Here is a 144,179-nt window from a genome sequence, read left to right as displayed (position 1 = left end):
GTTCAATCTCTAAGCAGTCAGCTTCAGAGAAATGAGATTTGGATGAAGAAATGGACCCTGAGTTAGAAGGTCCTTTCTCAGAGACAGCCTCCAAGATGAAAGGAAAGACATTATTACTAGGTCTGCATACTATATCCTGCGAGGCCACGCAGGAGCTATTAGAATTACTGATGCTCTCTCCTGTTTGATATGAGCAATGACTCATGGAAAGAGAGCAAACAGAGGAAACAGATATGCCAGACTTAAATCCCAAGGAACCGCCAGAGCATCTATCAGGGCAGCCTGCGGATCTCTCGACCTTGAACCATACCTTGAAAGCTTGGCATTCTGTTGAGACGCCATCAGATCCAACTCCAGCAGTCCCCATTTGAAAGTTAACCTGGAGAACACATCCGGATAGAGTGCCCACTCCCCTGGATGAAATGTCTGTCTGCTCAGGAAATCCGCTTCCCAGGTGTCCACCCCTGGATAGTGGATGGCTGAAAGACAGCAATTGTGAGCTTCCACCCACTGAATAATCCAAGCTAACTCCTTCATGGCTAAGGAACTCTGAGTTCCTCCCTGGTGGTTGATGTAAGCCACCGAGGTGATATTGTCCAATTGGAACCTGATAAACAAGACTAAGGACAACTGAGGCCAAGCTACCAGAGCATTGTAAATCACTCTCAACTCCAAAATATTTATGGGGAGAACAGATTCCTCCCAAGTCAATAATCCCTGCACCTTTAACGAGTCCCAGAGTGCTCCCCAGCCCAGCAGACTGGCCGACACAGATGCTCCTGAGAAACTCTTGTTGACTGATCTAGATCTATCCTCTGAGACAAATCCGCATGATCCCCGTTCCATTGTCTGAGCATGCATAACTGCAGAGCTCTCAAATGAAAATGAGCAAATGAAATGATGTCCATGGAAGCGACTATCAGACCAATTTTCTCCATGCATTGAGCCACCCTTGTTCAAGCTACAAGGGTGGAAAACTACCCTTGTAGCTGGAACAAGGGAACTCTTTTCCAGGTTCACCTTCCATCCATGGGAACGTAGAAAAGACAATAAGATCTCTGTATGGGAGTTTGCTTGTTAAAAAGATTGTGCCTGAACAATATGTCATCCAGGTAGGGTGCCACTACAATTCCCCGAGACCTGATAACTGCCAAGAGAGCCCCCAGAACCTTTGAGAAAATTCTGGGAGCTGTAGCAAGGCCAAATGGAAGTACCACAAACTGAAAGCATTTGTCTAGAAAGGTGAATCTCAGAAACTTGTGATGATCCCTGTGAATAGAAACATGAAGATATGCAACCTTCAGGTCTATGGTCGTCACAAACTCACCATTTTGTACCAAAGGAAGAATGGACCGAATGGTTTCCATTTTAAAGGATGGTACCCTGAGAAACTTGTTTAGCCATTTTAGGTCTAGAATAGGGCAAAAAGTTCCCTCTATTTTGAAAACAGATTTGAATAGAATCCCAGGCCCTGTTCCTTTACAGGAACTGAAACTATCACCCCCAGGGAAAAATATCCCGAACATAATTTAAGAATGCCTCTCTTTTTATCTGACTTGCAGATAATCTTGAGATGAGAAACCTGCCCCTAAGAGGAAAAGTCTTGAATTCTATCTCGTAACACTGGGATACTATGTTTACAACCCAAGGATCTAGGACTTCTCATACCCACGCTTGATAAAACAAAGAAAGTTTGCCCCCCACTTGATCTGGTCCCAGACAGGGGGAAACCCCTTCATGCTGATTTAGACTCAGCTGCGGGTTTCTTTGATTGCTTCCCCTTGTTCAAAGACTGATAGGCTTCAAAGAAAACTTGGACTGTTCCTGTTTGGAAGAGGAAGGCTTTCCTTTGAAGGTATGAAAGGAACGAAAATTATTTGATGTCCTTTAGGCCTATTCTTCTTGTCTTGTGTCAGAAAAGATCCTTTCCCTCCAGTAATGTAAGAGATTATTTCTTCCAAACCAGGACCAAACAAGGTCTTACTCTTGTAAGAAAGCTCTAGATGCTTGGACATAGAGGTAACATCCGCTGACCATGATTTCAACCACAACACCCTGCGAGCTAACACAGTGAAGCCAGATATCTTGGCTCCCAGTTTAATAACTTTCATGGTAGCATTAGAAATAAAGGAGGTGGCTAGCTTGAGAGCCTTAATCCTAACTTAGATCTCATCCAAAGGAGTTTCTACCTGAAGAGAATCAGACAGAGCATGATACCAATAAGAAGCTGCACTAGACACAGTGGCAATACAAACTGCAGGTTGCCATTGTAGACCCTGATGAACATACATCTTCTTCAAAAAAGCCTCCATCTTTTTGTCCATTGGATCCTTAAAGGAGCAGCTGTCCTCAATAGGAATAGTATTTCTCTTAGCCAGAGTAGAAATAGATCCTTCTACTTTAGGCACCATCTGCCATGCCTCTTTAATGGAGTCAGTGACAGGAAACATCCTTTTAAAGACAGGAGACAGAGAAAAAGGTATCCCTGGCTTCTCCCATTCATATGCTATAATCTCTGTAGCACGATCTGGAACAGGAAACACCTCCACAGAGGAAGGAACCTCAAGTATATATTAAATTTACTTGATTTCTTAGGGTTAATAACCACAGGCGTGTCTGAGTCATTCGAAGTAGCCAAAACCTCCTTTAACAGTGTTCAAGCTTAAACCTGAAGGATACATCTTCAGCATCAGATGAAGGAATTATACTGTCCGAATCTGATATTTCACCCTCAGAGGCTACCGACGAATCTTCATCATCAGACTTATGAGAAAGGGCAGCCGTACACTTATATGAAAAATTCAAGTGGTCCCCCCTTCAGGGAAACAAAGTCTTAAGCAGTGGTAACTTGTGTGGATTGTGCAATAATGATTACAGTACTTACCCCCAAACTTCACGGCTTACAAACCTGGCACGGTGAACACGATGAGTACTAGTGCCCTGTGTGTTACTGGATTACCCCAGTGGCCGTGGGTCCATGCGCTTTAGCTTGGAGCCTCCTCGCTCGACAAGCCCGCTTCCCCGCACGCCGCTCCTAACGGCACTCGAATATGACGTCACTACCAGGTGCCGACTTACGTTGGGGGGGCAAGTGGATTCCCGGTCCTCCGATATTGGTCTCACTGACCTCCTCTCGGTCACCTCGTACAATCCTGGCAGGTAAATCCACAGGGTCTGGGATACAAATAGGCTGCAAGTCCAGAGAACGGCTCAAATAGCAAATAATTATGAAGAAAAGTCCGGAGCCGCAGCAATAAACTATAGAGTTTTTATTTAACAATAAAACAGGTATGGTAACAGATAGATACTGACATGCCCTTCAGTTATGATAAGCTTACGCGTTTCGGCATTATCGCCGTATTCATAGCTCTCAAGATTCCTTACAACTGTTAGGCCTAATAAAGGAATTAAAACCACCGGATTGGCTGATGGGCATTAATTGTTTAACTCATTCATGTCCCATAAGTTTCAGGGTTCCCTGTTAACATAAACTATTACCATTATAAATTACCTGTAGGTCAAATAAAGTACTTAACTACAATTGAAGGAAAAGTGCAGGGTTAAACCCCCTAGTACTAAACATATGTATGTATACTAGACATTACCACACTAATGCTAGGTATTACTCTAATTGTATCAAAAGGTTATTGAACTTGCTTTTAACCTTGATGTTCACTGACTGCTTGCTTCTTATTCTAAATAGAATGAATATATTTATTAAAATTCTATTTGAAAAAATATATGTTCTATTTGAAAATATGTTCTATTTAAAGACATACCAGGCAACCCTTGTTCACAGTAACCCCTGTTCCTAAGCTTAAGCATATAAAATACTATCTTGTTGGTTTATAAATTTGTGAGAGAATATATATCCATATTTCTCAATTTTCTCGAATACTTATAGAGCTAAAAAATTATTCAAGCAAAACAGTTAGGTGCTTGTTATCTAAACATAATTGGCTCTGATAATGTGTAATGAAACCATCAACGATAGGGTGTAGGGGCTCTACAAGGTTTTTCATAAAGGATATACTATCCTAGCCTGTTGCATGCTTAATGCCAGTGGTTTATGAGGTCATAGGCTGAATTGAGCCCGGTAGGATGTCTTGTTTTCAATTGAAAGATCCAAAAGATCTCTCTTCGTGCAAGTGCTGTCTTCCTATCCCCCCCTCTTCGACCAGCCTTTACACTCTCTATTATGGTCCATCCAAAGCTTGAATTATTTTTATTATGGACCAATTTGAAATGCTGGACGAGTGGGGTTGTTAGGGTACCAGCCTTAATATCGGAGAGATGCTCTCTAATACATGCTCTGGTCTCCCTTGTGGTCATCCCTATGTACTGCAAACTACAGGTCACACAACTTGCCAGGTAGACTGTGAATGTATTTCTACAATTCATGCACTCTCTGTGGTCGTAGTGTTTCTGAGTAGCACTACTTGTAAAGCCTTCACCTATCTGCAGATGTTCACATGCTTTGCATGTGATGTTACTACACCTGTAGACTCCTTTGAATCTGAGCCAAGAGCTTGTCTCCTCTCTTGGTGCCTCTTTGAGTTGTGTGGGGGCCAAAATGTTTCCTACAGAGACCCCTCTTCTGAAGGAGCATCTACATCCCTTGTCTACAAATGCTGATAAAGCTTCATCAGCCGCTAACATTTTAAAGTGTTTTCTCACTATTTGGCAAATCTTATTATACTGTGTGCTGTAATCAGTAACAAAGTAAATGTCCCCACTTATTTTAGTCTTTGGTTCTCTTTTTTCCAATAGTGTCTCTCTATTGGAACCCAAGACTTCTTTTCTGACTCTGTTGATAACATGTGGTTTATAACCTCTCTTCAAAAGTCGTTCAGACAATTGTTCTGCATGTTTTTCATATTGGTCATTATTGCTACAGTTCCGTTTCAATCTGGTGAACTGGCCTTTAGCCACAGACCTGAACACCTGTTTGGGATGACTGCTCCTGGCATGGAGGAGCGTGTTGCCCGAAATAGGCTTCCTGTACACTTCGGTTTCAACACCGACATTGGGGATCCCAATCAAAGTGAGATCTAGGAAATTAATTCTTGTCCTATTGAGTTCAAAAGTGAACTCTAGACCAATGTCATTGTTGTTAAGCCTTTCCACAAAAGTCTTTGCACCTTGTTCAGTGCCCCGCCATACCAGGAGCAGATCATCTATGTACCATTTGAAGAACTGTATATTGTCCCTGTGCGGGACGGTGCTCTGTCTATAAAGTAATACATCGAGCACCATATTTGACACAAGGGTCTAAGTATTTAGGACTGACTACATTGGAAAAGTATAAACAACATTATTATTAGAACATGGATGTCTACATTGGAAGTAAACTTTCCCCTTTTTTCACTCTGGGATATACTGCATAACTGACATCTATTATACATTTAAAGAGTCGGATATATTGTGGCAATTTAACTCTCTATCTCAAGGAATAATATCTGTCCTCAAACTAATACCGATATTGATGGATTTATAAAGTAAATGAACCGTTGCTGTTAATAGAGGAACTGTTGCTGTTGTTACATACATCATTGGGATTTTCCACCTTATTGCCTGGACTGTATGATTTAACATACGTTATTGTTATTATCAATACATGAACTATTGCTTTTGTTACCTGCATTTTTGGGACTCTCTACCACATTGCACGGACTGTATGAATTGATATATGTTACGATCAGCAATTATTACTAGTGCATTTGTTCATCTTTTTTTCTCCTCTTCACACTTACTTTTCAGTAGACCGCAGGCTTATGAAGGGAGACTATGTGGTAATCATTGTTTAGAATCATAAATCATATTGCATACCATGGTTGTTGTGGTGGGAATTGCTGAATAATACTATAGTATGCTGAATAATACTATGGTATACTGATTTAAATTAACTGAGAATTGTTAAATAATACGGCAACATACTTGAAATTGTTGCATGTCTCACCTATATTATGAGTCTTATGATCCATGTATTCACTATGCAAAACACATTAATTTAAGCTGTATCGGCCATAATCATAACAGATGTATTTGATATATTGCACTGCCTTAATGTTATTGGTCAATCATTATACGAGCAGCTGTGTAGATCACAATAGCCTCTGATAAAGTCCACTACTGATCTGCTTTTTTGAAATAAGTACATCAATTGGAAGCATAGCAGAATATTGGCTTACTCTCTATGGGATTAGTGTATTCCCTAAGACTTAGTTGAAAGGATATATTTAAACATAAGACTAATTATGGAGGTTGTAGTTACAAGTGAAGGTAGGGATTTTTTCTCTTTAAAGACATTCCAGGAAAGAGATGACAATACCCTTGAGTTGGAAGAGGTGTTTTGTACAGACAGGTCTAAATTTACACTGGCAAAACTGTTTGAGGAAATGGAGTTTTTACTTCTCAAAGAGAGTAAATTAAGATGGGATATAATGACCCTCAACAAATACTATGAGTTAAAAATTATACCAAGGGGACTGAGGGTTAATAAATTCCCCACCTTCCAAACGGAGGATCGGGAGTTTATTAACGAATGGAATATAATTCTATCAGAATGCTCATTACGCTTGATGCTGCATTTGGTCAATTTCAAAACTTAACATGATAAATCAACAGATTGAGACTCTACAAATAGAGCTAAATCTTAGGAGAAGCGCAATTGAATACCCAAAATTTGATGGAATACTACAAAAAACACTTTTGGAGACCAAAGTATTACTCATTAATAGTAAACACAACAAATACCTAAGGGATCAATCAGATTATGACAATAACAGAGTATTTGTATGGAACAGGAAGGATAGATCAGAGGGACGTAGGTCGTACAATAGATCACGAGGAAGAGGAAGGGGCAGAGGCCCCTCCAATAACAAGGGGAATAGAGGCACGGATATTTCAAATCAAATTGAGGAAGACCATGTGAGCAATAGGGGAAAGAGAGTCCAATTTTCGGAAAGCGAAGCTGAGTCTTATGACGATAGCTCAGCATCAGGAGGTGAGGATAATGAGATTGGAAATCAGGATACACCTTCTGTGGTTGCCCAACCAGTGGTAAGACCAAAAGATTCCAATCCAATTATACCTTCAATCTTAAAGAAACATCAGGGAGGATCTAAGTACACTACAGATGAGGGTACACCCACTGCAGGAGTAGGGAGACTAGACCAGAGTGACAGGCAGGATTTGGAACAGGTTTTTCGCCTTCCCCCCAAGAAACCGGAGGGAGGGGGGAGAGGCAGAGGGGACCAAGGTGGACAAGTGAAACAAAACCGCAGGTCAACCAGACGAGGCAAACTAGGGATCAAGTACCAGTGAGCAATGATATGAGTGTGATCAATTTATCTAACTACATATTATCAGACATGGAAAAAAGGGTTTTAGGTTTAGGCCTAGGATTTGTGCCGTCACAAAAATTCAATTTATTCAACACACTTGTTGATGTAAATAAATTGATCAGAGGTTTGACAGTGAAAAAATATTTCCACAATACTGAGGATAGTGAAGTAAATGTGAGAATCACTGGGAATTTGGCTAATCAGAGTACTAGAAATGAATTTACCTTCAATGAAAATTGTGATCTAGTAAGCATGGAGTCACTTCTATCTGAAGGAGCAATTGACGAGCACAGGGAGGCATACCAATTACCCAAATTTAAGGAAGCCTCCAAATTTTATCCCATTCACCATAGGGGCAATATACTCGAGGTTTTCCAGGAAAGAATAGAAAAGGACCTGACATTGCTACACCAAGCTCCCCTTAGTAAACAACATAACTTAAGTTTCAAGGAGAGAGAAGCCCTAAGAAGTTTACAGACCAATGAGGGTCTGGTTATTAGGGGTGCAGACAAGGGGGGCTCGGTTGTGGTAATGTCAAGGGAACAATTTGTGACAGAAGCGATAAGACAGCTTCAAGATATGCGCCATTACATGGTTTTAGGATGTGACCCTACGAGTAGGTTCAAAAGAGAACTCACACAGATCATTGATGATGGCAGCGAATTGGGTATCCTGGATGGGCCTACCTGTGACTTTCTCCTGGTGGACAACCCTATCTTACCTATTTTTAACCACCTACCTAAGGTTCATAAATCCCTGGAGGGAGTCACAGGTAGGCCCATCGTGAGTGGGATAGGATCACTTCTTGAAATACTCTCACAATGGGTGGATAGTGTATTACAACCGTTGGTAGGTAACCTCCCAAGTTTTCTACAGGATTGTTACAGAAGCATTAGTTATTTTGTTGTGAAGAAACTTATTTCCCAGCAGCAATGCCTGAACCAGCCAAGCCAGCGCCTAAGAAGGGCTCCAAGAAAACTGTAACAAGTATCATTTCATAAAGGGTTAACTCTGTTCAGTTTTGAGAAAACTATTTTCTGAGGCAGGTTTCCTAGCATATTGTGTACTGTAATTAAGTTTGTGATAAGCATTCACTGCTAGGTGATAAGAAGGACTCAATTGTTTTCTTGTGTGTACTTGTTATCTGCGGTGGCCTGTCCAAGGGCTTTGTCTAAATGTGTGATGGGGGATTTTATGCTTCCCCCCCTGGGAGTGCCCTGTGTGCATGTAACCTAAATAAAAAGCAGGCTGGGCATCCCAGTCCTCAGTTCTTGGTTGTCCCTCAATCGCAGCGTTGACTCGTTTTTGTGGGCAGAAGGGTATCCTAGCTGTACTACAGCTAAGGGGGATTATTCTACATTTGCGAGACTCATATAGAATACTATGGAAAGCAGTTTCTCCCCTCTTCAGCAATAGGAATCCAGGCTACTAAGCGGTCCATCTCTCAGCGAGACTAAGGGTAACCGTAACATTTGGCGGCAGCGGTGGGATTTTTCCTGGATTTCCTAGGAGAGGTACAGAACGGATGGAGAGCGCTTACGAAAAATTGAAGCGTACAACCCTAAAGGATTTACTTGAAAGCAGAGGGGGGTACGCCAGCAACCGGCCGAGGAGAGAGCTGATCGCAGAATTGACCGAACTGGATCAGAGCTTCACAATGGCGGAAACACCGACCACGATTAGTGACGAAAAAACCAGGATTGTTCGGGAGAGGCTCTCACTGTACGGGCCGAACCCCTCCATGGAATTGGTACAGCAGTTGATGGCGGAAGCGGACAAGGATATACGAGAGACTCGAGCCCACAAACTCAACCTAGCGAACGCACACCGCAATGCTGAAGCCCCGCAGGTAATCTTCCCTGTCGAAAATGCTGGGAGGCCCAAGATACCCTATGCGGCATTTCGACCCTTCCTAGAGAGCGAGACAGGGATTGATGAATATTTGGCGGACTTTGAAAGGCAATGTGCCCTGCACCAGATTCCCAACAGGGAGTGGCCCACGATATTGTCTGGGAAACTATCCGGGCGAGCCCTGGAAGCCTTTCGTACTCTGGGTGCTGAGGAAGTGACACAGTATGAGCTAGTTAAGGAGACACTGTTGCGACGGTACGCAGTAACTCCGGACGCGTATCGCCGACAGTTTCGGGGCACGAAAAAGAAGCCTAACGATACCCATATGGAATGGGCGCACCGAATGCGGAGAGCGGCAAATCACTGGATGAGCGGAAGTAAAGCGGTGACTGGTGAGGAAATTTTACAATTGTTTCTCTTAGAACATTTTTATAATGGCATGGAACAGCAAGGGAAGGAATGGCTGCGAGACAGGCGACCTTCTACCTTAGAAGAAGCAGCCAAATTGGCCGATGAACATTATGACTCCCGTCTTCACGAACCCAGAGAGGTTTACCGTGCACCCCCTCGTGCTGAATTCCGAGCCCCGGTGCCCGCAGGGCCCGCCCGACACTCAGGACCACCCAATAACAGCTCTGAGCGTCCCAGACCGACTTGCCACCGATGCAAGCAACCAGGGCATTTCATGGCTAGCTGCCCCCTTAATACGCACCAGACACCCAGGAATTACAATTACCCCTCTGGGGCATATCGTCCGGCCCGGACCCTCTGTGTTAACCAAGAGGCCCCTATGGAGGAATATTTGGGGCCGCTTCACGAGGCGGACCCTGTATATGCTGCCTCAGATAACCGCCAGCACCATCGGCAGAAGGTATGGCTCGAGGGGCGATCTACCGAGGGATTGAGAGACACAGGGGCTACTATCACGCTGGTACAGAGTCATTTGGTGCCGGAGCACAAGCGATCTGGACAGACTGTGGCCGTTAGAGTGGCGGGGGGGGATGTGTACAAAATTCCAACAGCTAAAGTGCATCTTGATTGGGGAGCGGGAAAGGGGGCTGTGAACGTGGGCATAATGGATAATTTACCTGCCGAAGTACTACTGGGCAATGATTTGGGCCCCATGACTTCTGCCTATGCTCCAGTATGCAACAACGAGGCGGACCCAGTGACTACACGGGCCCAAGCCCGGACGGAGCGAGAACTCTCACCAGTGCGGGAGACACAGGTAAGACCTACCCCGACATTGCCTGACATGTTAGGCCCCATACCCTGGGACACCCCAGATGCTTTCGAGACAGAGTCTAAGACTGACCCGACCTTACAAAAGTACCGGGAACGAGCAGAGACCGGAGGGGGCGGGGCAGATAATGAAACATTCTTATGGGAAAAAGGGAAACTATACCGCTGGACAGAGAAAAGGGGACAGCGTAGGCGACAGCTGGTAGTGCCCCACAAATACCGTCAAGAAATCCTCAAGATAGGCCATGACATCCCCTTAGCAGGCCACCTAGCTGTAACCCGTACCCTACACCGCATTACTCACACGTTCTTTTGGCCAGGGGTACACGCCGACGTTAGAACTTACTGTAACACCTGCGATGTGTGTCAACGAGTAGGAAGGCGAGGCGATCACCCTAAAGCCCATCTAGTAAATATGCCCATTGTAGAGGAACCCTTCAGCCGGGTTGCTATTGACCTAGTGGGACCACTGGCTACCCCTAGTCCCTCCGGTAAGCGCTACATTCTTACCGTAGTGGACTACGCTACCAGGTACCCAGAGGCTGTCGCCCTATCCAACATACAAGCGGATACGGTAGCGAATGCACTAGTACAGGTGTTCTCCCGGGTAGGATTTCCAAAAGAAATCCTATCCGACCGAGGCACCCAATTTACGGCTGAATTGACCCAACAACTCTGGCAGGTTTGCAAAATTAAGTCCCTCCTGAGCTCCCCATACCACCCCCAGACGAACGGGCTGTGTGAGAGGTTCAATGGGACCCTCAAGCAAATGCTCAAGACGTTCACTCAGGAATACCGAGACTGGGAACGCTTCCTGCCGCACCTCCTTTTTGCTTATCGGGAGGTGCCCCAGGAAACGACAGGGTTCTCTCCCTTCGAGTTGCTCTACGGAAGAAAGGTACGGGGACCCCTAAACCTGATCCGGGAGCACTGGGAGGGAGAGATGGAGACTGACGGTGTCCCCATTGTGCCATACGTGCTGGAACTCAGGGACCGAATGGAGCAATTAGCCAAATCCGTGCGGGCTAATCTCCAGTCGGCCCAGAGAAGACAGAAAGTATGGTACGATCGGGGGGCCCGAAAGAGAATCTTTACCATAGGACAAAAGGTGTTAGTACTTAAGCCGGTGAAGACAGACAAATTGCAGGCGTCCTGGCAGGGCCCCTACCAGATCGTAGAGAAAAGGGGAGACACCACTTATGTGATAGCTAGCTGCCACGACAACAATCTTAGAAAGACATTCCATGTAAACATGCTCAAGGAATATTTTGAGCGACCAGAGAACGTGACGGCCGTATGTTGTTCCCCTCAGGAAGGCCCCGACAGTCTACCCATTCCAGACCTATTAGAAAAGAGTCTCCCCACAGGTATAGTGGCTCAGGTTCAGATAGGAGACCGACTTAGCCCCACTGAAAGGGAGCAGCTCAACCAACTCCTACAGTCCAAACACCTCACCTTCTCCCCGAAGCCAGGGTACACTACTTTAACCACCCACCAGGTAGATACTCCGGGACAAGCTCCCTTGCGCCAGGCTCCGTACCGAATCCCCGAAGCAGTTAGGATAGGAATGAAGAAGGAGATCGATGAGATGCTCCAACTCGGGGTAATTGAGCCCTCCGATAGTCCCTGGGCCTCCCCAGTTGTCTTGGTGCCCAAGAAAGATGGGACCACCCGGTTCTGCGTAGACTATCGGAGGCTCAATGAAAAGACCGTGACGGACGCTTACCCTATGCCCAGGGTAGACGAGCTACTCGATCGTATAGCCAGGGGAAATTACCTGACCACTATTGACCTCTGCAAAGGTTACTGGCAGATTCCCCTGGCCCCGGAGGCTATCCCCAAGTCGGCATTCGTCACCCCATTCGGCTTATATCAGTTTAGGGTAATGCCGTTTGGGATGAAGAATGCCCCAGCTACATTCCAGCGCTTGGTGGATAGGCTCCTGGATGGCTTCCAGAGTTTTGCTTGCGCCTACCTGGACGACATAGCGATCCACAGTGAGTCATGGGAGGACCACTTAGCTCACATAGGAATGGTTCTGGATCAGATCCGGGCTGCTGGCCTGACTCTGAAGCCAGAAAAATGCCACTTTGGGATGGCCGAGGTACAGTACCTGGGTCACCGGGTGGGGTGTGGAAAGCAGCGACCAGAGCCGGCCAAGATAGAAGCTGTCGCCAATTGGCCCACCCCCATCACTAAGACTCAGGTCCTAGCCTTCCTGGGCACGGCAGGGTACTATAGACGGTTCGTACCAGACTACAGCACACTTGCCAAACCCCTGACTGACTTGACCAAGAAGAACTTACCTCGACAGGTCCTGTGGTCTCCCCACTGTGAAACGGCTTTCCAGGCTCTCAAAAATGCTCTAATTAACGCTCCTGTCTTGGCGGCTCCAGCCCTTAACAAACGTTTTATCGTCCACACAGATGCTTCCATGTTCGGGCTGGGAGCCGTCCTCAGCCAAGTAGGCGAAGATGGAGGGGAGCATACAGTTGCCTACATCAGCCGGAAGCTCCTGCCCCGCGAAGTCAGCTATGCAGCGGTCGAAAAGGAGTGTTTGGCTTTGGTGTGGGCATTAAAGAAATTGACTCCCTATTTATATGGGCAGGAGTTCACTCTGGTCACCGACCATAACCCGTTGGTGTGGCTGAACCGGGTCTCTGGAGATAATGGCAGGCTATTACGTTGGAGTTTATCGTTGCAACCCTTCAATTTCACCATTACTTACAGACCTGGGAAACAGAATGGCAACGCCGACGGGTTGTCCAGACAAACCGACCTCAGCCCCGCATAACCAGCGGTCTGGACAGCCTTAGTCTGCCCCGAAAAGGGGTCAGACCGTGTCTGCCAGAGTGTTCCACAGAAAGGGAGCACTGTTACAGAAGCATTAGTTATTTTGTTGTGAAGAAACTTATTTCCCAGCAGCAATGCCTGAACCAGCCAAGCCAGCGCCTAAGAAGGGCTCCAAGAAAACTGTAACAAGTATCATTTCATAAAGGGTTAACTCTGTTCAGTTTTGAGAAAACTATTTTCTGAGGCAGGTTTCCTAGCATATTGTGTACTGTAATTAAGTTTGTGATAAGCATTCACTGCTAGGTGATAAGAAGGACTCAATTGTTTTCTTGTGTGTACTTGTTATCTGCGGTGGCCTGTCCAAGGGCTTTGTCTAAATGTGTGATGGGGGATTTTATGCTTCCCCCCCTGGGAGTGCCCTGTGTGCATGTAACCTAAATAAAAAGCAGGCTGGGCATCCCAGTCCTCAGTTCTTGGTTGTCCCTCAATCGCAGCGTTGACTCGTTTTTGTGGGCAGAAGGGTATCCTAGCTGTACTACAGCTAAGGGGGATTATTCTACATTTGCGAGACTCATATAGAATACTATGGAAAGCAGTTTCTCCCCTCTTCAGCAATAGGAATCCAGGCTACTAAGCGGTCCATCTCTCAGCGAGACTAAGGGTAACCGTAACAAGGATACTACCCATGTTTTAAAATTGATGAAAACTTTGAATTGGGAAGATGAGGACATGTGGCCGACCATAGATGTGAAAGCACTGTACACGTCTATTCAGCACGATAAGGGCTTAATGGCTATAGAATTTTTCCTGCGAAGAGATACACGCTTTTCAGAAGACCTAATACAGTATGTATTAAGGGTCGTGCGATACTTACTAACACACAACTATTTTTCCTTTGGGGGGGTGTTTTATCTCCAGAGGTGCGGGACAGCAATGGGCGCGAAATTCACGCCCTCTTTCGCCAACCTTTTTATGGGGTGGTGGGAGCTGTCCCGCATCTATGGAGATGAGAACCCGCACAGGGACAATATACAGTTCTTCAAACGGTACATAGATGATCTGCTCCTGGTATGGCGGGGCACTGAACAAGGTGCAAATACTTTTGTGGAAAGGCTTAACAACAATGATATTGGTCTAGAGTTCACTTTTGAACTCAATAGGACAAGAATCAATTTCCTAGATCTCACTTTGATTGGGATCCCCAATGTCGGTGTTGAAACCGAAGTGTACAGGAAGCCTATTTCGGGCAACACGCTCCTCCATGCCAGGAGCAGTCATCCCAAACAGGTGTTCAGGTCTGTGGCTAAAGGCCAGTTCACCAGATTGAAACTGAACTGTAGCAATAATGACCAATATGAAAAACATGCAGAACAATTGTCTGAACGACTTTTGAAGAGAGGTTATAAACCACATGTTATCAACAGAGTCAGAAAAGAAGTCTTGGGTTCCAATAGAGAGACACTATTGGAAAAAAGAGAACCAAAGACTAAAATAAGTGGGGACATTTACTTTGTTACTGATTACAGCACACAGTATAATAAGATTTGCCAAATAGTGAGAAAACACTTTAAAATGTTAGCGGCTGATGAAGCTTTATCAGCATTTGTAGACAAGGGATGTAGATGCTCCTTCAGAAGAGGGGTCTCTGTAGGAAACATTTTGGCCCCCACACAACTCAAAGAGGCACCAAGAGAGGAGACAAGCTCTTGGCTCAGATTCAAAGGAGTCTACAGGTGTAGTAACATCACATGCAAAGCATGTGAACATCTGCAGATAGGTGAAGGCTTTACAAGTAGTGCTACTCAGAAACACTACGACCACAGAGAGTGCATGAATTGTAGAAATACATTCACAGTCTACCTGGCAAGTTGTGTGACCTGTAGTTTGCAGTACATAGGGATGACCACAAGGGAGACCAGAGCACGTATTAGAGAGCATCTCTCCGATATTAAGGCTGGTACCCTAACAACCCCACTCGTCCAGCATTTCAAATTGGTCCATAATAAAAATAATTCAAGCTTTGGATGGACCATAATAGAGAGTGTAAAGGCTGGTCGAAGAGGGGGGGATAGGAAGACAGCACTTGCACGAAGAGAGATCTTTTGGATCTTTCAATTGAAAACAAGACATCCTACCGGGCTCAATTCAGCCTATGACCTCATAAACCACTGGCATTAAGCATGCAACAGGCTAGGATAGTATATCCTTTATGAAAAACCTTGTAGAGCCCCTACACCCTATCGTTGATGGTTTCATTACACATTATCAGAGCCAATTATGTTTAGATAACAAGCACCTAACTGTTTTGCTTGAATAATTTTTTAGCTCTATAAGTATTCGAGAAAATTGAGAAATATGGATATATATTCTCTCACAAATTTATAAACCAACAAGATAGTATTTTATATGCTTAAGCTTAAGAACAGGGGTTACTGTGAACAAGGGTTGCCTGGTATGTCTTTAAATAGAACATATTTTCAAATAGAACATATATTTTTTCAAATAGAATTTTAATAAATATATTCATTCTATTTAGAATAAGAAGCAAGCAGTCAGTGAACATCAAGGTTAAAAGCAAGTTCGATAACCTTTTGATACAATTAGAGTAATACCTAGCATTAGTGTGGTAATGTCTAGTATACATACATATGTTTAGTACTAGGGGGTTTAACCCTGCACTTTTCCTTCAATTGTATTTAAGTACTTTATTTGACCTACAGGTAATTTATAATGGTAATAGTTTATGTTAACAGGGAACCCTGAAACTTATGGGACATGAATGAGTTAAACAATTAATGCCCATCAGCCAATCTGGTGGTTTTAATTCCTTTATTAGGCCTAACAGTTGTAAGGAATCTTGAGAGCTATGAATACGGCGATAATGCCGAAACGCGTAAGCTTATCATAACTGAAGGGCATGTCAGTATCTATCTGTTACCATACCTGTTTTATTGTTAAATAAAAACTCTATAGTTTATTGCTGCGGCTCCGGACTTTTCTTCATAATTATTTATGAGAAAGGGCAACCTGTGTAGTCAAAACCAGAACAGAAACCTTACTATCTGGATATTTAAATTTCCTCTTGCATTTTCCCTGAAACATAGGAATGGCAGCTAATGCCGCATATACTGCAGAGGATACCTGGGCAGCAATTTCTGCATACAAATAAACTCCTCCAGGAGATTGAGAGGAACCGCATGGCACTGCATGTGACGCCATTAAGGCTTGGGACAGTTGAGAGGAGAGCTGTGGCAAAGCCTGTACAGCATCGTCCTGAGAGACATTTGGCTCATAGACAAAAAGTTTATCTTTATTTTTCAATAAATTGCAAAATTGCATGGGAGGCACCACTTGACTATCCAAATAAAGGATACACCTGTCCATAAGAGCAGGATCCTGATCCATGATGCAGGAAACATAGTGGCAAATTAAATCTGAAAAAAATAATAATAAATAAAACGTGGTTAAAATAGTGTACTTAGAAGCATAAACCTCTTCAGTCAAAATAAGAAATAAGGCTTGTCCAGAAAAGCCCCTTCTCTTAACCCATTAGTAAATTGTTGGAACCTCAAACAGAAGAAAAATATTTCAAATTGTCAGTACAAAATCACTACGTGCACCTCTACACCTCAGTTATGACTGCCCCCTTGTAGTGACCGAGTGAAGAGGAATCAACTCTCAAAGAAGACACGCTTCTCCCCGTTGTGCAACCTCCGTAGCTACTAATTTCCTCCTGCATCTATCCGTAGCGGCTCAGAGGTCACGTGATTGGCTGTGAAGTTGCACCACTAGTCTAAAGGCTTGTTTCAGTCAGAAGAAAAAACAAAATGAAACCGCTTCCTGTAGTACTTAGCTACCGAAAATGGCTAATATCGCCACTAAAAATTACAGTGCCCCATAAGATTACCCCAGTTCCTACTATGACCGAAATTATGGGGGAAAAGTATTCATGAGTCAAAAAATTAAAATTAGCCTCTGAAGTTAACTCTTATCTGTCATCAAACAGATTAACCCCTGTCTCTTAAATCACATTACAGAGTGCATGCAACTGCCCAATCTTAACCCTCTCCACAGGGTTCTAGTCCCAAATTATATGCAGTCTTATTATTTTAGGTTAACACCTTCAGTGTCCGCCTCCTAGCCCCAAAATACAAAGGCACTTACCTGCATCTAGCCATCAGGCAGAAGGACAGCCTACCCATTATGAGAGGACACCGCTCCTCACAGAGACCTGTAGAAGAAAGAAAGAACAGAGTAAACCTTCTCTGGCTTTCTATACAAGAGCAGCAAGATGTTAAGAAAATACAGTGAGGCCCACCTCACAAGTTCCTAACTGTTTTAAAGCCACCACTGCCCTGCTGAACAGACTAATGTGGACTACGGCTATACCCAATCCTTAAAGAAGATGAAAGAACAGAGTAAACCTACTCTGGCTTTCTAAAGTAGAAAAAATCTTGCTTGACGCAAAGTAAATCCAATTTTTCTTCAGACACCAAAACTTCACCTCCTCAAAGGCAAAGAGAATGACTGGGGATTGTGGGTAGGGGAGTGACACTTAACAGCTTTGCTGTGTTGCTCTTTGCCTCCTCCTGCTGGCCAGGAGTGATATTCTCAACAGTAATTGAGGACGTAGTGGACTCACCATATCTTAGGAAAGAAAAAAACTTTGAGAGCGGCAGGGAGGGGTAAGGAGGGAGGGGGAAATGAAGGTGAGGGGTATATTTCTTTCCTTACACATTTTGTCCATGTACTCGTGCTTTAACATTAGTATGTATGTATATATATATATATATATATATATATATATATATATATATACATACATACATACATATATACAGTATATATATATATATATATATATAAACACATACATATACACATATATACGTACACATATGTATATACACTCATACACATATATTTATATATATATCCATACACACATTATAGCCCCTTCCAGTCAAATACCTTGTCATATACCATATACTTTTTAATCCTTATATAAAAAAATAATATTAAATATTTTTAACAGAAAGTGTATATGTGAGTGTAATAGGTTATTTTAATGTGTTTGTGTTGTGTTTGGTGCAACTTTCTTTTTAACCATTACACTTTACGCTAGGTCTTCAGGCATGCTAATCTGTGGAGTGTAAATTTTGTTTGCGCTCAAGCACACCGGTTTACTTTCAACTTGTAATATGTGCATTAGTTAGCAAGGTTGCAATATTATTTATTGTGTCCAGCGCTAATAGTAGTGCACCACTTATAATCTGCATATTAACCCCTTGGATAGCCATGAATACATTGTCAATATAGGTTAAGCTACTTGTCTGCCCTTTCGAATGAGGGGTTATGAGTCCCTGCAAAATGTAGGTGATTGCCATGAAAACCTGATGGGGAGGAGTACTAATAGATTCCCTGTCATCCCCATTCCCTGTTTAGACTTCAGGGACAAGTGTCTGTCATTTGAAAGAGGTGAGTTTGTCCTTTTAAATGAGGCTCACTTGACCCCTAGCATGCAGCCGATCCCAGTTAAAACCACTGATTAGCTGCCCCACTAAAATCTATGTGATTTTGAGTGGTGTGGGAGGGGCTTCTACAGAGCAATTACCTACCCCTATGATTTAATTAGAAGAGTATGAGACCTCTTTATGTAAAAAATTGTATTCCTCTCTTATAAATGGGGTTTACACTATGGTAATGGTGATCAGGGTGAATGGACACTTCTAGAGGCCCAATTGCCCACATAAAACACCAAGGGTATGAGGCACTAGTTTAGAAAAGGGAAAAATCCTTTTTCCAATGTAGGGTATTATACCCATTTTATTAGCAGGTTATTAACATAAAAATTGTAATCAACTTCATAATGTACTGAATGTATAGGGCCAACAGGCCCTGCATTGTCATCAGGGGTGAGGGTATGAAAAGGTCCAATGGACCAGGATCTGTATTATGCTGTGCTACTCTTTATATCGGATAGCCTCAATATTAGTACAAGGGTGTGCCTTACACAGGGCAGAACATACATAATACAAAAATGCTAAGGGCGGCCCTGCTTTAAAGACATCATACAACACAAATACACACTATACATTGCACATGAAATAGAGGCCTAATGAGAGGTCTCGTGTTCCTTTAGATAGCAGATGTTACAAACTGCTATTTATAACTGGCCCTTTAAATGGAAAATTGCCCTCCTTCCCTGGATTTTGGAGAAGCCTATTTGCCAGCCTCCTTCCTCATGACTATGGCCCCTGGAAGATTGTGCCCCTGAGAACATATTAACTTTTATTGGGTGTGTATGGCCCTTTAAGAACCATCTGGGGACATATTGTGACTTTGATGAACAATGCCCCTTTAAGACTATGTCCCCAGACCTGTGAAATGACTTGTCCCTGGCTTTCTCCCACTTGGTTCAGTTTCATTGTGTGCCATTAAGTGCTATGTGACAGACCCTTCGGTCAGAACTACAGAGATAACTTTGTTCAGCTTCAAGAAGCATTCTAAATACAAGTTTGCTGGGATCAGCTCTAATTAAGTTTAGTGATAAAACATTCCCATTGTCTAATCAGACTTCTAGTAGTGATAAGGTGGACTGCATTGTTTTATTGTGTGTAAAATGTTATCTGCTGAAGTAATGTTGTGGCCTGTCAAAGGGAGTGTCTCTCTATCTAATATCAAATGTGTGATGGGGGATTTTATGCCTCCCCCTGAGAGTGTCCTGTTTGCATGTAACCTCAATAAAAAGCAGGCTGTGTGCTCCAGCACTTCAGACCTATGTTGACCCTCTAACTTGAAGCTTTGACTCATGTTTGTAGGATACAGCTTATAATCACTACAGGGATTGCTATGCTCTTCATACTCCCTTAGCTACAGGGATTGCTACAGAAGGAAGAGGTTCACCTACTGGAGCCTGGTCATAGGTCCAGGGCGCAGAGCAGACGGCGAGATACCAGCCCAGCAGCGGTGGTTCATAGAGTCTGCATTACTTATGGTGGCTACGCAGCAGTTATAGAGTCTACGGTGCTGCTGCTCCTTTGGTGAGTGCTAGGAGCATCCTTTTCTACGGTCCAACTTCCAGCCAGCCTGGAGGCAACCGTAACATTTGGCGGCAGCGGTGGGATTGGCGTCCTAGCGCAAGGAGCAGCACCACAACAGCACTGGTATCGTAGGAAAGTTATTGAGGGCAACGCTAGCCACTGCGCAGCGTCCCTACCTACAGCAGCATGGAGCTGACAAGATACTGGTCAGAACCCTGTGAAGAGCACCTCAACCTGATCCGTCGCTATGAGGGCGCGGATTTCGTTCCAGAGGTAAAGAGGCGGCTAGTCCGATATGGTCCAGACCCTGCGCAGGAGGTAGTCAGTCGCCTCATCCGGGAATTGGCTACTGAGAACGAAGCGGCACGAGCCTTTGAGCGCCAACTGTGGAGTTTGGGGGTATGGACACCTGCTCTCCAGCGAGAAAATTAGTTACAGGGGGCAGAGACAGTTGGTCCTGTCCCCCAGCAGCAGAGTGAATTGCAGGGAATTGGGAGCCCAGACTCCATTCCCCAGCGGCAGGCTGGGTTACAGGGGGCAGAGACAGTTGGTCCTGTCCCCCAGCAGCAGAGTGAATTGCAGGGAATTGGGAGCCCAGACTCCATTCCCCAGCGGCAGGCTGAGTTACAGGGGGCAGAGACAGTTGGTCCTGTCCCCCAGCAGCAGAGGAATATGCAGGGAATTGTGAGCCCAGACTCCATTCCCCAGCGGCTGGAAGTATGTAAGGGAGAGGAGAGCAGTGACCTCCCTCCCCAGCGGCAGTATACTGTGCAGAGGGAAGAGACAACCAGTCTCCTTCCCCAACCAGAGATACCAGAGGCAGCAGGCCTCATAGACTGGTCCTGGGAGGACCCCCAGCAGGCAGGTGGAGATGGGACCGCAGTCTCTCTACCGGCCCTACAGGGATGCTGGGCAGGCGGCCCAGATCCCCAGCGACAGACCCAGCTACAGGGAGGGGAGAGCATCGACCTCCCTCCCCAGCCGGAGTGTGTCTTCCAGGGAGAGGAGACAACCGGTCTCTCTCCCCAGCCGCAGCATGTTCCACAGGAAGCGGAGAGCATCGACCTCCCTTCCCAACGGCCACCGGAGTATCAGGAGGAGGAGGTAAGCCAATCTCCCCCTCCCCAGCTAACTCCTAACTTGGGCCCAGGGTTAACAGTGGAGATGTTAACCCCCACTGACCCCCACGTTCCCTTTGCCACCGGGCAGGACTATGCCCCAATTCCCCCAGCAAAAGAGCTGGCATCAGGACAGAGCGCTGCTGGCCTCTGCCCTACAGACCCCCTTGTTACAGGTCTGGCCTGCAAACCCCTCACCCCAGCAGAAGCGCTGGCACCAGGGCAGAGTGCCGCTGGCCTCTGCCCCCCAAGTACCATCAGCTATTTGCCCAGCTGCGCCAGGAAGGCAGAGGATGCTACCCTTTCATCCTATAACCTGGAACCTACAGGCCAGTACTACTTATTGTGGGGGGGCTACTTTGCTGCTAATGTTTATTTGTGGGTGGGTTGCGAGACTAACTTAGGCACTGACCGACAGAAGGTCAGGTGCCTGGTTAGTCTCCCTCCAAAAGGGGAGATATGTTACAAACTGCTATTTATAACTGGCCCTTTAAATGGAAAATTGCCCTGCTTCCCTGGATTTTGGAGAAGCCTATTTGCCAGCCTCCTTCCTCATGACTATGGCCCCTGGAAGATTGTGCCCCTGAGAACATATTAACTTTTATTGGGTGTGTATGGCCCTTTAAGAACCATCTGGGGACATATTGTGACTTTGATGAACAATGCCCCTTTAAGACTATGTCCCCAGACCTGTGAAATGACTTGTCCCTATCTTTCTCCCACTTGGTTCAGTTTCATTGTGTGCCATTAAGTGCTATGTGACAGACCCTTCGGTCAGAACTACAGAGATAACTTTGTTCAGCTTCAAGAAGCATTCTAAATACAAGTTTGCTGGGATCAGCTCTAATTATGTTTAGTGATAAAACATTCCCATTGTCTAATCAGACTTCTAGTAGTGATAAGGTGGACTGCATTGTTTTATTGTGTGTAAAATGTTATCTGCTGAAGTAATGTTGTGGCCTGTCAAAGGGAGTGTCTCTCTATCTAATATCAAATGTGTGATGGGGGATTTTATGCCTCCCCCTGAGAGTGTCCTGTTTGCATGTAACCTCAATAAAAAGCAGGCTGTGTGCTCCAGCACTTCAGACCTATGTTGACCCTCTAACTTGAAGCTTTGACTCATGTTTGTAGGATACAGCTTATAATCACTACAGGGATTGCTATGCTCTTCATACTCCCTTAGCTACAGGGATTGCTACAGAAGGAAGAGGTTCACCTACTGGAGCCTGGTCATAGGTCCAGGGCGCAGAGCAGACGGCGAGATACCAGCCCAGCAGCGGTGGTTCATAGAGTCTGCATTACTTATGGTGGCTACGCAGCAGTTATAGAGTCTACGGTGCTGCTGCTCCTTTGGTGAGCGCTAGGAGCATCCTTTTCTACGGTCCAACATCCAGCCAGCCTGGAGGCAACCATAACAGCAGATAATGACCATAGGTGACTTTTACAATGCTCTGGACTTTAAATTGGATTTAATCACACCAAAATAGGCAATACAATGGAGCAAGTGACCCCTTTTTTTAAAACAGGACAGGCCAACTCTTTCAAAGAGGGGTCACCTGCAATTGTAGCTATCAGCTGATCGTTGTGGTAACAGTGATCACCTGACTGAACCAAAGGCATACGGAGCAACATCAGGGGATTTCCCTTATTTTGCTCCCCCACCTACAATACATAGACAAACTTGATATTCCTTACTTGAAAGAATCAATACTTATCTTTTAAAAGGATGGTGCTGTATCATTCGGCTGCCAGCTGATTGTGATAACAATTAGACATATCCAATTTGCAATAAGTTAGTGACATGATTCCTAACAATGGCAATGGTCTGTGACTTTTTGCTCTTTCTGGCGCTGGATTTATTAGGAAACAGGTGCAACACACAAATATCTGTGAAAATCCAGATATTTGTGTGTTGCATTTTTTCCCCCGTAATAAATCCAGTGCCGGAGAAAACTGAATGCTATAGACAGCTGTCATTTCCAGGTTTTGTTTCAGTAACTAATAATGAACAGCACATGTCTAATAACAATGACATATACTTCTTAGCTTAGGTTATAATTTGATGTCCAGAATTTTCTAACCCCATACCCTAAAAATATATTATAGAAACCCAAATTTAAAAGAGCAAGGTTCTATAAAGGTTTCATGTCCTTATAGCTGTAAAGTGATCGCCATAGTAATAAGGATCACCTGACAGTATCTGCTAGATTCAGCCCATAGATGTTTTACTGAACTAATTAAAATGTTTATGAAAGAAAATAAATTGAGAACCAGGTGAAGTAAAAAATTATGATTTTACTGTGAAATTGTGTACAGGATGAGATTTAGTACAACTGTTTTCTTGGGTTTATTTTTATTATTATTGTTTACTCACTGAGGCCTATTTATCAAGCCATCAACCGCAAATACGCTGGAATTCCACAGCGTAATTGTGATGAGCCTGATTCCCCTTATTTATCAAACCCTACAGACCGGCAAAAGTAGAATTTTGTGACATAACATACGATTCGCCGGTCTCAGTCCGACACAGATCAATGCTGACGTCATTACAGATGTTCCGAATACAAATTCGGCACTATCTGACTACTTTTGCTAGTTATCAAATATCTACCAGGTACGCTCGCCACTATTCTGGCCCAGCGTACCTGCTTTTCAATCCCCCGCCCTGGAGGCGGCGGATGCCAAAGGAATCAATGGGAGTCTGAAAGCAGCGAAAGCGCATGTTCGCTGCGGCCCGATATCCAATTGATTTCTATGGGAGAATAAAAGTTTTGTTTACACCTAACACCCTAACATGTACCCCGAGTCTAAATACCCCTAATCTGCGACCCTGACATCACCACCACCTACATAATGTTATTAACCCCTATACCGCCGCTCCCGGACCCCTCTGCCACCTACATTATGTTATTAACCGCTATTCTGCCACCCCGCCACCGCCGCCACCTACATTATGTTATTAACCCCTAATCTGCCACCCCGACACCGCCGCCACCTACATTATACAGTACTTATTAACCCCTATTCTGCCGCTCCCGGACCCTGCCGCAACTAAATAAATGTATTAACCCCTAAACCCCTGGCCTCCCACATCACTACCACTTACTAAACCTATTAACCCCTAAACCGCCAGCCCCCCACATTGCCATAAACTAAATTAACCTATTAACCCATAAACCTAACAACCCACTAACTTAATATGAAATATTAACTCATCCCTATCTTATAATAAATTTTAACTTACCTTTAGATTTAAATTAAACTATATTAAACTAATGATTAATCTACCCTATTAGACTAAAATTACATTAAACTATATTTAACTAATTATTAATTAATCTACAAAACTACAAATTAAATTAAATATAGTACATAGTTAAAAACCTAACCCTACTAAATAATTTAAATCTACTATTAAAAATTACAAAGTTACAAAAAACTAACAACTAAGTTACACAAAATAACAAATACTAAGTTACAAAAAAATAAATAAACACTAAGTTACACAAAATAAAAAATAAATTATCCAATATTTAAACTAATTACACCTAATCTAATACCAAAACAGAAAAAGAATATCCAGGCCGGCTCCTCCTTCCACAATGACATGTCTTTATTGGATGCAAAAAGAGCGTAACAACAGCACAACTTAATATTGACAATTGTCAAAGCACCTACAGGCAAGAGTTAAAATGCAAGATATGACAGGTACTCCCTCACATCTGACGCGTTTCGTTGGTTACCGTAATCATAGATATTGTGTGCTGTACCTGTCTTGTTTTATACGTAATCCTGTTACACTGATTGGCTGACTACTACACACCCCTCATTTCGTGATTGGTTATTCTCTGTGCTAATTCTACCTATGCTATTGGCTGATAATGTGGGCTTGTTTCTTACGTGCCCTCTCTGACATAAGCTGATACGTCAATTTTGTAGCGTCTCATTCATAAAGACTAACTATTCCTTCTGTTTATATTAGTATTGAATTATTACATACTTAATATGGAGTGAGGTAATTGACTATTTTAGTCGTACTTTTTATCTTACTATTACGCTTCTCTCAGCCCTTATCTATGACCTATGTTATAATTTATATAATTACAGAACTGTATATAGATTCACAAAAATTCCCTTCTATGAACCTGAACGTGCAGATAAATAGATAAATATGCCATTTACTATGTATTTATATATTGTTCTGCTGGTTATGTGTTTGTTCAAAATTATAAACTTACATCTATATATACTGTTTTTTATCAATCCTAGTAGTTAACTGGACATACAATTATAGTCGTTCTATAATGCAGCTCAAACTCCTAAAGTGTGGTATGGTCCTATATGAAAGAAGGAAGTTAACCATGGACCTAAATGTGTCTACTATTAGTTTGGTCAAATTTCCGATTTCCATGTGTTTAATCACCGTCTCCTCAATTACCATGCACAGACCCCGATATTGATATTTAAAGAGGACATATTCGAGTTGAGCATAAGTAATGTTGGATTCATTGGATTATTATGTGTTTATTGTTTTATGTATGTATGTACAAAAACCTAAATAAAAATATTTCAAAATAAAGAGGACATATTCATATATGTTATTCTACTGTGTTCCCCTTAAGTTTGTATGGAATTCTAATACTTCTCTTGGGGAGGCTACGGGGACAAATGCGCTATCTTTATGCTATCATTTTTCATACCCTCTGTAGGCTTGCGATTACTATTGTATAGCTCTTGGTTCACCTCAAGGTTGTTTTATATGCACTCTTACTTCTCCCAATGGTTGATAAGATCCCATTTGGAGTTGAATCCTTCTGGCACCCTAGTAGCAAGTTTGAATATCCAGAAAGCTTCTCTCTTATAGAGGAGCTTCTCTCTGTCTCCTCCTCTCTGTGGTTGTCTAACCAATTCAATTGCTTGCCATTTAAATTAAGTAATATCTTTGTTGTGTAGATGTATAAAATGATAGGCTATTGCAGAGCATTCTTTTCCATGCCTGATGTTGCTGAGGTGCTCTCTAATACGTGACCTCACCTCTCTTGTGGTGAGTCCCACGTATTGACGTTTACAAACTGTGCACAAAATTAAATATATTATATAGCCCATAGAACAATTTATACATTGGGATGTCTCAAATCTCTGTCCTGTGGTATATGACTCAAAAAATCTAGTTACTCTGATTGTATCACATGCTTTGCATAAGGGACTGTTACATCTAAAAGTTACTTTATGTATCAACCAGGAACTTCTATGTTTCTGATTTGGTATCTTTGTGGGTGAGAGTATGTTACCTATAGTCATACTCCTGGTATATGAAAAATTACAGCCTCTTTCTATTATTGGTCTTAACCTATCATCTGCTCTCAAAATGTCCAAGTTTTTCCTTATTATATCACATACTTTCATATACTGATTGCTGTGATTTGTTATAAAGTGTACCTGTCATTTCTTGTTTTCCCTAGCCCTTTTGGATGCTAGTAATTCCTGTCTATCTATTTTGTCTACTTGAGATTTGGCTTTCCTGATCACAGACCCAGGGTAGCCTCTCTCTTCCAATTGTAGAGATAAAGTATTGCATTCTTGTTTATAATCCTCCTCTTTGGAACAATTCCTCTTCATCCTATGGAATTGTCCCTTGGCTATTGCCATGGAGAAGTGTTTGGGATGATAACTTTTGCATGTAATAAATTGTTTTTAGTTATCGGTTTTCTATATGTTTTAGTTTGTATATAGCCTTTCTCCACATCTCCAATCAGTGTGATATCAAGATAATTTATTTTTATTGGGTCACATTCCATGGTGAATGTTAGGCCAATTTCATTGCAATTAAGATAATAGCCCTATGAAAATAAAAAGCCCCCCCAAAATAAAAAAAAACACTAGCATAGAATAAACTACCAAAGGCCCTTAAAAGGGCCTTTTGCGGGGCGCTCTTTTATCTGTAAATAAAAAATACAAACATCCCCCAACACTAAAACCCACCACCCACGCAACCAACCCCCCAAATAAAAACCTAATCTAAAAATCCTAAGCTCCCCATTGCCCTGAAAAGGGCATTTGTATGGGCATTGCCCTTAAAAGGGCATTTAAATCTTTTTCAAAAGCCCAAACCCTAATCTAAAATTAAAACTCACCCAATAAACCCTTTAATAAGCCTAACACTAACCCCCGAAGTTCCACTTACAGTTTCTGAAGAGACGACATCCATTCTCAACGAAGCGGCAGAAGTCCTCATCGAAGCCGGCAGAAGTCTTCATCCAAGAGGGTCAACGTCTTCATCCAACCGGGCAGAAGTCTTCATCCAGACAGCATTTTCTATCTTTATCCATCCGGCGCGGAACGGCTCTATCTTCAAGACATCCGACGCGGAGCATCCTCTTCGTTCGATGTCTTCTTCAACAATGAATGTTCCTTTAAATGACGTCATCCAAGATGGCGTCCCTTAGATTCTGATTGGCTGATAGAATTCTATCAGCCAATAGGAATTAAGGTTTAAAAAATCCTATTGGCTGTTGCAATCAGCCAATAGGATTGAGCTTTCATCCTATTGGCTGATCCAATCAGCCAATAGGATTGAGCTTGCATTCTATTGGCTGATTGGAATAGCCAATAGAATGCGAGCTGAATCCTATGGTAGCTTATTGTAGGCTAGGGTTTTTTTATTTTGGGGGGTATTTTTTATTTTCATAGGGCTCTTAGATTAGGTGTAATTAGTTTAAACATTTGATAATTTATTTTTTATTTTATGTAACTTAGTGTTTATTTTTTTGTAACTTAGTGTTTGTTATTTTGTGTAACTTAGTTGTTAGTTTTTTGTAACTTTGTAATTTTTAATAGTAGATTTAAATTATTTGAGTAGGGTTAGGTTTTTAAATATATAATATAGTTAATTTAATTTGTAGTTTAATGTAATGTTAGTATAACAGTTAGGGTAGATTAATTATTAGTTTAATATAGTTTAATGTAATTTTAGTCTAATAGTTAGGGTAGATTAATTATTAGTTTAATATAGTTTAATGTAATTTTAGTATAATAGATAGGGATGAAGATTTCTGCCCGTCTGGAGGATCACTTCTGCCCAGCTTGGATGAAGACTTCTGCCTGTCTGGAGGACCATTTCGCCCGGCTTGGATGAAGACGTCTCCCGGTAAGTCGATCTTCAGGGGGTTAGGTTTTTTTAAGGGTGTATTGGGTGGGTTTTATTTTTTAGATTAGGGTTTGGGAGGCAAAGGAGCTAACTGCCCTTTTAAGGGCAATGCCCATCCAAATGCCATTTTCAGGGCAATAGGGAGCTTAGGTTTTTTTAGATAGTATTTTATTTGGGGGGTTGATTGTGTGGGTGGTGGGTGTTACTGTTGGTGGGGTTATTTGTATTTTGTTTTACAGGTAAAAGAGATGATTTCTTTGGGGCAATGCCCCGCAAAAGGCCCTTTAAAGGGCTATTGGTAGTTTAGTTTAGGCTAGGGTTTTTGTTTTATTTTGGGGGGGGGTTATTTTAATAGGGCTATTAGATTAGGTGTAATTAGTTTAAATTTCTGTAATTTGTTTATTATTTTCTGTAGCTACAATTTAACTATTATTTATATTGTAGCTAGTTTAGGGTTTATTTTATAGGTAAGTATTTAGTTTTAAATAGGAATAATTTAGTTAATGATAGGAAAATTTATTTTGATTTATTTAAAATATATTTAAGTTAGTGGGTGTTAGGTTTAGGGTTAGACTTAGGTTTAGGGGTTAATAACTTTAATATAGTGGCAGCGACGTTGGGGCAGCAGATTAGGGATTAATAAATGTAGGTAGGTGGCGGCGATGTTAGGGATGGCAGATTAGGGGTTAATAATATTTAACTAAAGTTTGCGAGGCGGGAGTGCGGTGGTTTAGGGGTTAATATGTTTATTATAGTGGCGGCGACATTGGGGCCAGCAGATTAGGGGTTAATAAATATAATATAGGTGTCGGCGATGTTGGGGGAAGCAGATTAGGGGATCATAAGTATAATGTAGGTGGCGGCGGTGTCCAGAGCGGCAGATTAGGAGTTAATAATATAATGCAGGTGTCGGCGATGTTGGAGGCGGCAGATTAGGGGTTAATAAGTGTAAGATTAGGGGTGTTTAGACTCGGGGTTCATGTTAGGGTGTTAGATGTAGACATTAATTTTATTTCCCCATAGGAATCAATGGGGCTGCGTTAAGGAGTTTTACGCTGCTTTTTGGCAGGTGTTAGACTTTTTTTCAGCCGGCTCTCCCCGTTGATTCCTATGGGGAAATCGTTCATGAGCACGTTACACCAGCTCACCGCTGACTTAAGCAGCGCTGGTATTGGAGTGCGGTAATGAGCACAATTTTGCTCAACGCTCACTTCTTGTCTTTTATCGACGGGTTTCTGAAAACTCGTAATACCAGCGCTGTAGGTAAGTGAGCGGTGAGACAAAACTGCTCGTTAGCACCGCACAGCCTCTAACCCAAAACTCGTAATCTAGGTGTATATTTTTAAACAATAAAAAATCCGGAGCAGACTGTCCCTTTAAGCTATCCCTCTGGTAAATCAGAATTTGCATGTAATTTAATGTTTAATTAAATGTATCTAATATTTATACTGCTAAACATTGTAGGCCTACTCATTTCATGTATACATTGCATGGTGACAAAAATAATAAATGTTGCCTTTTGATATTCAGTTGTTTATTTTAATTAAACAATATCCTAACTGTCGGTGCTTTGGCAAGGTGAACCAATGCAAACTGTGGAGGAAGAAATTGTGGGTATGAAATATTTAGGAAATAAAGAATCTTGTGCTGCTATTTACTATTTAGGCCCAGGTTCTTTTCTACATGTGATTGGTCCGCTGTAAAAATAAGTAAACATTTTGTGGGTAACTCATATAAAAAAGTTGATATGTAAATGCAATAAGGGTCAAACAACTAAAAAGACAGCTCCAGGTCAGGGGTGTGAACATTGTTTAGGAGCAAATGGGTTAAATATGCACCTTATAACTGGTATATCTACATTATTTAGCCCTGAAATGCCTTCTGTTAAAGTCTGTCTGTGCTGGTCCTTCCAGTAAACAGCTGATGAGTTCCCCAGGTAGACATGAGTTACCCTTTTTTATTTTCTTATGGTCCACTCAATATACCTCCCACATATTTGTCTTACATCCCTGCTGAGCATTAGACCACTGTTAAATAATAATAATAAGTATTTCTCATAACCCTTTCCAAGACCACTTACCTAATTTATATACTGAGTTTAAAGGGGCATAATACTCATATAATAAATCACTTGAAAGTGATGCTGCATAACTGTAAAAAGCTGACAAGTAAATATCACCTGAGCATCTCTATGGGGCCTAACTATCAAGCTCTGAAAGGAGCTTGAAGGCCCGTGTTTCTGGCGAGTCTTCAGACTCCCCAGAAACACACGTTATGGAGCAGCGGTCTAAAGACTGCTGCTCCATAACCCTGTCTGCCTGCTCTGATGAGGCGGACAGGAATCGCCACAATTCAACCTGATCGAGTACGATCGGGTTGATTGACACCTCCCTGCTGGTGGCCGATTGTCCGGAGTCTGCAGGGGGCGGCGTTGCACCAACAGCTCTTGCGAGCTGCTGGTGCAATGCTGAATACGGAGAGCATAATGCTCTCCGCATTCAGCGATGTCTGTCGGACCTGATCTGCACTGTCGGATCAGTTCCGACAGACATTTGTTAAATTGGCCTCTATGTAAAAAGGGAAAATATTTTACCTAAAATTTTGTTCAGCTCACAGTAGTAAGTGCTCCGTTAACAGTTATTTTTCAGCTGCTGTTAGCTGCATATTGGAAAAAAATATATATGTAATCTCATGTGCTTTCACTGAAGTCTTGTGAGATTTCATAGTATACGACCTTAAACTGAGGAGGGAAATAACATGACTGTGCTGCACCTGCCAGATGCACACTCATTTGCAAGTCCTGGGACTAGCATCATGATTGGCTGCATAAAGTCCCTTTACAATGGAATGTGGCATTGGTTAAAGAACACATTTTGAGGTAAAATATCTTTCTTTTTTACATATAGATGTTCATGTGATATTTTCTTGTCAGCTTTTACAGATATGCTGCATCACTTTCAAGTGCTTTAACTTTTGGGCATTATGTCATTTTAAGCAGGCCCTGTCTTAGGAAAATGTGAGTTCTGTTTATATGTAATAATATAAATATGGTGACAATTGTTTTCCTTTTCCCAAAAAAATATTTTTTAAAAAAAATGCAATTCATTTGTTGCCAATAGTTTATTTTATTTCCAATTAAGTTGATTCACTCTCATTATCATTACAATTTGATATTTCAATCAAGTGTCTCTCCTGATCGCTTATAATTTTGCATATAAAGTTACATATTTTAATTCAATGTATTTTGTTGCAGATAAGTTGGTTTTATGCAGGAACTCCAAAGACCTGGACCTCGCAGACATGGAGACATTCTTCTCTTCCAGGTATATGAATATTCACGTAACGCCCGACCATGTTACGGCACATAAATGTTTGCGTAAAACCATCCGGAAGAGAAGATATTACTGCACATCTGTATGAGAGAAAAAAAAAACAGGATGAAAAACAAACAAAAATAAATTAGTTCGGGGCTGAGGTCAGCAAGTTAATCAGTAAGCAATTATTCACGCCTGCAAGGTTACTCACATTATGTAAAGGTTTGCTCACGAGCCTGAGGTGATTGTCAGACATGTGCGACTGTCACTAATGACTGGCTCAATGGCTTTGTTCTGCTCAGAACTAGAAAAGCTCCCAAGTGGTATATTTAACCTATGGGATCCATTTATCATTGTGCAGACGGACATGATCTGCTATAGCGAACCATGTCCGCCACACATCGATAAATGCCGACAGCATATGCTCTCAGCATTTATTATTGCACCAGCAGGGTTGATTTCTGTCCGCTGCCTCAGAGCAGACAGACAGGTTATGAAGCAGCGGCCTTTAGACTAGTATTTAAATATATATATGTCCCGTCCCGGACGACTTAGAAATTGCAGCGGCTGATTTAGAAATTGCAACAGACGACTTAAAATTGTTACTTTTTTGCTGTCTTTAACATTGAGTGGACTACTAACTTTTCCCCCCTGGGCTAGTAGCTTTTAACCCCTGACTAGTATACAAAAGGGATAGTTTTCCACCCCTGTATATAAGCATATACATATATTTTTACATAGAAATACAGTTCCCCATAGACCGCAATGTAAAGGCACTTCTTAGTGCCATTTTTTTTTCTGACACCCCACAATACAACTTTAACCCCATAAAACTACATTATGCTATTCTAAAGGCACACTATGGGGCATATTTATCAATGTGCTAGTGGACATGATACAAAGTAGCATATCATGTCCGCCGCACATCGATAAATGCCAACAACATACGCTGTTGGCATTTATCATTGCACTGATCCATTTAAACTACTGGAGTGTGTTCATTTGTTTACAAATATGTCATTTACCTTCATTTTGCCATTTGAAATAGCTGAATTTGCATTTAACCCCCCACCTTGTACTGAAAATTTTAGTAGTGCAGTAACAGCTACAGAAATATTAAACAAGAGACATTAAAGGATCCCAGTGAGGCTGGGAGAGATGGCTCAGCCTTAGCTTTAAATACCATAAACTGCAAAGGAGATTTTTAGTGGGTACATTTGTAATAATCGTTTAAGTTTTAAACAGAATCTAAACTTTTTATTTATAAATTATTAAAAGCACTAAACAAATGGGTTGGATCTATGGGGTCAATTTATCAAGCTCAGTATGTAGCCTTCAGGCTCGCTGGAAACAGAAGACCGCTGCTCCATAACCTGTCTGCCTGTTTTGAGGCGGGAGACAGAAATGAACCCGATCAAATAAGATCGGGTTGAGTGACACCCCCTGCTAGCGGCCGATTGTCCTTGAATCTGCAGGGGCGGTATTGCACCAGCAATAATAAATGCAGACAGGGTATGCTGTTGGCATTTATTGATGTGCGGTGGACATGATTCGTTATAGCCGATCATGTCTGTCCGCACCATGATAAATCTACCCCTATATGTCAGATGTGCAGATGTTCATTAATAGACAACTAGCTACTTTTTACGCATTCAGAATACATTTTCTCTTAACTATAGATTAAGAATCTTATACATGTTTGTTTTTTACCTCGGATTGTTGTTCCCATTATTTCTCAAGGAGTTTCCAATGCGAATTTCTGCTCCGTTCAGTCTTGACCCATGAGTCCCTCTGTTTGTGATCACCACCTTTGATATTTTGTAACAACTTAGCAAATCTACTCTCCACCATGGATTATATTCACAGTTGGTGTGCATACATGACCCATGATAAAGGTCTGTATCTGTGTTTCCATCTATTGCATTCATAGCTAGTGCAAAGCTGCCGTCATGATCAACTGTATAGACAGATGACTGTGTCGCACGACCTTGAAGTGCAATATTTGTGTCTGTTTTCATAAAATATAAAGAAAACAAAAAAGTTTACGTCAGTTACCTTCAAAGGAGAAACATTTAATCAAGGAATCAAAGAGAAAAGTTTTTTGATAGTGTTGAGAAATTTAGAGATTTTTTTTCGTTCTTGTGAATAACTGCTCTAATAAAAACACATTTATCACTCCATGACAAGAGTCCATTATTAATTTAACTTTTTGGCTGTATTTTTGTTTTTAAATATTTATATAATTTACCTTCAGCACAATATATCTTACCCTTATCCTAAATCACTAGTGATGCACCATACCTGTAAAAAAACACTGAATAGCAAATATCACATTGACATCTCTATGTAAAAAGGAAGATATTTTTTAATATTTCAGCTCAACAGAGTAAGAAAGGTATTTGAGCAGTTAGCATTGATAATGGTGATTTGTGGTATTTTTATTCACCCTGTAGATGATAGTAAAAAGGGAAATTATGAGTTCACACTTTGCTTTACTGTGTTCTCATTAGTTTATGGTTATAATTAAGAGGGGGAAACATGGCTGTCTGTGTCTATACATGCCTGATGCAAGTTCCCTTGCAAGTTCCAGGACAAGCATCTGATTGGCTGCTTAAAGTCCCTTACAATGGGATGTGGCTACTGAGGAAATTTTGAGGTAAAATATCTTCTTTTTGTTTTACAGAGAGATGTTAAAGTGATATTTTCTAGTCAGCTATTTTACAGGTGTTTCAGGTAACTCAGCATTTAGATAGCATGTCCCTTTACGTCTCTTGCTTGTTAGTTTTTATTTTATTTGTTTATTTTTGTTTTTAGTGAAAACTTTGCTTGTGGAAAATAGTATTGTGAGAATTAGATTGATATTTTTTATATGGTCAATTTACTTTAGGTGGGTCAATTACATTTTTTATGATATACATTATTTCTTACAAATCTAAAATTTATCCTCCATAAGCTTAAACAAATTCTTTAATAAATAAATAGTTTAAATTCCAAATCAGCCTATAAACGTTCACAAACAGAATACGGATTTGTCACACGCTGGCCGGCTTACGCATTTCAGCAGTTGATGTACTCATAGGGGTAGATTTACTAAGCAGCGGATGCTTCTTTCAACCCCAGATGTTTCTGGCTCAATGGAAACTTAACCCCTTAACGACCGAGGACATGCAGGGTACGTCCTCAAAAAAAAGGCAGTTAACACCTGAGGACGTACCCTACACGTCCTCGGTGTGGAAAGCAGCTGGAAGCGATCCTGCTTGCTTCCAGCTGCTTTCCGGTTATTGCAGTGATGCCTCGATATGGAGGCATCCTGCAATAACCTTTTTAAGCCTTCCGGTGCAGAGAGAGACACTCTGTGGCCCTCTCTGCACCGGAGATCGGTGGCTTACTGCGTTGGTGGGTGGGAGCCGGACCGGGAGGCGGGTGGCGGCCATCGATGGCCCTCGTGATGTAGAGGGGGGCGGGATCGTGAGCGGGGATGCCAGGGGGCTCGCACTGATGTGCGCACGTGCACGGGAGGGCGGGGGAGGGCGCGTACATGGGGAGGGAGCGGGTGGGAACCGCTACACTACAGAAAAAAAGTGTAGGAAAATGAAAAAAAATTGTAAAAAAATAAACAAATCAGTTAAAAAAAAACACATCAGTTAGGTGGTGGGGGTTGGTCTGTGGGGAGGGGGAAGCTACACTACAGAAAAACCGAGCAAAAAATTAAAAAAACATATTTTTTTGCAAACTGGGTACTGGCAGACAGCTGCCAGTACCCAAGATGGCCCCCAATAAGGCAGAGGGGAGGGTTAGAGAGCGGTTTTGAGGGGGATCAGGGAGGTTGGGGGCTAAGGGGGGGATCCTACACAGTAGCATATGTAAATATGCTAAAAAACAATTTAAAAAAAACAACCTTTTATTTTAGAACTGGCAGATTTTCTGCCAGTACTTAAGATGGCGGGGACAATTGTGGGGTGGGGGAGGGAAGGGAGCTGTTTGGGAGGGATCAGGGATGTGGGATGTGTCAGATGGGAGGCTGATCTCTACACAAAAGCTAAAATTAACTCTGCAAGCTCCCTACAAACTCCCTAATTAACCCCTTCACTGCTAGCCATAATACATGTGTGAGGCGCAGCAGCATTTTGCGGCCTTCTAATTACCAGAAAGCAACGCCAAAGTCATATATGTCTGCTATTTCTGAACAAAGGGGATCCCAGAGAAGCATTTACAACCATTTGTGCCATAATTGCACAAGCTGTTTGTAAATAATTTCAGTGAGAAAAGTAAAATTGTGAAAAATGTAACTTTTTTTTTTTTTATTTGATCGCATTTGGCGGTAAAATGGTGGCATGAAATATACCAAAATGGGCCTAGATCAATACTTTGGGTTGTCTACTACACTACAGTAAAGCTAAAATTAACCATACAAGCTCCCTACAAGCTCCCTAATTAACCCCTGCACTGCTGGGCATAATACACTTGTGGTGCGCAGTGGCAGTTAGCGGTCTTCTAATTACCAAAAAGCAATGCCAAAGCCATATATGGCTGCTATTTCTGAACAAAGGGGATCCCAGAGAAGCATTTACAACCATTTGTGCCATAATTGCACTAGCTGTTTGTAAATGATTTCAGTGAGAAACCTAAAATTGTGAAAAATGTAAAGTTTTTTTTAATTTGATCGCATTTGGCGGTGAAATGGTGGCATGAAATATACCAAAATGGGCCTAGATCAATACTTGGGGTTGTCTACTACAGTACACTAAAGCTAAAATTAACCCTACAAGCTCCCTAAAAGCTCCCTAATTAACCCCTTAACTGCTGGGCATAATGTGCGGTGTGGTGCGCAGTGGCATTTAGCGGCCTTCTAATTACCAAAAAGTAACGCCAAAGCCATATATGTCTCCTATTTCTGAACAAAGGGGATCCCAAAGAAGAATTTACAACCATTTATGCCATAATTGCACAAGCTGTTTGTAAATAATTTCAGTGAGAAACCGAAAGTTTGTGAAAAAATTTGTGAAAAAGTGAACGATTTTTTGTATTTTATTGCATTTGGCGGTGAAATGGTGGTATGAAATATACCAAAATTGGCCTAGATCAATACTTTGGGATGTCTACTAAAAAAATATATACATGTCAATGGATATTCCGGGATTCCTGAAAGATATTGGTGTTCCAATGTAACTAGCGCTAATTTTTAAAAAAAAAAAAGGTTTCGAAATAGCAAAGTGCTACTTGTATTTATGGCCCTATAACTTGCAAAAAAAGCAAAGAACGTGTAAACATTGGGTATTTCTAAACTCAGGACAAAATTTAGAAACTATTTAGCATGGGTTTTTTGGTGGTTGTAGATGTGTAACAGATTTTGGGGGTCAAAGTTAGAAAAAGTGTGTTTTTTTCCATTTTTCCTCATATTTTATAATAAAAATTTATAGTAAATTATAAGATATGATGAAAATAATGGTATCTTTAGAAATTCCATTTAATGGCGAGAAAAACTGTATATAATATGTGTGGGTACAGTAAAAGAGTAAGAGGAAAATTACAGCTAAACACAAACACCGCAAAAATGTAAAAATAGCCAACGGACAGAAAATGGAAAAGTGCTGTGGTCATTAAGGGGTTAAAGAGACATAATACTCATATGCTAAATCACTTGAAACTGATACAGTATAACTTTAAAAAGCTGACAGGAAAATATCACCTGAGCATCTCTATGTAAAAAAGGAAGATATTTTATCTCACAATTTCCTCTGCTCACCAGAGTAAGTGCTGTATAAAAAGTTATACTTCAGCTGCTGCCCAGCTGCAGGTAAAAAAATATAATAAATAATAGAAATGTGCGATTCGTTTCGGATCGATTCGGAAATTCGGCCGAATTCGGTAAATTCGGGATTCGGATCAATTCGAATTTCCAAATTAAAATAGTGCTGAATCTACCGAATAAATCCGAATTAGTTCGGATTTATTCGGATTTATTCGGTAGATTCGGATGGCCATGGATTACACTAGTATTGTACAGTATATTAGGTTATATCACTCTGCTATGGGTTACACCTAATATACAGTACATAATACTAGTCTAATACACAGCACATCCCACCTAACACTTACCGAATTTCCGAACCGAATCGAACCGAATTCAGCCAAATTGATTTGAATCCAAATGAATCTGAAACGAATCCGAACCGAAATTCAAAAAAATCCGAATCGATCCAAACCGAACCAAATTTTTTCGCCATGCACATGTCTAATAAATAATAATAAAGAAATGAACAGCATCCAATCAGCATCAACAGTGCTGAGGTCATGAACTCTTTTGATCTCATGAGATTTCACTTAAAGGGACACTCAATCAAAAGGAAACTTTCATTATTCAGATAGAGCATACCATTTTAAACAACTTTCCAATTTACTTCCATTAACAAAATGTGCACAATATTTTTATATTTAAACTTTTTGAGTCACCAGCTACTACTGAGCATGTGCAAGAATAAGTGTGTATGCATTTGTGAATGGCTGATGGCTGTCACATGGTACAGGGGGAGTGGAAAAAGACATAACTTTTAAAATTGTCAGAAAAAAAATCTACTACTCATTTGAAGTTCAGATTAAGTACTATTGCATTGTCTTGTTATCTTGCATTTGTTGATTATGCAAATCTACTGTGTTGACTGGTTCTTTAACTCTCATGAGATTTCATAGTAAACTTCCTTAAACTGAATAGGGAAATAACCGGACCGGGGGCAACCTCTTCATGCTGACTTAGACAAAGCTCAATCCCTTGCCGGTCCCGGGACAGACACTCTGTGGCCCTCTCTGCATCGGACATCGATGGCCGCAATCGTTGGTGGGTGGGAGGCGGGTGGGTGGCCATCGATGGCTTCAGGTATGAAGAGGGGGCAGGATCGTGGGCGTGATTGCCGGGAGTGCGCACAGATGTCCGCGCATGCACGGGGGCGACGTGCAGGCACGTGCACGGGGCAGGAGCGGGTGGGAACTGCTACACTACGGAAAATTTGAATGCTACAAAGTGGGAGAAAGGGGGTGGGAATTGGCAAAAAAATAGATCTAAGGGTTCTTGGAGGGGGTGGGGGGTTGGTCTTTGGGGGGGGGAAGCTACACTACAAAAAAAAGATGGCTCCCAATAAGGTAGAGAGGGAGGGTTAGAGAGCTGTTTGGCGGGGGATCAGGGAGGTTGGGGGCTAAGGGGAGATTCTACATAGCAGCATATGTAAATATGCTAAACAAAATTAAAAAAATTCAAAGATACCTTTTATTTTAGTGCTGGCAGACTTTCTGACAGTACTTAAGATGGCTTGGTCAATTGTGGGGTGGGGGAGGGAAGAGAGCTGTTTGGGAGGGATCAGGGGGTGTAATGTGTCAGGTGGGAGGCTGATCTCTACACTAAAGCTACAATTAACCCTGCAAGCTCCCTACAAGCTACCTAGTTAGTCCCTTCACTGCTAGACATAATAAACGTGTGATGTGAAGCGGAATTTAGCGGCCTTCTAATTACCAAAAAGCAACGCCAAAGCCATACATGTCTGCTATTTCTGAACAAAGGGCATCCCAGAGAAGTATTTACAACCATGTGTACCATAATTGCACAAGCTATTTGTAAATAATTTCAGTGAGAAACCTAAAGTTTGTGAAAAAGTTAACTTTTTTTTATTTGATCGCATTTGGCAGTGAATTGGTGGCATGAAAAATACCAAAATGGGCCTATAACAATACTTTGGGTTGTCTGCTACACTACACTAAAGCTAAAATTACCCCAAAAAGCTCCCTACATGCTCCCTAATTAACCCCTTCACTGCTGTGCATAATAAACGTGTGGTGTGCAGTGGCATTTAGAGACCTAATTACCAAAAAGCAACACCAAAGCCATATAAGTCTGCTATTTCTGAACAAAGGGGATCCCAGAGAAGCATTTACAACCATTTGTGCCATAATTGCGAAAACTGTTTGTAAATAATTTCAGTGAGAAACCTGAAGTTTGTGAAAAAAATTTTGAAAGGTAAACAATTTTTTTTATTTGATCACATTTGGCAGTGAAATGGTGGCATGAAATATACCAAAATGGGCCTAGATCAATACTTTGGGATGTCTTCTAAAAAAATATATACATGTCAAGGGATATTCAGGGTTTCCTGACAGATATCAGTGTTCCAATGTAACTAGCACTAATTTTGAAAAAAAAGTGGTTTGGAAATAGCAAAGTGCTACTTGTACTTATTGCCCTATAACTTGCAAAAAAAGCAAAGAACATGTAAACATTAGGTATTTCTAAACTCAGGACAAAATTTAAAAAATATTTAGCATGCGTGTTTTTTGGTGGTTATAGATGTGTAACAGATTTTGGGGTCAAAGTTAGAAAACGTTTTTTCATTATTTCCTCATATTTTATTATTTTTTTATAGTAAATTATAAGATATGATAAAAATAATGGTATCTTTAGAAAGTCCAATTAATGGCGAGAAAAACGGTATATAATATGAGTGGGTACAGTAAATGAGTAAGAGGAAAATTACAGCTAAACAAAAACACTGCAAAAATGTAAAAATAGCCCTGGTCCCAAACGGACAGAAAATGGAAAAGTTCTGTGGTCATTAAAAGGTTAAAGTCCTTTACAATGGGGTGTGAATACTTAGGACTTTTGAGGTAAAATTAGCCGCGAATGTACAGGGGGCGGCATGGCATAAGCATTTCACAAGAAATGCTTGTGCAATGTTAAAAGCCGACAGCGTATAAATCTATGCCTTTGCCTTTTATTATTTCATATCTCAAATATTTTGTTTATTATTTATTTATTTTTTTCCTTAGATGTTTTCTGGGAATATCATTTTACATTTACATACGCACTATAAGTGGGGATATACATTATTAATATTTGTTCTTTTTTTATTTTTTTGTATTACTTTTGGTTTTTAGAGGTTATGTTTGGGAACTATATTAATCACAAATCAGTTTAGAAAAAAAGTAAGATTTAGGTTATGACACTTTTTTAAAATGTTTTTCCTGGTTTAATAAATTTGTAAAAATATGGTTTCATTTCAAACTGAGACTGCTTTAAAAAAAAAATACCAGGTACTGATAATCAAAACAATTCATGAGTAATTGGGCAAATCAAGTTCAGGCAAATTGATGTTTCATTGGAAAAGACGTAAATCACACATTACCGCACTGTATTGAGAACACTTCAGAGCTAACTATCCGATACATGTTTTGCTCGATCTGCGGTTTATTATTGTGTTTTAGTTAAAAGAGAGATTCTGAGGATGTGCAGTCTTGGTGGGTGGGTGGTAGCATTTGGTTAGGGGTTTAAAGGAACAGTAAATAAATGCATAATAAAAAGACAATGCCATAGCACTTAGGGGTCGATTTATCATGGCCCAAATGGGGCTGTATACCACTGTTTCCGAGCGAGTCTTCAGGCTTGCAGGAAACAGGAGTTAAGAAGCAGCGGTCTTACGACTGCTGCTCTTTAACTTGTATGCCTCCTCTGAGGCGGCGGACATCAATCTGCCCGATCTTGGGTTGACTGACACCCCCTGCTAGCGACCGAATGGCCGCGAATCTGCAGGGGGCGCCATTGCACAAGCAGCTCACCAAAACTGCTTGTGCAATGTTAAATGCCGACAGCGGATCACATCCGTCCGACAGTTAATAAATCGGCCCCTTAGTCTGAACTTCAAATTAGTAGTAGATTTTGTTTCTGACAAATAAAGTTATGTTATTTCCACTCCCCTGTATCATGTGACAGCCATCAGCCAATCACAAATGCATATATGTTTATACTGTGAAGTCTTGCGCATGCTCAGTAGGATCTGGTGACTCAAAAAGTGTAAATATAAAAAGACTGTGCACATGTTGTTAATGGAAGTAAATTCGAAAGTTGTTTAGAATCACATGCTGTATCTTAATCATGAAAGTTTCATTTTGATGTGTGTGTGCCTTTAACAGACATGTTAGATCCAGGGGGCAGGAATAAGCCATTAATCTAATTAAGACATTACCACATGCTATTAAGTTTGTGTTTCACATAATAAGTATGGGACAGAAAAAGAAATATTGCACTTGGTAAATGTCTTTGCTTAAAATGTTGTTTTTATTTTAATGTGATCTCAAGTGATGTGCTATTAAAGGGATACTGAAGCTCATTTTTTTTTCATGATTCAGATAGAGCATGACATTTTAAGCAACTATCTAATTACTCTTATTATCAAATTCTCTTTGTTCTCTTGTTATCTTTGTTTAAAAAAAGCAGAAATGTAAGCATAGTAGCCAGCCTATTCTTGGTTCAGCACCCTGGGTAGTGCTTGCTGATTGGTGGCTGCATTTATATGCCTGTCGTCATTGATTTGTCCAATGTGCTCAGTTAGCTCCAGGTATTGCTTTGCTGCATTGATACCAAGTGAATTGTATGCTTTAAATTGTACGCTCTAAATTGTACGCTTTAAATTGTACGTTCTAAACTGTACGCTCCCAATTGTACGTTCTAAATTGTACACTCTAAATTTTACACTCTGTCTGAATCATGAAAGAAAATTGTTGGCGTTCATGTCTCTTTTATCTATCCCTAAACAAATACATTAATGCAGAGCAAATTTCTAATGAATGAAAAATCTATTCAGAGGGTAACTGACATTACTGCTTTGCTGTACAGAATACTTTTCTTTATGTCACTGATACATTGTAGCAAGACACTTACTTTCGCATCCCGTATCACTCCATACCATGCTAAGATCTCTTTTTTCTATGAAACAAAAGGAAACAGCAAAATAATAAATAGAACCATTCAAAGGTGATATGTAAAAAAATATATATATATCAAGAAGTTAACATAGTGTGAATCGGTTTAGGACAAATATAAAACAATAATTTGCATGAAATCTACTCACAAGTGTTTGCCAGTACTAAAATAAAAGGCTTTTTAAATATATATTCTGCAGTGTAGGATTCCCCCTTAGCCCCCAACCTCCCTGAAACCCCTGAGAATGTGCCAGGTAACGTTAATGACGTTAGTCATTGAGGGGTTAAGTAAGTCATTGAGGGGTTAAGTAACAGAGGATCCTATGATCCACAAAACTTCCAAGTAACCACTTAACCCTAACCTAACTACTAAATGCCTTCAACCTTATTAAAGCAGTATATCCAACATGCCCATATACAAATGCACTCAGAAGGCTTCTTACTTATCAAAAACACCACTCTATCCAATTGCAAAATAAACACATAGGGGCCGATTTATCATGACCCGAATAGGGCCAAATACCCCTGTTTCCGCGATAACCTTTAGGCTCACCAGCAACAGGAGTTAAGAAGCAGCAGTCTTAAGACCGCTGCTCCTTAACTCAGACTCCTCCTCTGAGGCTGCGGACATCAATCCGCCCGATCGAGTACGATCGGGTTGGTTGACACCCCCTGCTAGAAAATCTGCAGGGGGCAGCATTGCGCAAGCAGTTCACCAGAACTGTTAGTGCAATGTTAAATGCCGACAGTGTATGTTGTCGGCATTCAGCAATGTCCAGACATTGATAAATCAGCCCCATAAACTCCATTACTATCATTAACTCAAGATTGGAATTAACACTAAAGTTTTCTGGTCTATAACCACACCAGCTATTAATATAACTATAACTTTATGATGTGATATAGGGAAATGAATCAGGAGACATTTTTCTATATTTACACCATTTGTGGGGCATTAGCAGGCCTGCCCTTTTGGCAGGGCAAGAGGGGTACCTTCCGCCGGGCCCTATACTTTGGAGAGCCCTGTACTCATCAAGAATAGTGATGTCGTGAACATAAAATTTTCCGTTCACGAACGGTGAACGCAAACTTCCGCAAATGTTCGCGAACGGGCGAACCTGGCGAACCTCCATAGACTTCAATAGGCAGGCGAATTTTAAAACCCACAGGGACTCTTTCTGGCCACAATAGTGATGGAAAAGTTGTTTCAAGGGGACTAAAACCTGGTTTTAATCCATAAAGGGCATAAATCACCTAACATTCCTAAATTGTTTGGAATAACGTGCTTTAAAACATCAGGTATGATGTTGTATCGATCAGGTAGTGTAAGGGTTACGCCCGCTTCACAGTGACAGACCAAACCCCCCGTTTAACACGTGTGAAGGAAACTGACTGCTATAATTTCCAGGCAAATTTCTAGTTTTTTTTTAATGTACACTTTTGTTACACCAGATATGAGTTGCACTGGTGTGAAACTGTGCCCTGGCAGGCCCTAAAACGCACACGTGTGAAGGAAACTGACTGCTATTATTTCACAGTCAAATTTCTAGTTTTTTATTAATGTACACTACTGTTACACCAGACATGAGTTGCACTGGTGTGAAACTGTGCCCTGGCAGGCCCTAAAACGCACACGTGTGAAGGAAACTGACTGCTATTATTTCACAGTCAAATTTCTAGGTTTTTTTTAATGTACACTACTGTTACACCAGATATGAGTTGCACTGGTGTGACACTGTGCCCTGGCAGGCCCTGAAACACACACGTGTGAAGAAAACTGACTGTTATTATTTCACAGTCAAAAAAGTGGGGTTTTTTTTAATGTACACTACTGTTACACCAGATATGAGTTGCACTGGGGTGACACTGTGCCCTGGCAGGCACTGAAATGCACACGCGTGAAGGAAACTGACTGCTATTATTTCACAGTCAAATTTCTAGGTTTTTTTTAATGTACACTACTGTTACACCAGATATGAGTTGCACTGGTGTGACACTGTGCCCTGGCAGGCCCCGAAACACACACGTGTGAAGGAAACTGACTGCTATTATTTCACAGTCAAATTTCTAGTTTTTTTTTAATGTACACTACTGTTACACCAGATATGAGTTGCACTGGTGTGACACTGTGCCCTGGCAGGCCCTGAAACGCACACGTGTGAAGGAAACTGACTGCTATTATTTCACAGTCAAAAAAGTGTTGTTTTTTTTTTTAATGTACACTACTGTTACACCAGATATGAGTTGCACTGGTGTGACACTGTGCCCTGGCAGGCCCTGAAACGCACACGCCTGAAGGAAACTGACTGCTATTATTTAAGAGTCAAATTTCTAGTTTTTTTTTTAATGTACACTACTGTTACACCAGATATGAGTTGCACTGGGGTGACACTGTGCCCTGGCAGGCCCTGAAACGCACATGTTTGAAGGAAACTGACTGCTATTATTTCACAGTCAAAAAAGTGTTGTTTTTTTTAAATCTACACTACTGTTACACCAGATATGAGTGGTGGCACTGGGCAAGTGGGCACAGTATACGCTGTGAGCCTGACACACACGCTGGAAGGCAGGCAGCTGCAATTAGATTACACAGGAAAAAAAAGCAGACTGATGTTGTAGCCCTAAAAAGGGCTTTTTGGGGTGCTCTCCTTACAGCAGAGATCAGATGAGTCCTTCAGAACTGTAGTGGACACTGAATACACTAGCCTAGCTATCAATTTCCCTATTCAATCAGCAGCAGCTACACTGTCCCTCCTCTCACTAAGAATGCAGCTTCCGAATTAATCTAAAATGGATGCTGTCCAGGAGGTGGGAGGGTCTGGGAGGGAGGGTCTGCTGCTGATTGGCTGGAATGTGTCTGCTGGCTGTGAGGTACAGGGTCAAAGTTTACTCAATGATGACGAATAGGGGGCAGACCGAACATCGCATATGTTTGCCCACCGCGGCGAACGCGAACAAGCTATGTTCGCTGCAAACTATTCGCCAGTGAACTATTCGGGACATCTCTAATCAGGAATGAGGGTTTGAGAAGATGCAATGTACATCTTGTATTTAGTTTATGAAGAAGAGTTTATGGTATCAGGAGGTGTAATATATAGTGTTATTTTTTATATAGGACACACTGTTGACTAAAAGGGGATAGGGTAATAAGGGGTCTCAACTGAGGGCCCCCATAAATTTGTCTTGCCCAGTGCCCTGCAAATGCTAAGGGTATCCCTGGGCACTAGTACAGCTTAACATGATACAAAAATAAAAACACTAGGGAAATGTTCATACAGCTAAAATGACTGTTCCATGTTAATATTTATATCATTTTATATTAATAGACTCAATATATAACAATTAGAAATCTGTTACATTGCAACTTTTTACTAACAACAAATTACTTTATACACCATTTATTTCCCACAGTTATTTAATTCTTGTAAAATGTCATACAATAATTACACACAAAAAAACAGAGGAAGGTGTTTTCAAGGAAGAATTTTAATTGATACAAGAAGTGCGAAAGGAGAGAAAGAAAATAAAAGGAAAGAAGAGATTAAAAAGGAAATATGCAAAGTGATTTGATATCTCTAATTACTTAATTCATTTTGTATTTCAATAGATACAGGGTCCCATACATACCTAGGTTAATGTCGGCAGCATCAGAGGAAAAAGTCCCCAATAGGGCGAGAATCAGAAGAGTCAACATTCTTGGACAGAAATCTGGGAATGAAAAGACATTTTTTTTTTAAGTACCTAGAGGCTGTCTGTGCAAATATTTTATGTAAACGAAAAAAAGAAATTTTATTGGCACTGAAATAAAACTGTTATAGGTATTTACAGATAAATGCAAATATTATAGATTCCCACGCTATTGTGTCTATGTATAAAATATTAACCATTAAACATAAGAACATGGAAAATAAATTGCTTTTCTCTTGAGTGAAAGCACCTGTTTTACTGTGTTATTATTCTGTCTGCAATAGGCTCAGATTTATGCACACTTGTATCTCCTGGCTCTCTCTTTAAATAACTTATGTTTCTACAGCTTTCATCTTCCTACACCTTATTACAATGGAGAGACACTCCCATTTACCAAAATGGACTCTTGATTGATATGATATTTTGCTACTGAAGTTCTATTTCACACTTTAATAACTCTTCATGTCCTCTTTTAAGCCGCAGCCCTCTTAAATGTCGCATCACTACAAACACTAGTCTTCTATCACTTATACTTCTTTCCATATTCCACAGAGCCGTAAAATCAATAGACTAACACCATCTTAAAAACATCTCTCCACCAACTAATCTCTGTCCTACTTTTAATAGTTTGTCTGTTAAGCAAGAGCACGAAGAAAAATTCATAATGACGAGTAAATTAGAAAGTTGCTTAAAATTGGAAAGCTCTATCTGAATCCCGAAAGAAAAAATTTGGGTTCAGTGTCCCTTTAAAAACATCTGTCCACCAACTAATCTCTGTCCTACTTTTAATAATTTGTCTGTTAATAAAACACTCACTATGATTTAAAACTACAAACTCACTCTCTGACATTCCTTACACATAACTTGAAGAAATGTTTACCCTCTACTGGGTGCAGCAGGAGAAAATGCCGTACTTCAGCTGACTTTCTTAATTATACGTTCATACTGTCGTATTCCATAGTATTGTCCTATTCACCTGTTTTCTACTTATCTAAGGCTACTTATCAAGTCTTGTTTCTACTCTGTTATCTAGTACCTAATGTCTAGACTTCATTTTTAATTCCTTCCTCTGTCCACACTATTAAATATCATGCATCCCTCTTAAAGGGACACTGAACCCAATTTTTTTTTCTTTCGTGATTCAGGTAGACCATGCAATTTTAAGCAACTTTCGAATTTACTCCTATTATCAAATTTTCTTTATTCTCTTGGTATCTTTACTTGAAAAGCAAGAATGTAAGTTTAGATGCCGGCCCATTTTGGTGAATAACCTGGGTTGTTCTTTCTGATTGGTGGATAATTTCACCCTCCAATAAACAAGTGCTGTCCACGGTTCTGAACAAAAAATTGGCTGGCTCCTTGGCTTAGATGCCTTCTTTTTCAAATAAAGATAGTAAGAGAACGAAGAAAAGTTTATAATAGAAGAAAATTAGAAAGTTGCTTAAAATTGCATGGTCTTTCTGAATCACGAAAGAAAAACTTTTGGTTTGGTGTCCCTTTAACACAAACAGCCAAGAGATGCCTAACTACAAAGGACTAGATTACAAGTCGTGTGCAAATGATTGTGCGAGAGTTTTCGCAAACATTTGCGCGCAGGTTAATTTGTGCTCAGATTACAAGTTGAGCACCATTGTGTGAGCACAATCACAATTTACGCTAGAATCATCACCACATTCTCAGAAGAAAAAACACATAAAAATACACTACAAAGTAAACTTACTCATATTAACACTGTCTACTAAAAATTATTAAAAAAAAATATTGCACACTAAAGTTATAAGGGCTCGAAGATATGAGATCTTAGGTATTAGAAGAAATAGGCAGGCAAAGGACTTAAACATAGATACATATACATCTTTAAAGTTGTATATATATATATGTAAGGGTTGCACCGATACCATTTTTTTAAAGTCCGAGTACAAGTACCGTTACTTTTTTCAAATACTCACCGATACCAATTACCGATACATTTTTCAAATACTCACCGATACCAATTAACGATACTTTTTCAAATACTCACCGATACCAATTACCGATACTTTTTCAAATACTCACCGATACCAATTACTGATACTTTTTTTTATGTCATGACAGTTTACCAAGCACAATACAGACTGATTTAAGATCGCTTCTTTATAATTATGAACTGTATCTCTAAAGACATTTTGAAATAATAAAACAGTTTTATGTGCTTGTTGTCACAAAGTTCACAGAACATGTTTATAAATAAAAATATTACAATAACATATATTAATAATAACAACAATACATAACAGCTGCAGCAGCTGGAAAGCTACAATTTAAAGGGGTGATTACTGGATGCAATTGGGTTGTACGGTGCCTATATAACTCATCAATCTGACATTTGTACTTAATACAAAGTCATATAATTTAATTTTGAAAATAATATTGGGAAGGAGTATCCCAGTAATCCCCTTTGAGAAAAATGGGGCATATGCATTCTACTGACTCAGCAGAAAATTGGACTGGTCTTCATAATTTTCCAAGGCTGTTTTTTATTCCCAGTCCAGCCCTGGCTAAGGATGTTCCTCAGAGTACAGTATGTTTTGAGCATAATTGTGCAAGATGAGAACTAGCAGTATAACAGGCAATCTAGCAATTAGAATAATTTTTCAAAAGTTAGTGGCAAGTTCTTATTAAGGAACAGAAGCATCTCTGTATGTTCAGCTATAAGTCTGTTTCTGCTATCAGTAAGGACGTTTGACGCTATATATATATATATATATATATATATATATATATCCTCCATGTGTATCTGCACTCACAATGTCATATAGTCATCAACCAGGGTGCCAGATCAGTAATATTCACAGTGATCTTCAACAAAGGACTGCACTCACTGGGTTTCCAAAAAAATACTTATTTATTAGGTAACATTTCAGGGTTCGCAGACCCCTTCCTCAGACCAGAATAGACATGTAACTAGACACAGTGATTTATAAACACATTAAGCCCCACCCACCACCAAATCAAAACAGTGAATTGCGCCAAAACTGGGGTTGTCATGGTGATAACCCCTACACCCCTCAGTGTAACCATACTACTAATCCAAAAAAAGTCAAATAAGCCTCAATATTATACAGATACTAACATAATCATACAAGTCACTACATATGTCAATTAATAAATACATACAGACATCTATGTGTCCCTGTTCAATCATTAGTTTAATCATTAGATCAGAGGCAAAGGTATACTTAATGATGTCATAGTTAATGAAAGGCATTCAATCATATAAGGCAGATTTATATATAGCAATATATAACAGATATTCACATAGCAATCTATAACATGCAGTCACCAGGGTAATAGAAATGTGTCAAATCATACCCGACATATACTGTTCACTTAGCATAGTGAATTTATATTGTGGGTCCATTCTAACTCGTATGTTATGTAAGCTCCCCACAACATAATAAAGGTGGTGTTTATGCAGAGTGTGAATGCCAAATCGTGCTTAAGAATTATGTACATAGAAACCTTATGCCGATAATACCCATCCTACCTTATGTGGCGTATCAGGAGGTCATTTACTGTTTACTGTTGGCGCGTGATATATTACAAGGGCTAGACTTGTTAGTCAGATACGATCCTATCTACACAAAGCTTGGGGCTTGTGTTGATTCAAAGTAAATGACCTCCTGATACGCCACATAAGGTAGGATGGGTATTATCGGCATAAGGTACATAATTCTTAAGCACGATTTGGCATTCACACTCTGCATAAACACCACCTTTATTATGTTGTGGGGAGCTTACATAACATACGAGTTAGAATGGATCCACAATATAAATTCACTATGCTAAGTGAACAGTATATGTCGGGTATGATTTGACACATTTCTATTACCCTTGTGACTGCATGTTATAGATTGCTATGTGAATATCTGTTATATATTGCTATATATAAATCTGCCTTATATGATTGAATGCCTTTCATTAACTATGACATCATTAAGTATACCTTTGCCTCTGATCTAATGACTAAACTAATGATTGAACAGGGACACATAGATGTCTGTATGTATTTATTAATTGACATATGTAGTGACTTGTATGATTATGTTAGCATCTGTATAATATTGAGGCTTATGTGACTTTTTTTGATTAGTAGTATGGTTACACTGAGGGGTGTAGGGGTTATCACCATGACAACCCCAGTTTTGGCGCAATTCACTGTTTTGATTTGGTGGTGGGTGGGGCTTAATGTGTTTATAAATCACTGTGTCTAGTTACATGTCTATTCTGGTCTGAGGAAGGGGTCTCCGAACCCCGAAACGTTACCTAATAAATAAGTATTTTTTTGGAAACCCAGTGAGTGCAGTCCTTTGTTGAAGATCACTATATATATATATATATATATATATATATATATATATATATTAGGGTTGCACCGATACTAGTATCGGTATCTGGCCGATACCAAGTATTTGCAGGAGTACTTGTACTTGATTTCGGAAGTGAGCATATTGATTTATTAAATATTGATTTATTAAATATTCAACAAAAAGACCAGATAGTGCTTTCTTTCATGTATTTATATATATATATATATATATATATATATATATATATATATATATATATATATATATATATATATATATATATATATATATGTGTATGTGTACATATGTATTTATATGTGTATCTGTATTTACAGACATATACACAAATAAACACATAAATACATATTTACACATACATTGACATATGTGTGTGTGTGTATATATATATGTATACATACATACATACATACATACAGTATATTAGTGCATTGGAGCCATTTGCCATTAAGTAGATAAAACATATTTATGCAATATTCATAATTAATAAAGTGTTATACTGTATATTTACTGTAACTATTTCACATTACAATATTCTGCAAATATATTAGCAGAATATGTTCTATGTTTTTTATATATATACTAGTCCTAAAGCACATTTACACGGGCCATTTTTTGCAGTACAGTGGTCCAAACCCTTGCTCTCTCTCTCTCTTCTGTGCTCTCTCCCCCTCTCTTTTGCGCTCTCTCTTGCTCCACCTCTCTTTTGCTCTCTCTTCCCCCCTCTCTTTTGCTCTCTCTCCCCCTCTCCTTTGTGCTCTCTCCCCTCTCCTTAGCGCTCTCTCCCCCTCTCTTTTGCACTCTCTCTCTCGCTCCACCTCTCTTTTGCTCTCTCTCCCCCCCCCTCTTTTGCTCCCTCCCTGTCCCTCTTTTGCTTTCTCTCCCCCCTCTTTTTTGCTCTCTCTCCCCCTTTCTTTTGCACTCTCTCTTCTCCCTATCTTTTGCGTTCTCTCTCTTTTCTGCTCTTTCTCCCCCCCCCCTCTTTTGCACGCTCTCTTTCCCCCTCTCTTTTGCGCTCTCTCTCTCTCCCCCTCTCTTTTGCGCTCTCTCTCTCCCCCTCTCTTTTGCGCTCTCTCTCTCACCCACTCTCTTTTGCTCCCTCTCTCCCCCTCTCTTTTGCTTTCTCTCCCCTTCTCTATTGCTCTCTCTTGCTCTCTCTCCCCCTCTCTTTTTCTCTCTCTCTCCCTCTCTATTGCTCTCTCTCCCCCCTCTCTTTTCTCTCGCTTCCCTCTAATTTTGCTCTTTCCCCTCTCTTTTGCTCTCTCCCCCCTCTCTTTTGCGCTTTCCCCTCTCTTTTGCTCTCTCTCCATTCCTTTCTTTTGCTCCCTCTCTTCCCCTCTCTATTGCTCTCCCCCCCCTCTCTTTTGCTCTCTCTCCCCCTCTCTTCTTTTGCTCTCTCTCCCCCTTTCTTTTGCTCTCTCTCCCCCTCTCTTTTGCTCTCTCTCTCTCCCCTCTCTTTTCCCTCTCTTTTGCGCTCTCTCTTCCCCCTATCTTTTATGCTCTCTCTCCCCCCTCTCTTTTGCGTTCTCTCTCTCTCTTTTATGCTCTTTCTCTCCCCCCTCTTTTGCACGCTCTCTTTCCCCCTCTCTTTTGCGCTCTCTCTCTCTCTCCCCCTCTCTTTTGCGCTCTCTCTCTCTCTCCCCCTCTCTTTTGCACTCTCTCTCTCCCCCTCTCTTTTGCGCTCTCTCTCTCACCCACTCTCTTTTGCTCCCTCTCTCCCCCTCTCTTTTGCTTTCTCTCCCCTTCTCTATTGCTCTCTCTTGCTCTCTCTCCCCCTCTCTTTTTCTCTCTCTCTCCCTCTCTATTGCTCTCTCTCCCCCCTCTCTTTTCTCTCGCTTCCCTCTAATTTTGCTCTTTCCCCTCTCTTTCGCTCTCTCTCCCCCCTCTCTTTTGCGCTTTCCCCTCTCTTTTGCTCTCTCTCCATTCCTTTCTTTTGCTCCCTCTCTTCCCCTCTCTATTGCTCTCCCCCCCTCTCTTTTGCTCTCTCTCCCCCTCTCTTCTTTTGCTCTCTCTCCCCCTTTCTTTTGCTCTCTCTCCCCCTCTCTTTTGCTCTCTCTCTCTCCCCTCTCTTTTCCCTCTCTTTTGCGCTCTCTCTTCCCCCTATCTTTTATGCTCTCTCTCCCCCCTCTCTTTTGCATTCTCGCTCTCTCTTTTATGCTCTTTCTCTCCCCCCTCTTTTGCACGCTCTCTTTCCCCCTCTCTTTTGCACTCTCTCTCTCTCTCCCCCTCTCTTTTGCGCTCTCTCTCTCTCTCCCCCTCTCTTTTGCGCTCTCTCCCCCTCTCTTTTGCGCTCTCTCTCTCACCCACTCTCTTTTGCTCCCTCTCTCCCCCTCTCTTTTGCTTTCTCTCCCCTTCTCTATTGCTTTCTCTCCCCCCTCTCTTTTCTCTCTCTTCCCTCTCTTTTGCTCTTTCCCCTCTCTTTTGCTCTCTCTCCCCCCTCTCTTTTGCTCTTTCCCCTCTCTTTTGCTCTCTCTCCAACCCTCTCTTTTGCTCCCTCTCTTCCCTTCTCTATTGCTCTCTCTCCCCCCTCTCTTTTGCTCTCTCTCCCCCTCTCTTCTTTTGCTCTCTCTCCCCCTCTATTTTGCTCTCTCTCCTCCCTCTCTTTTGCTGTTCCCCATCTCTTTAGCTCTTTCCTATCTTTTTGTCTCTCCCCCTCTCTTTCTATTTCTCTCTCCTCTCTCGTGCGCTGACTGCGCCCCCGACCATGCCCGGCCATGCCCACGCTCCCATCAAGCCATGCCCACTTTTGCCCCACCGCCGCAAACAGCATGTCAGGTAAGGCCAGGTGTGTTTGTCCTGTGCCGCAGCTTCGGACAAACACACTTGGCCTTTTATATTATAGGATATATATATATATACATATATATATATATATAATATATCTATCTATCTATCTATCTATCTATATATATATATATATATATATATATATATATATATATGTATATATCTATACCTATATATAATCATGTATATATATAGATATAAATATATATTGTACCAAACTACCATCAGATATATATATACAGTATATATATATATATATATATATATATATATATATATATATATATATATATATATATATATATATATATATATATATATATATATATATATATTAAAATTATGGGGGGGAGATAAAAAACTGAAATTAAAATCCTCCATGTCTCAAAATTAAATCAATGTAAATATTTGCATAGGAAATTAGTACATCTAAGCAAGTATCCCCGCTTGCCCCCAGAAATTCTTAATATGCAATGTTTCCAATGCACAAGAGAATTGTGGGTAAGATATGCAAATTAGGTATGCAAATTCTCAGTTTTTTTGATTCAAAATACTGTTTTAACACAGCGATCCTTTTAAACAGGAATATGACAGCAAACCAGAAATCACTCACTATACAAGCCTGTTTCGTTCTTTTTAGAACTCATCAGTATCTCCTACTGATGAGTTCTAAAAAGAACGAAACAGGCTTGTATAGTGAGTGATTTCTGGTTTGCTGTCATATTCCTGTTTAAAAGGATCGCTGTGTTAAAACAGTATTTTGAAGCAAAAAAACTGAGAATTTGCATACCTAATTTGCATATCTTACCCACAATTCTCTTGTGCATTGGAAACATTGCATATTAAGAATTTCTGGGGGCAAGCGGGGATACTTGCTTAGATGTACTAATTTCCTATGCAAATATTTACATTGATTTATATATATATATATATATATATATATATATATATATATATATATATATATATTAGGGTTGCCACCCGTCCCTTAAAATACAGAAAACTTATAAGTTACACATGCTGCGGGGTGTGCAGGGAGGAATATAAATATTGCTGTCTAGAAACACAATACATGTTCCTCCCTGCACACCCTGCAGCATGTGTAACTCATAAGTGTCCAGGAAAAGATGGCTGAGGTGACAACCCTAATATTTATATATATATATATATATATATATATATATATATATATATATATATATATATATATATATATATATATATATATATATATATATATATATATATATATAAAATATGTATTTAAGAATAAATAGAACATACGCTGCAGGAATGTGAAATATTCATATTTTCATGTCGGGTTAGCGCATATGAGAAAATGAGTTTGGGTTAGCAGGCGAGTCAGGTTTTTTTCCCCACTTTTTTTTTCTCCTTTGACTTCTATTGGGAAATAGGTTATATTCTTGGTGACAGTCTAAATGCACTAGAAGTAACCTGTTTGTGCATATCGGGTTATCACAAGAGCAAAAACGTTTTACTTTCAACTCATAATACCAGCGCAACTCAACACACGTTAAAAGTTTACTTCTAGCACAATTAATGCTCTAGTGGAAGCGGTAAATACCACTCCACTTGTAATCTAGCCCAAAATCAGCTAATCTAAACCAGTTACAGAGCATCAGGTATCTATCCTTTTTTATGCCCCATATTACTACCTCTCCACTTTATACTATTCCTTCACAAATGTTGAGTGCTAAACTTACTCACAATAACTCTTACACCAGTCCTGAGAGAAAGAGAGAGAAAGAGAGACATATATATATATATATATATATATATATATATATATATATATATATATATATATATACATATATATATATATATATTTATATTTATATTTATATATATATATATATATATATATATATATATATATATATATATATATATATATATATATAGAGAGAGAGAGAGAGAGAGAGAGAGAGAGAGAGAGAGAGAGAGAGAGAGAGAGAGAGAGATGAATAGAGATAAAGAGAGATAGACAGAGAGAGAAAGAGAGAAAGAGAGAGAAAGAGAGAAAAAGAGAAAGAGAGAGAGAGATTAAGAGAAATAGATAGTTATGCTAAGATAAATAGATAGATGATAGATAGATAGATAGATAGATAGATAGATAGATAGATAGATAGATAGATAGATAGATAGATAGATAGATAAAGAGATAGATAGATAGATAGATAGATAGATAGATGTTAGAAAGACAGATAGATGTTAGATAGATACATAGTAATATGATATATGTTAGATAGATAGATAGATAGATAGATAGATAGATAGATAGATAGATAGATAGATATATAGATAGTAAAATTAAGATAGATAGATAGATAGATAGATAGATAGATAGATAGATAGATAGATAGATAGATAGATAGATAGATGATTATGATAGATAATAATAAGAAATATAGTAATAAGGTAGATAGATAGATAGTAATAAGATAAATAGATTGATAGATAGATAGATAGATAGTAATAATAAGTTAGATAGATGATGATGATAGATAATAAGAAATATAGTAATAAGGTAGATAAATATATGATAGATAGATAGTAATAAGATAGATAGATATAGATAATAATTAGATAATGATAGATAGTAATAAGATAGATAGATGGTAGATAGTAATAATAAGATAAATATATTTTAATTTATCTCTATAGCTCTATATCTATATATCTATATTGAGATAAATAACTCTTGTTAAAGAGTGAAGAAGAAAAAAAAATCAACTATTTATATATTTTTAAAAAAATAATATTTTTAAAATTGAAAGTCAATAGATTTACACTATAACTTACCTTCTCAGAAGTCTAGAATATTGTTTGTTTGTTGAATCTCAACTGGTCTCGAAGTGAAAATTAGCTGTGAAATAAATACTCCTGGATTTTAAAGAAAATGGGCAATGTCCATGACGTAATTTATCATCTTAATCTTATCTCCATTGCTCGGAACTGAGAAAGATGTTTGCTGATATAATCTGCAATATATGGTATGCAAACTTTTAAAAGTTGAAATATTTTAATTACAATTAAGAAAACAAGGAAGCAATGTTAAGAAGAAATTACAAAGAACACTCAAAAACAATATGACTATAAATAGTAAAGTTTTGTTCTGCAACCATTTTCAATACACCATCACCAATGTCCATCAATGCAGCCATTTCTCTTTAGTTAACATATCTCACCATTTTGTTTATCTGCTACATATAAAACACTGACATGAACTTTATTGAGCCTACAGATGCACCATTTCTCTAAACCACTGTAACACATGGATGTCCTATATGTTTACAGTATATGAGATTGGTAGAGTGACAGCATGTGGAAACACATCAGAAAATCTAAAAGTGGTCAAGGGTGTAGTGGCATTTATACTTGTGGGAGAAGATGTGACTGAAGAGATAGTGAAGTAATTATGGATGTATATACAACTCTAGCTGAACACAAGTGTCAGCTCTAGGGGGTGCAATACAGATGACTACTACAATAATATAAAGGGTTCTAGATTAAAATACCCAAAAAGGTGCAATGTCTAGTACATACAAAAAAAGAACACACATAATATAGAGCTATAGCACCTCAGAGGACCAGACGATAAAAAACACAGGATAATGTCTCTATACAATATAGGTACCAGTCCTTAATAGGGTCCAAAGGTGTTTAAATCCTCTTGATGTAAATATTCTTGCTGTTTTAGACAGGTACAGCTCTTTCTGTATTGATCACACCTTGATTCAGGAGTCAGCCCTTTGCCATATAAAATGATCAGGATACAAACTTTCTCTGTGAATACAATCACAAAAAACAAAGGTGCCTCCTAGTGTAATACTGTGGATATGAATGGAGAGATTAATATAAGCTGAATGGATACTCACAAGTGGACTTACGCTTGACTTAGCACATTTGGGTGCTGCTCCACTTGTGAGTATCCATTCAGCTTATATTCATCTCTCCATTCATATCCACAGTATCACACTACGAGGCGCCTTTGTTTTTTGTGATTGTATTCACAGAGAAAGTTTGTATCCTAATTATGCATGTGTTGGAGTAGGTGAAGGTTTTAAACAGATTCTTAAATTACATTACATTTTTAATTAATTTTCTAGATCAGAGTTATCTAAACCACGGATAGCAGTGACATGCGGTGAGGTAACACACAGAGAAAGTGCAGCATTCACTTACAAGCACTCAGCTAAGATTAAAAGCAAAAATGAAAAGGTCAGTTACCGCATCTGGCCAAATGGGACAAGCCCAGGTACCTCTTCAAGGTCCCTTTCAAAACCTGGGTCCCTAAAACAGCCACACAATGCAAGCTCTCAATCCAACAAACAATAGATGGAGGAAACAGTTATGTGGTGTCAATTATATCAGGGTGAATAGATAATAGCAAAGTTGTTGGTTGTTATGTCAAATAGTATTGCTCAAACTACTTATCAGGTTTTTAACCTTTGCTCCCCCCTGATTTTGAAGCACCTGTAAACAGCGTTGGGGGAATTCCTCCCTCCCCTCACAATGTTATAGAATATGAACTTAGCCCTGCTAAATGGTACTTTTAGGTCACGTCGGTCACAATATCGCAGAAATGGGTGTAATTATTAATGTATTGTTATTGTAAATCCTCATTAACGATTGAAGATTACTACAGTACCCTGATATGGACAAGTGATTATGGGAATTCCTGTGCCTAATGATAGCTACTTCATTAATGCTGTGACCGTAACGAATTTTATAGATCAACCAGAGGCAAAGCAAGTGTGCTTAATGCACAAAGGGGAACGTATAGTTAGAGGTATCTATGACTGAGAGGAATATATAAATGCAAATGCTGATAAATATGTACACTGAGCACGATTCTGATATATACACCCACTGAAAAAATGTGACCAATCCGGTTCACGTACAAACAACACACCCTCTCTAGATACAAGATCAATGTCAAGCCCTTCTAAATGGTACTTTTAAGTCTTGTCACTCACAGTATCGCACAAATGGGATGTAAATATATTAAATAATATAAATCCTCAAAAGCAATTGGAGATTACTACGGTACCATAATACAGACATGTAGTTACGGGAATTCTCATTCCTAATGATACCTACGTCACTAGAACTTTACAGATCAACCAGTGATAAAGCAAGTGTGTTTAATGCACAAAGGGAAATATATGATTAGAGGGATCTATGACTAAGAGGAATACATAAGTGCAAATGTTGTTAAATGTGTACATGAGCATACTCCTGATAGATACACTGTGAATAGGTCTCCTGTGCGGACATGATCATTGGAAACGGACCGGAGGTATACAACCTAGATGCCTAATTCTAAGGGAAGATAAATAGATAAATAAAATAATTACTCTCTCTATGGCCCAAGTGATAATGTACAAGGCTACAATACCCATCAGTACAGGGAGGGGACCATGCTATCCTCACCAAAAGTTAATTAGATCAAATTCAGAGATCAGGCCTTCTGGAGTCCTTGTTCTCATCTTAAAGATCCAGAAGGCATCCCTTTCCCCTAGTTCACATGTCCTGTCTCCTAGGCCCTTTTTAAAAGGCACCTTGTCAATGATCGTCCAAGTGAAAAACCTTAGGTTCTCTTGGTGGACACCAGAAAAATGCTTAATCAAAGGAGTGGACAAAGTGCCTGCTCTAATGTCAGACAAATGCTCCTTTATATGAGTTCTGGCCTCCCTCGTCTTGAGCCCTACATACTGGAGGGAGCATTCTTTGCAGGTAATCACATAAATTATACAAGTTTGCTTACAATTGAGGCAGAACTTAATCCTGAAACTTTCACCTGTTAAGGACGAGCTAAAGGAGTCACCTGTGCTCACTCTTTCACATGCTATACAAGTGTAATGATGGCATCTAAATGTGCCAACACACCTAAGCCAAGATGAGTCACTTGGGACCTCAGATTTAATCCTGGTGGGTGCTACAATATTCCCTATAGTCCTGTTCTTTTTGTAGGCAAACCTTACTCCTTGGTCAACCACATTGACCCTGTCATCATCTGCCAACAGGAGTTTAAAATCTTTGCCCACAATTTGACAGATTTCACTATATTGTCTAGAATATTTAGTGATGAATGTAACTTTCCTATTGGTATCATGAGTAACATCTAAATTACTCTGAGCATTCCTGTTATTGCTCAGTAGATTACTTCTGGGAATCCTCTCAACCATTTTCCTAGCCCTGCTGATAGTCAGGGAACTGTAGCCTCTTGCTTGAAGACTTACTGCCAGCTCATCCGCCTGTTTCTCATACACTGAAGAATCAGTGCAGTTTCTCTTCAAGCGGATGAATTGGCCCTTAGCTACACCTCCAAATACCCTTCGGGGATGGCAGCTAGAGGCATGAAGGAGCGTGTTTCCTGCAATTGGTTTTAAATATACCTCCGTCCTGTTCTCTTGACCGGATATCCCTTCAAGAGCAATATCCAGAAAGTTGACCCATGTGGTCTGGATCTCAGAGGTAAAACCAATATCCACAGTGTTGTCATCAAGGTTTTCAATAAACTGAGTCAATTGTATGTCTTATCCACCCCAGATAAACAGGAGATCGTCTATGAAGCGCCTATACCAAACTATTTCTTGTCTGTGGGTGTTTCCCTCCCCAAAGACGTGGGACAGTTCCCACCAACCCATAAACAGGTTGGCATAGGATGGGACAAATTTTGCCCCCATCGCTGTCCCACGTCTCTGGAGAAAGAAACTCCCCCCAAATTCGAAATATTTGTGGGTTAAGAGGAATCTGGTAACTTCCACTACATAGTCTACAAACTCAGGATCTCCACCATAATATTTATCCATGAAGAAGCGTATAGCCTCCAGGCCCTTTGTGTGTGGTATGGATGTGTAAAGTGATTTGATATCCACAGTCAGCCACTTATTAGATTTCCATGTAATGTTACTCAAGAGATTTATCACATGCTTGGTATCCGCTAAGTGGCTCCACAAGGTGCTCACCATAGGCTGTAGGATGTTGTCCAACCATTCGGACAAAAGTTTCCAGTAGGGAGCCAATACCACTTACTATGGGTCTCCCTTGTACATTTTCCACCGATTTATGAACCTTAGGTAGGTGGCTGAAGGTAGCAATGGTTGGATTGGATACCAATAGATAATTTCTGGTATCTGGGTTAATATAGCCAAATTCCATCCCATCATCTACAAGGGAGGCCAACTGGTGTTGGTATGCTCATGTTGGGTCCCCAGATAGGGCAGTATAGTCCTCTGGATTGCATAGCTGTCTTTCAGCCTCTGCAATAAAATTACTCCTATCCATGAGGACTATAGCTCCACCCTTATCTGTGGCCCTAATAATGATACCAGTGTTTTTAATTAGCTTACTGAGCGCTTTTTTTCTATTGGTTTGTGATATTGTTATTTCTGCCTCTAACAGGTTTATAATAGAGGCACGTGAGATCTTCCTCTACCCTTTTTTGAAATTTCTTGAAGGTGGTCCCCCTACTCTGTATGGGGTAAAAGGAGGACTTATCCCTAAGAACAGGGGTCCTGACACTTCTGTGTAACTCTATTCCTCCACCCCCTTCTAGAGACTCCAAAACTCCAATGTCACAAATTTCTTTGAGGGAACTGTCCCTCAATGGCCCTGTCATCTCCAATAGTTTGGTTACTTGAGTGGTATTGTGACTCTCATTTACCCCCCTCTTAGGGTGAGTATTGAAAAATGTTCTCAATGTCAAATCTCTGATGAGTTTATTCATTTCCAATAAAGTTCCAAACAAGTTAAAATCTGCCATAGGTACAAAGGTCAACCCTAGGCTCAAAACTTCTAGTTCATGGATATCTGGGGTGTATTGGGATAAGTTCATTACATTCCATATCTGTAATCCCCCCTTCTTCTTCTCCTCCTCTGTGGGTATCTTCTCTGCCCCTTGTACTGGTAGGTGGGGTCCTGGTTTTGATTTCCTCCTCCCCCTTCTGGTGTTTTTTGGGGGATGGAAAAAACCTGCTCTAGCTGCGCTTGTTCCTGTCCTCCTATATCCCTTGAGTTCCCCGGTTCAGGGGTCGTCTCTTCCCTGTAATGTGACTGCTGGTGGACTTGAGGAGTTGACGCTTTTAGGATTGGAGGCATAGCCTTTGGTTTAACCACCTGTTCATTGGTTCATTTCCCCTCCTGAGGCTGAGCCTTCATCCCCGGATTCTTCCTCACTTTCATAAGAGTTCACCCTCCTTCCACGGTTGCGTCTATGTCGATTCGTACCTCGCTGTTGACCAGGGAAGAACACGCTCTTATTCTGTTCTTTCCTTAATAGGGATTGATCTTTCTTGTTTCATACATAAACTCTATTAAGGTTGTAATCTTGCTGGTCCCTCAAGTATTTGTTGTGCTTCGTTTCGAGGAGAAGTACTTTTGCCTCTGCTATTATTTGTTGTAAGGTGTTATCAAACTTCACAAAATTAGCCTCCTTGCTTCGCAGATTTAGTTCTTTTTGAACTTCTGTTATCTTCACCGCAATCTCCTTCAGAACTCTTTGTTTAAAGTCACAAATGAGGCTATACGCTTCTTCATGGATAAATATAATGGTGGAGATCCTGAGTTTTTAGACTATGTAGTTACCAGATTCCTCTTAACCCACAATTATTTTGAATTTGGGGGGAGTTTCTTTCTCCAGAGACGTGGGACAGCGATGGGGGCAAAATTTGCCCCATCCTATGCCAACCTGTTTATGGGTTGGTGGGAACTGTCCCATGTCTTTGGGGAGGGAAACCACCACAGACAAGAAATAGTTTGGTATGGGCGCTTCATAGATGATCTCCTGTTTATCTGGGGTGGATCAAACATACAATTGACTCAGTTTATTGAAAACCTTGATGACAACACTGTGGGTATTGGTTTTACCTCTGAGATCCAGACCACATGGGTCAACTTTCTGGATATTACTCTTGAAGGGATATCTGGTCAAGAGATCAGGAGGTAGATATATCGAAAAATGATTGCAGGAAACATGCTCCTTCATGCCTCTAGCTGCCATCCCCCAAGGGTATTCGGAGGTGTAGCTAAGGGCCAATTCATCCAATTGAAGAGAATCTGCACTGATTCTTCAGTGTATAAGAAACAGGTGGATGAGCTGGCAGTAAGACTTCAAGCAAGAGGCTACAGTTCCCTGACTATCAGTAGGGCTAGGAAAATGGTTGAGAGGATTCCCAGAAGTAATCTACTGAGCAATAACAGGAAGGCTCAGAGGAATTTGGATGTTACTCAAGATACCAGTAGGAAAGTTACATTCATCACTGAATATTCCAGACAATATAGTGAAATCTGTCAAATTATGGGCAAAGATTTTAAACTCCTGGTGGCAGATGATGACCTGGTCAACATGGTTGACCAAGCAGTAAAGTTTGCCTACAAAAAGAACAGGACTATAGGGAATATCATAGCACCCACCAGGATTAAATCTGAGGTCCCAAGTGACTCCTCTTGGCTTAGGTGTGTTGGCACATTTAGATGCCATCATCACACTTGTATAGCATGTGAAAGAGTGAGCACAGGTGACTCCTTTAGCTTGTCTGAAACAGGTGAGAGTTTCAGGATTAAGTTCTGCCTCAATTGTAGGCAAACATATAATTTATGTGATTACTTGCAAAGAATGCTCCCTCCAGTATGTAGGGCTCACGACGATGGAGGCCAGAACTCGTATTAAGGAGCATTTGTCTGACATTAGAGCAGGCACTTTGTCCACTCCTTTGATTAAGCATTTTTCTGGTGTCCACCAAAAGAACCTAAGGTTTTTCACTTGGACGATCTTTGACAAGGTGCCTTTTAAAAAGGGCCTAGGAGACAGGACATGTAAACTAGGGGAGAGGGAGGCCTTCTGGATCTTTAAGTTGAGAACAAGGACTCCAGAAGGCCTGAACTCTGAATTTGATCTAATTAACTTTGGTGAGGATGGCATGGTCCCCTCCCTGTACTGATGGGTATTGTAGCCTTGTACATTATCATTTGGGCCATAGAGAGAGTATTTATTTATTTATTTATTTATTTATCTATTTATCTTCCCTTAGAATTAGGCATCTAGGTTGTATACCTCCGGTCCTTTTCCAATGATCATGTCCGCACAGGAGACCTATTCACAGTGTATCTATCAGGAGTATGCTCATGTACACATTTAACAACATTTGCACTTATGTATTCCTCTTAGTCATAGATCCCTCTAATCATACATTTCCCTTTGTGCATTAAACACACTTGCTTTATCACTGGTTGATCTGTAAAGTTCTAGTGACGTAGGTATTATTAGGCATGAGAATTTCCGTAACTACATGTCTGTATTATAGTACCGTAGTAATCTCCAGTTGCTTTTTAGGATGTATATTAATATTTACATCCCATTTGTGCGATACTGTGAGCGATAAGACTTAAAAGTACCATTTAGAAGGGCTTGATGTTGATCTTGTATCTAGAGAGGGTGTGCTTTATCACTGGTTGATCTGTAAAGTTCTAGTGACGTAGGTATCATTAGGAATGAGAATTCCCGTAACTACATGTCTGTATTATGGTACCGTAGTAATCTCCAATTGCTTTTGAGGATTTATATTATTTAATATATTTACATCCCATTTGTGCGATACTGTGAGTGACAAGACTTAAAAGTACCATTTAGAAGGGCTTGACATTGATCTTGTATCTAGAGAGGGTGTGTTGTTTGTACGTGAACCGGACTGGTCACATTTTTTTTCTATGGGTGTATGTATCAGAATTTTGCTCAGTGTACATATTTATCAGCATTTGCATTTATATGTTCCTCTCAGTCATAGATCCCTCTAACTATACGTTCCCCTTTGTGCATTAAGCACACTTGCTTTGCCTCTGGTTGATCTATAACATTTGTTACGGTCACAGCATTAATGAAGTAGCTATCATTAGGCACGGGAATTCCCGTAATCACTTGTCCATATCAGGGTACTGTAGTAATCTTCAGTTGTTAATGAGGATTTACAATAACAATACATTAATAATTACACCCATTTGGGGGCATGTCCAAGTCACGGCCATGATTGGATGCTAAACTCAGGAGCTCCGTTGCTAATTGCAGCAATCTATGGATTATACCTAAATGAATAGCCCAGTCTGCAATCCAACATCAAATATTAATTGGGGAGAAGATTAGGAGTCGACTGATACTATTATCTTCAGATACCTATTGCCACAAGATCCGATTCCGATCTGGCCTAATTTTTAGGCCTAAGTCACTCTACTATCAGTGATTTCCAGCTAGCCGGGTCAAGCTACTTTTATAATTACACATGATGGAGGAGTCGCATTCAACCATACTTATTTTGCTGAAAGAATTGGAGTACAAAGCTACACAGAGGTTTGTCAGCCTTACAGGCATCATTAACAACATGTCCCCGCGAGCCAGATTCAGCCATCTTACAAGCTCAGGAGCTAGTATTACAGAGCCGGAAGAGATGGTACCTCCTATACAACAGCTCGCTTTGTTTGTGACAGAGGAGCACGATAAAGTTTTTGACGGCGCTGAGGACGGCCCTGCAGTTTGGCTCTGCACTGATCACTCACCACCAGATGCAGACAGCACACCGGTAAGGAGTCAGATAGATATTGAAGTTCAGGAGAAGCAACTCTCCCCCGGTAACCAACAGCACCCACTTTACCCAATGCCTTTCAACCCACGCTTAAGTGAATCGCTACATCTTGCCCTCTTACCCATTGACTCGGCCTGGGGAGGTGCGGCCAACTCCCACAGACGAGTCATGGAGCCTGCTGTCTTTAGGCTTGCGAGTACTGTGGAGAGCGGAGACTGGGTAATGAAAATGTCGTATTCCTCTGAACTGAACGGTTTATCTATGTTACTGCCTCAAAACTTTGTCCTTGTCTCATACGACACCTTGGATCCAGATAGTGGCATGCAGACTGTCTATAGGTTAGGAGTGGGTTAGAGAGGTTTCCTACACGACCCAGCGAACTTCCTCCATTCTATGCAGAGTGACATGTTGAAGTATAGGCGTGTTAATTTGTTCTAATTTTTTCTTGTTTAGGCAATTTGCATGGTAAGGTTTATTAGTGTTTAATGACTTTGGGGGGTATGTAGTACATCTGATTGTCTCATGGGTTGTACTTAAGTTTCTGGTTTCAGCACTGATCTTATGCCCTGATTTTGCAATGTATCTTTAAAATAGCAGCTTAACTTATAGGTTAGCCTAATTTATTTAAAGCATAAAGGAAAATACAGCGCACACATAGCTATAGCAAAATTTCACATGCGCAGAGCTACTTATTGTCTTCCTATGCTTACCATGCCCCTTGACAATATTAAGGTGCTCAGATAGAGTAATATTGTCCCTGGTACTAACAGATGCCTAGTTACCTGTAGTAGATCTACAAAATACACTCAGCAGGTATTTATAATCTAGACTGCCTTCATAGAAGCTCTCATATAGACCAGGAGTCCTTAGCTGTTACCTGTGTTTAGCATGTGTGTCACTCGCTGCTTTAGTAGGGTATATATATATTTATTTTTATTTTACTATTTCTCCCCTCAGCCCTAGCTAAGCCCCTCCTAATCTGCCCTACGTAAATACGTAAATATGGTTTATATGTTCCTTTACATGACCCATCTGTAGTTAAAGCTACCACTAGACCTGAAATGCAGATGATTATTAGTAAGAACTTTTTTGATATATCTTATGTGGTTTTTATGTGTGTAATAATGTCACAAGCTCATTAGCTGTATTAACTCCACTATATCCTGAGACTTACTCACTCCCAATTATATGTCTTATAGTATTCTATAACTAATAAAAATGCATCTAGGTAGCATGGGTGATTTACTGATAAACCCTTATGTCACACTATATTTCACAGCCCACTCTAACAGCAACCTATCTTATACCTGCCAACTTCAAAGTCTCCCTTTCGATATTATACATATTCTACCTACACTCATTTATATCGCAGTCTGCCCCTCTAGGGATTCTCATTTGCATGGCCTTTGTGTGGCTGAAAAGCCACATACACCTGTAATCACTTCCCTTCACAAATCATAATTTTACTACCTCCTATATCCCCATATATTCTTCTCTCCCTTTCAGGTGATTTATATTCTCCACTAACATTTATCTACCTCCTCCATCAACATTCGATTTTAAGCTATATTAAGTACTTCTAAAACACTCCCCCCACCCCCCCTTTTAAGCGGCTTCAGTCCGCTGCACTCCCTTATCTTACTCATTACTCAAAAACTATGCTCCCCATACTTAGACTCAATAACCTTTATGGAATTGGATACCTGTCATTTAGCTTTACAGTGCCCATATGAGTTATCCTCTATTTCTATAAGAATTATCTTTCGTTTAGCTATTAACACATTTGAGCAGTAGTTATCATTACCCATTTTATACTGTATAAAAAGAGGTCTCTCTCTGGTAGACTTAACATTCCTCAAGAATACTCTTCCTTGTATCTTTATTGCAAAAATTTACCCACACAGCACATCCTTCAGTTGATTTTGTAATTTCTCTGATCAGGACTCTCTTTTGTTTGTTCACCAATGTGATATGTTATTGCTGTTAATTTATATTTCATAGAGCTATAGTCTTTTCTCATGTACTAAAAGCAATATGCTCTTAGAATGTTAAAGTCTTCTCACTTTGTATATGTTGTGAAAATCTCAATAAAATTTAAAAAAAAAAAAAAAAAAAAAATAATAATTACACCCATTTGTGCGATATTTTGACCGACGTGACCTAAAAGTACCATTTAGCAGGGCTTGACTATGATCTCATTTCTAGAGGGGATGTGTTGCTTGTATGTGAACCGGATTGGTCACATGTTTCACTGGGTATGAACACCAGGTGACCAATCATGGTGGAGACTATAGTTTTTAATGTAAGCAGTAAGATAGCTTTTTAGCATGGCTATGAGTAAGGCTAATGCTGAAACGCATCAGCCATAGTATTTGCTAGCCTCTGTTCACTTTTGTCACCTGTTTCTCTTGTAAGGTGTATCCAGTCCACGGATCATCCATTACTTGTGGGATATTCTCATTCCCAACAGGAAGTTGCAAGAGGACACCCACAGCAGAGCTGTAATATAGCTCCTCCCCTAACTGTCATAGCCAGTCATTCTCTTGCAACTCTCAACAAGCAAGGACGTTGTAGGAGAGAGTGGTTAAATATAGCTAGTTTATTTTCTTCAATCAAAAGTTTGTTATTTTTAAATAGTACCGGAGTTGTGCTATTTTATCTCAGGCAGTAAATAGAAGAAGAATCTGCCTGAGGTTTCTATGATCTTAGCAGGTTGTAACTAAGATCCATTGCTGTTCTCACATATGTCTGAGGGGATTACCCAGATGAGGTAACTTCAGCGAGAGAATGGCGTGCAGTTTATTCTGCTATCAGGTATGTGCAGTTATAATTTTTTTCTAGAGATGGAAAACACTAGAAAATGCTGCTGATACCGGATTAATGTAAGTTAAGCCTGAATACAGTGATTTAATAATGACTGGTATCATGCTTACTCCCAGGGGTAATACCCTTATGATATTGCAATATAAAACGTTTGCTGGCATGTTTAATCGTTTTTATATATGCTTTGGTGATAAAACTTTATTGGGGCCTAGTTTTTTCCACATGGCTGGCTTAAATTTTGACTAGAAACAGTTTTACTGAGGCTTTCCACTGTTGTAGTATAAAAGTTACAGTTGGTGCAGTTAAAATTACAAACTGTGACATCCAGCTTCCCTCAAAGGCCCTCTGAATGCTATAGGACATCTCTAAAGGGCCCAAAGGTTTTCCAAAGTCGTTTATTGGGGAAGGTAGAGCCACAGCTTGCTGTGGCAGTTGGTTGTGACTGTTAAAAAACGTCTATTTCGTTTTTTTGATCCGTTTTTTGAACTAAGGGGTTAATCATCCATTTGCAAGTGGGTGCAATGCTCTGTTAGCCTATTATACACACTGTAAAAAATTCGTTTGATTTACTGCATTTTTTCACTGTTTTTCAAATTCTGACAAAATTTGTTTCTCTTAAAGGCACAGTACCGTTTTTTATATTTACTTGGTAACTTGATTTAAAGTGTTTTCCAAGCTTGCTAGTTTCATTGCTAGTCTGTATAAACATGTCTGACATAGAAGAAACTCCTTGTTTATTATGTTTAAAAGCCATGGTGGAACCCCCTCTTAGAATGTGTACCAAATGTACTGATTTCATTTTATGCAATAAAGATAATTTTCTGTCTTTAAAAAATTTATCACCAGAGGAATCTGACGAGGGGGAAGTTATGCCGACTAACTTTCCCCACGTGTCAGACCCTTTGACTCCCGCTTAAGGGACTCACGCTCAAATGGCGCCAAGTACATCTAGGGCGCCCATAGCGTTTACTTTACAAGACATGGCGGCAGTCATGGATAATACACTGTCAGCGGTATTAGCCAGACTACCTGAACTTAGAGGTAAGCGAGATAGCTCTGGGGTGAGACAAAATGCAGAGCATACTGACGCTTTAAGAACCATTTCTGATACTGCCTCACAATATGCAGAAGCTGAGGAAAGAGAGCTTCAATCAGTGGGTGATGTTAATGACTCAGGAAAGATACCTGATTCTAATATTTCTACATTTAAATTTGAGCTTGAACACCTCAAGAATGACTGTGGTACCATTGCAGTGCCAGAGAAATTGTGTAGACTGGATAAATACTTTGCAGTGCCGGTGTGTACTGATGTTTTTCCAAATACCTAAAAGGTTTACAGAAATTATTAATAAGGAATGGGATAGACCAGGTGTGCCGTTCTCTTCCCCTCCTATTTTTAGAAAAATGTTTCCAATAGACGCCACCACACGGGACTTATGGCAGACAGTCCCTAAGTTGGAGGGAGCAGTTTCTACTCTAGTAAAGCGTACTACTATCCCTGTCGAGGACAGTTGTGCTTTTTTTTAGATCCAATGGATAAAAAATTAGAGGTTACCTTAAGAAAATATTTATTCAACAAGGTTTTATCCTACAGCCCCTTGCATGCATTGCCCCTGTCACTGCTGCTGCGGCGTACTGGTTTGAGTCTCTGGAAGAGGCTTTACAGGTAGCGACTCCATTGGATGACATACTTGGCAAACTTAGAGCACTTAAGCTAGCCAATTCTTTTATTCTGATGCCATTGTTCATTTGACTAAACTAACGGCTAAGAATTCTGGTTTTGCTATACAGGCGCAAAGAGCGCTATGGCTTAGATCATGGTCAGCTGACGTGACTTCAAAATCTAAGCTACTTAACATTCCCTTCAATGGGCAGACCCTATTCGGGCCTGGTTTGAAGGAGATTATTGCTGATATCACTGGAGGAAAAGGTCATGCCCTTCCTCAGGACAGGTCCAAATCTAGGGCCAAACAGTCTAATTTTCGTGCCTTTCGAAACTTCAAGGCAGGTGCGGCATCAACTTCCTCTAATGCTAAACAAGAGGGAACTTTTGCTCAATCCAAGACGGTCTGGAGACCAATCCAGACCTGGAAAAAAGGTAAGCAGGCCAAAAAGCCTGCTGCCTCTAAGACAACATGATGGAACGACCCCCTATCCGGTAACGGATCTAGTAGGGGGCAGAATTTCACTCTTCGCCCAGGCGTGGGCAATAGATGTTCAGGATCCCTGGGCGTTGGAAATTATATCCCAGGGATATCTCCTGGACTTCAAAGTCCCCCCCCCCCCAAAAGGGAGATTTCACCGTTCACAATTATCTGCAAACCAGATAAAGAGAGAGGCATTCTTACACTGTGTACGAGACTTCCTAGTTATGGGAGTGATCCATCCAGTTCCAAAGGAGGAACAGGGACAGGGTTTTTACTCAAATCTGTTTGTGGTTCCCAAAAAAGAGGGAACCTTCAGACCAATTTTGGATCTAAAGATCTTAAACAAATTCCTCAGAGTTCCATCATTCAAGATGGAAACTATTCGTTCCATCCTACCAATGATCCAGGAGGGTCAATATATGACTACAGTGGATCTAAAGGATGCTTATCTTCACATTCCGATACACAAAGATCATCATCGGTTTCTCAGGTTTGCCTTTCTAGACAGGCATTACCAGTTTGTAGCTCTTCCCTTTGGATTAGCTACAGCCCCAAGAATCTTTACAAAGGTTCTAGGGTCGCTTCTGGCGGTCCTAAGGCCGCGGGGCATAGCAGTAGCCCCTTATTTAGACGACATCCTGAAACAGGCGTCAAACTTCCAAATTGCCAAGTCTCATACGGACGTAGTACTGGCATTTCTGAGGTCGCATGGGTGGAAAGTGAACGAGGAAAAGAGTTCTCTATCCCCACTCACAAGAGTTTCCTTCTAGGGACTCTGATAGATTCTGTAGAAATGAAAATTTACCTGACGGAGTCCAGGTTATAAAAGCTTCTAAATTCCTGCCGGGTTCTTCATTCCATTCCGCGCCCTTTGGTGGCTCAGTGTATGGAAGTAATCGGCTTAATGGTAGTGGCAATGGACATAGTGCCGTTTGCACGCTTACATCTCAGACCGCTGCAACTATGCATGCTCAGTCAGTGGAACGGGGATTACACAGATTTGTCCCCTCAACTGAATCTGGACCAAGAGACCAGGGATTCTCTTCTCTGGTGGCTATCTCGGGTCCATCTGTCCAAAGGTATGACCTTTCGCAGGCCAGATTGGACAATTATAACAACAGATGCCAGCCTTCTAGGTTGGGGTGCAGTCTGGAATTCCCTGAAGGCTCAGGGATCGTGGACTCAGGAGGAGTCTCTCCTTCCAATAAATATTCGGGAACTAAGAGCGATATTCAATGCTCTTCAGGCTTGGCCTCAGTTAGCAACTCTGAGGTACATCAGATTTCAGTCGGACAACATCACGACTGTAGCTTACATCAACCATCAAGGGGGAACAAGAAGTTCCCTAGCGATGTTAGAAGTTTCAAAAATAATTCGCTGGGCAGAGATTCACTCTTGCCACCTATCAGCTATCCATATCCCAGGTGTAGAGAACTGGGAGGCGGATTTTCTAAGTCGTCAGACTTTTCATCCGGGAGAGTGGGAACTCCATCCGGAGGTTTTTGCACAACTGATTCATCGTTGGGGCAAACCAGAACTGGATCTCATGGTGTCTCGCCAGAACGCCAAGCTTCCGTGTTATGGATCCAGGTCCAGGGATCCCAAGGCGACACTGATAGATGCTCTAGCAGCGCCCTGGTCTTTCAACCTGGCTTATGTGTTTCCACCGTTTCCTCTGCTCCCTCGACTGATTGCCAAGATCAAGCAGGAGAGAGCATCGGTGATTCTGATAGCACCTGCGTGGCCACGCAGGACCTGGTATGCAGATCTAGTGGACATGTCATCCTTTCCACCATTGTCTCTGCCTCTGAGACAGGACCTTCTACTTCAGGGTCCTTTCAACCATCCAAATCTAATTTCTCTGAGGCTGACTGCCTGGAGATTGAACGCTTGATTTTATCAAAGCGTGGCTTCTCCGAGTCAGTTATTGATACCTTAATACAGGCACGAAAGCCTGTCACCAGGAAAATTTAACATAAGATATGGCGTAAATATCTTTATTGGTGTGAATCCAAGGGTTACTCATGGAGTAAGGTCAGGATTCCCAGGATATTATCTTTTCTCCAAGAAGGTTTGGAAAAAGGATTGTCAGCTAGTTCCTTAAAGGGACAGATTTCTGCTCTGTCTATTCTTTTGCACAAGCGTCTGGCAGATGTTCCAGACGTTCAGGCATTTTGTCAGGCTTTAGTTAGAATCAAGCCTGTGTTTAAACCTGTTGCTCCACCATGGAGCTTAAATTTGGTTCTTAAGGTTCTTCAAGGAGTTCCGTTTGAACCTCTTCATTCCATAGATATCAAACTTTTATCTTTGAAAGTTCTTTTTTCGGTAGCTATTTCCTCGGCTCGTAGAGTCTCTGAGCTATCTGCCTTATAATGTGATTCTCCTTATCTGATTTTTCATATGGATAAGGTAGTCCTGCGTACCAAACCTGGGTTCTTACCTAAGGTGGTATCTAACAAGAATATCAATCAAGAGATTGTTGTTCCATCCTTGTGTCCTAATCCTTCTTCGAAGAAGGAACGTCTATTACACAATCTGGACGTGGTCCGTGCTTTAAAGTTTTACTTACAAGCTACTAAAGATTTTCATCAAACATCTGCTTTGTTTGTTGTCTACTCTGGACAGAGGAGAGGTCAAAAGGCTTCGGCAACCTCTCTTTCTTTTTGGCTAAGAAGCATAATCCGCTTAGCCTATGAGACTGCTGGACAGCAGCCTCCTGAAAGGATTACAGCTCATTCCACTAGAGCTGTGGCTACCACTTGGGCCTTTAAAAATGAGGCTTCTGTTGAACAGATTTGCAAGGCGGCGACTTGGTCTTCGCTTCATACTTTTTCAAAATTTTACAAATTTGATACTTTTGCTTCTTCGGAGGCTATATTTGGGAGAAAAGTTTTACAAGCAGTGGTTCCTTCCATTTAAGTACCTGCCTTGTCCCTCCCTTCATCCGTGTACTTTAGCTTTGGTATTGGTATCCCACAAGTAATGGATGATCCGTGGACTGGATACACCTTACAAGAGAAAACACAATTTATGCTTACCTGATAAATTTATTTCTCTTGTGGTGTATCCAGTCCACGGCCCGCCCTGTCATTTTAAGGCAGGTAATTTTTAAATTTAAACTACAGTAACCACTGCACCCTATGGTTCCTCCTTTCTCGGCTTGTTTTCGGTCGAATGACTGGCTATGACAGTTAGGGGAGGAGCTTTATTACAGCTCTGCTGTGGGTGTCCTCTTGCAACTTCCTGTTGGGAATGAGAATATCCCACAAGTAATGGATTATCCGTGGACTGGATACACCACAAGAGAAATAAATTTATCAGGTAAGCATAAATTGTGTTTTTAACCCTCCGAATCACTGACTGTTTGTAATTTCTTGGAATGTTTTTCCATTAAATCCAATTGTTTACCAGCATCAAGCTCTGTGCTTCTCAGTTTCTGTTCTCAATCTAACAAATTGGGAACAAGTGAAGGGTGCACAGGCTTATGTAATCAACCTAGATATGTACAAAACACGGAAGGGGACTGCACTCTCAGACTGGAATGGGTACACATCCCATGACCCTGCAACTTGCTCAGCCCTGGGTGTTCACTAGCACTCACAGGAAGCTGTGCTGTCTCCAGAGTCACAGGCAGTTAACCCCAGACAGGCCTGGGTGCAAGGTCCATAGGGAAAATGACAAAAACATTAATACAACACACAGAGGAAGTCCAGCACTCAATTACAAGCACTCATCTAAGATAAAATGCAAAAATGGAAGGGTTAGTTACAGCATCTAGCCAAATGGGACAAGCCCAGGTACCTCATCAAGGTCCCTTCCAAAACCTGGGTTACTAAAACAGCCACACAATCCAAGCTCTCAATCTAACAAACTGGGAACAAGTGAGGGCAGGGTGCACAGGCTTGTGTAATCACCCTAGACATATACAAAACACGGAGGGGACCTGAACTCTCAGACCGGACCAGGTACACATCCCATGACCCTGCAACATGCTCAGCCCTGGGTACTCACTGGCACTCATAGGAAGCTCTGCTGTCTCCAGAGTAACAGGCAGTTAACCCCAGACAGGCCTGGGTGCAAGGCCCATAGGAAAATTTGCAAAAACATTAATACAACACACAGAGAAAGTCCAGCACTCACTTATGTCGGGGTATGGCTGAGTGGCATTGGATATCACATAATGTAATATCTCATTTAGCTAATATCTACTATAAATTGATTTAGCTGCATTGTGAACAGACAGTGGAATTGGTGATATCAACCCCTCCCTTTTGTTCTCAAAAACAGACTTGTAGAACAAAAGAAATAGAGAGGACTTCTAAAAGAACAAACATTGGTCCCAAACTATAAGAGATAATGTCACATCTCAAGAGCTTTTATCACGGTCTCAGAAGAGAGGTCATTTCTAATGAATTATTGTTGTATAGCCTTTCCAGATTAAAATCTCTAAATTAATTTATCCTAAGAAATGAATTACTTAGATGACAGGAACCCCATGTAGAGATATACAGACATACTGTCTATAGGAAAACTATTTGAGGCTTAGGTGTATGCACAGAAGAATCAGTCTTATAGAGGGAAGTGACCATTCACACTTTGATACAAATTGGTACCTGCTGAGTCAAATACACGAAGCTCAGACGTACGTCTCAATGGAAAATAGCAGGAGAGAACAGAGAGACATATTTTGCTGAAAGCATATAAGAATTTAAATCTTGTTTTTGGAAGGAGAAGTTAGAAATTCATCTATAGGAACTGTATAATTCTCAAAGATTTACTTGATACTCAGACTGTATAAATTATATATATATATATATATATATATATATATATATATATATATATATATATATATATATATATATATATATATCCATGGGTCCTGAGAAATGCATTTCAGGTTTGTAATAAATTAAATGAACAACATTGTTTCTTTCATTTCAGACCAAGGAGAAAACAGTAAACTGTCCAGAAATTATATATAAATTGTGTTTTTAATACACTCAAAATAACACTATCAAGAGATGTATTGAATGTGAAACATGCTGTATTTGTATTAATATGGGATAATAATCAAATGCAACTTTAAATGCTTTTTATAATATTACTAGAGATATGATAATGTTTAGTCTCTATAAATAAATGCTAAATTATATTAGATGGGACCTATGTGCTGACCAGATAATTTATTAATATCAGAAAATAGTGAGTGTATTAAATATACATTTAAAGATATATAATAAGCTATATTTACTGTTGGCAATGTTGATGATGAGACTGCATTTCTGGTTGTCTGCTGCATTCTAGTGGTTTTTGCAAGAATTACAACCAAAGAGAATTATAGTATCAAATAGCCTATAAGATGTTTATATTCCCAGAGCAAGTCAGGGACAAGCTCCGTTAAGGCAGGGCCTATCAGACAAGCTCCATGGTGCCTATCCAAACATTCACCAATGATTAGAATAAAAAGGGGTGGGGTGTATCACGTTATATAGCCTCATGCAAAGGGATAGAAGGGGTCTTTTGCTTGCTAAAATTTTGACTGATAACTTTGCTGCCTTTTTGGGACATAGTCACTATAAGCAAAATTGGGCTACTTTTTTCATCCATATTGCAAAATACCTCTCCTAATTTATGAGGTGAACTTTATCTGGTAATGTATAAAAGGTTATTTCATACTTTTATATTTTAATCAAAGGTATTCTATAGCTATAGTTTAATTAATGCTGGTGATTAAAGAGGGCACTTTGTATTTTAAGTTATATCCATAGTCCTGTGTAAATTAGAACCAGTCATATTCAATGCTAGATCTTGTTTGCTAGATAATATTTTTTTTTTGTATTTTATATCTTTAAGTCAGGCTTATTATTGCAGTTAAAATTCTCTGGTGTATTAAGTTATTTGTAACTACTGTGATATATTTTAAATATTATTTTATGGTGGCTAAATAAGAGGTTATTTCAGCTCAGATAAATTGGCATATCAATTGGATGTTAAAGTATTTTGTTATACTGTTTAGCTAAACACTGTTAAGCTAACGGTCCATACTCTGGTATTTTATTGTGGTATTTTAATGTGATTCATTATGAGTAAAGTTAATTTTAAAGGTATATTTTTTTATGATCTGTTGTATAGAATATTATAACGGAATAAGTGTTCATAATTGATTCATAATCTATTCTGGTCTCTACTTAATATATTTCAATGTGTTTATAAATTTAACTAATTTCAAGAATTTAGGAATAAATATTCATTTCAATTGTGTCGTATATACATTTTAATTGGAGGTTGTTTTAAAGAATAAATAACAAATAAATTGAATTATAACCCTGGTATTTACTGACATATTATCTGGAGGCACTGCTATTATTATCTTTATCACATTGATATAATATATTTGTAGTAAATAGCGATTATTAAAAAAGAGGAAAAAAAAATAAATATTATTTTTTTTTTTTTATATTTTAAAATCAATATTAATATTTTAAAATATATATTTTTTTCTCTCTTGGTCAAAATTGTATTAGCATTTTAAATTTAACCAAATACTAAGTCAAAATAATAATGTCTTTTATTAGAAGTGAATCAAATGTATCTGTACTCAGTGTTGAAATATATTCCCCGAAATTAACCCTCACTAAGGGTGATCTCCTTAAAATAGACGTTATAGACCACTTTAAAAATAGGTATAAGATTGCGGGTGATTTAAATGATTATATGGATATGCTTGCAATTAAGGCTAAAAATATTGCTAATGAAGAAAAAGACAGGGATTCTGGAGTAGTAGCCAATGTCAGTAGTGTTTTTTAATTCAGCAGGTAGTAGATAAATACAGCAGCTTCATATATCAGACATGTTTCGCGTATGCTCTCATGCGCTTCTTCAGAGATAGTTGTTGGAGTGCCACAGGTGAGATTAAATAAGGTGAAAAGGTAAATTGATTTAATCTCATTGGTCCAAATTGAAGGGAAGTGTTCAAGTGAACATTAACCCTTGGCACTACAACATACACTACAGAGATGATATTTTATTTTACATTGTAATTGGATACTAATTGATTTGACAATGCATATTAAAATGGTCATTCATGTGAACATGTTATCCAATTCAGAATAATACAAAAGAACAAAAAATATATATACATGATAATTTTTTTCCAACAACAAACTTGAGTTTCAGAGACAAAATTAGAACAAGGACTAAAGGAAAAAGAGCATAAATACTTTAAATTGTGATGTTCAAAACACTTTAGATTGTAATGTATAAGACAATGAGCAGTCTAACAGATAGTTAAATAAGAGTATAAAAGATAATATACTACATGCTATAGTTAAAAAGATGATTATGATTAAAAACATATTGGGAATGTTCATATAGATATCCTGCATATTTCTACATGGTATACTAGATTAGTTCATCTATCTAAGTTCAAACATATGTATTTGAAAGAAGCAGGAAACAAGAAAGAACTGAATAGTCCTGTTGATCTAACTTTCATATAAATATATATACATGTGTGTCTGTGCAAGCACTCTATCAAATATCTGTATGCGTTCACAGACCCACATGTATAAAGAACCAAGGAGACTCCTAAGATGTACTTTTAGGGTTCTATTTCAATATACCCAAATATTTCATCCCTTATTGGGGTAGAATAATATAGTATGTTTTTTATTTCATTGATTTTTTGATTTTTTGAATATTTGAATTTTTCGAATGATTAAAGAGAAAGAGGAAAGAGGGAGATCATTCTATAAATAAGTTGACGTCATATCTCTTATTGATCCCTTGTGGTGTTCTCTTTACTAATGTGAAGATCCAATATACTTCCCTTTTAAGTAGGGTTTTCAATCTATCACCTCACTGAGGATCCTTAATTATGTGTTCAATTCCCTGAAATGAGAAATTTTTGATGTTTTGTGAGTGAGTATGGAAGTGTTTAGCTACCGGGGTTCTAGGTGTGCTTTCTTCTATGGATGTGAGATGCTCCCTAATTCTGTCCTTAAGGGGGCGGGTAGTTATGCCTACATACTGAAATCCACACTGTTTACAAGTAACCAGATAGATAACAAAGTGGCTACACAGTTGATTCTGCTTTTGATATAGTATTCCTTTACTGTTTGGGTTGATGTGAATTTTTAACTTACATTTGTGTAATCACAGCTTTTGCATCGAATATGGCCACATTTGTAAAAACCGGGGGTGGGGGTTAGCCAATTAGCTTGAGTTTGTTCCTTTTTGTGAATTTTTTTCTTTATGATGTCACCTATGTCGGTTGCTTTTTTAGCTGTAAACTTAACTGTGTTGTCAAGTCTGTATTTGAGTGTTATATCCCCATTCAATACTGGAAAATATTTCTTAATTATTCCTCATATTTTGTAAAATTGTTTGCTGTATTTGGTAGTGAAATAGATAGGATCCTTATCTTGTGTTGTCAACTTATCCTCTGTGATGTGGGATGTTGAAATCGTGTTGTTATGTGTCTTTCTCCTCCTAATGAGGATGACTTCTTTTTCCCTTTTCTTTAATAGTGTATCCCTATCCATCTCAGCTACTTGTATCATAGTCTGTTTGAGAAGAGTTCTATTGTATCCTCTTATTGTTAGTTTGTCAATTAATTTCTGAGCTTTATGTTTGTATAATTTCGATGTAGTACAGTTCCTACGAAGCCGTAGGAATTGTCCCTTGGGTATACCTTTTCTCATATGTGGTGCGTGGCAAGAATCCGCCCTTAGGATAGTGTTCCTAGATAAGGGCTTGCTGTAATTAGAGACAATTATATTGCCTTGTTTATAATGTTGTAAGTGTAAGTCTAGGTATTCAATACTTTCATGACTTGTCTCGTAAGTAAAGATTAGCTTTACTTCATTATTGTTTAAATAATGAATAAGTTCAGGTATAGTAGAGTTATGATCATCTTTGTATATGAGGATCAAATCGTCGATATATCTGCCATATGTAATGATATTAGACTTGAGGTGAAGATCACCTCCAAAGATGTGGCAGGCCTCAAAGTATCCCATATATAAGTTAGCATATGAGGGGGCAAATTTTGCCCCCATGGCTGTGCCACATCTTTGGAGGTAATATACCCCCTCAAAAACAAAAAAGTTGTGAGTAAGTGGAAATTGTGTTATTTCTACTAAAGAATTTATGAAAACATCTGGAAAATCTGTATATCTTTTCAACATGAATTGTAAGGCTCTTAATCCTTCTGTGTGAGGAATGCTGGAATAAAGAGAGGATACGTCAATAGTTAACTATTTGTAGCTGTTATTCCATTTAATGGTTTCAATCTTATTAATCAGATGTGTGCTGTCTCTTATGTAACCAGGGAGCGACCCCACTATTGGCTGTAAAACGTTGTCAAGCCAGTCTCCCAACCTCTCGCATAGTGAACCCATACTTGCCACAATGGGCCTACCTGGTGGTTTATCCAAAGTTTTAGGGATCTTGGGGACTATGCGAAAGGTTGGACAATGGGGTGTTCTACAATGCAGTGTTGTGCCAATTCAGGTTTTATTAGGCCCTCCTCACATGCTGTGTCTAAAAGTTCATTTTTAAATTTCTGAGTGGGATTGAAAGTCAATTTATGATGTTTTAGAATCAGCCAGTTGCGAGAGAGCTTCTAGTCTATAGTCTGACTTATTAAGTATTACTATGGCACCCCCTTTATCTGCTGAAGTGATGACTATATCAGGGTTCAGTTTTAGTGTTTGTAAGGATTCTCGTTCTCTTATTGTAAGATTATCCTTAAATGTGTAGGATCCGTCACTTATGGTTTGGTGTAATTGAGTGATTTCTTGCTCTACTAGATGCTGAAACATTTCTATAGAATCACTTCTGCTATTTACCGGATAGAAGTATGATTTGGTTTTTAGTGTGGTGTCAATTGTAGGTATCGCTGTATGTGTACTCTGTTGCCTAAATGTTGGTTCTTGAAGAGAAATTAAGTTATTAAGGTCACAAAGTTCTTCAAATGTAGAACCTGTATTTGTGAAAGAGTGTTGAGTGTAGTGTTTTTGGGATGTGCTAATTGTGTTAGTGATTTGTGAGACAGTTGGAATTTCTATATTAGTGATGCTATCTCCCATTCGATCATCATTATTGTGATAATTGGATAAAATAGTGTCATTCTGAGCTTGTGTGATAAAGTGTTTTTTCAAAGTAATCTTTCTTACTAGTGCATTAAGGTCTAATATAGTTGAAAAAAGATCAAAATTAGTGTTAGTTGCAAAAGAAAGGCCTCTATTGAGAAGCTGAATTTGGTGATATGTTAAAGAAAAATTAGAAAGGTTGATTACTGCTTCTTTGTTAATTTCTTTATCCTGCTTGGATACCTGGAGGGGAGCTCCTTTTTTGGAGTACTACTTGTGAGGTAAACCTTGACTAAGGTAGTGAGGCTTGTTCTGCCCTGTGATGTTTGTGGACTATCTAATTCTTGGTCAGACTCATTATGTGTAATATTGCCCTCTTGGTGATGAGAATTAACTGAATTATCAGTGTCTATACTGGAAAATGTGACTCTCTTAGGGTTCGGTGTGTGATGAGAGCTATTTTTTCTCTTATTGCTCTTGTCCTGTTTGTTAGCCTGTGACCTATGTGGTCTATTTTTCTGCCACGAATAGACTATATCTAACTCATAGTCTTTACTATCTCTTTGATATTTATTCACTTTTCTACTTGAGTAGAGTCTAAGCTCTGCATGGTCTCTTCTAATTGTTTATTGTAATCTTTGTATTTCTGTGAATCTTCAATTTTTTTGAGATTTTTATCTAATTCCTCTATTTCCTTCAATAAGTATTCTCTTTCTGATTTTTTATGTTTTAATAATTGTTTCATGAGAATTATGGAACCGTTGGTAAGATTATTGTTCCATTCTTCCATGAACTCTGGCATATTGATAGCAAAGGTAGGGTACTTTTTCATTCTGAGGCCCCTGGGGACCTTCCTCTCTTTAATGTAGAGTTCCAGGAATTCAATATCCCACCATAGGTTAGACTCGTTGTATTTTTTATTTTCTAATGTGGAAAAAATAGTAAGCAAGTCATTTTCCACTATATCATCCCCTGTAATGGAGCTGCCCTTTAGTGCTATATTCATTATGTGCTTCCTTCTTTCTTGGTCTATTAACCCTGTGGTGTTGTGACCTTCTGCCATAATGAAAATCAGTGTATTAGACTCCTATGCTAGTAAAAAATCCTATAAAAACCAGTGAATGTAAAGTAATAGGTATAAGCAATGAGTCTAAACTTATTTATAAAACCATGTGCTGAAAACACTGTGTTGACCTTAATATAAGTGTACAAAACAAGTGAATACTGTATCAAATTACTTCAGGCAACTAGTAATTCTATATAACATTGGGAAGCGTAGGTAAACAATTTGATGACACTCACATTTCAAGAACAAGCTGTCCCAGTGCAATGTATAAGATGGTAAATACAAAATAGAAACGGTATTCCTTCTGCTGAATATATATATTGAGCCAAAGAGAAAAACGGTTATGGTTATCAGATATTATTAGTATGCAGAGTTCCTTGGAACTGAAAAAGAACCAAGGTTTAAATAAAGCAAGTTCAATGCATTAGATGTTTGCCAGTCTCTTACTGGTATATCCCATATATGCGGTTGTTATTTCCAGATCTCCCATAGAATAAACAGGCAATATTTTTCTTTCTGCAATTTTCTTAATGGAATCAGAGATGATAACGTTCTGTTCTAATGTCCTTTAAATGGCAAAATATAATGCAATCAATTGGCCTTAAATGTTCATATTGTTACTCACTGTGGGATCATGGATGGCAATTTCAGCGACCGGGCTGTGGTGTGATGTTTCACACTGTTCCGTGACTGTGTGATGGTTGTTGGCGGAGACTCGGTTCAGCTTTGGTGGAGCGGTGGTAATCCTGCTACCCCTCAGAAGACCGGAAGGACCGTAGGCTGCCTTGAACCCCCGAGTATGACCTCGGTAATGGAGTCGTCGGCGTCTGTTGATCCTCACTACGCAGCGTTCAGTTGGTCTGTGCGTGTCGCACACGTCACTCTCTGATGATGTCAGCCCAGTCGCTCCTGTTTGTATGCGGACTTCAGCGTAGTAACTTGGAATTGGATCCACAGGATTCTTTCTCGTTCCGTCTCTACCACAGTGAGTACTTTATGAATGTAGGCAGAAGAAAGTCCTTTCAATATAGATGACAAAAGGCTAAATCCGGAAATATGGTGGTAACCTTCCACCGGTATACAAATGAAGAAAAAGACAGGGATTCCGGAGTAGTAGCCTATGTCAGTAGTGTTTTTTTAATTCAGCAGGTAGTAGATAAATACAGCAGCTTCATATATCAGACATGTTTCGCGCATGCTCTTATGCGCTTCTTCAGAGATAGTTGTTGGAGTGCCACAGGTGAGATTAAATAAGGTGAAAAGGTAAATTGATTTAATCTCATTGGTCCAAATTGAAGGGAAGTGTTCAAGTGAACATTAACCCTTGGCACTACAACATACACTACAGAGATGATATTTTATTTTACATTGTAATTGGATACTAATTGATTTGACAATGCATATTAAAATGGTCATTCATGTGAACATGTTATCCAATTCAGAATAATACAAAAGAACAAAAATATATATACATGATAATTTTTTTGCTATTGATGATAAAAGGTGGAATGAAAAAAGTGAATTGTTCCAAGAATTATTAAAAATTAATCAATGCAAAAATCTAAAAAAACGGGATAAGCTAATACTCAAATCTTGGCCCCTTGTAATATGCATTATAGATTAGGAATTGCAAATACAGGGGCTAGAAGAGGATATTCGCTCATCACGCAAGTGCGAAGAGAGTTTAGAAATAGCCAAAAATTAAATTGTTACATTTAAGCAAGACATGGCCGCTTTAGATAAGCATAACCAAAAATGACTAGCACAAATACAAGAGTTAAATAAACAACTTGCGCTAAGCCAGAAAGTACTTAGTGAACTAAAAAGGCAGTCTAGAAATAACCCCCTTCCCCTCTATTAGCAATGAGGATAATGCATATACTTTAAAAAAGCTAAAATAATTTATGAGCTATGAACTGCAGAATATTAGGGAAAAGTTTAAACAAAGGACCCCTATTGGGTCAGAAATAAACTTCCAACATAGACAGTCACCTCATGTTATAAATTCAGGGAACTGTGGGTTGACCCAGCGCTAGGTGTATGTCTGCCTATAATTCTCCTAAAATAAATGAGGTACCTAGCTACCCCAGAGAGAATATATAGTAGTAGGGTATATTTAGAAGCGTACTAAAAAGAAGGCTGGGGTAGCATAAGGGTGAAGTATGTACAATGCTCGTGGTATTTACTTCAAACCTATATGTATACAATCATATGTGTCCAAGATATCTAAATTGATATAGTATTAGGTATAATTAGAATGCTGTATTTATTAAAATATATTTATTCTATCTCTATTAAAATACGTTTTGAAACAGTAATGTTTTGAAACAGTGTTTATGGATTTTTTTTAATATTTTTTGCATAGTGAATTCACCAACCTTTGGCACGACATCACTTTAAGATTCGACATGGATTTATCATAGACTTCTATCACAGACCTCTCTCTGGGACTAATTGAACTATACCACTAACGTGGTCCACACATTATTTCTAGGATCTTATTGTATTGTTCTTTACCTATTTTACTGTTTTTATATATTTTACATATATAACTTTTTTATATTTTTTTCAATTTAGAGCTCATTGTATTAAATGGAACCATGTTATGTACTATAAACATTTGCCTAGATTACGAGTTTTGCGTTAGGAGGGGTGCGTTAGTTACACGTATTTTATTTCCTTTGCGCACTTTTCTTAATGTAGGTATTACGAGTCTCAAAACAACCTCCTAATGCGTCGCGGTAACACAACTACCGCATTTATTTTATACGCCTAATCACGCCCGCGTTAAACATTCTCCCTTAGAGATCAATGAGAAATCAAACAAGCATGCATTTTTCACCTAACACTCGACCCTTTAGGCGGAGAGCCCGAAGAGGCAGGGGAAAACAGACCCAGAACCAGAAAACAGGTCAATTTCAATCAGAAATCCCTAACCTAATCAGAAAGAATTAAATATAATTAACCTCTCTGACAAAAAACTCACTGATACACAAATCTCTGTCCTCAAAAAAGGTTTGTCTTTTGTACCTACACCTCATTTTGACAAGTTTGAGACTATAAAAGTCTGATTCAGAGACAGTGGGTTTAGATACTAATGATATCTCAGCTATTAATGACTTAATTGCTCTTATAGATGATTCAAATTATGTAAACCAAGAAATCTTGACCCTTGACACTAACTGGCGTGGTATACTACAAACTAAGTCACACTTTATACCCCCACCTAGCACATCTTACAATAATCTGACCTTTTTAGATCTTGTATGTAAAGATATATTGACATTATCTGATAAATGTGATATCCGATATTCTAATCTGTCCAAAGAAGAAAAACTAGCTTTAAAAACTATGAGTCAGTGGACTGATAGTCAGATAAAACTCAGTGACAAGGGTGGGAATATTGTATTGTGGCCTATACAAATGTATGTGGAGGAAGCCAGAAAACAGTTGAACAATCAGAGGAACTATAAAACCTTGTTTGGGAATCCCACTGAAGCCTTCCTTAAAAAGTATAATACTTTAATTAATTCTGCAGCTCTTGAAGGAATTATTGATAAGAAAGAACTTACATTTTTGGAAGTTAATCAACCCAAAGTGGCAACATTGTATTTATTGCCAGATGTCCATAAGAATCTAGCATGTCCACCAGGAAGGCCAATTGTATCAGGCAATGATTCCCTGACAGAAAAAGCTAGTAAATACGTGGACGCAAAATTACGCCATATTGTAGACTCCTTACCCTCACATATGAGAGACACTATGCATGTTGTAAATAAGATATAGATGCTTATCATCACCCCTAATTCAACATTAGTTACATGTGACATTGAATCACTTTATACTAGCATTGAGAAACATTGGGGATGTAAAGCAGTTTCCCACTTTCTCCAAAAAAATTAACTAATGTCTATTGAAGTTAAATAATTTATTGTGAACTTATTGGAATTTGTGTTGGGACATAATTATTTTACATTTGATGGTAGATTTTATTTACAAACATGTGGGACAGCTATGGGGACTTCATGTGCCCTGACATATGCCAATATTTACCTGGGCTGGTGGGAAGAGACTGTAGTTTTTTATGACACCCTTAAACAGTATACTCAATACATTACCCACTGGTCCAGGTATATAGATGACATTTTCTTTGTATGGGAGGGCTCTAAAGAACTGTTAAATTAATTAATTACTTGACTGAATATGAATCCTTTTGGCCTATTTTTGACTATGATTATGGATGATCAACAGGTTGAATTTCTTGATTTAACGATCAAGAAAGGGAATGGCTATCTAGAAACTGAAACTTATAGGAAACCCGCAGCCTGATGAGCAACTTCAGTCTATTATCCCTAATAAACCGCAGATGACATATAGGAGAGCCAGTAATCTTAGTGATTGCCTAACCTCAAGTCACTTTAACAGAAATGCCAAAAAAGGCACCTTTATATAAAGGCTCAATAGCCTGCGGCAATTCCAAAGTATGCACCTACATGATAAAGAAGAAAACTATGATGGATAGATTCCATAATAAATGGACTATACAGTATCTAATCAAATTACATGTAAAACTTATAATGTAATATATTGTATACCTTGTGACCTAATATATGTAGGGATGACAACCAGAAGTATGTGAATAAGAATGATGGAACATTTAAGCAATAACAGAAATGCCGCTAAGGATGTGGAAAAGGAAAACAAATAACAAGCATGGCACAACATTTTCTACAGTACCATGGTGGCAAAATTAGTACTTTTAAATGTTGGGGCTTGGAAACTCTTTGTATGGGAATTAGAGGAGGAGATGGGGAACAAGCTTTATTAAAAAGGGAAGCAAGGTGGATTTTTAATTTGAATTCTGTCAAGCCTCATTGCATGAATGAAAACAATAATTTTTGGGTATTGTTATAAGAGTATAGGATATATGATAGGTTAATAACACAGATACATACTATCAACCACTCTTACATATATAGTCTTTCCATCTTTTCGACTCTCAAGTGCACCCAGAAACAGTTATCTGCATAAATTTATTACTATTATGTAATTTTAGGTATATACCGGATATATTGGAGACACTTTCTGAATGCATTAGTACGTTATTTCTTCTACTTGATGTATGTAATGACACACAGTACACCACTTAGCAATTTGTACTACTTATATCGTATATATAATAGTGGTATATAATATTGCAAAATGTATTTTGTCTCACTTTTTAGCATTAAGTAGCAAGCTCCATCTTTTATTAAAGTATTAGATGGTATCCACTAATTCAGTTTAAAGTCTCCTACCTTCCTTATATATGCTTAGTATATACACAGGTATATACACAGGTCTTATATTATTATGTTAGGAAATATTTTACTATGTATGGGATAAATGTCATTTAATCGATTTTACTGATCCCCATAACACTGCTAAATTAAAATGTTTTTTCCTTATGTACATCGTGGACACTTAAGGTTCAGTGTTCAGATTATGATAATGTCTGTGTAAGCACCTAACTTATGCATGTGTAAATAGAACATCAGTCCCTTCAGACTGGTATCTCTTGATAACATGTTGTCAAGTTATGATGTATACAGGGATATTTCGTTTGACTAAAAATGACTGGGAATTTAGTCTTATCTGGGTGCACTTTTGAGTTGATTTTATGTTACCACTTTAGTTACTCCTTAATCCTTATAAGCTTAGGTTTCACTTTGTTCCAAGAAATATAACTTCATAGGCTGTAAGTGTATCAGACCGTATTGATCGGTCTGGTTTTGCTCTTTTAAATGTTGATTGGATATGTCAGAAGTAGTTGTCACCAATCATCAGTATATCCCTTTAGACTTTGCCCTCTATGACACGCATTCAAGAGGATGTCTAGAAGGGGGTGTGTAGCGCCACCAGAAGATGATTGGTCTCTACTTAACCACTTAGGATATATAAGGCATGCCACGAGCGGCGTTCGGCTTGTCATTTTTTCTACACATTGAGAAAGGCCGCTTTGCTACAGCCGAAACGCGTATGTGGCATATATTTTTTTCAAGTTCTGTGAGCCTCTGGTCTGAACACAGTCTCAGCCGCCATGACACCTGACGCCTATGTATCCGGTTATCGGACAGGAATACAAGGGGTGGCTGAACTGTGTATTATGCTCTCCATGCTCCCAGTTTGGAATAGGTTTTAGGTAATCACAAGAGGAATAGGTGTTCCTTCCTTATCAAGTAATATTTATTACAAACCTTATTTTAATAAATTTGTAAATAAAATTATTTTTTAATAAACTTATTACCCCACTTTAGCAGTTATTACTGCATATACTACTACAATTTCTAATAGAGTTTTTCTATATATAATTACCATTTAAAATAGGAATGAGTGTTCATTAACCCTCCCTGTCCTTCCCATTCCCTGTTCTTTATCCTTACTTATACTTATGTTCATTTGAGGGGTAGCACAAAGGATTATTATATCCTTTATTTCCATAGATATTTTTTTTATATCACAGTGCCAATATTTTCTTTCCACTATTTCACCTTGTAAGATGGCTCCAAAGGGGCTGTGTTGGCCTTTGTTTGCCCTTGTCAACTCCCTCCAAGAACTGTGATGCACTATGTCACCTTGTCAGATGGCTCCAAAGGGGCTATGTTGGCCTTTGTTTGCCCTTATCAACTCCCTCCAAGGACCGTGATGCACTATGTCACCTTGTCAGATGGCTCCAAATGGACTGTGTTGGCCTTTGTTTGCCCTTGTCAACTCTCTCCAAGAACTGTGATGCACTATGTCACCTTGTCAGATGGCTCCAAAGGGGCTGTGTTGGCCTTTGTTTGCCATTGTCAACTCCCTCCAAGAACTGTGATGTACTATGTAACCTTGTCAGATGCTTCCAAAGGGTCTGTGATGGCCTTTATTTGCCCTTGTTCCCTCCAAGAACTGTGATGCACTATGTAACCTTGTCAGATGGTTCCAAAGGGTCTGTGATGGCCTTTGTTTGCCCTTGTCAACTCCCTGAAAGGACTGTGATGCACTATGTCACCTTGTCAGATGACTCCAAAGGGACTGTGTTGGCCTTTGTTTGCCCTTGTCAACTCCCTCCAAGATCTGTGATGCACCATGTCACCTTGTCAGATGGCTCATTTTCTAATATCTAAATGATATTAGCTAGGTGTTGGATATATATTATGTATATATGCCATTATTTTGGATTTGTTATCAGCCCCCTTTTCACAGTGTGTCATAAACCAAAGAAAGATTTTTTTTTCAGATAGACAGGGTTTTGATTTTTCTTAATATCTAGGTTTATCTCTAAAAACATATTTAATGTGTATTTCTTCTTCTCTATAGCGTATTTTATTATAATAATGATTTTTATTTTAATTAGTACAATGTCTATTTGCTCTATTTTTATTATGTTCTGTAATTATTAGTAATTTTTTTTAATTTCTTTTTAGGTCGTTGACGCTAGAGGCTCTAGCGCGTATTGAGCAGACCATTCTGAGTTCCAATCAGTTGTTGGGAAGGATGCATGACACCATGCGTATCCAGCTACAGATTCATCACTTGACTCTAGCCCGAATAATGCGGTTAGAGGCAATGCATGAAGCCACAGCTGGAGAGGAGCAGGACGATGAGGATGATGCTGTAAGTAAGTGGAGGATCCTGAGCTGACCCGAGAGAGCACATATAACTCCTCCATCCACATGTTGTTATTGTTGTGTTACTATTTGTTGCCATTTGGCCTTTTTGTTGTTTAATTGTTGTGCCTGTTGCACTATTTCATTTATTTTTAAAGGTATCTTATTTATTTAAGTTTTATGACATTCATAAATCATATTTATCATAATAAAAAGAATGTCATTAAAATGTTTATTTTTCTTCTTTATTTATTAATGTAATTTCTACTAAAAGATATTTTATGTTGATAATCCTTAAATGATGCTGACCACAAATCTTAATTTATGGATATGCATTCCTAATGTACATTTTATTATAATTTATTATGACATCAACATACACATATAATAATATATTTAAAACAGACTATTATCTGAATGTTGGCAACACATACAGTATATTCCAATTTTCCTTACATCTTATTGTAGTAGTATAACAAAAAAATATCAGAGTATTATGTTATCTAGCGTTACATTATTTGAAGCTGTGCATTACATGAAACAAACACACTTGATAGATAACAATATAGCACATACTAGTTTTTAAAATAGAAATATGTTTGTTATTGACATGCAAAGGATTAAAATCTGTCACTGGTTCGGATTACGTTTTTACGCAATCTCGGATGCGCCATGTTGCGTAATACGTCCCATGCAAAGGTGTTAAATCCGTCCTTTGATTGGATTACGTTGTCCCGCAATATTGGATTGGTCACGTTTGCAAATGAGAACACAAGTTTAAAACCATGATTTTCTTGGATTATGGATTGTGTCAATCATGTACATTGTGGAAACATAGATGATAAAGAGCTAATAAATATCTATTGATGGCTGTCTCGTGGAAGAAACAAATGAAGGCAGTGTTGTTGATCCCGATTCTATTTTGAGGCAAGTGTTAATCTCTGAATGTTCAGTGATGAATATACTCCATCTTCAGTGGCGTTTTTAGTTTTTTTGCTGCCCTAGGCACACAAAATTCTGCTGCCCCCTAACGCCCCACCCCCCTAGGTTTTATGCTGTTTTTTGGCCACAATATTTTTTGGTCAGGGTGTAATGTGACTTTCAATAAACCTGAATACACCCAGGTAATTATATATATGTGTGTGTGATTGTGTGTGTGAAAGAACTAAACTGGCTGTAAAGAACTAAACCTGCTGTCGCTGGAATCCAGACGCACCCTCCATCTTTCCTGCCTTGTCTCTAAGAGCCTTTCTGGGAAGCTCCCACCCTACCTGAGCAGAATGCTCTCCCCTGCTATTCCCACCTCCTATAACCTCCAATCCAATAACAGCACATTATTTAGCTTGCCTCAATACAAAAAGCAAGCAGCTCAATCCTCCTTTTCCTACAGAGCGCCACAATTATGGAATGACCTCCCTCACACTTTAAAAACTTCCCCAAGCCTAAAATCCTTTAAGAGATCCCTCTATACATATCTCAAAACAGAATGCTCCTGTCATGGTTGATTAAATATTTCGTACCTGCTCTATGTTAAATGTTTGCATATATTGTGAATTATTATTATTATTGTTTTTGTATTTTATTGTACCCTATTGTATCAATGCAATGTTTTGTGATCCCAGGACATACTTGAAAACGAGAGAAATCTCAATGTATCCTTCCTGGTAAAATATTTTATAAATAAATAAATTGTGTATATATATATATATATATATATATATATATATATATATATATATATATATATATATATATATATATATATATATATATATATAATATTTATGGCACTGGAACCAAAAATAGGCCTGGGGATTTTAAGGTAAAGCAGCCCATCCCCCATATACATGCACACACACACTGATATGCACGCACACAAGCACACCACACATACACACCACACTGCAAGGCAAGCATTGACACATACATACACACACACACACACACACACACAAAAACATACAGTTATAGTTGTGAATGCTAGAAGACAAACATCTAAAGAAGTGAACATTTTAAATATTATTTTCTTATTTAGCCAGAAGCGGTTTCTTTTGTTAAATTAGAATTATGGTGAAATTCTCTCCAAATGCTGTCTGTAATGTACATTATTTTTGTCATAATGATCAAGCTTATTTGTAAGCTGTCTGCCGAGTGACGTCTGCTTCCAGCGTATCGAGTTTACGTTTGTCTGACGGGCGACTTTTGGTTCCGTCCTGCCTGTTTGGGTACACGTCTGTACCGCATCTCTTGTGAGTAATACTCTGTGGGGGGTTTGCCTGTCTGCTATACCATCCATCTGTTGTTCCAGACGATACTTGTCCCATGAGGCGCCTCTTCTATCTGTCTTCCACAGGTTCCCGATGTCCTTCCTACGCTTTCAAGAGAGCTGCCTGGTCCGTTGTTGATTCTGTTGAATCCGCCATCTTTCCCCACGCTGTGATCATCTGCGCACTTCCATAGAGAATTCATTGCTCTTTCCTCACTTATTATTTTTGTCATAATGATCAAGCTTATTTGTAATACAGCTATAATAAGATAGCTGTATCTTATAATTGATTTATCACATGGGCTTAGTAATATATTGATTTAGAGATATATGTATGTGCATGTACATGGTAATGTTAACACTGTGTTTCTATGTTTGAACCTAATAAAAATTAAATAGAAAAAGAAAAAATAATTGTGAATGCTTTATTCAGTTTTTAAAAACTGTATTTTTTTAATTTGTATTTAAAAAAATAAAATAAAAAAAAAAACACTTTAATAAACTGTACTGTAGAAATATTATACCAAGTTAAAGTGTGTTCCTGGACCCACTAAAAAGCTATCTATGTTATGTAGGCAGCACTCACACAATCCTGAGAAGAAAAACCTAGTACCAAGATTAGGATAGGGTTAATATGTGGAAGGGTAGGAAAGCCGTTCTGACAGGCACACAGACGTTTGTCAAATAAGTTAGGAGACAGCCTGTGCACATCTGTCAGGTCATAGTGTCGGCATAAAGTTAGGAGCAGGAATGAGGCGAGCCGTTCTGAGGAGGCACAGACGTGTTTCTAGCTGACAGGAAAATCTATGAAATAGAATGTACCACAGACTGGTAACAAGCCTTCCTACACACCAATATGATAAAGCCGTAAAAAGCTTAACCTCTCTCACTACACTAATGCAAAGCTAATTCTTCCAGCCTGTCAGCAGTGTGCAGCAAAGAGGTTACGTTACCTTTCTCTCGGCTTCCTCTGGTAGTTCTGTGAGGAAGGTCTGTGGACAGAGCGGCTGCCAATCAAGCTGCAGTCCTCACCAGGGCCCGGTGTTTATAAATCTAAGCTCCTGTTTGCAGCTGCTTGAGAGGGGAATCCCTAAATAGTGATGTCGCGAACAGTTCACCGGAGAACAGTTCCCGCCGATCTTAGCTTGTTCGCGTTCGCCACGGCGGGCGAACATATGCGATGTTCGATCCGCCCCCTATTCGTCATCATTGAGGAAACTTTGACCCTGTATCTCACAGTCTGCAGACACATTTGAGCCAATCAGCAGCAGACACTCCCTCCCAGACCCTCCCAGCTCCTGGGCAGCAGCCATTTTAGATTCATTACGATCCTGCATTCTTAGTGAGAGGAGGGATAGTGTAGCTGCTGCTGGTGATTTTATAGGGAAATTGATAGCTAGGCTAGTGTATTCAGTGTCCACTACAGTCCTGAAGGACTCATCTAATCTCTGCTGTAAGGACAGCACCCCAAAAAGCCCTTTTTAGGGCTAGAATTTCAGCCCAAAAAGCCCTTTTTAGGGCTAGAACTTCAGTCTTTTTTTTTTTTTTTTTTTTTTAAATCTAATTGCATTTGCCTGCCTGTCAGCCTGTGTGTGAGGCTCACATCATATACTGTGATTAATTGCTCTGTGCCACCACTGATATCTGGTGTAACATTAGTGTAAATTTAAAAAAAAAAAACTTTTACATCATTTTGCTAGTGTAATCTAATTTCATTTTCTATCAGGCCTGTGTGTCAGGCCTACAGCATATATTGTGATTAATTGCTCTGTGCCACCACTGATACCTGGTTTAACATTAGTGTAAATTTAAAAAAAAAAAAAACTTTTACATCAGTTTGCTTGTGTAATCTAATTTCATTTTCCATCAGGCCTGTGTGTCAGGCCCACAGCATATACTGTGATTAATTGCTCTGGTTTAACATTAGTGTAAATTTAAAAAAAAAAAAACTTTTAAATCAGTTTGCTAGTGTAATCTAATTTCATTTTCCATCAGGCCTGTGTGTCAGGCCCACAGCATATACTGTGATTAATTGCTCTGTGCCACCACTCCTATCTGGTGTAACATTAGTGTAAATTTAAAAAAAAAAAAAAACTTTTACATCAGTTTGCTAGTGTAATCTAATTTCATTTTCCATCAGGCCTGTGTGTCAGACCCACAGAATATACTGTGATTAATTGCTCTGTGCCACGACTGATATCTGGTCTAACATTTGTGTAAATTTAAAAAAAAAACTTTTACATCAGTTTGCTAGTGTAATCTAATTTCATTTTCCATCAGGCCTGTGTGTCAGGCCCACAGCATATACTGTGATTAATTGCTCTGTGCCACTACTCCTATCTGGTGTAACATTAGTGTAAATTTAAAAAAAAAAAAACTTTTACATCAGTTTGCTAGTGTAATCTAATTTCATTTTCTATCAGGCCTGTGTGTCAGGCCTACAGCATATATTGTGATTAATTGCTCTGTGCCACCACTGATACCTGGTTTAACATTAGTGTAAATTTAAAAAAAAAAAAAACTTTTACATCAGTTTGCTTGTGTAATCTAATTTCATTTTCCATCAGGCCTGTGTGTCAGGCCCACAGCATATACTGTGATTAATTGCTCTGTGCCACCACTCCTATCTGGTGTAACATTAGTGTAAATTAAAAAAAAAAAAAAACTTTTACATCAGTTTGCTAGTGTAATCTAATTTCATTTTCCATCAGGCCTGTGTGTCAGGCCCACAGCATATACTGTGATTAATTGCTCTGTGCCACTACTCCTATCTGGTGTAACATTAGTGTAAATTTAAAAAAAAAAAAACTTTTAAATCAGTTTGCTAGTGTAATCTAATTTCATTTTCCATCAGGCCTGTGTGTCAGGCCCACAGCATATACTGTGATTAATTGCTCTGTGCCACCACTCCTATCTGGTGTAACATTAGTGTAAATTTAAAAAAAAAAAAAACTTTTACATCAGTTTGCTAGTGTAATCTAATTTCATTTTCCATCAGGCCTGTGTGTCAGACCCACAGAATATACTGTGATTAATTGCTCTGTGCCACGACTGATATCTGGTCTAACATTTGTGTAAATTTAAAAAAAAAACTTTTACATCAGTTTGCTAGTGTAATCTAATTTCATTTTCCATCAGGCCTGTGTGTCAGGCCCACAGCATATACTGTGATTAATTGCTCTGTGCCACTACTCCTATCTGGTGTAACATTAGTGTAAATTTAAAAAAAAAAAAAACTTTTACATCAGTTTGCTAGTGTAATCTAATTTCATTTTCCATCAGGCCTGTGTGTCAGGCCCACAGCATATAATGTGATTAATTGCTCTGTGCCACTACTCCTATCTGGTGTAACATTAGTGTAAATAAAAAAAAAAAAAAAAAATACATCAGTTTGCTATTGTAATCTAATTTCATTTTCCATTAGGCCTGTGTGTCAGGCCCACAGCATATACTGTGATTAATTGCTCTGTGCCACCACTGATATCTGGTGTAACATTAGTGTATTTTTTTTTTTTTTTAAAAACTTTTACATCAGTTTGCTAGTGTAATCTAATTTCATTTTCCATCAGTCCTGTGTGCAAGGCTCACAGCATATACTGTGATTAATTGCTCTGTGCCACCACTCATATCTGGTGTAATATTAGGGTAAATTTAAAAAAAAAACTTTTACATCAGTTTGCTAGTGTAATCTAATTTAATTTTCCATCAGGCCTGTGTGTCAGGCCCACAGCATATACTGTGATTAATTGCTCTGTGCCACCACTCCTATCTGGTGTAACATTAGTGTAAATTTAAAAAAAAAAAAACTTTTACATCAGTTTGCTAGTGTAATCTAATTTCATTTTCCATCAGGCCTGTGTGTCAGACCCACAGAATATACTGTGATTAATTGCTCTGTGCCACGACTGATATCTGGTCTAACATTAGTGTAAATGTAAAAAAAAAAAACCTTTTACATCAGTTTGCTAGTGTAATCTAATTTCATTTTCTATCAGGCCTGTGTGTCAGACACACAGCATATACTGTGATTAATTGCTCTGTGCCACCACTCCTATCTGGTGTAACATTAGTGTAAATTAAAAAAAAAAAACTTTTACATCAGTTTGCTATTGTAATCTAATTTAATTTTCCATTAGGCCTGTGTGTCAGGCCCACAGCATATACTGTGATTAATTGCTCTGTGCCACCACTGATATCTGGTGTAACATTAGTGTAAATTAAAAAAAAAAAAACGTTTACATCAGTTTGCTAGTGTAATCTAATTTCATTTTCCATCAGTCCTGTGTGCCAGGCCCACAGCATATAATGTGATTAATTGCTCTGTGCCACCACTCATATCTGGTGTAACATTAGTGTAAATTTAAAAAAAAAACTTTTACATCAGTTTGCTAGTGTAATCTAATTTCATTTTCCATCAGGCCTGTGTGTCAGGCCCACAGCATATACTGTGCCTAATTGCTCTGTTCTCCACCACTCATATCTGGTGTAACATTAGTGTAATTTTTTTTATAAAAAACTTTTACATCAGTCTGCTAGTGTAATCTAATTGCAGTTGCCAGGCCAGCCTGCCACTGCCAGCCTCATTGCCACCACTCATATCTGTTGTAACATTAGTGTAATGTTTTTTTAAATTTTTTTTTTACAGACTGCTAGTGTTATTTAATTTTAGTTGCCAGGCCAGCCTGCCACTAGTGCCAGCCTGTGTGTCAGGCTCCCAGCATATACTGTGCCTACTTTCATCCTCAGTGCCACCACTCATATCTGTTGAAACATTAGTGTAACTTTAAAAAAAAAAAACTTTTACATCAGTCTGCTAGTGTTATTTATTTTTAGTTGCCAGGCCAGCCTGCCACTAGTGCCAGCCTGTGTGTCAGGCTCCCAGCATATACTGTGCCTACTTCCATCCTCAGTGCCACCACTCCTATCTGTTGTAACATTAGTGTAAATTTTTTTAAAAAAAAACTTTTACATCAGTCTGCTAGTGTTATTTAATTTTAGTTGCCAGGCCAGCGTGCCACTAGTGCCTGCCTGTGTGTCAGGCTCCCAGCACTGTGCCTACTTCCATCCTCAGTGCCACCACTCCTATCTGTTGTAACATTAGTGTAAATTTTTTAAAAAAAAACATTTTACTTCAGTCTGCTAGTGTTATTTAATTGCAGTTGCCTGCCTGCCTGCGTGTGCCAGGCCCACTTTCCAACTAGTGCCACCAATCATATTTGTTATAACAGTATTGTAAATATTTTTAAAAAAAAAAACTTTTTTGACTGTGAAACATCAGTCTGTTAGTGTAATGTAATTAAAGTTGCCTGTCTGCCTGCCAGCATGTGTGCCAGGCCCACTTGCCAAGTTAGTGGCACCACTCATATTTGTTGTAACAGTAGTGTAAATATTTAAAATAAAAACTTTTTTGACTGTGAAACATCAGTCTGCTAGTGCAATCGAATTGCAGTTGCCTGCCTGCCTACCAGCCAGCGTGTGTGCCAGGCCCACTTGCCAACTAGTGCCACCAATCATATTTGTTATAACAGTATTTTAAATATTTAAAAAAAAAATTTTTTGACTGTGAAACATCAGTCTGCTAGTGTAATCTAATTGTAGTTGCCTGCCTGCCAGCGTGTGTGCCAGGACCACTTTCCAACTAGTGCCACCAATCATATTTGTTATAACAGTAGTGTAAATATTAAAAAAAAAAAACTTTTTTGACTGTGAAACATCAGTCTGTTAGTGTAATGTAATTGAAGTTGCCTGCCTGCCAGCGTGTGTGCCAGGCTCACTTGCCAAGTTAGTGGCACCACTCATATATGTTGTAACAGTAGTGTAAATATTTAAAATAAAAACTTTTTTGACTGTGAAACATCAGTCTGCTAGTGCAATCGATTTGCAGTTGCCTGCCTGCCTGCCAGCCAGCGTGTGTGCCAGGCCCACTTGCCAACTAGTGCCACCAATCATATTTGTTATAACAGTATTGTAAATATTTTTTAAAAAAACTTTTTTGACTGTGAATCATCATTCCGCTAGTGTAATCTAATTGCAGTTGCCTGCCTGCCAGCGTGTGTGCCAGGCTCACTTGCCAAGTTAGTGGCACCACTCATATTTGTTGTAACAGTAGTTTAAATATTTAAAAAATAAAAAATTTTAACTGTGAAACATCAGTCTGCTTTTTTGTGTCAGGCTCACAGCGTATACTGTGCCCACTTGCCCAGTGCCACCACTCATATCTTGTTTAATAGTAGTGTAAGTGTACATTTAAAAAAAAATAAACTTTTTGGATTGCGAAACATCAGTCTGCTTTTTTTGTGTCAGGCTTACAGCATATACTCTGCCCACTTGCCCAGTGGCACCACTCATATTTACATAATAGTAGTGTAAGTCTACATTTAAAAAAAAAAAATGATAGGCAGAGGCAGGCCACCCGGCAGGTGCTGTCGTGGTTGTGGTGCTGTGATTCCCTTTGACCCTACAATAATGCACAGTGTTCAGAGGCCACGTGCCATGAACGCAAAAAGTTCTGAAGAGGACCTAGTTGAATGGCTAACACAGGACACTCAATCTTCTACAGCTTCCGCTCCTAACCTTGACGCACCATCCACCTCCAGCTTAGCTGCAGGCACCTGTCAAGTGACCAGTGCCACTCGCCCGCTTGCCACCACCACCAACACTAGCACCACAGCCGCTTCACTTGATCTGTCAGAGGAGTTATTGACACATCAGTTGGAAGAAATGAGTGATGCACAACCATCATTGACAGAGGATGTAGATAACAGTGATATGTCTCAGTCAGGCAGCATTACAGACATGGACGTACGGTATGATGATGATGGTGATGTTGTACCTGCTGCTGCTTCCTTTGTTGATTTGTCAGATACAAGTGAAGCGGTTGATGATTATGCGTCCGTGGATGTCACGTGGGTGCCCGCTAGAAGAGAAGAAGAAGAGGGGGAAAGTTCAGATAGGGAGACAGAGAGGAGGAGACGAGTTGGAAGCAGGGGGAGGTTGTCGCAAGGAGCTAGTGGCACAGTCAGACAGCATGCATCGGCACCCGGGGTCATCCAGACAGCACACCAATCAACGCATGCTGTTGCCACCACCAGAATGCCGCCATCGCAGAGCTCAGCAGTGTGGCATTTTTTTTGTGTGTCTGCCTTTGACAACAGCGATGCCATTTGCAACCTGTGCCAAAAGAAACTGAGTCGTGGGAAGTCCAACACCCACCTAGGTACAACTGCTTTGCGAAGGCACGTGGTCTCACATCACAAACGCCGATGGAATGAACACATGAGTAGAAGCAGCACACAAATTCAAAGCCGCCATCCTCCTCCTGGTCCAGCATCTTCAGCCACGTCAACCATTGCTGTCCTCCTTGCCCCCTCTCAACCATCCGCCACTCCATCTCTCTTACGTAGCAGTTCCTGGTCATCTGCCCACAGTCAGTCAGGTGTCTGTCAAGGACATCTTTGAGTGTAAGAAGCCAATTTCCCAAAGTCACCCCCTTGCCCGGCGTCTGACAGCTGGCTTGTCTGAACTCTTAGCCCACCAGTTTTTACCATACAAGCTGGTGGAGTCTGAGGCGTTCAAAAAATTTGTATCTATTGGGACACCGCAGTGGAAGGTACCCGGCTGAAATTTCTTTTCACAAAAGGCAATACCCAACCTGTACTCGATTGTGCGAAAGGAAGTAATGGCATGTCTGGCACACAGCGTTGGGGCAAGGGTCCATCTAACCACTGATAGCTGGTCTGCAAAGCATGGTCAGGGCAGGTATATCACCTACACTGCGCATTGGGTAAACCTGTTGACGACTGACAAGCATGGAATGCGTGGCTCTGCAGAGGAGTTGGTGACACCGCCACGACTTGCAGGCAGGCCTGCTGCTACCTCCTCTACTCCTCCTACTCCATCCTCTTCCATAACCTCTTCCTCGGTTGAGTCCTCTTCTGCTGCTGCGTCTTGCTCCACATCAACGGCACCCCCCCAGCTCCCCAGGTACTATTCAACATCCCGGATACGGCAGTGTCACGCCATCTTGGGGTTGACTTGCCTGAAAGCCGAGAGTCACACCGCACCAGCACTCCTGTCCACCCTGAATGCACAGGTGGATCAGTGGCTGACTCCGCACCAACTGGAGATTGGCAAAGTTGTTTCTGACAATGGAAGTAATTTGGTGGCGGCATTGAAATTGGGCAAGTTGACACATGTGCCGTGCATGGCACATGTGTGTAATCTGATTGTTCAACGCTTTGTGCATAAGTACCCAGGCTTACAGGACGTCCTGAAGCAGGCCAGGAAGGTGTGTGGCCATTTCAGGCATTGCTACACAGCCATGGCGCACTTGTCCGATATCCAGCGGTGAAACAACCTGCCAGTGAGGCGCTTGATTTGCTACAGCCCGACACGGTGGAATTCAACACTCCTAATGTTCGACCACCTGCTACAACAAGAAAAAGCTGTTAACGAGTATTTGTATGACCGGGGTGCTAGGACAGCCTCTGGGGAGCTGGGGATTTTTTTGCCACATTACTGGACGCTCATGCGCAATGCCTGTAGGCTTATGCGTCCTTTTGAGGAGGTGACAAACCTAGTCAGTCGCACCGAAGGCACCATCAGTGACATCATACCATTTGTTTTCTTCCTGGAGCGTGCCCTGCGAAGAGTGCTGGATCAGGCCATAGATGAGCATGAAGAGGAAGAGGAAGAGTTGTGGTCTCCATCACCACCAGAAACAGCCTTATCAGCATCGCTTGCTGGACCAGCGGCAATGCAGGAAGAGGATTGTGAGGAAGAGGAGTCAGAGGAGGAATGTGGCTTTGAGGAGGAGGAGGAAGACCAAGCACAACAGGCATCCCAGGGTGCTCGTTGTTGTCACCTATCTGGTACCCGTGGTGTTGTACGTGGCTGGGGGGAAGAAGATACCTTCAGTGAGATCAGTGAGGATGAGGAACGGGACATGATTAGCTCGGCATCCAACCTTGTGCAAATGGGGTCTTTCATGCTGTCATGCCTGTTTAGGGACCCTCGTATAAAAAAGCTGAAGGAGAACGACCTGTACTGGGTGTCCACGCTACTAGACCCCCGGTATAAGCATAAAGTTACTGAAATGTTACCGAATTCCCGCAAGTCGGAAAGGATGGAGCAGTTCAAAAATAAATTAAAAAGTATGCTTTACACAGCGTATAAGGGTGATGTCACAGCACAACGGGAATCTAACAGGGGAAGAGATGAAAGTAATCCTCCTCCTCCTCCCACGACCACGCCGGCAAGGACAGGATGCTTTCCAGACGTGTTGTTGATGGAGGACATGCGGACCTTTTTAACTCCTATGCATGGTCACAGCCCTTCGGGATCCAGCCTCAGAGAAAGACTCAACCAACAGGTAGCAGACTACCTAGCATTAACTGCGGATCTCAACACTCTGAGGAGCGATGGACCCCTTGACTACTGGGTGTGCAGGCTTAACCTCTGGCCTGAGCTATCCCAATTTGCAATCGAACTTCTGGCCTGCCCCACTTCAAGTGTCCTGTCAGAAAGGACCTTCAGTGCAGCAGGAGGTATTGTCACTGAGAAGAGAAGTCGCCTAGGTCGAAAAAGTCTTGATTATCTCACCTTTATTAAAATGAATGAGGAATGGATCCCGAAGGGACTGACATTGTGCGATACATTTGAGTAAAAAAGGCCTGATGAGATGAGCTGCCTTGGGCTACAAATGGTACACACGCTGCTGTATTTTATCTTCGAATGGCGGATGACTTGCGTGACTTACCCGCCAACAACCAGGGTTCAAGCTGCAATGTTTTAGGGCACTTTCTAACTGTCAAACAAACATCAATTTTTCTGGCTGCTGCTACAGCAGCGGCTGCAACAATACCTAATTTTTCAGGCATTTTAACATGCCTAATTTTTCTGGCCTCTGGTGCTGCACTGTGGCTACAAAACCCAAACCAAAAAAAAAGGCACATAACAGTGATTAAACTGTTAAGAATAGTAGTACTTAACACACCACTGCACGCGCAGTGCACCAAATTTGAAGTAGGAGGACCGACCAAGCATCTTTTTCCATCTCCCGGTTCCTAAATATTATTTCCGGGTTCCTAAAGTCGATGCCATACCTGTACTCTATTGTGCAAAAGGATGGCATATGTGGTATTTCATGCTGTTGTGCCTTTTGGGGGTCAGGGACCCTCGTATAAAAAGGCTGAAGGAGAACGACCTGTACTGGTTGTTTAAGCATCTTTTTCCATCTCCCAGTTCCTAAAAATTATCTCCGGGTTCCTAAAATCGATGCCATACCTGTACTCTATTGTGCAAAAGGATGGCATATGTGGTATTTCATGCTGTTGTGCTTGTTGAGGGTCGGGGACCCAAGTATAAAAAGGCTGAAGAAGAACGACCTGTACTGGGTGTCCAAGCATATTTTTCCATCTCCTGGTTCCTAAAAATTATATCTGGGTTCCTAAAATCGATGCCATACCTGTACTCTATTGTGCAAAAGGATGGCATATGTTGTATTTCATGCTGTTGTGCCTGTTGAGGGTCGGGGACCCAAGTATAAAAAGGCTGAAGGAGAACGACCTGTACTGGGTATCCAAGCATATTTTTCCATCTCCCGGTTCCTAAAAATTATCTCCGGGTTCCTAAAATCGATGCCATACCTGTACTCTATTGTGCAAAAGGATGGCATATGTGGTATTTCATGCTGTTGTGCCTGTTGAGGGTCGGGGACCCAAGTATAAAAAGGCTGAAGGAGAACGACCTGTACTGGGTGTACAAGCATATTTTTCCATCTCCCGGTTCCTAAAAATTATTTCTGGGTTCCTAAAATCGATGCCATACCTGTACTCTATTGTGCAAAAGGATGGCATATGTGGTATTTCATGCTGTTGTGCCTGTTGAGGGTCGGGGACCCAAGTATAAAAAGGCTGAAGGAGAACGACCTGTACTGGGTGTCCAAGCATCTTTTTCCATCTCCCGGTTCCCAAAAATTATCTCCGGGTTCCTAAAATCGATGCCATACCTGTACTCTATTGTGCAAAAGGATGGCATATGTGGTATTTCATGCTGTTGTGCCTGTTGAGGGTCGGGGACCCAAGTATAAAAAGGCTGAAGGAGAACGACCTGTACTGGGTGTCCAAGAGTCTTTTTCCATCTCCCGGTTCCCAAAAATTATCTCCGGGTTCCTAAAATCGATGCCATACCTGTACTCTATTGTGCAAAAGGATGGCATATGTGGTATTTCATGCTGTTGTGCCTGTTGAGGGTCGGGGACCCAAGTATAAAAAGGCTGAAGGAGAACGACCTGTACTGGGTGTCCAAGCATCTTTTTCCATCTCCCGGTTAATTAAAAATTATCTCTGGGTTCCTAAAATCGATGCCATACCTGTACTCTATTGTGCAAAAGGATGGCATATGTGGTATTTCATGCTGTTGTGCCTTTTGGGGGTCAGGGACCCTCGTATAAAAAGGCTGAAGGAGAACGACCTGTACTGGTTGTTTAAGCATCTTTTTCCATCTCAAGGTTCCTAAAAATTATCTCCGGGTTCCTAAAATCAATGCCATACCTGTACTCTATTGTGCAAAAGGATGGCATATGTGGTATTTCATGCTGTTGTGCTTGTTGAGGGTCGGGGACCCAAGTATAAGAAGGCTGAAGAAGAACGACCTGTACTGGGTGTACAAGCATATTTTTCCATCTCCCGGTTCCTAAAAATTATATGGGTTCCTAAAATCTATGCCATACCTGTACTCTATTGTGCAAAAGGATGGCATATGTGGTATTTCATGCTGTTGTGCCTGTTGAGGGTCGGGGACCCAAGTATAAAAAGGCTGAAGAAGAACGACCTGTACTGGGTGTCCAAGCATATTTTTCCATCTCCTGGTTCCTAAAAATTATATCTGGGTTCCTAAAATCGATGCCATACCTGTACTCTATTGTGCAAAAGGATGGCATATGTTGTATTTCATGCTGTTGTGCCTGTTGAGGGTCGGGGACCCAAGTATAAAAAGGCTGAAGGAGAACGACCTGTACTGTGTATCCAAGCATATTTTTCCATCTCCCGGTTCCTAAAAATGATCTCCGGGTTCCTAAAATCTATGCCATACCTGTACTCTATTGTGCAAAAGGATGGCATATGTGGTATTTCATGCTGTTGTGCCTGTTGAGGGTCGGGGACTCAAGTAAAAAAAGGCTGAAGGAGAACGACCTGTACTGGGTGTCCAAGCATCTTTTTCCATCTCCCGGTTCCCAAAAATTATCTCCGGGTTCCTAAAATCGATGCCATACCTGTACTCTATTGTGCAAAAGGATGGCATATGTGGTATTTCATGCTGTTGTGCCTGTTGAGGGTCGGGGACCCAAGTATAAAAAGGCTGAAGGAGAACGACCTGTACTGGGTGTACAAGCATATTTTTCCATCTCCCGGTTCCTAAAAATTATTTCCGGGTTCCTAAAATCGATGCCATACCTGTACTCTATTGTGCAAAAGGATGGCATATGTGGTATTTCATGCTGTTGTGCCTGTTGAGGGTCGGGGACCCAAGTATAAAAAGGCTGAAGAGAACGACCTGTACTGGGTGTCCAAGCATCTTTTTCCATCTCCCGGTTCCTAAAAATTATCTCCGGGTTCCTAAAATCGATGCCATACCTGTACTCTATTGTGCAAAAGGATGGCATATGTGGTATTTCATGCTGTTGTGCATTTTGGGGGTCAGGGACCCTCGTATAAAAAGGCTGAAGGAGAACAACCTGTACTGGTTGTTTAAGCATCTTTTTCCATCTCAAGGTTCCTAAAAATTATCTCCGGGTTCCTAAAATCAATGCCATACCTGTACTCTATTGTGCAAAAGGATGGCATATGTGGTATTTCATGCTGTTGTGCTTGTTGAGGGTCGGGGACCCAAGTATAAGAAGGCTGAAGAAGAACGACCTGTACTGGGTGTCCAAGCATATTTTTCCATCTCCCGGTTCCTAAAAATTATATCTGGGTTCCTAAAATCTATGCCATACCTGTACTCTATTGTGCAAAAGGATGGCATATGTGGTATTTCATGCTGTTGTGCCTGTTGAGGGTCTGGGACCCAAGTATAAAAAGGCTGAAGGAGAACGACCTGTACTGGGTATCCAAGCATATTTTTCCATCTGCCGGTTCCTAAAAATTATCTCCGGGTTCCTAAAATCGATGCCATACCTGTACTCTATTGTGCAAAAGGATGGCATATGTGGTATTTCATGCTGTTGTGCCTGTTGAGGGTCGGGGACCCAAGTAAAAAAAGGCTGAAGGAGAACGACCTGTACTGGGTGTCCAAGCATCTTTTTCCATCTCCCGGTTCCCAAAAATTATCTCCGGGTTCCTTAAATCGATGGGGTCTTTCATGCTGTCATGCCTGTTGAGGGACCCTCGTATAAAAAAGCTGAAGGAGAACGACCTGTACTGGGTGTCCACGCTACTAGACCCCCGGTATAAGCATAAAGTTACTGAAATGTTACCGAATTCCCGCAAGTCGGAAAGGATGGAGCAGTTCAAAAATAAATTAAAAAGTATGCTTTACACAGCGTATAAGGGGGATGTCACAGCACAACGGGGAGAGATGAAAGTAATCCTCCTCCTCCTCCCACGACCACGCCGGCAAGGACAGGATGCTTTCCAGACGTGTTGTTGATGGAGGACATGCGGACCTTTTTAACTCCTATGCATCGTCACAGCCCTTCGGGATCCAGCCTCAGAGAAAGACTCAACCAACAGGTAGCAGACTACCTAGCATTAACTGTGGATCTCGACACTCTGAGGAGCGATGGACCCCTTGACTACTGGGTGTGCAGGCTTAACCTGTGGCCTGAGCTATCACAATTTGCAATCGAACTTCTGGCCTGCCCCACTTCAAGTGTCCTGTCAGAAAGGACCTTCAGTGCAGCAGGAGGTATTGTCACTGAGAAGAGAAGTTGCCTAGGTCAAAAAAGTCTTGATTATCTCACCTTTATTAAAATGAATGAGGAATGGATCCCGAAGGGACTGACATTGTGCGATACATTTGAGTAAAAAAGGCCTGATGAGATGAGCTGCCTTGGGCTACAAATGGTACACACGCTGCTGTATTTTATCTTCGAATGGCGGATGACTTGCGTGACTTACCCGCCAACAACCAGGGTTCAAGCTGCAATGTTTTAGGGCACTTTCTAACTGTCAAACAAACATCAATTTTTCTGGCTGCTGCTACAGCAGCGGCTGCAACAATACCTAATTTTTCAGGCATTTTAACATGCCTAATTTTTCTGGCCTCTGGTGCTGCACTGTGGCTACAAAACCCAAACCAAAAAAAAAGGCACATAACAGTGATTAAACTGTTAAGAATAGTACTACTTAACACACCACTGCACGCGCAGTGCCCCAAATTTGAAGTAGGAGGACCGAACAAGCATCTTTTTCCATCTCCCGGTTCCTAAATATTATTTCCGGGTTCCTAAAGTCGATGCCATACCTGTACTCTATTGTGCAAAAGGATGGCATATGTGGTATTTCATGCTGTTGTGCCTTTTGGGGGTCAGGGACCCTCGTATAAAAAGGCTGAAGGAGAACGACCTGTACTGGTTGTTTAAGCATCTTTTTCCATCTCCCAGTTCCTAAAAATTATCTCCGGGTTCCTAAAATCGATGCCATACCTGTACTCTATTGTGCAAAAGGATGGCATATGTGGTATTTCATGCTGTTGTGCTTGTTGAGGGTCGGGGACCCAAGTATAAAAAGGCTGAAGAAGAACGACCTGTACTGGGTGTCCAAGCATATTTTTCCATCTCCTGGTTCCTAAAAATTATATCTGGGTTCCTAAAATCGATGCCATACCTGTACTCTATTGTGCAAAAGGATGGCATATGTTGTATTTCATGCTGTTGTGCCTGTTGAGGGTCGGGGACCCAAGTATAAAAAGGCTGAAGGAGAACGACCTGTACTGGGTATCCAAGCATATTTTTCCATCTCCCGGTTCCTAAAAATTATCTCCGGGTTCCTAAAATCGATGCCATACCTGTACTCTATTGTGCAAAAGGATGGCATATGTGGTATTTCATGCTGTTGTGCCTGTTGAGGGTCGGGGACCCAAGTATAAAAAGGCTGAAGGAGAACGATCTGTACTGGGTGTACAAGCATATTTTTCCATCTCCCGGTTCCTAAAAATTATTTCTGGGTTCCTAAAATCGATGCCATACCTGTACTCTATTGTGCAAAAGGATGGCATATGTGGTATTTCATGCTGTTGTGCCTGTTGAGGGTCGGGGACCCAAGTATAAAAAGGCTGAAGGAGAACGACCTGTACTGGGTGTCCAAGCATCTTTTTCCATCTCCCGGTTCCCAAAAATTATCTCCGGGTTCCTAAAATCGATGCCATACCTGTACTCTATTGTGCAAAAGGATGGCATATGTGGTATTTCATGCTGTTGTGCCTGTTGAGGGTCGGGGACCCAAGTATAAAAAGGCTGAAGGAGAACGACCTGTACTGGGTGTCCAAGAGTCTTTTTCCATCTCCCGGTTCCCAAAAATTATCTCCGGGTTCCTAAAATCGATGCCATACCTGTACTCTATTGTGCAAAAGGATGGCATATGTGGTATTTCATGCTGTTGTGCCTGTTGAGGGTCGGGGACCCAAGTATAAAAAGGCTGAAGGAGAACGACCTGTACTGGGTGTCCAAGCATCTTTTTCCATCTCCCGGTTAATTAAAAATTATCTCTGGGTTCCTAAAATCGATGCCATACCTGTACTCTATTGTGCAAAAGGATGGCATATGTGGTATTTCATGCTGTTGTGCCTTTTGGGGGTCAGGGACCCTCGTATAAAAAGGCTGAAGGAGAACGACCTGTACTGGTTGTTTAAGCATCTTTTTCCATCTCAAGGTTCCTAAAAATTATCTCCGGGTTCCTAAAATCAATGCCATACCTGTACTCTATTGTGCAAAAGGATGGCATATGTGGTATTTCATGCTGTTGTGCTTGTTGAGGGTCGGGGACCCAAGTATAAGAAGGCTGAAGAAGAACGACCTGTACTGGGTGTACAAGCATATTTTTCCATCTCCCGGTTCCTAAAAATTATATGGGTTCCTAAAATCTATGCCATACCTGTACTCTATTGTGCAAAAGGATGGCATATGTGGTATTTCATGCTGTTGTGCCTGTTGAGGGTCGGGGACCCAAGTATAAAAAGGCTGAAGAAGAACGACCTGTACTGGGTGTCCAAGCATATTTTTCCATCTCCTGGTTCCTAAAAATTATATCTGGGTTCCTAAAATCGATGCCATACCTGTACTCTATTGTGCAAAAGGATGGCATATGTTGTATTTCATGCTGTTGTGCCTGTTGAGGGTCGGGGACCCAAGTATAAAAAGGCTGAAGGAGAACGACCTGTACTGTGTATCCAAGCATATTTTTCCATCTCCCGGTTCCTAAAAATGATCTCCGGGTTCCTAAAATCGATGCCATACCTGTACTCTATTGTGCAAAAGGATGGCATATGTGGTATTTCATGCTGTTGTGCCTGTTGAGGGTCGGGGACTCAAGTAAAAAAAGGCTGAAGGAGAACGACCTGTACTGGGTGTCCAAGCATCTTTTTCCATCTCCCGGTTCCCAAAAATTATCTCCGGGTTCCTAAAATCGATGCCATACCTGTACTCTATTGTGCAAAAGGATGGCATATGTGGTATTTCATGCTGTTGTGCCTGTTGAGGGTCGGGGACCCAAGTATAAAAAGGCTGAAGGAGAACGACCTGTACTGGGTGTACAAGCATATTTTTCCATCTCCCGGTTCCTAAAAATTATTTCCGGGTTCCTAAAATCGATGCCATACCTGTACTCTATTGTGCAAAAGGATGGCATATGTGGTATTTCATGCTGTTGTGCCTGTTGAGGGTCGGGGACCCAAGTATAAAAAGGCTGAAGAGAACGACCTGTACTGGGTGTCCAAGCATCTTTTTCCATCTCCCGGTTCCTAAAAATTATCTCCGGGTTCCTAAAATCGATGCCATACCTGTACTCTATTGTGCAAAAGGATGGCATATGTGGTATTTCATGCTGTTGTGCATTTTGGGGGTCAGGGACCCTCGTATAAAAAGGCTGAAGGAGAACAACCTGTACTGGTTGTTTAAGCATCTTTTTCCATCTCAAGGTTCCTAAAAATTATCTCCGGGTTCCTAAAATCAATGCCATACCTGTACTCTATTGTGCAAAAGGATGGCATATGTGGTATTTCATGCTGTTGTGCTTGTTGAGGGTCGGGGACCCAAGTATAAGAAGGCTGAAGAAGAACGACCTGTACTGGGTGTCCAAGCATATTTTTCCATCTCCCGGTTCCTAAAAATTATATCTGGGTTCCTAAAATCTATGCCATACCTGTACTCTATTGTGCAAAAGGATGGCATATGTGGTATTTCATGCTGTTGTGCCTGTTGAGGGTCTGGGACCCAAGTATAAAAAGGCTGAAGGAGAACGACCTGTACTGGGTATCCAAGCATATTTTTCCATCTGCCGGTTCCTAAAAATTATCTCCGGGTTCCTAAAATCGATGCCATACCTGTACTCTATTGTGCAAAAGGATGGCATATGTGGTATTTCATGCTGTTGTGCCTGTTGAGGGTCGGGGACCCAAGTAAAAAAAGGCTGAAGGAGAACGACCTGTACTGGGTGTCCAAGCATCTTTTTCCATCTCCCGGTTCCCAAAAATTATCTCCGGGTTCCTTAAATCGATGGGGTCTTTCATGCTGTCATGCCTGTTGAGGGACCCTCGTATAAAAAAGCTGAAGGAGAACGACCTGTACTGGGTGTCCACGCTACTAGACCCCCGGTATAAGCATAAAGTTACTGAAATGTTACCGAATTCCCGCAAGTCGGAAAGGATGGAGCAGTTCAAAAATAAATTAAAAAGTATGCTTTACACAGCGTATAAGGGGGATGTCACAGCACAACGGGGAGAGATGAAAGTAATCCTCCTCCTCCTCCCACGACCACGCCGGCAAGGACAGGATGCTTTCCAGACGTGTTGTTGATGGAGGACATGCGGACCTTTTTAACTCCTATGCATCGTCACAGCCCTTCGGGATCCAGCCTCAGAGAAAGACTCAACCAACAGGTAGCAGACTACCTAGCATTAACTGTGGATCTCGACACTCTGAGGAGCGATGGACCCCTTGACTACTGGGTGTGCAGGCTTAACCTGTGGCCTGAGCTATCACAATTTGCAATCGAACTTCTGGCCTGCCCCACTTCAAGTGTCCTGTCAGAAAGGACCTTCAGTGCAGCAGGAGGTATTGTCACTGAGAAGAGAAGTTGCCTAGGTCAAAAAAGTCTTGATTATCTCACCTTTATTAAAATGAATGAGGAATGGATCCCGAAGGGACTGACATTGTGCGATACATTTGAGTAAAAAAGGCCTGATGAGATGAGCTGCCTTGGGCTACAAATGGTACACACGCTGCTGTATTTTATCTTCGAATGGCGGATGACTTGCGTGACTTACCCGCCAACAACCAGGGTTCAAGCTGCAATGTTTTAGGGCACTTTCTAACTGTCAAACAAACATCAATTTTTCTGGCTGCTGCTACAGCAGCGGCTGCAACAATACCTAATTTTTCAGGCATTTTAACATGCCTAATTTTTCTGGCCTCTGGTGCTGCACTGTGGCTACAAAACCCAAACCAAAAAAAAAGGCACATAACAGTGATTAAACTGTTAAGAATAGTACTACTTAACACACCACTGCACGCGCAGTGCCCCAAATTTGAAGTAGGAGGACCGAACAAGCATCTTTTTCCATCTCCCGGTTCCTAAATATTATTTCCGGGTTCCTAAAGTCGATGCCATACCTGTACTCTATTGTGCAAAAGGATGGCATATGTGGTATTTCATGCTGTTGTGCCTTTTGGGGGTCAGGGACCCTCGTATAAAAAGGCTGAAGGAGAACGACCTGTACTGGTTGTTTAAGCATCTTTTTCCATCTCCCAGTTCCTAAAAATTATCTCCGGGTTCCTAAAATCGATGCCATACCTGTACTCTATTGTGCAAAAGGATGGCATATGTGGTATTTCATGCTGTTGTGCCTGTTGAGGGTCGGGGACCCAAGTATAAAAAGGCTGAAGGAGAACGACCTGTACTGGGTGTACAAGCATATTTTTCCATCTCCCGGTTCCTAAAAATTATTTCCGGGTTCCTAAAATCGATGCCATACCTGTACTCTATTGTGCAAAAGGATGGCATATGTGGTATTTCATGCTGTTGTGCCTGTTGAGGGTCGGGGACCCAAGTATAAAAAGGCTGAAGGAGAACGACCTGTACTGGGTGTCCAAGAATCTTTTTCCATCTCCCGGTTCCCAAAAATTATCTCCGGGTTCCTAAAATTGATGCCATACCTGTACTCTATTGTGCAAAAGGATGGCATATGTGGTATTTCATGCTGTTGTGCCTGTTGAGGGTCGGGGACCCAAGTATAAAAAGGCTGAAGGAGAACGACCTGTACTGGGTGTCCAAGCATCTTTTTCCATCTCCCGGTTCCTAAAAATTATCTCCGGGTTCCTAAAATCGATGCCATACCTGTACTCTATTGTGCAAAAGGATGGCATATGTGGTATTTCATGCTGTTGTGCCTTTTGGGGGTCAGGGACCCTCGTATAAAAAGGCTGAAGGAGAACGACCTGTACTGGTTGTTTAAGCATCTTTTTCCATCTCCCGGTTCCTAAAAATTATCTCCGGGTTCCTAAAATCGATGCCATACCTGTACTCTATTGTGCAAAAGGATGGCATATGTGGTATTTCATGCTGTTGTGCCTGTTGAGGGTCGGGGACCCAAGTATAAAAAGGCTGAAGGAGAACGACCTGTACTGGGTATCCAAGCATATTTTTCCATCTCCCGGTTCCTAAAAATTATCTCCGGGTTCCTAAAATCGATGGCATACCTGTACTCTATTGTGCAAAAGGAGGGCATATGTGGTATTTCATGCTGTTGAGCCTGTTGAGGGTCGGGGACCCAAGTAAAAAAAGGCTGAAGGAGAACGACCTGTACTGGGTGTCCAAGCATCTTTTTCCATCTCCCGGTTCCCAAAAATTATCTCCGGGTTCCTAAAATCGATGGGGTCTTTCATGCTGTCGTGCCTGTTGAGGGACCCTCGTATAAAAAAGCTGAAGGAGAAAGACCTGTACTGGGTGTCCACGCTACTAGACCCCCGGTATAAGCATAAAGTTACTGAAATTTTACCGAATTCCCGCAAGTCGGAAAGGATGGAGCAGTTCAAAAATAAATTAAAAAATATGCTTTACACAGCGTATAAGGGTGATGTCACAGCACAACGGGAATCTAACAGGGGAAGAGATGAAAGTAATCCTCCTCCTCCCACGACCACGCCGGCAAGGACAGGATGCTTTCCAGACGTGTTGTTGATGGAGGACATGCGGACCTTTTTAACTCCTAGGCATCATCACAGCCCTTCGGGATCCAGCCTCAGAGAAAGACTCAACCAACAGGTAGCAGACTACCTAGCATTAACTGCGGATCTCGACACTCTGAGGAGCGATGGACCCCTTGACTACTGGGTGTGCAGGCTTAACCTCTGGCCTGAGCTATCCCAATTTGCAATCGAACTTCTGGCCTGCCCCACTTCAAGTGTCCTGTCAGAAAGGACCTTCAGTGCAGCAGGAGGTATTGTCACTGAGAAGAGAAGTCGCCTAGGTCAAAAAAGTCTTGATTATCTCACCTTTATTAAAATGAATGAGGAATGGATCCCGAAGGGACTGACATTGTGCGATACATTTGAGTAAAAAAGGCCTGATGAGATGAGCTGCCTTGGGCTACAAATGGTACACACGCTGCTGTATTTTATCTTCGAATGGCGGATGACTTGCGTGACTTACCCGCCAACAACCAGGGTTCAAGCTGCAATGTTTTAGGGCACTTTCTAACTGTCAAACAAACATCAATTTTTCTGGCTGCTGCTACAGCAGCGGCTGCAACAATACCTAATTTTTCAGGCATTTTAACATGCCTAATTTTTCTGGCCTCTGGTGCTGCACTGTGGCTACAAAACCCAAACCAAAAATAAAGGCACATAACAGTGATTAAACTGTTAAGAATAGTACTACTTAACACACCACTGCACGCGCAGTGCCCCAAATTTGAAGTAGGAGGACCGACCAAGCATCTTTTTCCATCTCCCGGTTCCTAAATATTATTTCCGGGTTCCTAAAGTCGATGCCATACCTGTACTCTATTGTGCAAAAGGATGGCATATGTGGTATTTCATGCTGTTGTGCCTTTTGGGGGTCAGGGACCCTCATATAAAAAGGCTGAAGGAGAACGACCTGTACTGGTTGTTTAAGCATCTTTTTCCATCTCCCAGTTCCTAAAAATTATCTCCGGGTTCCTAAAATCGATGCCATACCTGTACTCTATTGTGAAAAGGATGGCATATGTGGTATTTCATGCTGTTGTGCTTGTTGAGGGTCGGGGACCCAAGTATAAAAAGGCTGAAGAAGAACAACCTGTACTGGGTGTCAAAGCATATTTTTCCATCTCCCGGTTCCTAAAAATTATATCTGGGTTCCTAAAATCGATGCCATACCTGTACTCTATTGTGCAAAAGGATGGCATATGTGGTATTTCATGCTGTTGTGCCTGTTGAGGGTCGGGGACCCAAGTATAAAAAGGCTGAAGGAGAACGACCTGTACTGGGTATCCAAGCATATTTTTCCATCTCCCGGTTCCTAAAAATTATCTCCGGGTTCCTAAAATCGATGCCATACCTGTACACTATTGTGCAAAAGGATGGCATATGTGGTATTTCATGCTGTTGTGCCTGTTGAGGGTCGGGGACCCAAGTAAAAAAAGGCTGAAGGAGAACGACCTGTACTGGGTGTCCAAGCATCTTTTTCCATTTCCCGGTTCCCAAAAATGATCTCCGGGTTCCTAAAATCGATGCCATACCTGTACTCTATTGTGCAAAAGGATGGAATATGTGGTATTTCATACTGTTGTGCCTGTTGAGGGTCGGGGACCCAAGTATAAAAAGGCTGAAGGAGAACGACCTGTACTGGGTGTACAAGCATATTTTTCCATCTCCCGGTTCCTAAAAATTATTTCCCGGTTCCTAAAATCGATGCCATACCTGTACTCTATTGTGCAAAAGGATGGCATATGTGGTATTTCATGCTGTTGTGCCTGTTGAGGGTCGGGGACCCAAGTATAAAAAGGCTGAAGGAGAACGACCTGTACTGGGTGTCCAAGCATATTTTTCCATCTCCCGGTTCCTAAAAATTATATCTGGGTTCCTAAAATCGATGCCATACCTGTACTCTATTGTGCAAAAGGATGGCATATGTTGTATTTCATGCTGTTGTGCCTGTTGAGGGTCGGGGACCCAAGTATAAAAAGGCTGAAGGAGAACGACCTGTACTGGGTATCCAAGCATATTTTTCCATCTCCCGGTTCCTAAAAATTATCTCCGGGTTCCTAAAATCGATGCCATACCTGTACTCTATTGTGAAAAGGATGGCATATGTGGTATTTCATGCTGTTGTGCTTGTTGAGGGTCGGGGACCCAAGTATAAAAAGGCTGAAGAAGAACAACCTGTACTGGGTGTCAAAGCATATTTTTCCATCTCCCGGTTCCTAAAAATTATATCTGGGTTCCTAAAATCGATGCCATACCTGTACTCTATTGTGCAAAAGGATGGCATATGTGGTATTTCATGCTGTTGTGCTTGTTGAGGGTCGGGGACCCAAGTATAAAAAGGCTGAAGAAGAACAACCTGTACTGGGTGTCAAAGCATATTTTTCCATCTCCCGGTTCCTAAAAATTATATCTGGGTTCCTAAAATCGATGCCATACCTGTACTCTATTGTGCAAAAGGATGGCATATGTGGTATTTCATGCTGTTGTGCCTGTTGAGGGTCGGGGACCCAAGTATAAAAAGGCTGAAGGAGAACGACCTGTACTGGGTATCCAAGCATATTTTTCCATCTCCCGGTTCCTAAAAATTATCTCCGGGTTCCTAAAATCGATGCCATACCTGTACTCTATTGTGCAAAAGGATGGCATATGTGGTATTTCATGCTGTTGTGCCTGTTGAGGGTCGGGGACCCAAATAAAAAAAGGCTGAAGGAGAACGACCTGTACTGGGTGTCCAAGCATCTTTTTCCATTTCCTGGTTCCCAAAAATGATCTCCGGGTTCCTAAAATCGATGCCATACCTGTACTCTATTGTGCAAAAGGATGGAATATGTGGTATTTCATACTGTTGTGCCTGTTGAGGGTCGGGGACCCAAGTATAAAAAGGCTGAAGGAGAACGACCTGTACTGGGTGTACAAGCATATTTTTCCATCTCCCGGTTCCTAAAAATTATTTCCGGGTTCCTAAAATCGATGCCATACCTGTACTCTATTGTGCAAAAGGATGGCATATGTGGTATTTCATGCTGTTGTGCCTGTTGAGGGTCGGGGACCCAAGTATAAAAAGGCTGAAGGAGAACGACCTGTACTGGGTGTCCAAGCATATTTTTCCATCTCCCGGTTCCTAAAAATTATATCTGGGTTCCTAAAATCGATGCCATACCTGTACTCTATTGTGCAAAAGGATGGCATATGTTGTATTTCATGCTGTTGTGCCTGTTGAGGGTCGGGGACCCAAGTATAAAAAGGCTGAAGGAGAACGACCTGTACTGGGTATCCAAGCATATTTTTCCATCTCCCGGTTCCTAAAAATTATCTCCGGGTTCCTAAAATCGATGCCATACCTGTACTCTATTGTGCAAAAGGATGGCATATGTGGTATTTCATGCTGTTGTGCCTGTTGAGGGTCGGGGACCCAAGTAAAAAAAGGCTGAAGGAGAACGACCTGTACTGGGTGTCCAAGCATCTTTTTCCATCTCCCGGTTCCCAAAAATTATCTCCGGGTTCCTAAAATCGATGCCATACCTGTACTCTATTGTGCAAAAGGATGGCATATGTGGTATTTCATGCTGTTGTGCCTGTTGAGGGTCGGGGACCCAAGTATAAAAAGGCTGAAGGAGAACGACCTGTACTGGGTGTACAAGCATATTTTTCCATCTCCCGGTTCCTAAAAATTATTTCCGGGTTCCTAAAATCGATGCCATACCTGTACTCTATTGTGCAAAAGGATGGCATATGTGGTATTTCATGCTGTTGTGCCTGTTGAGGGTCGGGGACCCAAGTATAAAAAGGCTGAAGGAGAACGACCTGTACTGGGTGTCCAAGCATCTTTTTCCATCTCCCGGTTCCTAAAAATTATCTCCGGGTTCCTAAAATCGATGCCATACCTGTACTCTATTGTGCAAAAGGATGGCATATGTGGTATTTCATGCTGTTGTGCCTGTTGAGGGTCGGGGACCCAAGTATAAAAAGGCTGAAGGAGAACGAACTGTACTGGGTGTCCAAGAGTCTTTTTCCATCTCCCGGTTCCCAAAAATTATCTCCGGGTTCCTAAAATCGATGCCATACCTGTACTCTATTGTGCAAAAGGATGGCATATGTGGTATTTCATGCTGTTGTGCCTGTTGAGGGTCGGGGACCCAAGTATAAAAAGGCTGAAGGAGAACGACCTGTACTGGGTGTCCAAGCATCTTTTTCCATCTCCCGGTTCCTAAAAATTATCTCCGGGTTCCTAAAATCGATGCCATACCTGTACTCTATTGTGCAAAAGGATGGCATATGTGGTATTTCATGCTGTTGTGCCTTTTGGGGGTCAGGGACCCTCGTATAAAAAGGCTGAAGGAGAACGACCTGTACTGGTTGTTTAAGCATATTTTTCCATCTCCCGGTTCCTAAAAATTATCTCCGGGTTCCTAAAATCAATGCCATACCTGTACTCTATTGTGCAAAAGGATGGCATATGTGGTATTTCATGCTGTTGTGCTTGTTGAGGGTCGGGGACCCAAGTATAAGAAGGCTGAAGAAGAACGACCTGTACTGGGTGTCCAAGCATATTTTTCCATCTTCCGGTTCCTAAAAATTATATCTGGGTTCCTAAAATCTATACCATACCTGTACTCTATTGTGCAAAAGGATGGCATATGTGGTATTTCATGCTGTTGTGCCTGTTGAGGGTCGGGGACCCAAGTATAAAAAGGCTGAAGGAGAACGACCTGTACTGGGTATCCAAGCATATTTTTCCATCTCCCGGTTCCTAAAAATTATCTCCGGGTTCCTAAAATCGATGCCATACCTGTACTCTATTGTGCAAAAGGATGGCATATGTGGTATTTCATGCTGTTGTGCCTGTTGAGGGTCGGGGACCCAAGTAAAAAAAGGCTGAAGGAGAACGACCTGTACTGGGTGTCCAAGCATCTTTTTCCATCTCCCGGTTCCCAAAAATTATCTCCGGGTTCCTAAAATCGATGGGGTCTTTCATGCTGTCGTGCCTGTTGAGGGACCCTCGTATAAAAAAGCTGAAGGAGAACGACCTGTACTGGGTGTCCACGCTACTAGACCCCCGGTATAAGCATAAAGTTACTGAAATGTTACCGAATTCCCGCAAGTCGGAAAGGATGGAGCAGTTCAAAAATAAATTAAAAAGTATGCTTTACACAGCGTATAAGGGTGATGCCACAGCACAACGGGGAGAGATGAAAGTAATCCTCCTCCTCCTCCCACGACCACGCCGGCAAGGACAGGATGCTTTCCAGACGTGTTGTTGATGGAGGACATGCGGACCTTTTTAACTCCTAGGCATCGTCACAGCCCTTCGGGATCCAGCCTCAGAGAAAGACTCAACCAACAGGTAGCAGACTACCTAGCATTAACTGCGGATCTCGACACTCTGAGGAGCGATGGACCCCTTGACTACTGGGTGTGCAGGCTTAACCTGTGGCCTGAGCTATCACAATTTGCAATCGAACTTCTGGCCTGCCCCACTTCAAGTGTCCTGTCAGAAAGGACCTTCAGTGCAGCAGGAGGTATTGTCACTGAGAAGAGAAGTTGCCTAGGTCAAAAAAGTCTTGATTATCTCACCTTTATTAAAATGAATGAGGAATGGATCCCGAAGGGACTGACATTGTGCGATACATTTGAGTAAAAAAGGCCTGATGAGATGAGCTGCCTTGGGCTACAAATGGTACACACGCTGCTGTATTTTATCTTCGAATGGCGGATGACTTGCGTGACTTACCCGCCAACAACCAGGGTTCAAGCTGCAATGTTTTAGGGCACTTTCTAACTGTCAAACAAACATCAATTTTTCTGGCTGCTGCTACAGCAGTGGCTGCAACAATACCTAATTTTTCAGGCATTTTAACATGCCTAATTTTTCTGGCCTCTGGTGCTGCACTGTGGCTACAAAACCCAAACCAAAAAAAAAGGCACATAACAGTGATTAAACTGTTAAGAATAGTACTACTTAACACACCACTGCACGCGCAGTGCCCCAAATTTGAAGTAGGAGGACCGAACAAGCATCTTTTTCCATCTCCCGGTTCCTAAATATTATTTCCGGGTTCCTAAAGTCGATGCCATACCTGTACTCTATTGTGCAAAAGGATGGCATATGTGGTATTTCATGCTGTTGTGCCTTTTGGGGGTCAGGGACCCTCGTATAAAAAGGCTGAAGGAGAACGACCTGTACTGGTTGTTTAAGCATCTTTTTCCATCTCCCAGTTCCTAAAAATTATCTCCGGGTTCCTAAAATCGATGCCATACCTGTACTCTATTGTGCAAAAGGATGGCATATGTGGTATTTCATGCTGTTGTGCCTGTTGAGGGTCGGGGACCCAAGTATAAAAAGGCTGAAGGAGAACGACCTGTACTGGGTGTACAAGCATATTTTTCCATCTCCCGGTTCCTAAAAATTATTTCCGGGTTCCTAAAATCGATGCCATACCTGTACTCTATTGTGCAAAAGGATGGCATATGTGGTATTTCATGCTGTTGTGCCTGTTGAGGGTCGGGGACCCAAGTATAAAAAGGCTGAAGGAGAACGACCTGTACTGGGTGTCCAAGAGTCTTTTTCCATCTCCCGGTTCCCAAAAATTATCTCCGGGTTCCTAAAATTGATGCCATACCTGTACTCTATTGTGCAAAAGGATGGCATATGTGGTATTTCATGCTGTTGTGCCTGTTGAGGGTCGGGGACCCAAGTATAAAAAGGCTGAAGGAGAACGACCTGTACTGGGTGTCCAAGCATCTTTTTCCATCTCCCGGTTCCTAAAAATTATCTCCGGGTTCCTAAAATCGATGCCATACCTGTACTCTATTGTGCAAAAGGATGGCATATGTGGTATTTCATGCTGTTGTGCCTTTTGGGGGTCAGGGACCCTCGTATAAAAAGGCTGAAGGAGAACGACCTGTACTGGTTGTTTAAGCATCTTTTTCCATCTCCCGGTTCCTAAAAATTATCTCCGGGTTCCTAAAATCGATGCCATACCTGTACTCTATTGTGCAAAAGGATGGCATATGTGGTATTTCATGCTGTTGTGCCTGTTGAGGGTCGGGGACCCAAGTATAAAAAGGCTGAAGGAGAACGACCTGTACTGGGTATCCAAGCATATTTTTCCATCTCCCGGTTCCTAAAAATTATCTCCGGGTTCCTAAAATCGATGGCATACCTGTACTCTATTGTGCAAAAGGATGGCATATGTGGTATTTCATGCTGTTGAGCCTGTTGAGGGTCGGGGACCCAAGTAAAAAAAGGCTGAAGGAGAACGACCTGTACTGGGTGTCCAAGCATCTTTTTCCATCTCCCGGTTCCCAAAAATTATCTCCGGGTTCCTAAAATTGATGGGGTCTTTCATGCTGTCGTGCCTGTTGAGGGACCCTCGTATAAAAAAGCTGAAGGAGAAAGACCTGTACTGGGTGTCCACGCTACTAGACCCCCGGTATAAGCATAAAGTTACTGAAATTTTACCGAATTCCCGCAAGTCGGAAAGGATGGAACAGTTCAAAAATAAATTAAAAAATATGCTTTACACAGCGTATAAGGGTGATGTCACAGCACAACGGGAATCTAACAGGGGAAGAGATGAAAGTAATCCTCCTCCTCCCACGACCACGCCGGCAAGGACAGGATGCTTTCCAGACGTGTTGTTGATGGAGGACATGCGGACCTTTTTAACTCCTAGGCATCATCACAGCCCTTCGGGATCCAGCCTCAGAGAAAGACTCAACCAACAGGTAGCAGACTACCTAGCATTAACTGCGGATCTCGACACTCTGAGGAGCGATGGACCCCTTGACTACTGGGTGTGCAGGCTTAACCTCTGGCCTGAGCTATCCCAATTTGCAATCGAACTTCTGGCCTGCCCCACTTCAAGTGTCCTGTCAGAAAGGACCTTCAGTGCAGCAGGAGGTATTGTCACTGAGAAGAGAAGTCGCCTAGGTCAAAAAAGTCTTGATTATCTCACCTTTATTAAAATGAATGAGGAATGGATCCCGAAGGGACTGACATTGTGCGATACATTTGAGTAAAAAAGGCCTGATGAGATGAGCTGCCTTGGGCTACAAATGGTACACACGCTGCTGTATTTTATCTTCGAATGGCGGATGACTTGCGTGACTTACCCGCCAACAACCAGGGTTCAAGCTGCAATGTTTTAGGGCACTTTCTAACTGTCAAACAAACATCAATTTTTCTGGCTGCTGCTACAGCAGCGGCTGCAACAATACCTAATTTTTCAGGCATTTTAACATGCCTAATTTTTCTGGCCTCTGGTGCTGCACTGTGGCTACAAAACCCAAACCAAAAAAAAAGGCACATAACAGTGATTAAACTGTTAAGAATAGTACTACTTAACACACCACTGCACGCGCAGTGCCCCAAATTTGAAGTAGGAGGACCGACCAAGCATCTTTTTCCATCTCCCGGTTCCTAAATATTATTTCCGGGTTCCTAAAGTCGATGCCATACCTGTACTCTATTGTGCAAAAGGATGGCATATGTGGTATTTCATGCTGTTGTGCCTTTTGGGGTTCAGGGACCCTCATATAAAAAGGCTGAAGGAGAACGACCTGTACTGGTTGTTTAAGCATCTTTTTCCATCTCCCAGTTCCTAAAAATTATCTCTGGGTTCCTAAAATCGATGCCATACCTGTACTCTATTGTGCAAAAGGATGGCATATGTGGTATTTCATGCTGTTGTGCTTGTTGAGGGTCGGGACCCAAGTATAAAAAGGCTGAAGAAGAACAACCTGTACTGGGTGTCAAAGCATATTTTTCCATCTCCCGGTTCCTAAAAATTATATCTGGGTTCCTAAAATCGATGCCATACCTGTACTCTATTGTGCAAAAGGATGGCATATGTTGTATTTCATGCTGTTGTGCCTGTTGAGGGTCAGGGACCCAAGTATAAAAAGGCTGAAGGAGAACGACCTGTACTGGGTATCCAAGCATATTTTTCCATCTCCCGGTTCCTAAAAATTATCTCCGGGTTCCTAAAATCGATGACATACCTGTACTCTATTGTGCAAAAGGATGGCATATGTGGTATTTCATGCTGTTGTGCCTGTTGATGGTCGGGGACCCAAGTAAAAAAAGGCTGAAGGAGAACGACCTGTACTGGGTGTCCAAGCATCTTTTACCATCTCCCGGTTCCCAAAAATTATCTCCGGGTTCCTAAAATCGATGCCATACCTGTACTCTATTGTGCAAAAGGATGGCATATGTGGTATTTCATGCTGTTGTGCCTGTTGAGGGTCGGGGACCCAAGTATAAAAAGGCTGAAGGAGAACGACCTGTACTGGGTGTACAAGCATATTTTTCCATCTCCCGGTTCCTAAAAATTATTTCCGGGTTCCTAAAATCGATGCCATACCTGTACTCTATTGTGCAAAAGGATGGCATATGTGGTATTTCATGCTGTTGTGCCTGTTGAGGGTCGGGGACCCAAGTATAAAAATGCTGAAGGAGAACGACCTGCACTGGGTGTCCAAGAGTCTTTTTCCATCTCCCGGTTCCCAAAAATTATCTCCGGGTTCCTAAAATCGATACCATACCTGTACTCTATTGTGCAAAATGATCGCATATGTGGTATCTCATGCTGTTGTGCCTGTTGAGGGTCGGGGACCCAAGTATAAAAAGGCTGAAGGAGAACGACCTGTACTGGGTGTCCAAGCATCTTTTTCCATCTCCCGGTTCCTAAAAATTATCTCCGGGTTCCTAAAATCGATGCCATACCTGTAATCTATTGTGCAAAAGGATGGCATATGTGGTATTTCATGCTGTTGTGCTTGTTGAGGGTCGGGGACCCAAGTATAAAAAGGATGAAGAAGAACGACCTGTACTGGGTGTCCAAGCATCTTTTTCCATCTCCCGGTTCCTAAAAATTATCTCCGGGTTCCTAAAATCGATGCCATACCTGTAATCTATTGTGCAAAAGGATGGCATATGTGGTATTTCATGCTGTTGTGCTTGTTGAGGGTCGGGGACCCAAGTATAAAAAGGATGAAGAAGAACGACATGTACTGGATGTCCAAGCATATTTTTCCATCTCCCGGTTCCCAAAAATTATATCTGTGTTCCTAAAATCGATGCCATACCTGTACTCTATTGTGCAAAAGGATGGCATATGTGGTATTTCATGCTGTTGTGCCTGTTGAGGGTCGGGGACCCAAGTATAAAAAGGCTGAAGGAGAACGACCTGTACTGGGTATCCAAGCATATTTTTCCATCTCCCGGTTCCTAAAAATTATATCCGGGTTCCTAAAATCGATGCCATACCTGTACTCTATTGTGCAAAAGGATGGCATATGTGGTATTTCATGCTGTTGTGCCTGTTGAGGGTCGGGGACCCAAGTAAAAAAAGGCTGAAGGAGAACGACCTGTACTGGGTGTCCAAGCATCTTTTTCCATCTCCGGTTCCCAAAAATTATCTCCGGGTTCCTAAAATCGATGCCATACCTGTACTCTATTGTGCAAAAGGATGGCATATGTGGTATTTCATGCTGTTGTGCCTGTTGAGGGTCGGGGACCCAAGTATAAAAAGGCTGAAGGAGAACGACCTGTACTGGGTGAACAAGCATATTTTTCCATCTCCCGGTTCCTAAAAATTATTTCCGGGTTCCTAAAATCGATGCCATACCTGTACTCTATTGTGCAAAAGGATGGCATATGTGGTATTTCATGCTGTTGTGCCTGTTGAGGGTCGGGGACCCAAGTATAAAAAGGCTGAAGGAGAACGACCTGTACTGGGTGTCCAAGAGTCTTTTTCCATCTCCCGGTTCCCAAAAATTATCTCCGGGTTCCTAAAATCGATGCAATACCTGTACTCTATTGTGCAAAAGGATGGCATATGTGGTATTTCATGCTGTTGTGCCTGTTGAGGGTCGGGGACCCAAGTATAAAAAGGCTGAAGGAGAATGACCTGTAATGGGTGTCCAAGCATATTTTTCCATCTCCTGTTTCCTAAAAATTATCTCTGGGTTCCTAAAATCGATGCCATACCTGTACTCTATTGTGCAAAAGGATGGCATATCTGGTATTTCATGCTGTTGTGCCTGTTGAGGGTCGGGGACCGAAGTATAAAAACGCTGAAGTAGAACGACCTGTAATGGGTGTCCAAGCATCTTTTTCAATCTCCCGTTTCCTAAAAATTATCTCCGGGTTCCTAAAATCGATGCCATACCTGTACTCTATTGTGCAAAAGGATGGCATATGTGGTGTTTCATGCTGTTGTGCCTGTTGAGGGTCGGGGACCCTCGTATAAAAAAGCTGAAGGAGAACGACCTGTACTGGGTGTCCACGCTACTAGACCCCCGGTATAAGCATAAAGTTACTGAAATGTTACCGAATTCCCGCAAGTCGGAAAGGATGGAGCAGTTCAAAAATAAATTTAAAAGTATGCTTTACACAGCGTATAAGGGTGATGCCACAGCACAACGGGAAGAGATGAAAGTAATCCTCCTCCTCCTCCCACGACCACGCCGGCAAGGACAGGATGCTTTCCAGACGTGTTGTTGATGGAGGACATGCGGACCTTTTTAACTCCTAGGCATCGTCACAGCCCTTCGGGATCCAGCCTCAGAGAAAGACTCAACCAACAGGTAGCAGACTACCTAGCATTAACTGCGGATCTCGACACTCTGAGGAGCGATGGACCCCTTGACTACTGGGTGTGCAGGCTTAACCTGTGGCCTGAGCTATCACAATTTGCAATCGAACTTCTGGCCTGCCCCACTTCAAGTGTCCTGTCAGAAAGGACCTTCAGTGCAGCAGGAGGTATTGTCACTGAGAAGAGAAGTTGCCTAGGTCAAAAAAGTCTTGATTATCTCACCTTTATTAAAATGAATGAGGAATGGATCCCGAAGGGACTGACATTGTGCGATACATTTGAGTAAAAAAGGCCTGATGAGATGAGCTGCCTTGGGCTACAAATGGTACACACGCTGCTGTATTTTATCTTCGAATGGCGGATGACTTGCGTGACTTACCCGCCAACAACCAGGGTTCAAGCTGCAATGTTTTAGGGCACTTTCTAACTGTCAAACAAACATCAATTTTTCTGGCTGCTGCTACAGCAGTGGCTGCAACAATACCTAATTTTTCAGGCATTTTAACATGCCTAATTTTTCTGGCCTCTGGTGCTGCACTGTGGCTACAAAACCCAAACCAAAAAAAAAGGCACATAACAGAGATGTAACTGTTAAGAATAGTACTACTTAACACACCACTGCACGCGCAGTGCCCCAAATTTGAAGTAGGAGAACCGACCAAGCATCTTTTTCCATCTCCCGGTTCCTAAATATTATTTCCGGGTTCCTAAAGTCGATGCCATACCTGTACTCTATTGTGCAAAAGGATGGCATATGTGGTATTTCATGCTGTTGTGCCTTTTTGGGGTCAGGGACCCTCGTATAAAAAGGCTGAAGGAGAACGACCTGTACTGGTTGTTTAAGCATCTTTTTCCATCTCCCAGTTCCTAAAAATTATCTCCGGGTTCCTAAAATCGATGCCATACCTGTACTCTATTGTGCAAAAGGATGGCATATGTGGTATTTCATGCTGTTGTGCCTGTTGAGGGTCGGGGACCCAAGTATAAAAAGGCTGAAGGAGAACGACCTGTACTGGGTGTACAAGAATATTTTTCCATCTCCCGGTTCCTAAAAATTATTTCCGGGTTCCTAAAATCGATGCCATACCTGTACTCTATTGTGCAAAAGGATGGCATATGTGGTATTTCATGCTGTTGTGCCTGTTGAGGGTCGGGGACCCAAGTATAAAAAGGCTGAAGGAGAACGACCTGTACTGGGTGTCCAAGAGTCTTTTTCCATCTCCCGGTTCCCAAAAATTATCTCCGGGTTCCTAAAATTGATGCCATACCTGTACTCTATTGTGCAAAAGGATGGCATATGTGGTATTTCATGCTGTTGTGCCTGTTGAGGGTCGGGGACCCAAGTAAAAAAAGGCTGAAGGAGAACGACCTGTACTGGGTGTCCAAGCATCTTTTTCCATCTTCCGGTTCCTAAAAATTATATCTGGGTTCCTAAAATCTATACCATACCTGTACTCTATTGTGCAAAAGGATGGCATATGTGGTATTTCATGCTGTTGTGCCTGTTGAGGGTCGGGGACCCAAGTATAAAAAGGCTGAAGGAGAACGACCTGTACTGGGTATCCAAGCATATTTTTCCATCTCCCGGTTCCTAAAAATTATCTCCGGGTTCCTAAAATCGATGCCATACCTGTACTCTATTGTGCAAAAGGATGGCATATGTGGTATTTCATGCTGTTGTGCCTGTTGAGGGTCGGGGACCCAAGTAAAAAAAGGCTGAAGGAGAACGACCTGTACTGGGTGTCCAAGCATCTTTTTCCATCTCCCGGTTCCCAAAAATTATCTCCGGGTTCCTAAAATCGATGGGGTCTTTCATGCTGTCGTGCCTGTTGAGGGACCCTCGTATAAAAAAGCTGAAGGAGAACGACCTGTACTGGGTGTCCACGCTACTAGACCCCCGGTATAAGCATAAAGTTACTGAAATGTTACCGAATTCCCGCAAGTCGGAAAGGATGGAGCAGTTCAAAAATAAATTAAAAAGTATGCTTTACACAGCATATAAGGGTGATGCCACAGCACAACGGGGAGAGATGAAAGTAATCCTCCTCCTCCTCCCACGACCACGCCGGCAAGGACAGGATGCTTTCCAGACGTGTTGTTGATGGAGGACATGCGGACCTTTTTAACTCCTAGGCATCGTCACAGCCCTTCGGGATCCAGCCTCAGAGAAAGACTCAACCAACAGGTAGCAGACTACCTAGCATTAACTGCGGATCTCGACACTCTGAGGAGCGATGGACCCCTTGACTACTGGGTGTGCAGGCTTAACCTGTGGCCTGAGCTATCCCAATTTGCAATCGAACTTCTGGCCTGCCCCACTTCAAGTGTCCTGTCAGAAAGGACCTTCAGTGCAGCAGGAGGTATTGTCACTGAGAAGAGAAGTTGCCTAGGTCAAAAAAGTCTTGATTATCTCACCTTTATTAAAATGAATGAGGAATGGATCCCGAAGGGACTGACATTGTGCGATACATTTGAGTAAAAAAGGCCTGATGAGATGAGCTGCCTTGGGCTACAAATGGTACACACGCTGCTGTATTTTATCTTCGAATGGCGGATGACTTGCGTGACTTACCCGCCAACAACCAGGGTTCAAGCTGCAATGTTTTAGGGCACTTTCTAACTGTCAAACAAACATCAATTTTTCTGGCTGCTGCTACAGCAGCGGCTGCAACAATACCTAATTTTTCAGGCATTTTAACATGCCTAATTTTTCTGGCCTCTGGTGCTGCACTGTGGCTACAAAACCCAAACCAAAAAAAAAAGGCACATAACAGTGATTAAACTGTTAAGAATAGTACTACTTAACACACCACTGCACGCGCAGTGCCCCAAATTTGAAGTAGGAGAACCGACCAAGCATCTTTTTCCATCTCCCGGTTCCTAAATATTATTTCCGGGTTCCTAAAGTCGATGCCATACCTGTACTCTATTGTGCAAAAGGATGGCATATGTGGTATTTCATGCTGTTGTGCCTTTTTGGGGTCAGGGACCCTCGTATAAAAAGGCTGAAGGAGAACGACCTGTACTGGTTGTTTAAGCATCTTTTTCCATCTCCCAGTTCCTAAAAATTATCTCCGGGTTCCTAAAATCGATGCCATACCTGTACTCTATTGTGCAAAAGGATGGCATATGTGGTATTTCATGCTGTTGTGCCTGTTGAGGGTCGGGGACCCAAGTATAAAAAGGCTGAAGGAGAACGACCTGTACTGGGTGTACAAGCATATTTTTCCATCTCCCGGTTCCTAAAAATTATTTCCGGGTTCCTAAAATCGATGCCATACCTGTACTCTATTGTGCAAAAGGATGGCATATGTGGTATTTCATGCTGTTGTGCCTGTTGAGGGTCGGGGACCCAAGTATAAAAAGGCTGAAGGAGAACGACCTGTACTGGGTGTCCAAGAGTCTTTTTCCATCTCCCGGTTCCCAAAAATTATCTCCGGGTTCCTAAAATTGATGCCATACCTGTACTCTATTGTGCAAAAGGATGGCATATGTGGTATTTCATGCTGTTGTGCCTGTTGAGGGTCGGGGACCCAAGTAAAAAAAGGCTGAAGGAGAACGACCTGTACTGGGTGTCCAAGCATCTTTTTCCATCTCCCGGTTCCTAAAAATTATCTCCGGGTTCCTAAAATCGATGCCATACCTGTACTCTATTGTGCAAAATGATGGCATATGTGGTATTTCATGCTGTTGTGCCTTTTGGGGGTCAGGGACCCTCGTATAAAAAGGCTGAAGGAGAACGACCTGTACTGGTTGTTTAAGCATCTTTTTCCATCTCCCGGTTCCTAAAAATTATCTCCGGGTTCCTAAAATCGATGCCATACCTGTACTCTATTGTGCAAAAGGATGGCATATGTGGTATTTCATGCTGTTGTGCCTGTTGAGGGTCGGGGACCCAAGTATAAAAAGGCTGAAGGAGAACGACCTGTACTGGGTATCCAAGCATATTTTTCCATCTCCCGGTTCCTAAAAATTATCTCCGGGTTCCTAAAATCGATGCCATACCTGTACTCTATTGTGCAAAAGGATGGCATATGTGGTATTTCATGCTGTTGTCCCTGTTGAGGGTCGGGGACCCAAGTAAAAAAAGGCTGAAGGAGAACGACCTGTACTGGGTGTCCAAGCATCTTTTTCCATCTCCCGGTTCCCAAAAATTATCTCCGGGTTCCTAAAATCGATGGGGTCTTTCATGCTGTCGTGCCTGTTGAGGGACCCTCGTATAAAAAAGCTGAAGGAGAACGACCTGTACTGGGTGTCCACGCTACTAGACCCCCGGTATAAGCATAAAGTTACTGAAATGTTACCGAATTCCCGCAAGTCGGAAAGGATGGAGCAGTTCAAAAATAAATTTAAAAATATGCTTTACACAGCGTATAAGGGTGATGTCACAGCACAACGACCTTTACTGGGAGGACATCACCTTTTCCATCTCCTAAAATCGGGATCTAAAATCGAGCCATACCTGACTCTTGTGCAAAAGGATGGCTATGTGAGTATATTTCTGATTTGCCTGTTGTGACCCAGTAAAATGTTGAGGAGAATTCGGGGTCTAAATCTCCCTTTTAAAAAAATTTCCCGGGTTCCTAAAATGCCATAACCTGTACTCTTTTTGCAAACGGATGAATTGGATTAACTGCTTTGTGCCTGTTGACGGGACCGAAGGCTGAAGGAGAACGACCTGTAATGGGTGTCCAAGCATCTTTTTCAGTCTCCCGTTTCCTAAAAATTATCTCCGGGTTCCTAAAATTGATGCCATACCTGTACTCTATTGTGCAAAAGGATGGCATATGTGATGTTTCATGCTGTTGTGCCTGTTGAGGGTCGGGGACCGAAGTATAAAAAGGCTGAAGGAGAACGACCTGTACTGGGTGTCCAAGCATCTTTTTCCATCTCCCGGTTTCCAAAAATTATCTCCGGGTTCCTAAAATCGATGCCATACCTGTACTCTATTGTGCAAAAGGATGACGTATGTGGTATTTCATGCTGTTGTGCCTGTTGAGGGTCGGGGACCCAAGTATAAAAAGGCTGAAGGAGAACGACCTGTACTGGGTGTCCAAGCATCTTTTTCCATCTCCCGGTTCCTAAAAATTATCTCCGGGCTCCTAAAATCGATGCCATACCTGTACTCTATTGTGCAAAAGGATGGCATATGTGGTATTTCCTGCTGTTGTGCCTTTTGAGGATCGGGGACTCTCGTATAAAAAGGCTGAAGAGAACGACCTGTACTGGGTGTCCAAGCATCTTTTTCCATCTCCCGGTTCCTAAAAATTATCTCTGGGTTCCTAAAATCAATGTCATACCTGTACTCTATTGTGCAAAATGATGGCATATGTGGTGTTTCATGCTGTTGTGCCTGTTGAGGGTCGGGGACCCTCGTATAAAAAGGCTGAAGGAGAACGACCTGTACTGGGTGTCCAAGCATCTTTTTCCATCTCCCGGTTCCCAAAAATTATCTCCGGGTTCCTAAAATCGATGCCATACCTGTACTCTATAGTGCAAAAGGATGGCATATTTGGTATTTCATGCTGTTGTGCCTGTTGAGGGTCGGGGACCCAAGTATAAAAAGGCTGAAGGAGAACGACCTGTACTGGGTGTCCAAGCATCTTTTTCCATCTCCCGGTTCCCAAAAATTATCTCCGGGTTCCTAAAATCGATGCCATACCTGTACTCTATTGTGAAAAAGGATGGCATATGTGGTATTTCATGCTGTTGTGCCTGTTGAGGGTCGGGGACCGAAGTATAAAAAGGCTGAAGGAGAACGACCTGTAATGGGTGTCCAAGCATCTTTTTCAATCTCCCGTTTCCTAAAAATTATCTCCGGGTTCCTAAAATCAATGCCATAACTGTACTCTATTGTGCAAAAGGATGGCATATGTCGTGTTTCATGCTGTTGTGCCTGTTGAGGGTCGGGGACCCTCATATAAAAAGGCTGAAGGAGAACGACGTGTACTGGGTGTACAAGCATCTTTTTCCATCTCCCGGTTCCCAAAAATTATCTCCGGGTTCCTAAAATCGATGCCATACCTTTACTCTATTGTGCAAAAGGATGGCATATGTGGTGTTTCATGCTGTTGTGCCTGTTGAGGGTCGGGGACCCAAGTATAAAAAGGCTGAAGGAGAACGACCTGTACTGGGTGTCCAAGAATCTTTTTCCATCTCCCGGTTCCCAAAAATTATCTCCGGGTTCCTAAAATCGATGCCATACCTGTACTCTATTGTGCAAAAGGATGGCATATGTGGTATTTCATGCTTTTGTGCCTGTTGAGGGTCGGGGACACAAGTAAAAAAAGGCTGAAGGAGAATGACCTGTAATGGGTGTCCAAGCATCTTTTTCCATCTCCCGTTTCCTAAAAATTATCTCCGGGTTCCTAAAATCGATGCCATACCTGTACTCTATTGTGCAAAAGGATGGCATATGTGGTATTTCATGCTGTTGTGCCTGTTGAGGGTCGGGGACCGAAGTATAAAAAGGCTGAAGGAGAACGACCTGTAATGGGTGTCCAAGCATCTTTTTCAGTCTCCCGTTTCCTAAAAATTATCTCCGGGTTCCTAAAATTGATGCCATACCTGTACTCTATTGTGCAAAAGGATGGCATATGTGATGTTTCATGCTGTTGTGCCTGTTGAGGGTCGGGGACCCTCGTTTAAAAAGGCTGAAGGAGAACGACCTGTACTGGGTGTCCAAGCATCTTTTTCCATCTCCAGGTTTCCAAAAATTATCTCCGTGTTCCTAAAATCGATGCCATACCTGTACTCTATTGTGCAAAAGGATGGCATATGTGGTATTTCATGCTGTTGTGCCTGTTGAGGGTCGGGGACCCAAGTATAAAAAGGCTGAAGGAGAATGACCTGTAATGGGTGTCCAAGCATCTTTTTCCATCTCCCGTTTCCTAAAAATTATCTCCAGGTTCCTAAAATCGATGCCATACCTGTACTCTATTGTGCAAAAGGATGGCATATGTGGTATTTAATGCTGTTGTGCCTGTTGAGGGTCGGGGACCGAAGTATAAAAAGGCTGAAGGAGAACGACCTGTAATGGGTGTCCAAGCATCTTTTTCAATCTCCCGTTTCCTAAAAATTATCTCCGGGTTCCTAAAATCGATGCCATAACTGTACTCTATTGTGCAAAAGGATGGCATATGTGGTGTTTCATGCTGTTGTGCCTGTTGAGGGTCGGGAACCCTCATATCAAAAGGCTGAAGGAGAATGACCTGTACTGGGTGTCCAAGCATCTTTTTCCATCTCCCGGTTCCCAAAAATTATCCCGGGTTCCTAAAATTGATGCTGTTACGGTTGCCTCCAGGCTGGCTGGAAGTTGGACCGTAGAAAAGGATGCTCCTAGCGCTCACCAAAGGAGCAGCAGCACCGTAGACACTCTAACTGCTGCGTAGCCACCATAAGTAACGCAGACTCCACGAACCACCGCTGCTGGGCTGGTATCTCGCCGTCTGCTCTGCGCCCTGGACCTACGACCAGGCTCCAGTAGGTGAACCTCTTCCTTCTGTAGCAATCCCTGTAGCTAAGGGAGTATGAAAAACATAGCAATCACTGTAGTGATGATAGCTGAAGCTGTCCCCTACAAACATGAGTCAAAGCTGCAAGTTAGAGGGTCAGAAATAGGTCTCATGTGCTGGAACACACAGCCTGCTTTTTATTGAGGTTACATGCAAACAGGACACTCTCAGGGGGAGGCATAAAATCCCCCATCACACATTTGATATTAGATAGAGAGACACTCCCTTTGACAGGCCACAACATTACTTCAGCAGATAACATTTTACACACAATAAAACAATGCAGTCCACCTTATCACTACTAGAAGTCTGATTAGACAATGGGAAAGTTTATCACTAAACTTAATTAGAGCTGATCCCAGCAAACTTGTATTTAGAATGCTTCTTTAAGCTGAACAAAGTTATCTCTGTAGTTCTGACCGAAGGGTCTGTCACATAGCACTTAATGGCACACAATGAAACTGAACCAAGTGGGAGAAAGCCAGGGACAAGTCATTTCACAAGTCTGGGGACATAGTATTAAAGGGGCATTGTTCACCAAAGTCACAATATGTCCCCAGACAGTTCTTAAAGGGCCACACACACCCAACAAAAGTCAATATGTCCTCAGGGGCACAATCTTCCAGGGGCCATAGTCATGTGGCAGGAGGCTGGCAAATAGGCTTCTCCAAAATCCAGGGAAGCAGGGCAATTTTCCATTTAAAGGGCCAGTTACAAACAGCAGTTTGTAACAGATGCCATACCTGCACTCTATTGTGCAAAAGGATGGCATATGTGGTATTTCATGCTGTTGTGCGTGTTGAGGGTCGGGGACCCAAGTATAAAAAGCTGAAGGAGAACGACCTGTACTGGGTGTCCAAGCATCTTTTTCCATCTCCAGGTTCCTAAAAATTATCTCCGGGTTCCTAAAATCGATGCCATACCTGTACTATATTGTGCAAAAGGATGGAATATGTGGTATTTCATGTTGTTGTGCCTTTTGAGGGTCGGGGACCGAAGTATAAAAAGGATGAAGGAGAACAACCTGTAATGGGTGTCCAAGCATCTTTTTCTATCTCCCGTTTCCTAAAAATTATCTCCGGGTTCCTAAAATCGATGCCATACCTGTACTCTATTGTGCAAAAGGATGGCATATGTGGTATTTCATGCTGTTGTGCCTGTTGAGGGTCGGGGACCCAAGTATAAAAAGGCTGAAGGAGAACGACCTGTACTGGGTATCCAAGCATCTTTTTCCATCTCCCGGTTCCCAAAAAGTATCTCCGGGTTCCTAAAATCGATACCATACCTGTACTCTATTGTGCAAAAGGATGGCATATGTGGTATTTCATGCTGTTGTGCCTGTTGAGGGTCGGGGACCCAAGTATTAAAAGGATGAAGGAGAACGACATGTACTGGGTGTTCAAGCATCTTTTTCCATCTCCCGTTTCCTAAAAATTATCTGCGGGTTCCTAAAATCGATGTCATACCTGTACTCTATTGTGCAAAATGATGGCATATGTGGTATTTCATGCTGTTATGCCTTTTGAGGGTTGGGGACCCTCGTATAAAAAGGCTGAAGGAGAACGACCTGTACTGGGTGTCCAAGCATCTTTTTCCATCTCCCGTTTCCTAAAAATTATCTCCGGGTTCCTAAAATCGATGTCATACCTTTACTCTATTGTGCAAAATGATGGCATATGTGGTATTTCATGCTGTTGTGCCTTTTGAGGGTCGGGGACCATCGTATAAAAAGGCTGTAGGAGAACGACCTGTACTGGGTGTCCAAGCATCTTTTTCCATCTCCGGGTTCCTAAAAATTATCTCCGGGTTCCTAAAATCGATGCCATACCTGTACTCTATTGTGCAAAAGGATGGCATATGTGGTATTTCATGCTGTTATGCCTGTTGAGGGTCGGGGACCCAAGTATAAAAAGGCTGAAGGAGAACGACCTGTACTGGGTGTCCAAGCATATTTTTCCATCTCCCGGTTCCCAAAAATTATCTCCGGGTTCCTAAAATCGATGCCATACCTTTACTCTACTGTGCAAAAGGATGGCGTATGTGGTATTTCATGCTGTTGTGCCTGTTGAGGGTCGGGGACCCAAGTATAAAAAGGCTGAAGGAGAATGACCTGTAATGGGTGTCCAAGCATCTTTTTCCATCTCCCGTTTCCTAAAAATTATCTCTGGGTTCCTAAAATCGATGCCATACCTGTACTCTATTGTGCAAAAGGATGGCATATGTGGTATTTCATGCTGTTGTGCCTGTTGAGGGTCGGGGACCGAAGTATAAAAAGGCTCAAAGAGAACGACCTGTAATGGGTGTCCAAGCATCTTTTTCCATCTCCCGTTTCCTAAAAATTATCTCCGGGTTCCTAAAATCGATGCCATAACTGTACTCTATTGTGCAAAAGGATGGCATATGTGGTGTTTCATGCTGTTGTGCCTGTTGAGGGTCAAGAACCCTCATATAAAAAGGCTGAAGGAGAACGACCTGTACTGGGTGTCCAAGCATCTTTTTCCATCTCCCGGTTCCCAAAAATTATCTCGGGGTTCCTAAAATCGATGCCATACCTGTACTCTTTTGTGCAAAAGGATGGCATATGTGGTATTTCATGCTGTTGTGCCTGTTGAGTGTCGGGGACCCAAGTATAAAAAGGCTGAAGGAGAACGACCTGTACTGGGTGTCCAAGCATCTTTTTCCATCTCCCGGTTCCTAAAAATTATCTCCGGGTTCCTAAAATCGATGCCATACCTGTACTCTATTGTGCAAAAGGATGGAATATGTGGTATTTCATGCTGTTGTGCCTGTTGAGGGTCGGCGACCCAAATATAAAAAGGCTGAAGGAGAACGACCTGTACTTGGTGTCCAAGCATCTTTTTCCATCTCCCGGGTTCCTAAAAATTATCTCTGGGTTCCTAAAATCGATGCCATACCTGTACTCTATTGTGCAAAAGGATGACATATGTGGTATTTCATGCTGTTGTGCCTGTTGAGGGTCGGGGACCCAAATATAAAAAGGCTGAAGGAGAACGACCTGTACTTGGTGTCCAATCATCTTTTTCCATCTCCCGGTTCCTAAAAATTATCTCCGGGTTCCTAAAATCGATGCCATACCTGTACTCTATTGTGCAAAATGATGGCATATGTGGTATTTCATGCTGTTGTGCCTGTTGAGGGTCGGGGACCCAAGTATTAAAAGGATGAAGGAGAACGACCTGTAATGGGTGTTCAAGCATCTTTTTCCATCTCCCGTTTCCAAAAAATTATCTCCGGGTTCCTAAAATCGATGTCATACCTGTACTCTATTGTGCAAAAGGATGGCATATGTGGTATTTCATGCTGTTGTGCCTTTTTAGGGTCGGGGACCATCGTATAAAAAGGCTGAAGGAGAATGACCTGTACTGGGTGTCCAAGCATCTTTTTCCATATCTGGGTTCCTAAAAATTATCTCCGGGTTCCTAAAATCGATGCCATACCTGTACTTTATTGGGCAAAAGGATGGCATATGTGGTATTTCATGCTGTTGTGCCTGTTGAGGGTCGGGGACCCATGTATAAAAAGGCTGAAGGAGAACGACCTGTACTGGGTGTCCAAGCATCTTTTTCCATCTCCCGGTTCCCAAAAATTATCTCCGGGTTCCTAAAATTGATGCCATACCTGTACTCTATTGTGCAAAAGGATGGCATATGTGGTATTTCATTCTGTTGTGCCTGTTGAGGTTCGGGGACAAAAGTATAAAAAGGCTGAAGGAGAATGACCTGTAATGCGTGTCCAAGCATCTTTTTCCATCTCCCGGTTCCTAAAAATTATCTCCGGGTTCCTAAAATCGATGCCATACCTGTACTCTATTGTGAAAAAGGATGGCATATGTGGTATTTCATGCTGTTGTGCTTGTTGAGGGTCGGGGACCGAAGTATAAAAAGGCTGAAGGAGAACAACCTGTAATGGGTGTCCAAGCATCTTTTTCCATCTCCCGTTTCCTAAAAATTATCTCCAGGTTCCTAAAATCGATGCCATACCTGTACTCTATTGTGCAAAAGGATGGCATATGTGGTATTTCATGCTGTTGTGCCTGTTGAGGGTCGGGGACCGAAGTATAAAAAGGCGGAAGGAGAACAACCTGTAATGGGAGTCCAAGCATCTTTTTCAATCTCCCGTTTCCTAAAAATTATCTCCGGGTTCCTAAAATCGATGCCATAACTGTACTCTATTGTGCAAAAGGATGGCATATGTGGTTTTTCATGCTGTTGTGCCTGTTGAGGGTCGGGGACCCTCGTATAAAAAGGCTGAAGGAGAACGACCTGTACTGGGTGTCCAAGCATCTTTTTCCATCTCCCGGTTCCCAAAAATTATCTACGGGTTCCTAAAATCGATGCCATACCTGTATTCTATTGTGCAAAAGGATAGCATATGTGGTATTTCATGCTGTTGTGCCTGTTGAGGGTCGGGGACCCAAGTATAAAAAGGCTGAAGGAGAACGACCTGTACTGGGTGTCCAAGCATCTTTTTCCATCTCCCGGTTCCTAAAAATTATCTCCGGGTTCCTAAAATCAATGCCATACCTGTACTCTATTGTGCAAAAGGATGGCATATGTGGTATTTCATGCTGTTGTGCCTGTTGAGGGTCGGGGACCCAAGTATTAAAAGGATGAAGGAGAACGACCTGTACTGGGTGTTCAAGCATCTTTTTCCATCTCCCGTTTCCTAAAAATTATCTCCGGGTTCCTAAAATCGATGTCATACCTGTAGTCTATTTTGCAAAAGGATGGCATATGTGGTATTTCATGCTGTTGTGCCTTTTGAGGGTCGGGGACCCTCGTATAAAAAGGCTGAAGGAGAACGACCTGTACTGGGTGTCCAAGCATCTTTTTCCATCTCCCGGTTCCTAAAAATTATTTCTGGGTTCCTAAAATCGATGCCATACCTGTACTCTATTGTGCAAAAGGATGGCATATGTGGTATTTCATGCTGTTGTGCCTGTTGAGTGTCGGGGACCCAAGTATAAAAAGGCTGAAGGAGAACGACCTGTACTGGGTGTCCAAGCATCTTTTTCCATCTCCCGGTTCCCAAAAATTATCTCTGGGTTCCTAAAATCGATGCCATACCTGTACTCTATTGTGCAAAAGGATGGCATATGTGGTATTTCATGCTGTTGTGCCTGTTGAGGGTCGGGGACCCAAGTATAAAAGGCTTAAGGAGAACGACCTGTACTGGGTGTCCAAGCATCTTTTTCCATCTCCCGTTTCCTAAAAATTTTCTCCGGGTTCCTAAAATCGATGCCATACCTGTACTCTATTGTGCAAAAGGAAGGCATATGTGGTATTTCATGCTGTTGTTCCTGTTGAGGGTCGGGGACCGAAGTATAAAAAGGCTGAAGGAGAACGACCTGTACTGGACCTGTACTGGGTGTCCAAGCATCTTTTTCCATCTCCCGGTTCCTAAAAATTATCTCCGGGTTCCTAAAATCGATGCCATACCTGTACTCTATTGTGCAAAAGGATGGCATATGTGGTATTTCATGCTGTTGTGCCTTTTGGGGGTTGGGGACCCTCGTATAAAAAGGCTGAAGGAGAACGACCTGTACTGGGTGTCCAAGCATCTTTTTCCATCTCCCGGTTCCTAAAAATTATCTCTGGGTTCCTAAAATCGATGACATACCTGTACTCTATTGTGCAAAAGGATGACGTATGTGGTATTTCATGCTGTTGTGCCTGTTGAGGGTTGGGGACCCAAGTATAAAAAGGCTGAAGGAGAACGACCTGTACTGGGTGTCCAAGCATCTTTTTCCATCTCCCGTTTCCCAAAAATTATCTCTGGGTTCCTAAAATCGATGCCATAACTGTACTCTATTGTGCAAAAGGATGGCATATGTGGTGTTTCATGCTGTTGTGCCTGTTGAGGGTCGGGGACCCTCGTATAAAAAGGCTGAAGTAGAAGGACCTGTACTTGGTGTCCAAGCATCTTTTTCCATCTCCCGGTTCCCAAAAATTATCTCCGGGTTCCTAAAATCAATGCCATACCTGTACTCTATTGTGCAAAAGGATGGCATATGTGGTATTTCATGCTGTTGTGCCTGTTGATTGTCAGGGACCCAAGTATAAAAAGGCTGAAGGAGAACGACCTGTACTGGGTGTCCAAGCATCTTTTTCCATCTCCCGTTTCCCAAAAATTATCTCTGGGTTCCTAAAATCGATGCCATACCTGTACTCTATTGTGCAAAAGGATGGCATATGTGGTATTTTATGCTGTTGTGCCTGTTGAGGGTTGGGGACCCAAGTATAAAAAGGCTGAAGGAGAATGACCTGTAATGGGTGTCCAAGCATCTTTTTCCATCTTCCGTTTCCTAAAAATTATCTCCAGGTTCCTAAAATCGATGCCATACCTGTTCTCTATTGTGCAAAAGGATGGCATATGTGGTATTTCATGCTGTTGTGCCTGTTGAGGGTCGGGGACCAAAGTATAAAAAGGCTGAAGGAGAACGACCTGTAATGGGTGTCCAAGCATCTTTTTCAATCTCCTGTTTCCTAAAAATTATCTCCGGGTTCCTAAAATCGATGCCATAACTGTACTCTATTGTGCAAAAGGATGGCATATGTGGTGTTTCATGCTGTTGTGCCTGTTGAGGGTCGGGGACCCTCGTATAAAAAGGCTGAAGGAGAACGACCTGTACTCAGTGTCCAAGCATCTTTTTCCATCTCCCGGTTCCCAAAAATTATCTCCGGGTTCCTAAAATCGATGCCATACCTGTACTCTATTGTGCAAAAGGATGGCATATGTGGTATTTCATGCTGTTGTGCCTGTTGAGGATCGGGGACCCAAGTATAAAAAGGCTGAAGGAGAACGACCTGTACTGGGTGTCCAAGCATCTTTTTCCATCTCCCGGTTCCTAAAAATTATCTCCGGGTTCCTAAAATCGATGCCATACCTGTACTCTATTGTGCAAAAGGATGGCATATGTGGTGTTTCATGCTGTTGTGCCTGTTGAGGGTCGGGGACCCAAGTATTAAAAAGATGAAGGAGAACGACCTGTACTGGGTGTTCAAGCATCTTTTTCCATCTCCCGTTTCCTAAAAATTATCTCCGGGTTCCTAAAATCGATGCCATACCTGTACTCTATTGTGCAAAAGGATGGCATATGTGGTATTTCATGCTGTTGTGCCTGTTGAGGGTCGGGGACCGAAGTATAAATAGGCTGAAGGAGAACGACCTGTAATGGGTGTCCAAGCATCTTTTTCAATCTCCCGTTTCCTAAAAATTATCTCCGGGTTCCTAAAATCGATGCCATAACTGTACTCTATTGTGCAAAAGGATGGCATATGTGGTGTTTCATGCTGTTGTGCCTGTTGAGGGTCGGGGACCCTCGTATAAAAAGGCTGAAGTAGAAGGACCTGTACTTGGTGTCCAAGCATCTTTTTCCATCTCCCGGTTCCCAAAAATTATCTCCGGGTTCCTAAAATCAATGCCATACCTGTACTCTATTGTGCAAAAGGATGGCATATGTGGTATTTCATGCTGTTGTGCCTGTTGATTGTCAGGGACCCAAGTATAAAAAGGCTGAAGGAGAACGACCTATACTGGGTGTCCAAGCATCTTTTTCCATCTCCCGGTTCCTAAAAATTATCTCTGGGTTCCTAAAATCGATGCCATACCTGTACTCTATTGTGCAAAAGGATGGCATATGTGGTATTTCATGCTGTTGTGCCTGTTGAGGGTCGGGGACCCAAGTATTAAAATGATGAAGGAGAACGACCTGTAGTGGGTGTTCAAGCATCTTTTTCCATCTCCCGTTTCCTAAAAATTATCTCCGGGTTCCTAAAATCGATGTCGTACCTGTACTCTATTGTGCAAAAGGATGGCATATGTCGAATTTCATGCTGTTGTGCCTGTTGAGGGTCGGGGACCCAAGTATAAAAAGGCTGAAGGAGAACGACCTGTACTGGGTGTCCAAGCATCTTTTTCTATCTCCCGGTTCCTAAAAATTATCTCCGGGTTCCTAAAATCGATGCCATACCTGTACTCTATTGTGCAAAAGGATGGTACATGTGGTATTTCATGCTGTTGTGCCTTTTGAGGGTCGGGGACCCTCGTATAAAAAGGCTGAGGATTCTATCAGCCAATCGGAATTAAGGTAGGAAAATTCTGATTGGCTGATGGAATCCGCCAATCAGATTCAAGTTCAATCTGATTGGCTGATCCAATCAGCCAATCAGATTGAGCTCGCATTCTATTGGCTGTTCCGATCAGCCAATAGAATGCGAGCTCAATCTGATTGGCTGATCGGATCAGCCAATCGGATTGAACTTGATTCTGATTGGCTGATTCCATCAGCCAATCAGAATTTTCTTACCTTAATTCCGATTGGCTGATAGAATCCTATCAGCCAATCAGAATTCGAGGGACGCCATCTTGGATGACGTCCCTTAAAGGAACCTTCATTCGTCGTCTAGTCGTCGGAAGAAGAGGATGGATCCGCGGTGGAGGTCTTCAAGATGGAGCCGGTCGTCATCGGATGGAAGAACATAGAAGATGCCTCCTGGATGAAGATGTTTGCCGGTCCGGATGTCCTCTTCTGCCCGCTTGGATCAAGACTTCAGCCAGAGGATGGATGTCTTCAGCCCCCGCTTGGGCTTGGATCAAGACATCGGAGCCTGGACGGATCGCTGATACCCGGCGAGATGAAGATAAGGTAGGAAGATCTTCAGGGGCTTAGTTTTAGGATTATTTAAGGGGGGTTTGGGTTAGATTAGGGGTATGTGGGTGGTGGGTTGTAATGTTGGGTGGGGGGGTATTGTATGTTTTTTTTCAAGGCAAAAGAGCTGAATTCTTTGGGGCATGCCCCGCAAATGGCCCTTTTAAGGGCTGGTAAGGTAAAAGAGCTTTTCTATTTTAATTTTAGAATAGGGTAGGGCATTTTTTTATTTTGGGGGTCTTTGTTATTTTATTTTTTGGGGGTCTTAGAGTAGGTGTAATTAGTTTAAAATTGTTGTAATATTTTTCTTATGTTTGTAAATATTTTTTTATTTTTTGTAACTTAGTTCTTTTTTATTTTTTGTACTTTAGTTAGTTTATTCCATTGTATTTATTTGTAGGTATTGTATTTAATTAATTTATTGATAGTGTAGTGTTAGGTTTAATTGTAGATAATTGTAGGTATTGTATTTAATTAATTTATTGATAGTGTAGTGTTAGGTTTAATTGTAACTTAGGTTAGGATTTATTTTACAGGTCATTTTGTAATTATTTTAACTAGGTAGCTATTAAATAGTTATTAACTATTTAATAGCTATTGTACCTGGTTAAAATAATTACAAAGTTGCCTGTAAAATAAATATTAATCCTAAAATAGCTACAATATAATTATAATTTATATTGTAGCTATATTAGGATTTATTTTACAGGTAAGTATTTAGCTTTAAATAGGAATAATTTATTTAATAAGAGTTAATTTATTTTGTTAGATTTAAATTATATTTAACTTAGGGGGGTGTTAGTGTTAGGGTTAGACTTAGCTTTAGGGGTTAATACATTTATTAGAGTAGCGGTGCGGTCCGGTTGGCAGATTAGGGGTTAATTATTGTAGGTAGGTGGAGGCGACGTTGGGGGCGGCAGATTAGGGGTTAATAAATATAATATAGGGGTCGGCGGTGTTAGGGGCAGCAGATTAGGGGTACATAGGGATAACGTAGGTTGCGGCGGTGTACGGAGCGGCAGATTAGGGGTTAATAATAATATGCAGGGGTCAGCGATAGCGGGGGCGGCAGATTAGGGGTTAATAAATATAATTTAGGGGTCGGCGGTGTTAGGGGCAGCAGATTAGGGGTTCATAGGGATAACGTAGGTTGCGGCGGTGTACGGAGCGGCAGATTAGGGGTTAATAATAATATGCAGGGGTCAGCGATAGCGGGAGCGGCAGATTAGGGGTTAATAAGTGTAAGGTTAGGGGTGTTTAGACTCTGGGTACATGTTAGGGTGTTAGGTGCAGACTTAGGTAGTGTTTCCCCATAGGAAACAATGGGGCTGCGTTAGGAGCTGAACGCTGCTTTTTTGCAGGTGTTAGGTTTTTTTTCAGCTCAAACAGCCCCATTGTTTCCTATGGGGGAATCGTGCACGAGCACGTTTTTGAAGCTGGCCGCGTCCGTAAGCACCGCTGGTATCGAGAGTTGCAGTGGAGTTAAATATGCTCTATGCTCCCTTTTTTGGAGCCTAACGCAGCCCTTCTGTGAACTCTAAATACCAGCGGTATTTAAAAGGTGCGGGAGAAAAAAAGCATGGCCGCAGAACTCTAAATCTAGCCGTAAGGAACTAATCAAGAGAAATTTTTGTTGGCCCAAAATTGATGAGAACATATATGACTACGTCACCACATGTGATGTATGTGCCAGAAATAAAATTGAGAAGACCTTTTGGGTTATCTAAATCCAATGCCCATACTGGATCTACCTTGGACCTTGATATCCATGGACTTTATTGTTGAACATCCACCTTCACAAGGATATAACACACTTTTAGTAGTTATAGACCAATTGACACATCTGGCACATTTTATGCCTTTGAAATCCTTACCGAATGCAGTAGATACAGCAAACGCATTTTTGGCACAAATTGTACGTCTTCATGGGATACCTGATTCCATAATCTCTGATCGTGGGTCTCAATTCATCTCTCATTTTTGGAAAGCTCTCTGCAAATTATTGCAAATAAACCCCAGCTTTTCAACTGCATATCATCCCCAGACGAATGGCCTCACTGAAAGAGTAAACGCTATAGTCGAACAGTATCTAAGGTGATATATTACTTATCTCCAGGATGATTGAATGACCTATTTACCAATGGCAGAATTTTCCTACAACAATTCAATCTCTTCATCAAAAAAGACTGCTCCATTTTTTGCAACTTATGGTTACCATCCTAAATCCATTAGACTGTCACAGACCCATAACACTTAACCTGAAAGAGCGTCTGGTCCTCCTAAAACAACACCTACATGACGCTAAAGTGACCCAAAAATTCTATTATGATTCTAGATACAGTCCCACACTGGATTACAAATTGGGAGATTTGGTATGGCTATCTACAAAACATCTTAAAATAGCGCAACCATCTAAGAAACTTATAACTAGATTACGAGTTTTGCGTTAGAGGCTATGCGTTGCTAACGAGCAGTTTTCCCTCACCGGTCACTTACCTACAGCGCTGGTATTACGGATTTTCAGAAACCCGTTGTTAAAAGACAAGAAGTGAGCTTTGAGCAAAATTTTGCTCATTACCGCATTCCAATACCAGCGCTGCTTAAGTCAGCGGTGAGCTGGTATAACGTGCTCGTGCACGATTTGCCCATAGGAATCAACGGGGAGAGCCAGCTGAGAAAAAGTCTAACACCTGCCAAAAAGCCGGGTAAAACTCCTTAACACAGCCCCATTGATTCCTATGGGGAAATAAAATTTATATCTACACCTAACACCCTAACATGAACCCCGAGTCTAAACACCCCTAATCTTACACTTATTAACCCCTAATCTGCCACCCCCGACATCGCCGCCACCTATATTATACTTATTAACCCCTAATCTGCTGCCCCCAACATCACCGCCGCCTACATTATATTTATTAACCCCTAATCTGCTGCCCCCAATGTCGCCGCCACCTACCTACACTTATTAAACCCTAATCTGCTGCCCCCAATGTCGCCACTATATTAAAGTTATTAACCCCTAAACCTAAGTCTAACCCTAAACCTAACACCCACTAACCTAAATATAATTTAAATAAATCTAAATAAATATTCCTATCATTAACTAAATTATTCCTATTTCAAACTACAGTAAATACTTACCTGTAAAATAAACCCTAAGCTAGCTACAATATAACTAATAGTTACAATGTAGCTATCTTATGATTTATTTTTATTTTGCAGGCAAGTTTGTATTTATTTTAACTAGGTAGAATAGTTATTAAATAGTTATTAACTATATAATAACTACCTAGCTAAAATAAATACAAATTTACCTGTAAAATAAAACCTAACCTAAGTTATACTAACACCTAACACTACACTATAATTGAATAAATTAACTAAATTAAATACAATTACCTAAATTAAACTAAATTAGCTAAAGTGCAAAAAAACCAATAAAAAATTACACAAAATAATAAACAAATTACAGAAATTTAAACTAATTACACCTAATCTAATAGCCCTATTAAAATAAAAAACTTCCCCCCCAAAATAAAAAAAACCCTAGCCTAAACTAAACTACCAATAGCCCTTAAAAGGGCCTTTTGCGAGGCATTGCCCCAAAGTAATCAGCTCTTTTACCTGTAAAAAAAATTACAAATAACCCCCCCAACAGTAAAACCCACCACCCACACAACTAACCCCCAAAATAAAATACTATCTAAAAAAACCTAAGCTCCCCAATGCCCTGAAAAGGGCATTTGGATGGGCATTGCCTTAAAAGGGCAGTTAGCTCTTTTGCCGGCCAAACCCTAATCTAAAAAATAAAACCCACCCAATACACCCTTAAAAAAACCTAACACTAACCCCCTGAAGATCGATTTACCGGGAGACGTCTTCATCCAAGCCGGGCAAAGTGGTCCCCCAGACGGGCAGAAGTCTTCATCCAAGCCAGGCAGAAGTGGTCCTCCAGACGGGCAGAAGTCTTCATCCAGACGGCATCTTCTATCTTCATCCATCCGGCGCAGAGAGGGTCCATCTTCAAGACATCAGACGCGGAGCATCCTCTTCTGGCGATGACTAAAACAGAATGTTTGTACCTTTAAGTGACGTCATCCAAGATGGCGTCCCTTAGATTCCGATTGGCTGATAGAATTCTATCAGCCAATCCGAATTAAGGTAGAAAAATCCTATTGGCTGATGCAATCAGCCAATAGGATTGAAATTCAATCCTATTAGCCGATCCAATCAGCCAATAGGATTGAGCTCACATTCTATTGGTTGATTGGAACCGGATGGATGAAGATAGAAGATGCCGTCTGGATGAAGAGTTCTGCCCGTCTGGAGGACCACTTCTGCCCAGCTTGGATGAAGACTTCTGTCCGTCTGGAGGACCACTTTGCCCGGCTTGGATGAAGACGTCTCCCGGTAAGTCGATCTTCAGGGGGTTAGTGTTAAGTTTTTTAAGGGTGTATTGGGTGGGTTTTATTTTTTTAGATTAGGGTTTGTGCGGCAAAAGAGCTAACTGCCCTTTAAAGGGCAATGCCCATCCAAATGCCCTTTTCAGGGCAATGGGGAGCTTAGGTTTTTTTAGATAGTATTTTATTTGGGGGGTTGGTTGTGTGGGTGGTGTGTTGTACTGTTGGGGTGGTTGTTTGTTTGTTTTTTACAGGTAAAAGAGCTGATTACTTTGGGGCAATGCCCCGCAAGAGGCCCTTTAAGGGTTTTTGGTAGTTTAGTTTAGGCTAGGGTTTTTTTTATTTTGGGGGGCTTTTTATTTTAATAGGGCTATTAAATTAGGTGTAATTAGTTAAAATTTCTGTAATTTGTTTATTATTTTCTGTAATTTAGTGTTTGTTTGTTTTTGTACTTTAGCTAATTTAATTTAATTTAGGTAATTGTATTTAATTTAGTTAATTTATTTAATTATAGTGTAGTGT

The 144,179-nt window shown here is 41.1% G+C and overlaps 1 protein-coding gene across 1 annotated transcript; it reads right to left on the bottom strand.

Moving 5' to 3' along the window:
- Positions 1–31,645: 31,645 nt before the first annotated feature.
- Positions 31,646–92,095, bottom strand: LOC128655895 (fucolectin-like). The gene is made up of 6 exons (XM_053709487.1): positions 92,019–92,095; positions 56,262–56,440; positions 46,222–46,302; positions 42,554–42,598; positions 33,565–33,862; positions 31,646–31,952 (listed from the first exon to the last, which is right to left on the bottom strand). The coding sequence occupies exons 3-6, from the start codon at positions 46,286–46,288 to the stop codon at positions 31,805–31,807; spliced, it is 558 nt and encodes a 185-aa protein (XP_053565462.1). The 5' UTR covers positions 46,289–46,302; positions 56,262–56,440; positions 92,019–92,095; the 3' UTR covers positions 31,646–31,804.
- Positions 92,096–144,179: the final 52,084 nt, after the last annotated feature.

The sequence above is a fragment of the Bombina bombina genome, chromosome 4 (genome assembly GCF_027579735.1).
Source record: "Bombina bombina isolate aBomBom1 chromosome 4, aBomBom1.pri, whole genome shotgun sequence".
Lineage (NCBI taxonomy): Eukaryota > Metazoa > Chordata > Amphibia > Anura > Bombinatoridae > Bombina > Bombina bombina.
Note: the sequence above shows the minus strand (reverse complement) of the source record. Positions and strands in the feature narration are given on the sequence as shown.

Excerpts from the sequence above, each read along its gene's own strand:
- LOC128655895 (XM_053709487.1), bottom strand. The coding sequence starts at position 46,288 with ATGTTGACTCTTCTGATTCTCGCCCTATTGGGGACTTTTTCCTCTGAT. Across the intron at positions 33,863-42,553 it reads GAGTGATACGGGATGCGAAA|ACACAAATATTGCACTTCAA; the intron begins GTAAGTGTCTTG and ends TTATGAAAACAG. Across the intron at positions 31,953-33,564 it reads AATGGGAACAACAATCCGAG|ATGTGCAGTAATATCTTCTC; the intron begins GTAAAAAACAAA and ends TCTCTCATACAG.